This window comes from Globicephala melas, chromosome 14 (assembly GCF_963455315.2).
Source record: "Globicephala melas chromosome 14, mGloMel1.2, whole genome shotgun sequence".
Classification (NCBI taxonomy): domain Eukaryota; kingdom Metazoa; phylum Chordata; class Mammalia; order Artiodactyla; family Delphinidae; genus Globicephala; species Globicephala melas.
This window is the reverse complement of record NC_083327.1, coordinates 37297629-37400742: the sequence shown is the minus strand read 5'-3', so window position 1 is coordinate 37400742 and position 103114 is coordinate 37297629. Positions and strand designations below refer to the sequence as shown.

At 45.7% G+C, this 103114-nt stretch overlaps 2 protein-coding genes and 1 pseudogene across 5 annotated transcripts; 2 read left to right on the top strand and 1 right to left on the bottom strand.

Annotated features, from left to right (window-relative positions):
* The first annotated feature begins 2504 nt into the window (after positions 1-2504).
* Positions 2505-36636, top strand: BEND3 (BEN domain containing 3). Of its 2 annotated transcripts, XM_060283786.1 has the most exons (5): positions 3585-3698; positions 14726-14946; positions 16847-16894; positions 17386-17588; positions 30626-36636. In XM_060283786.1, the coding sequence occupies exons 3-5, from the start codon at positions 16858-16860 to the stop codon at positions 32870-32872; spliced, it is 2487 nt and encodes an 828-aa protein (XP_060139769.1). In that variant the 5' UTR covers positions 3585-3698; positions 14726-14946; positions 16847-16857; the 3' UTR covers positions 32873-36636. The 2 variants fall into 2 exon arrangements, with proteins under 2 accessions (XP_060139770.1, XP_060139769.1); XM_060283787.1 differs by lacking the exons at positions 3585-3698; positions 14726-14946 and adding an exon at positions 2505-2633.
* On the top strand, positions 36292-37888 carry LOC115866885 (large ribosomal subunit protein P1 pseudogene; annotated as a pseudogene).
* A 12041-nt stretch (positions 37889-49929) lies between these two features.
* Positions 49930-97432, bottom strand: MTRES1 (mitochondrial transcription rescue factor 1). Of its 3 annotated transcripts, none has more exons than XM_060283753.2 (4): positions 91689-91780; positions 56538-57019; positions 54828-54900; positions 49930-50827 (listed from the first exon to the last, which is right to left on the bottom strand). In XM_060283753.2, exons 2-4 carry the CDS (start codon positions 57005-57007, stop codon positions 50648-50650), a joined length of 723 nt encoding a protein of 240 aa, XP_060139736.1. In that variant the 5' UTR covers positions 57008-57019; positions 91689-91780; the 3' UTR covers positions 49930-50647. The 3 variants fall into 3 exon arrangements, with proteins under 3 accessions (XP_060139736.1, XP_060139735.1, XP_030738793.1); XM_060283752.2 differs by lacking the exon at positions 91689-91780 and adding an exon at positions 97117-97432 and having other exon boundaries at positions 49931-50827; XM_030882933.3 differs by lacking the exon at positions 91689-91780 and adding an exon at positions 59349-59688 and having other exon boundaries at positions 49932-50827.
* Positions 97433-103114: the final 5682 nt, after the last annotated feature.

The window sequence follows — 103114 nt, the reverse complement described above, 5'->3', positions numbered from 1 at the left end:
GTTTTCCCTTTCTCCTTATTAAAAAAAAATAGAAATTCATATAAACATACAAAACCATGTGAAGGTAGGTAGTTTCCTTTCCCACATAGCAATAACTTCCATTTCTATCTGTTAATAACTTATTTGGAACAGCTTACTTTGTTAAGCAGCAATGCTGATCCAGTTATGCAAATTAAGATACATTAATTTGAATAATACTCAAGGTCACTTTGTAGTTTCCTGAGAGATTGTTTTGAAAAGTCAGTTTAAGTCAGTTAAGCACGCTGCTTACCTTAGATGCTATTTATTAATAAAATTATTGTATTTGACAAAAACTTTGGTTTTGAACAATGTGAACAAAGAAATGTTAATTTCTAATTATTTTATATATATCTATTGTTTTATTATTTAATTTCTCCTCCAATACCTGAGTTGTTTTGTGAATGATTGGCTATAGATACATCCCTTAACACATATTTCATCTAGTCCCTTTTGTAAAAATGTAACAAGGTCATTTTACATTTTTAAACCATAAAGTGGTTTAAAAATGCAAAGTGAGCTTAAATGCTACTCTTAACTTTTCCACTGGGAAACCCTAGAAAACTGAATTAATGAAATGCAACTTACGCTTTTTAAATTCTAATTATAACTGTCACATTAAATTGAAGGTGAGACTAAAACTGCTATATCTGTTAACTAAGTCAAGTGATGTACTATATCATACGTGTTATTTAATGTGCGAATGTTAAAAGTCAAGTTCCCGGCAGAAATCGAAGTACCTCCATTCTGTCTTCAGGGAATGTATAAATTAACCATTCTGCCCCAAGCGGTCCTCCTCCCTTCCTCCCTCCGCCCTATTTTAAATGTAGATAGGGCAACCCAAGTCTTTTGAATTTGAAGGGCTGCTATCTCGGCCCCATTCTTTTCATCATCCTGTTTTGAATGACACTGAGCACGTATGGATTCTTTTATAAAAGCACCCCCTGGATGCAGGGCTTGGTTCTCCCGGCTGCTTGCTAATTTTGCATAGCAATTAGTACTGACTTCTCAGAATCGGCTATCCAAATACAGTTCGAGAACGTTCCACGTAGTTCCTCAAAGGTCTTAGATAACCTCTTGCCCCTTGATTTCAAACCCGAAGGGGAAGAACTTGCATAATTGCTAAATTCCCAGTTGGAGCGGTCTGGCAGAGGATACGTAATCCAAAACTATACGTTAATTCAAACCCTCCCCGCGCCTGGGCAGCAAGGAGCCAGCATATGCCTTCTTTTAAATCTATTCTACCAATTCACTGACCGCTCAGGGCTGGGCCACATGGCCCTTCCTTGCAGCCAGTCAGCTGTGAGCAGCAGATGGGATAATTTGCATTTTTCTTTTTATACTTTCTTCGACCGGCAAATTAAAGGATTTTTTTTAAATTTACATTCTCATTGTTTGCCTTAAATATAAACATGGCTTAACTGCTGCGTTGGGCTTCCCTGACCCTCACACCCCACACTCCTTCAAGTCAGTGAGACTTGAGAAAATACCCGAGCGGTAGGTTTCGTGTTTATCAACTTGGAATCTCCAGTCCGGGAGTCATGAGTAGAAAGAATCAGCTTTTACTGAGTTGGTGACTCGTGTTTTTCTATTTTAAGAGCTTGGCGCAGATACCCCGTGGGTTTGTCTGTGGCATGTGGGTCTGCGAGCGCGCGCACTTCTGAATCTCTGGGTCTGCGGCCTCAAACCTCAAAACTTCGGGTTACAAGTAGAAGGCAGATTTTTAGCTCTCAGGCTTACAAGAGAGGGCGGCCACCCTGCTGGGGGAGTGGCCTGAGCCAGTGTTTCCCAGCGCCGGGGTCGCTCTCCCGCGGCCCGCCAGACTCCATGCCGGCTCCGCGGGGCCGCTGGGTCCCCGCGCCCCGATGTCTTTGTGCCGATCGCGGCGCGGGAACACTCGCCCGGGGGGCCAGGGCCACGGCGGAGATACCAAAAATGCTGTTGAGGCGCGGGCGCGAGGGGAGGCGCCCAGTACAGTCGCCGATCCGCGGAGGAAAAAAAAAAAAGTAGAAAAAGAGGCTTTTCAGGTCAAACTCCTCGTATCTAAGAAACCACGTTTTAGAGAAATGACTCGCGATGGGGAGAACACACGGTGTGCGGGGTACATTGTTAGCCAGCGCTGGCCCGGCTCACCGTGGGTGCGCGGCCGCCGCTCCCCGCCCCGGGCAGCGGGCGCGGGCCCACGTGGAGCCGCGCGGTACCGGATGAGCGCGCCGGGCAGCCCGGGTCCCCGGAGTGCGCGCCCCAGCTCCCTGCCGCGGCCGTTCACGCCCGAGCGCCGCCGCCGGTCCCGCGTGTGCCCCGCTGAGGGGGAGGGGCGGGCCGGGGGTGGGGGCGGAGGGGTTGTGGTTCCACTGCAGCGGGGGCTCCTGTGTCCTTGTGCGGAAATGACACACGGAGTCCCGTCACGTCACGCGAGAGCGCAGCGCACGGACACACAAAGAGAGGGGAAAATACACGGCGCCCGCCCGCTGCCCCCAGCAACTCCCCGGGCCGCCCCGGCCTGGCCCTCCGCGCGCGGCCCCCACTCCCCAGCCCCGCGCTCCCCCCAACCCCCACGTGGCGCCCCAACTCGGCGCGGGCCCGCTCTGCAAAGTACAGAACTCGTGTCCCAGGTAAGTGCGGGGCGGTTCAAGCCGGCCGCGCGGTGGCGGCGGCTCCGGAGCAGACGTACGGGAGAGTGGCTGCAACATCCATGCTGGGGTGGGGGCGGGAGCAAGGGAGGAGACGCGCAGGGGGGCTGCCCGGAGCGCGCTCGCAGGGAAGAGCGCCCACCCCCGCGCAGGGCCGAGCCGCCGGAGCGGGCGCCCGGTGCCCACGGGCTCGCCGCACCCATTGTGCCGCGCGCTCCTTTGTGCCCGCTCGGAACGCGGCGGCTCCATGGCGTTCCGGGGAGCACGCGCGCCGCGCGGGGGCGGGGGGGGGACGCGTAGTGGAACAGTCCGCGCCGCCGCCCCACTCGCGCCGCGCGCTGGCCCCGCACCCCCGCTGGGCGCCGCGATGGAGCGGCCAGAGCCGCCGGAAGGCTCTGCGAAGCCCGCGGTGGACTCGGCGCTCGCGTTCGGCCGGGCTGCGGCTGGGGACGGCTCGGCGTGCAGAAGGGGGTGTCAGAGCAGGAGCAGGGGGCGGGGACTGGAGGGAGATGCCGAGCGGGGAGCGGGAGGCCCGAGAAGCTGCCGCTCGGAGGGACGCTGCCGCCGGAGTCAGCAAATGGAGCGAGGCAGGCCCGCGGCGGCGGCGGCGGCGGCGGCGGCCGGGAGCGGACAGGGACGGGCCCCGCCGCCAGGGGGCGCAGCGCTCCCTCCCCGGCCATCCACGGCGAGGTTCGCGGTTCCCGCTGCCCGGGAGCTAGAGGCGGGCGCCCGGCAGGCGCGAGGCCTTGGCGGCCGGCCGCCAAGCCGGAGCCGAGGCGCCCGCCGCCCCTCGTGACCGCCCCCTCTTTCTCGTAAACGTGAGTTCCCACGCAGACCTGGTCCTCTCCGCGCCGGTGAGTTGTGCTGCAGCGCGCGTGAGGGCCTTGCGTGCCGACACAGTTTTTTTTCCAAGGTGTTTTTTGCAGAGGTAAAGGACTTTTGAGTGCTCAGGGGGCCCGTCCGGAAGAATTTTACACGCAAATGCCAGCCAGGCAAGGATGTGCGGAACAGGGTTAAGCACTTCGTTGTCAACTTCACCTTCTTAAAGTAATTTTTGTAACTTTTTAACTGTTCCCTGTGCCTCGGGCAACGCGTCCAGTGCCCCAAAGCTGCGGCTTCGGGAAACTGAGGCTAGGAAGTGAGTTCTCGGGCTGGGGCTGGCTCGGGATGGGTCCAGAGGGACAGAGACGAAGGAGATTCTTTTGTTATCCACACTCCCAAACCCGCCCCCCCCCCAGTTTTTCTGGGGTTTTTGTTGTTGCTGTTGTTTGTTTTTTTAACCATCCATTCCTAATATCCAGTTTCATGTCGCCGTACAGGACTCTGTCAGCTTCCTTCACCCTTAGTACTGAGATTTGCTGAGATTTTGTATCTTCACAGTTTTACATCCCGAGCCATTAACTCAGTGTCTGATAACTTAGTAGGTGCTCAATAAATTTTTGCTGAATGAACGTAGAGCTTCTTGGATTCCAGAAGAAAGTGGGGCCAGTGCATCCTGTTCCTGCTAGTGGTCTAGCTGGCGTGTGCATGGCCCTTGAAATGAAATTCATGGACAAACCAGAGCCTTTAAAATCTGTCACATAAACATTCCACCACTGAACGTAGGTTTTACCATAGAGGCCATGTCCTTGTTGAAGCGATTTAACAGAAAAGTGTTGTGTTCTTGCCTTCCCCCACCACGTACAAAGCACTAGTAATAGAAGAGAGACCACCTACTACCTAGTAGACAAGATGGCCAGCATCCCAATAATCTGTTAAAGGTACCACATGGACACATTTTCTTTACCCTCTTCCAAACTTCTGGGCTCCTAAGCATCTCATAGATGAGCAAAAGAGGAGTAGAATGTCTAATAATTAGGAAGAAAAAAACTGGAATCTTGGGCTTCCCTGGTGGCACAGTGGTTGAGAGTCCGCCTGCCCATGCAGGGGACACGGGATCGTGCCCGGGTCTGGGAAGATCCCACATGCCGCGGAGCGGCTGGGCCTGTGAGCCATGGCCGCCGAGCCTGCGCGTCCGGAGCCTGTGCTCCGCAACGGGAGGGGCCGCAACAGTGAGAGGCCCGCGTACCGCAAAAAAAAAAAAACTGGAATCAACCCTGACAGAAGTTTGAGTAGGTGAAAATTTAATCTCCTGCTGGACTGTCCCACCTGCCACAGGTGGGACAGTCCAGCAGGAGAGCTGTTTCGAAAGCCCCTGAAGCAACAGGGAAAGAAAACCACATGCTTTTATGAATTGTATTGACACCATGGTGAAAAATTGGGGGATCTGTCTTTTAAAAGACCTCAAATTTTATAACGTAGAGACACGTGAAGGTTGCTAGCCAACTAGCACAATTAATTTGGTGTTAGTGTATGGGAGGTTGGGGTGAACGTTTTTGTTTTTCCTGGCACTTAATTTTGGTGGCAAATCATGGTACCTCTCCTGTTATTCATTGTACCTATTACTGGCTAAAGCAAGTTTGGGAGAATTATTTGTAGAATCAGTCTTCGGGGTGATGGAACTTTTCTGTATCCTCTTGATGGTAGCTACAGGGATGTATACCTGTGTTACCTTTCATAGAACTGTACACCCCCTCCCTCCAGAAAGTAAATTTTACTGTATGGTAATTTTAAAAAAATAGAAATTGAAGGCACACACACAACACAAAACAAGATCCCAAAAGGGATCTTTTATGTGCTTTGTGAGTATCACCTTGTTCTTGCTGTTTCTTTCCCACTTCACATTGGACAATGGCTCTTCTGCCCCGTCTGATGTTCTAGTATCTCTTGCAACATTATTATTTCAGCCCAGGCTCTTGTAGTTTCTGGAACGAGCTGCCACACGTGACCCGCACATGCCAAGCTAAGGGCTCTCCACGCTGGCATCAAGCCTTCAGTGTGTCAAACAGGAGAGGTGCGATTTCATTTGGAGTGGCATTAATGCCTGGCATGTTAGTCCCTGAATGATTAGACTTTTTACAAACTGTTGTTTTAGAGCTGAGTTTTTCTCAGCAGCTCACCTGGTAACATGCCCTTCCTCTATTTTTAATTCAACTTGAAACACATGTACGGCCATCCCTCAATATTTGTGGGGGATTGGATCCAGGACCCCCTTCAGATACCACAGTCCACACATGCTCAAGTCCCTTACAGCGAGTCCTTCATATCCTCGGATTTCGAACCCACAGATTTGGAAGGCTGACTGTATTTAAAATCAGCACTTTTAGGTTTTTGTTCTCTACTAACGGCCACCTCTCCTCTCCTCTTGTCTGATTTTCAGTTATCAGTTATCACTGCCCAGTGAAACACAGTATCTGTAAAGGCATTGAATGCTCAGTTGAATAAATCACGTGTCGGTCTTTTCTTGTTTGCCAGGGGCTGTTGGTTTGAGCATGGAGCTAGTAAATTGAAGAGGGGAGGCTGGGGATGTGGAGGGGGGTAGCTTACACCCGACTGTGCCCCAACTCCAGTTAGCTTATGTGGTCACAAGACAACACATTTGTAAAAGTGGGAAGTACAGAGGAAACTCTGCTTATACCTCCTAGGAAAATTAGTCACCATCGTCCAGTCAGTCACATGGGTGGCTGCTGGGATATGCTAGCCCTTTTCTCCTTGACCCCAGCTTCTGGGTTCCACGGTTAAAGTTAAAAGCAGAGTCTGACTCCTCCTACCATTGATGTCGAAGGAGGTAGCCAGTCCTTCGTGAGGCCAGGGAGGGCTTAATAAGTAGAAGCCCTTAGCTGAAGAAGACATCACATTTAGTCACATTCAGAAAACGCAGTCTCCGAAGGGTGAGACGCCACATCGCAGGCAGGCAGGGCTGTGCGGTTGTCGTTCGCTGCGCACACTGAAAGATAAGGCTGTTCTCTGACTGAATAAGGAAGGCAGCGACAATTACAGCTTAAGGAAACTCAGGGGAACATTGCCCTGGTTTTGTGAGGACTGGTATTTTTCAAACTTTATTTGAAGATGTGTCTAAAAATAAAAACAAATTGCAAACATGTCCTGCAAGTCCCATGGGCTGGGTGCCACAGCCAAGAGGGCCGGGTTCTGAGATCCCCAAGGCTCCCAGCCGTTCCTGCAGACCCAGAGACGGAGCCCGGCAAGGGTGGATGGCATGGGAACATTCTTCCCGTCCTTAGGGAGGGCATTTTGATTTCACCCCTTCCAGTTGAACGTTTCTTTTTTCTTTCATTTGAAAGAAACATTACAAAACTTTTTAAAAGTTTTAAACCATTTTATTTTAGTTTTAAAAAATCTTCACTGTTAAGATGCACTTTAAGCATCTTTCAAAAAAAAAAAAAAGGCTTTATAATAAGTAACGTTTACTGAGTGCTGTGTGCCAGGCACATTCTCCTCTGTAGTTTTCTTAGAGTCTCTAGAAGGAAAGGTAGTGTGTGCAGCTCCTTTTACAGAAGAAAGCACCAAGGCTTGGCTGGGTAAGCCACTTGCCCGGGATTAGAAGCTAAACGTAGGTGAAGCCAGGATTAGATAGAACACAGGTCTTTCTGCCCCTAAAGTTTGGTAGGGAATTCCATTTTCATCCAAATCAGCTGTACCTTCGTGATCCGAAGGCCTACCTGGCCTGTTGACTCGCTCCTGCATCTGAGCCCAGCCTACAAACGTGTGCTCCGCAGGGAAGGGAGAAGGCAGAGCGGGGATGGCCCACCCCCTTTCGGTCCCAGCTCTTCTCGGAAGGCTGGAACGAGGCCCCCATCCCGAGTCCACCCGCCTCTTTCCCTCTTCTTGCTCTCTGCAGCACCCACCCCAAGCGAGGCGCAACCCGCCACCCCCCTGCTTCTCTGCAAACTAGGAGGACTGTTGTGAGGACTGCACCGGTGAACATGTAAAACAGTTAGACCTCAGAGGCAGCACTGCATGAATGTCAGCTGCTGTCCTCCTTTTCTATGTTTAATTTTTAAAAATCAGTATAACCTGCAGTGGGGAGGCTTCATGAAGTCAGATCACATGGCTTGGCAAGATGAAGTATGGTTTGGTTAGGTCTTAGTTAAACTGTTTAAATCCTTGCATGTATTTTATTAATAACACCTTTAAAATGGTCTGGGCCTGTTCTCCGTGCTTTACCTTTTGTATGTGGCAGGGCTGCACAGCCACCATCCTGGGGGTTTCAGGCTCCGATCATTCCTATGCTGGGGCTCTGGGGCTCACGTTCTCAAGGAGACCCTCAGGTGGTACGAGTTCGCCTCGCTTTACATCTGGGAACAGGAGTGGAGATCGGGAGGATTTGCCCCAAGGCGGCCTGAGGTCGGGCTGCTGGGCCAGGTCTTTGGACCTGACCTCATCGTGCGGGGGAGTCCTAAGTCCCGTGGACGTTTCCGATGTGCTAGGGCAGAATCCTGAGTCAGCCGACTGGGATTTGAATGTTGAGGTTTCAGGAAGCCCAAGTACTTCCCATTTCTGGGCCTGCTGCTTGTCCTGTGAGACTTGGGCAGCCGCAAGCTTCCAGCACCTCTGATTAGCCTGGGCTAGATTCTCCTAAACGAACTCAATGCAGAGGCACCCCAGGTCACTCCCAGCCCCCTGTGGGCGCCACTAGAGGACATTTTGCTTTGGAAACCTGTGGGGCGCTTAGGGAAGAGTCCAATGATCCTGTGCGGGCAGAGGGGTTTGCCAAGGGTTTGCCATGCCAGGTGCCCCCTGCTTGCCTTACCGTGGTCTAGCCTCCAACTCCTAAGAAAGACATCCTCTCCCAACCCCCCAATCAGATTCTCACGTGACTCCTTATTACGCACTTTGAGCTGGTGGCCTCAGGACACTCCTTCCTTTTTCTGTGGCCCAGCCACTCCTCAGCTCCCCAGACCTCCCCTCCCCTCTCCCCACTGCATCCTGCTGCTTCACCCTGGAGTCAGAGCCCCTAGAGCAGGCCCCTGATTTGCCCAGTTTTGTCCGGTTTTGAGGAATCAGGGAAGGAGGGCTCCAGGTACGGGTCAGAAGTCTTCCAGGGTGCTCAGACACAGACATGAGAGAACCCCAAAGAAAGCACCGTCCATCATCTAGAATGCAGGAACCCAGCAAGTCCAGCCTAGAGAATTGCTAAGCTGCTCTCCAGCCCATTTGTTTTCTCCAGCCAGCCACAGACTCTCTAAATGACCTGGCTTTAGCGCTCAGCTTGGATCCCTAATCCAGGAGACTTGGTCCTGGTTTGGTTTTTTTTTTTTTTCCTCCCATGAAATTTGACTTATTTTGAAAAACACTCCAAGTATCAGGGCAATGCACTGATGGGGCCTATAATACACCCGCCAGGAAATGGCATTTCCTTAGTGTTCAAAGCTGATCTTTTCACCTTTCTGTTCACACCTTGGCTTGTGAGCTGAGAATTTTTTCTGATCTCCCCATCACCCCATACTGAGGAGCTTTTAACACCTTCAGAGGCAATAATTCAGAGACAGTTATGAAATGAAAGGTCTGCACTAGTTTGTCAGTTATATATTGTTTCTTAGAGCATCAGTATTTTAAAATATCTTCCCAGTCTGATTCCCTGGAGATCCCAAGAAGCTCCTGGAAAGTCAGTCTATTTTTCTTTTCTTTTCTTTTTTTTTTTTCGGGCCCAGCCGCTCCGCGGCATGTGGGATCTTCTCGGACCGGGGCACGAACCCGTGTCCCCTGCATTGGCAAGCAGACTGTCAACCACTGCGCCACCAGGGAGGCCCTCTTTTTTCTTTTTTTTTTTAATTTATTTTATTTATTCGGCTGCGTCGTGTCTTAGTTGCAGCATGTGGGATCTTTGCTGCAACATGCGAGATCTTTCGTTGCAGCACACAGGCTCTTTGTTGCCCCGCGCAGGCTCTCTGGTTGTGGTGCGCGGGCTTAGTTGCCACGCGGCATGTGGGATCTTAGTTCCCCGACCAGGGCTCGAACCTGAGTCCCCTGCATTGGAAGGCGGATTCTTAACCACTGGACCACCAGGGAGGTCCCAGCATCAGTATTTTAAATACTTAAATGATTTGATTTTACATTCTTAGCATGTTGCTATTTATGGGTATAACTCAGAATATGACCTGGCTAGCAGTAAAGATTGCTAAACTTCTTATTTTTTCATTTAAAAAAAACTCTCATTTTCAAAGAATTGCATGCTCACTGTAGAATATTTGGAAAGTAGAGGAAACTAAAGAAGAAAGTCATCCATAACCATCCTAATTGGAGGTAATTAACATCTTGGCATGTTTTCTTCCGTCTGCTTATGGCATTTTTCAATTACATTGTCACGATATCCCCTGTGAACTTTGAAGTACATTGTTATTGACTGGGTGGCCCTGTAATGAACAATTGATTTCGAATCTTTACACATAATTTAATGTTCGGCTCTTTCTGTCAATAGAGGTTTTGAAGTCGTGTGTTGAGAAAAATGTGTAGAAGTTGACTTTCTAACTTTGTATATTGGAAATAACAATAGTGATCAAAGGTGATCTCAATCCAGGTCACATTGAGTTTGTTGTCCCTTCCATTTTCTCTGCAGGTTTTTGTGGAATTTATCAGTAATTAATAGTGACTGACGGTTACAGAGGGCTTACTCTGCACCAGGATTTCCACCCTCAGCCTGACCCTAGAGTTCCTGCCTGTGTTTAACCTAAGATCAATTCGAAGTAAAAGACCCTCTGGCCCAGGTTCTTTGCCCTTCTGGCCTTTGCTCACTTCGTATCATAATTTTCAAGTGTGTGAGGCTCTAAGTGACAGATTTGGCTATAGGTCTTTCTAAGCTGAAAGTGATGAAGAAGATCAAGATATGCCCATTTACACATTGACAGCGTTATTTCCAGAGCAAGTATTTTCCCCTAGAATTTGCTTTAATGTTATTTCTTACCCCAAAGGAAAAAAATCTTGTAGATATATGTCAGACTGTAATATTATTTGTATCCAGATCGCAAGATTGTAAGCACTGGTGGTCTGCACAGCTGTGGCATGCGGCCTGTGTTTATTAGATGTGAGTTACAGTTGTTATAGAAACCTTAATGTAATATCTTCTAACCTTGAGGTTCTGACTGCTCTTTCCTTCCTGTTACTGTTATCTTCTAGTGTTTACCCATCCTCCCCTCCAACAGAAGTTCCCAGAGTTCTGTCTTCATCCTCCGGGTCCTCCCATCTCTACCCTGTGTTGGTTTCAATCCCTGTAAATAAGCTATACAGTCGATCGATCCCCTCTGCACAGAGGACAGTCACCCCACTGGCACCAACAGCTCCCCGTCACACAGTGGGGAGTGTAGCCACCAAAGCACAGGGCAGGGAGACCGGGGGCCACTCCCAGTGTATGGTCTCGAGCATGTTACTAACCTCTCTGAGCCTCGGGTCTCACACCTATACAACGAGATGATTTCTGAGGTCCCGTTTGGCTCTAAAACTCTGCCTCGGTTTCCTCACTTGTAAAATGGGACTAAGAAGAGTTTCCACCTCCTAGGATTGTTAGGTTAATTACATTTAGTAGAGCTCTTAGCACAGCATCTTCCACAGTGTAGGCTGTTGTTTGCATTGAGTCTCCGTCAAGTGTGCAAAGCACTGGGCAGTGTGGCGAGGAGTTTGAAGGGAATGGCACGGCAGGGTTTCTGCCTTCCAGGGTTTGCCCAGGTGAGCTGGGGTGTCCCTCTGCTCCAGCCACACCCCTGTTGGACACCTCCATTAGCACCCTCAGGGCTGACCTCAGCCAGGGACTCTCCCATCGGAAGCCCATTAACAGGCCCCCTTACTGGTTTTCAGCCCTTCTCTGTCTCCTCCCAAAGGGACTACTCACTCCAGATCCTTGTCTCAAAATCTACTTCTGGGGGAACTTACACTAAAAAAAGAAGTGATACCGAAATTTCCATGATACATTAAGCAAAAGAAGCAAGGAGCAAGGATCTTAAACCTTTTAGCCTCAAGATCCCTTTCTATCCTTAAAAAGTATTGAGGACCCCAAATAGCTTTTGTTTATATGGGTTCCTGTCAGTATTTACCGTGGTAGAAACTAAAACAGAAAAAGAAAAAATGTTTAAATATTGATTTACCAATTCATTGAAAAATAACCAAAATAAATATATTACAAGTTCATGTCAATAATATTTTTATGAAAAAAAAAATTTTCCAAAGAAAATAAGTGAAAAAAGTCGTATCGTTTACATTTTTGCAAATACCTCTTATATCTGCCTTAATAGAAGACAGCTGAATTTTCATATCTGCCTCTGTATTCAATCTTTTGCAAAATAAAGTATCGTGTAGCCTCTGGGAAAGTCTCCTGCACACCTGTGAAAAGGAGGCAACAGCATCTCAGTTTTATTATGAAAATAGTTTTGATCTCATGGACCCCCGAAAGGGCCTTGGCTGTACTAGTAAACTGGGTCTCCAAAAAGAAAGAAAAAACAAAGCCCGGAACAGGACTGGTTTGTAAAAGTGTCACTTTCCATGGTGTGCCAATTTCAAGCTACCAACTTGACTCCACTAATGCTGGAGTTGGGGAGAGACGTGCAGTCTGTGCAGGCAGCGCACTGCATTCATGTCACACTTTGAGGACCTCTGGCAGAGTGTCTGCAGAAGGACTCAGGAAAACCGACGAGGTTGCCTCCAAGAGTGTAACCCAGTGACTGGAGGACCCTGGGCTTTTTAACCAAATATCCTTTTATACCTTGGGAATTGTCAGATGCATGCCCATCTAGTCAAAAGAAAAGGAGACTTTAAGAATCTTCCCTTCTTAAAATGAACTCTCTAAGTTGATCCATAATTTGTCAGTCTTCAGCTTTTCCACTTCTTTGTGGCATCTCTTAGAACTGGTTCTTTCAAAGCGCCGGTGACTGGTTCTCACTGCTCTGCCGGCCCCTTGCCTTGCTTCGCCCTTGCTTCCCGCTGTGGGCCAGGCGCACTGAAATGCAGGAGGCAGATCCAGCCGCTGCTGCAGCAGGAGGCCCCGAGGTGGCCCTGCCAGGTCCTGCATTTATGTAGCCAATTTAAGCAACTTATCCTTGTAATTTGATGTTTGAGTGTCTAAGGCATCTTAAACATTTGGGATTACCGTTCCTTTTGCACTTTTGGTAAAAACTGAAGGTTTTCTGATAGCTGCTTCCCACCCCACCCCACCCCTGTGCCCTGCATGGAAAATTGAACACTGTCATCTCGCCCTGTGAAGAAAGATAGAGACTATTAGGTATTATAATAAAATGATATGTGCTCCTACGAGCTCTGCGATATTTAAAACCTTTCTTCACCGCTGACAGTCACTTTGCCTGAGGCTTCCTAGGCTATTTGGGTTCAAAACAAACAAAAAGCATTTTCGCTTATTGGATTAACCACTGGAGATTGGTCCTGTTTGAGAGTTACCCTCCCATAGGTCACCCGTGTCTTAGAAGCTGTGTGTTTTAACTAGAGGCAGTGGCAAGCGACATGTGTCTCCTTGACACACGTCCCTTTCACTCGTTTAAATCCTCCCTTGGGATTGGTCAGGGATCTGGAACAGGCACCCCTTGGGGAAAAGCTGATTTTCAGGGACATGTGGATGCATAGTTAGACTGTGTCGCAATTCGAGATTCGTGGTGAGAGGAATAAGAGGGTTTTGAGAAGGAGAGAATGTTAAAATGAGAAATTCTACGAAGTCCTGCAGGCAAAGGAGATTGTAATCCTAGCAGCCCAGCGGGCGGGTGCTGCAGAGTTGGTAGCTCCTTCATAACCTATAGTTGTGTAAACGAAAGGAATTTCTGCGGCATGCTTGGCATCCGGGTGTTTAGTGTCCGCCCAGGATGAACAACCTTGTGACCTTCATCTGGGCAGATGACCAGGAAACGGAGGTAGCAACGTGTGATACCCATCCCCTTTCTACCCAGCTGGGGCGGTGTTGATGTGCCGGGTCTACATCAGCTCGGGATGCCGGCAAGTGACCCACACATCCCCTCCCTCTTGTAGAAACTTCTGTATTGTGAAGTGGACTCTATATAAGCACAGAGCAGCCTCATTTTCCTGCTAGTGACACGGAGATGAAAGGAGATTTCCAGCTGCTAGTGGTCAGAGAGATCCAAGGCTGGAAACTGGCCTGTGTGTTCATGAGAAGAACCTTAACAGAAGAATGAGGATTCTGTCATTCCCTCTCCTGGTGGCTGACGGGAGATACACACGGATTTGGTTTGAATCCTAGTTCTGCCACCAAACAGCTGTGTTATACTGGTCAGGTACCTGCCCTCTGTTCTCTTCCTCCCCTTTCCAATAGTCAAACATCTTATTTCTGTAATCAAAATGATATAAAAGTTTTCCAGCTTCACTGAGGTATAATTGACAAATCAAAATTGTAAATATTTAAGGTGTACGCCCGCAGTTTTTTTATTCAGTTGGGATTGAAGTAGCTCAGGGTAAGATCAAGGCGCACACGAAGTGGGCAGGCAGCGCCGGGCCCCAAGTGCGCAGGCCGTGGGTGTTAACGGGGACCCTCACCTCGCTCCGCCCAACACGAGCCACAGGCACTTGGCTTTCCAGGCCTTGCAAACGGGAAACTCCCTGGCTTTCCAATGAGAGTGGCTTGTTCGCCAGCTAGGAGGGAAGGGGCGCACCACAATGCGTTCCGGGTTCCTTCTGTGCCAATCTAGCATCTGTCGCTGGTCTATAAATGGACACGGAAATGTTTTCCAAGGCAGATGCGCTCTGGCCGCCCCTTCCGTGAGGCTGCCCAGCCCCCTCCGGCTCTCCTCCCACCCGCAGGTGGCTCGGGCGTGCGCCCTTCGCTCATCGTTTTATGACGCGAGAATTGGGGCGAGCTCAGAATTCAGGTGCTAAATTGCCTGCAGTAGGGTCACTTGGTGGTGGTTCGGCGAAAACGCTTGGGCGCCCGAGTCGCCTTCACGCGCCGCACTCTCGGAAATGGAGTGTTAGACAAGCGGACCCTCCTTGCTCAGTGCCCGTGGTTCTGTGCTGGGTTTTCTCATTGACTCCTGTTTCTTTTCCTCTAGGATTCGCTCGTCGTTTTCATGCTTTCCACTTAGCCAGAGGCTTTGTGGCTTTTCGCCGTGACCCTTTTTTCCCCTAAAATTAACCACGTGCCGTCTCCTCCCTTTCCCACCTTTTCCCTTCGGAATGTAATTTGTCCAGTACACCATACCCTCTCCAGCAACCCTGTACTCATTCCTCCTCAGCTGTTCTGCAGCCTCTCACTTGAGGAGACGGCTTATGTGACGGGGCGGCAGGGCCTCCCGGGGAAGATGGCAGCTCACCTGCGTCTCCTTGAGAAGCCCCCTGTCTGGGCTGCAAATCAGCCCTGAGTTTCTGCCCAGCGTTCGCCAACCTTGCTGTCTGAAAAGAGTACTGGTGCACACCTAACCTGCCTGGGACTCCCTCCCCTCAGAGACACCCAAACGTGAGATTTCTTTCCTTGAAATACAATGGAAATTGTCTTTGCTGAAATTCACCTCTGGTAAAATAGTTCTTGGCCCCTTGAAGTTGACTTACTGTTTATTTTCACTCAGTCTCACCTACATGTTATGTTTTTCAGACAGGAGATAGTTTAGTAAGTAGGAATTAATTTCAGTTTCAAATAAATCTTAAAATTTCTTATTCAATCCTTTGAAAATTAGTAATACAGGGATGAAAACAATTGTGCCTGTCATGAAGTAACTGTGACGACTGAGAATAGTGCCATACGTTGTAGCACTACTATATGAGTGTTGCTGTATTAGTGAGTTTTTTTTTCATACGTCGTAGCACTATATGAGTGTTGCTGTATTAGTGAGTTTTTTTCATACATCGTAGCACTATATGAGTGTTGCTGTATTAGTTTTTTTTAACATCTTTATTAGAGTATAATTGCTTTACAGTGGTGTGTCAGTTTCTGCTTTATAACAAAGTGAATCAGTTATACATATACATATGTCCCCATATCTCTTCCCTCTTGCATCTCCCTCCCTCCTATTAGTGAGTTTTGAAGTTATGATCCTGTGCACAGATCACCTAGACATAGTCTTACTCTCTCCCCATCCATCCGTCTAAAATGGGACCACACACCATTCCACAGCCGCTCCGTGAATGGTTTACTGAACTTTGTGGATGGCATCCCTCCTCCTTATAGAAATTCCATAAAGATACCCCAGAGCCTGCCCCCTCTGACCCGTAATTGGAATGGGCACTCAGGGTTTGCGGGCTGCTTCGCCAGCGGTGGGAACCACAGCTCCTCAATGCCAACACTAGAGGCTGTCATGTGTGTTCTTCTGCCATGTTACTGCCTCATTTATACTTTATCCTAGTTACGGACATGCTGTTATGTAATCTGGGGAATCTCCAAGACGTAATGGTGCTTTTAACCATGGTGTCCACTGCATTTCGGCTGGGGCAGCGAGAGTCGAGGGCTGGCTCTGCCCCAGACCCTGCAGCCCATACAGGGCGCCGCCACTGCCTCCTGCCACGTTCCCTCATCAATAAAAAGAGTGGTTGGGACCAGATCGTATGGCTCAGGAGCTTTAAGAACCCACAGTGCCTCTTTCTCTTCATTGCTTCTGAAGGAAGGGCAAGACAGCACCAGCCAATAAAAATATAATGCAAAAGCCACATATGTAATTTTAACTTCTCTAGCAGCCACATTAAAAAAAGGTGAAATTAATTTTAATATTTTATTTTGCCCAACAGATCTGAAATATTATCATTTTAACATGCAATCAATAGATTATTAATGAGATATTTCACCTTTTTACTGTGCTGAGTCTTTGAATCCAGCACGTATCTTAAGCTTACAGCATGTCTCCACTTGCACTGGCCACATTCCAAGTGCTCAGGAGCTGTGTGTGACTAGTGGCTACCGTCATGGGCAGCACAGGTCTTTTTGGACCACCTAAGACCTTAGCTCAGGTTCACCGGGTCCACAGGGTCCACAGCCTCCTGTGGACCTTTGTCAGCCTTTTCATTTTGTGCCTAGAATGTTTAAGGCAGGGACTAACAGATCATCCAAACTGAGGTCTTTTGTAAGACTTGATTTTCTCAAATATGTTCCTTTCTTTCTGTAAGTGGGTCTCAGTTGATGCTTTAAGATGCATTCTGCCCACATAAAGTCTTGGAGAAGCACTCCCAGCAGGCATACAGGAGGCCTGGCTGTTTCTGAGCAACTGCAGACAAGAGGATGAAGTTTCCCTTGATGTTGCAGAGTCGCGTTGGCTTAACCTTCTATTACCGGGAGCCAGGGTTGGGAGGGTAAGGGAATTTCTTATGGGTGGGTAAAATTTTAAAAAACGAACAATAAATCAAGACTTTGTCTTTGTCTTTTCATTTAGTGGAATAGAAGATGAATGCAACTGAATTCAGTGAAGATGTAGAAGAAGGTAAAAAAAGAAAAGCCTCTTTTTAAAAAAAATTTTAACTGAATACTTTTTTTAGATACGTTTACGTGGTTCAAAAATATTAAAAGATACATGATGAAAAATCAAGAAAAGTCTCCTCTCACCCCTGATTCCCATCCTTCTCCGCTCACACGTGTGGTATTTTATGTATCTTTCCAGAGTTACTTTTTTAAAAGCATCATTTAAAAGTAGTTTCTCTCCTTCCATCTCCTCTCCCTCCCCTGAGAAAAGACTTTAAAACCTGTTTTGAACAAAATGTGCTTGGAACATGGTATCATTGTATAGCACTAGTGTGGTGAGATACAGATTGCTTGATTGGAAAGCCAGTTTTATTGTGATCTGTTACTCAGATATTGTTATCTGAGTGATAGTATCAAAGGGTGGCTGCATACAACCTGCCGCTCAGGGGACCCTGCTAATCCCAGCGCCGCCAGGTGGTCTCCCCGCTGAGCCCTATTTCTTCTCTGCCACAGTTCTGAAAAATAACACTGTGAAAGTGGAGACAGAGGCCGAAGATGCTGCCCTGGACTGCTCAGTGAATTCCAGGTCCTCCGAGAAGCACGCTCTGGACAGCGTCTTCACTGGCCTCCAGGACTCCAGCAAAAGAAAGCAGCCGGGCGGCGAGGGCCCGCCGGACTCCGTCCCAAGCGTGAAGAGGCGGCGGCTGATTCCCGAGGTGAGGGCTCACAGGGAAAGCAGGAACTTGTTGATAGCAAGGACTGTTAGTGAAAGCCTACCACATTCACATAGCGCACACCTTACCTAGATTCCTGGAGAAGGTGAGGCTTAGCAGGTCTTTTCCTAAATCAGATCCATCTTTTGTATCTATTAGGAGAGCTTATTCAATGAATCTTTTTGTAAAAAGACCAATTATTTTATAACATGCCTGTGACCCCTAACCTACCTATTTTATGAATTTGCTTTCTTTTTTTTTTTCGCGGCACGTGGGCCTCTCACTGTTGTGGCCTCTCCCGTTGCGGAGCACAGGCTCCGGACGCGCAGGCTCAGCGGCCATGGCTCACGGGCCCAGCCGCTCCGCGGCATGTGGGATCCTCCCGGACCGGGGCACGAACCCGTGTCCCCTGCATCAGCAGACGGACTCTCAACCACTGCGCCACCAGGGAAGCCCTGCTTTATTTCTTAATCACCTGCTGATTATATTGAACTTTGCTAAGTTCTGAGAGAGAGAAAATGGAACTGGACATAGTGGTCCCCTCTAGTAGCCTGGAGTCCAGATAGGAGACAAGACAGGTACACAAAACAGTTAAGACTGAGGAGAGAGGGGAGTTTGGGAGATGAGGTGTCTGGCCCGGAATGCCCGTCTCCACAGACGGGCAGATCACACCTTAAACTCTTAGAAGAATGTTTTCCCAAGCTCTCTAACGCAGCTACTCACCACTCACACACACACATGCGCGCGTGCTCTATGAGGGACCCAGATAGGCATTTCAGCTTCTGCACGTCTGTTCAATAGAGCCCACGTTTCAGAGTTCATCATCATTAGCCAGTACACCATGGGGTATCAGCCTGGGACTCTGGGTTGTTACTAGTTTGTTTTAATTCTCCTCTATTAGATGCTACCCCAGATCTAAATAAATTGGGAATTGATAGGTTTTAGAAATTTAGTAAAGGATGAGATTAAGATGTTCACTAGGATTTCAATATGCAAGTTAATATTACATTATAATGAGGACTGATCTGCATGCCACATCATGGAACATTGAGGGATACATTCATTTATTTATTTATTTGGAATTTTTTTCCAAACAGCTCTATTGAGATATAATTCACGTACTATACAATTCACCAGTTTACATTGTTCAAGTCAGTGGTTTTTAGTAGATTCGGAGAGTTGTACAACCATTACTATGATAAATTTTAGCACATTTTCGTCACCCCGCAAAGAAATCTTGTACCCAGTTAAGCAGTCACTCCCCATCCACGGCTCCTGTCGCTCTTGGCAACCACTCATCTACTTTCTGTCTCTGTGGATTTGCCTGTTCTGGACATTTCATATAAACGGAATCATAGACTATGTGGCTTTTTGTATCTGGCTTCTTTTACTTAGCCTAATGTTTTTAAAGTTCATCCTTGCTGAAGCATGTTATCAGTTCTTCATTCCTCTTTATGGCCAAATAATATTTCATGGTGTGAATATATCACATTTTGTTTATCATTCATCAGTTGATGGACATTTGGGTTGTTTCCACTTTTTGGCTATCATGAGTACTCCAGCAATACATTTTAGAAAATCCATAATACCCAGAAAAAAGTTGAATTTTCTTATACCTGTGTGATCATTTTTTTATGAAGGATTAATGAAAAATACCCCACCCTTGACCCTGGCTGCCTAAACCAGCCGCTTGCTGCATACCTTGGGACTCTAGGGAAAGTTTCATGTGTGGACGGCAGTTTCCAGTGCAGTAAGTTGATTGTAGATGAAAACTCAGATTCCTGACTGGAGAGATGCCTGCTGTGGCCAATGAAGCTACAAGATGGTTAGTCCAATAGCTTGTTTGAAAAACCTTTACCCATCTGCTTTTTAAAAAATGCTTTATTTGTAAACCATAATTTATTATCCTTTTCCCTAACGATTGGTATATAGGAACTTTTATGTCATTACATGTAGTGCCACAGGGACCATCCGTGTCCATATCCATAAACCTCGTGCCCTCCTGTGAGTGATTCTAAGGGTTGGGCTCCTCGAGGTTATTCTGAAAGGGTTGAGGAGTTTGAGAAGCACTATGGTATGTCCCTGAAGGAACTCCAGGAAACGTCTTCTGTGTGTCACGATAAATTCTGCTTATGATCAATTCTGCACACTCACGTTTATAAGTAAAGCTTGAGTTCAAGAAATGGAGCACAAAGTTGAGTGTATTGGTTCACCTTTGCTGTGGCAAACCATCGCCAAACTTAGCCGCCTTAAAGTAACCACTGTTCCATTCAGTTCTGTGAGTCAGCTGGTGCTTCCTCTGGTTTGGCCTGATGTGGCTGGGGCCAGGTGGTAAGGGAGGACCTCACTCCCGTATCCGGGCCTCACCTGGGCTGGTGGGGTGACTCCAGCTTCCCTTCATGCACTTCCTCACCCCCTACGAGGAGGAGGCTAGTCCAGGCTTACTCTCATGCGTGGAAGATTTCCAAGGAGGAGCGAGGAGGGCAGACTCTGGGGAGCAAACACTTTTGATGCCTCTGCTTGCGACACATTTGCTCATGGGCCACCAGTCAAAGCCAGTCATGTGGCCAAATCTAGATCAAGGGGTGGAAAACTAGACACCACCTCCCGATGGTGGGAGCAACAAAGTCACGTTGCAAAGAGATTTCCACACAAGTACAGGGGAACTATGATGGCCATTTTCATAAACAATTCACCACAGCAAGGAACAGCCAGCTCTTGCATCAAGAAGGAATTCTGATCACATGTAGGCTGGTTTGTGGCCTTTGTGGGCAGCCCAGGTTGGCCCCATTGCCTCATTGCACAAATGGTGTCACTCTTCATCCTTTCGTCCAACACGTTTTATTGGCATCGTAGAGAAGGGAGCATCTTCGTCTTCTGGGGATAGAAAGGGAAGGAGAAGGTTCTCATTATTTGTATTTTAGTTGAATCCTTCAGTGTATGAAGCAAGTCAGGAAAGTCCTGCATTGGGGAAAGGTCCGCTGAGGTTCACAGTGGAAGGATTTCCCTGAGCATCACAGAAATGATTTGAAGGTTGCAGATGCTCTTCTAGATCTGGTGAGGCAATAAGCTTCGTCTGGCCGGAGCTGCAGCAGCATGCAGGAATCCTGACATGTTTGGAGAAAAGGGAGCCGATATATATTTGAATATTTCTAATATGACTTGTCCAGTTTACATATTCTAATTGGTCATCTATGTTTACTTTTTTCTTTTTTGTGGTACGCGGGCCTCTCACTGTTGTGGCCTCTTCCATTGCGCAGCACAGGCTCCGGACACGCAGGTCCAGCGGCCATGGCTCACGGGCCCAGCCGCTCCGCGGCATGTGGGATCTTCCCGGACTGGGGCACAAACCTGTGTCCCCTGCATCGGCAGGCGGACTCTCAACCACTGCGCCACCAGGGAAGCCCTACTTTTTTTTTTTTTTTTTTTTAAATTTATTTATTTTTGGCTGCGTTGGGTCTTTGTTGCTGCACGTAGGCCCTCCCCAGTTGTGGTGAGCGGGGTCCACCCCTCATCACGGTGTGCAGGCCTCTCATTGCGGTGGCCTCCCCTGCTGCAGAGCATGGGCTTCAATAGTTGTGGCGCACGGGCTCAGCCGCTCCGCGGCATGTGGGATCCTCCCGGACCAGGATCCCACCTGTGTTCCCTCCATTGGCAGGCGGACTCCCAGCCACTGCGCCACCAGGGAAGTCCCCTATGTTTACTTTTCAATGGATTGGATACAGCAGGCAGCTGTAACCCATTAGATTTTGGAGTAGAAAAGACACTTTAAGTCCTGGGTTTTATTTTGGGAGTGCTGTTAGCTTTGTTCATTTCTGTTAGTGTAGATAACATGAGGTTGATAGCCCTGCTCCCCTTCCTGTTCTGTAAAAAGTATATGTATATGTAAGTATGAACCTTTTGAAATTCTTGAGCTCCTTGTAGAATGGTGACGTGTGAAGTCAAGGCAGTGCTTCCTTTTAAAAGTTTGTACAAGCTGATATGTCAGTAAATCAGTAGCCTCAGAGCCCTGGGGGCTTTCGAACAATCCATTGGTTTTATGAAATTATAGCATGTGTTGATTTTTCAGAATGGTACTAGTCTTAATTTAGAGTGGATAGCCCTTTATCCTTCTCTCCCTGGGTTTTCTCTGATCCATCTTACATGTGTGGTGGGGAAGGAGGAAGTGGGAGAGCGGAAGCAGGGAGTATATACAACTATCTTAAGCACTTTCATCACAGGGTAAGACGGAGGAACAGAGGCTGAATCAAGCAATAATCCAAAAAAGTGGAAAGGATGTACGTTAACAGCTGTTGACGCCCTACCTGACAAATAACCCCACTCCTTGTCTTGTTTCATTTAATCCGTGTAACAGTGATGAGGGAATATCTCCCCCGGAGAGAAGAGCCAGCTCAGACATATAAGTTAAAGTCAAGTGCCAGGATACCAGTGGGGCAGCCTTGATCCTGGTGTGAGGTGGCAGGAGTGACTGGGAACACTCAGCTCTCAGCTCCCCGCTGTGTATCCAGGAGGTGAGCCCCACCTTCTCTGATCCAGCCCATAGGAATGGTCAGTTCCAGAATGAATGGAGACTGGAGTCGGATAAGGGGGAGTTCACCATGGAGCCTTTGGCCAATTCTGTGACCTCCCAAACTCAGGTCCCTCCACGGTGATGAGGGGTGACACTGCTTCCTCATTGGTTCCTTGTGTGGATTGCGACAACCCCTGGAAGGAGCCCAGCACGGGGCCTGCCCTACATCAGCCTTCAAAAATGTTTATTTACTGCTCCCCAACCCCCATCTCCAACTACCACCCCTTACGGTCAGTATTCAGCCACCTCCCTCCATGTTTATCAGAAGGAAAATGGCATGGAATTGCCAAGAGAGGCCACCTGATGCCCTCCTGGCTGCCGCCGGCCTGAGTGCCCTTGATTCTGAGCACCTTCCATCTTCTCCTTTGACCCCAAGGAAGGGGGGAGGATTTGAGTGGCAGCCCTGATGCTAAAGGTCTGTCACGTTCAAGCTCCCATCGGTGCTGATGGCCTGTTTATGAGTGACATTTAGTACAATGCTTAGAAGAAAAATAAAACCTCCCTCAAAAAATCTAACAAAAGGCTGCATAAAGACGTATTTGGCGCCTCTGCTGGGAGAGGCATGATAGCCAAATACAGCAGATGTGGGAGGTGAGTAGCCAGCGTTTTTATTGCTAATCATCTTTTTGTTCATGGAACTGGGGGTGATATTCAAGAGCCCTGGGCCAGGCAGAAGTTAGCCTTGTTCTCCTGGGGTTCTTTGTTTCTATGTTTGTTTTTAATCCTAAAGTGTCATTGCAGTTTGGTTTTCAGTTGGAGAATGGAACTGCCATCTCATTCGCTCAGTGCAAATGTACTGAACACCTCCTAGGTGTCATTCAGTATGGTCCCAGCTGGAGATTCGTAGTCATTTCCACAGCAGCCCTAGCAGATAGGTACTGTGGCCATTCCCATTTTAATGAGGCTCAGAGAAGCTAGCACTACCAAGCCTGCTTGATTTGGAACTGTGCACTTAAAGCACTGGTGGCCCTGAGCACTGTGGGGTATTTGTAGGATATGCAGTGAGGAGCCTCTGAGGATGCCCTGCCCTGATAGTTTGCCATCCCTGTGGTCTTTCTCTTCTCCCTTCCTATAAGTTGCTTTATCTCCCCAGATTCTTATTTTTTCAGGCATGATAACACATTCTCCATCCTCACCACACAGTGTCAGCAGTATAAAGGATAACCCAAAGGATAAAAGCCATGAGGGCAGAGACAGGCTTGTTCCCTGTGTCCCCAGGGCCTTGCACCGTGCCTGACAGATGCTGGGCACTCAGTAATGTTTGTTTACTGACTCTGTGTGGTAGAAAGCTCTTCCATTCCTTATTGCTAACTACATCTGGTCATTTAATGATGATGATGATGAAGATAAACATTCTGTTAAAATGAAAAGCATCACCCCGTCTCGCTTATTTGGAGGTGGGTGGTGATGCCAGCGCCCTAGGAGCCCTTTTCCATGGTCTGCCCTTGATGCCACATTGATTCTCAACTCCCTGCTCCTCTGAAGGCTTGCTGCTTTCTTGGTGTTCCACTTAGCTGACTGGGCACCACTTAGCCACTCATCATTCGTTGAACTGAATTCAGTGACTGCTCTTGGATTTGGAGTCTTGAGGAAGACTCAGGACTTGGAGCATCTCAATGGTGACCCGGTCCCCAAGATGTCACTGGGCATGGACACATCCGTAACCTTACATCAACCTGTTTTTGATCAGTCAGACTCTCCAGCCAAGAGATTGGGCATTCCCGCTGGAGTCTAAGGGTGCTAGTGACAGAATGAAATGCACGGATCGGATCCAGGAGAGACGCTGGCACTGCAGAGCCTGAGCTGTGCAGCAGAGTTCACATATGGTTGGAAGATGAGCCTCGGAGAATTGGGAACGGTGTCAGCCAGACACCAGTGCCAAGTAGCACAGATTTAAAGATTTCTTGATACTCCTAGACAGCTGAGCAGAGATTTTATCAGCAGCAGCAAATGCAGCCAGCCCATCGTGCCTTGGCAGCGTTTGTGGAATTAACTGGAGCACTGAGTTGACAGGACACCAGTGTGGGGATATCTAAGAACCTTCTCTTTGGTGCTTGTGTCATGCTTTGTGTTGAATTGTGTATCCAAGGTCTCTGGGAGTGAGGAATGTTGCCCTCTGCTGGGACTCTGACTTAATTTTTTGTTCAAGCCACTTAGCCAAAAATGTTTGTATTGATGGCAGTGTTTCTAACATGCTTGGTAGAAACTGAAATGTTTTTATTAATGAGGCTGACTATTGAGAGTTATGGGGGGTCTCCAGTTCTGATACACTGCACTTCGCTCACTGTAGGAATGTGCTGGAGTCAAACGACTTCTGTTTGTTTTGTTCAGATAGTTCACCCAGAAACTTGTCCCTGTGCTTATTTGCTACTCTGAGTGTTAATAAGGGCAGATCCCCCCCTAGAACGTGTACTCTTATTGCATGGCATGTGAGTTTCTGGTGATCTTTCTCTGCATGGAATCTTATTTAAATGTATTAGCGGAACTGCTTGTTACAAAGCCTTTGCCCCTTTCCAAAATCAGTTGTAATGTAATTATATATATATTTTTAATGATTGACATTACACACTCAAATTACTCTATATTGGTAAAACCTCACGGAAATCTTATGATCCATGGGACCTCCAAAATTATTTTGGTGTAATAAAATTTAATGGTGAGTGCTTTTTCCTTTTCCGGTAAGCAGCTTGAGGTGACCTCTAAAAATGGTTCACTATTCACTTGACCCAGAAAACCCCACAAAATCATGCAAATCAAGAGGTTCAAATCTTCGTGTTCACTTTAAGAACACTCATGAAACTGCCCAGGCCACTAAGAGTACGCATATCTGAAAGCCACCAAGTATCTGAAGGATGTCACTTTAAAGGAGCAACGTGTGCCATTCTGTCGCTACAATGGTGGAGCTGGTAGGTGTGCCCAGGCCAAACAGTGGGGCTGGATGCAGGGTCGGTGGCCCAAAAAGAGTGCTGAATTTTCACTGCACACGCTCAAAAATGCAGAGAGTAATGCTGAACTTAAGGGCTTAGATGTAGATTCTCTGGTCATTGAGCACATCCAGGTGAACAAAGCCCCCAAGATGCGGTGCAGGACTTACAGAGTTCATGGTGGGATCAACCCATACATGAGCTCTCCCTGCCACACTGAGATGATCCTTACTGTAAAAGAACAGATTGTTCCTAAACCAGAAGGGGAGGTTGACCATAAGAAAAAGATATCCCAGAAGAAACTGAAGAAACAAAAACTTATGGCCCGGGAATAAATGCTGCAAAAAATAAATGGAAATAAAAGTAAAAAAAAAGAAAAAATTTAATGGTGAGTAAATTGCTAAAAATCTAATTTACAGTCTATAGGAATTAGCAAGTAAGACAATATGAATTTATTAGGGCAGTGCTTTTCAACAGTGACCCACAGTTATAAATTCACCTTATAGAGCCATCTGGTCCACATATATGGATTTGTATGTAAATACATAGACACAGAGCAGTAGAACAAAACTTCTTGAATTTACTTACTGTGTGCAATGCCCTCTGATATTTTCTATTCTGTTCTTTTTTTCTTTCTTTCCTGTCTCTCTTTCATACTTCCTCCTTCCCTCCCTCTTTCTTTCTTTGTTTTTGTTTTTTTGGCTGCACTGCTCGGCATGCAGGATCTTAGTTCCCCGACCAGGGATTGAACCCGTGCCCCCTGCAGTAGAAGCATGGAGCCCGAACCACTGGACTGCCAAGGAATTCTCCCCTCCCTCTTTTATGCTGGTCTTGACCCATCAAATCAATGTCGTCATTTAGTAATGGGTCACGTGACAACCCACAGTTCTAAACACACTGTGTCAGGAGTAAAGATTTTCAACCATCTCCATCCCTTTCTTTCTCCAAGTTTCTGATGTATGTGTATGTGGTTTCTTTCTTTCCTTTCTTTCTTCCTTTTTATTTATTTTAATTTTTTTTAAGTTTTCTTTTTTTTAATATTTATTTATTTTATTTATTTATTTTTGGCTGCGTCAGGTCTTAGTTGCAGCACTCAGGATCTTTGTTGTGGTGCACAGGCTCTCTAGTTGTGGCACAAGGGCTCAGTTGCCCTGCGGCATGCGGGATCTTAATTCCCCAACCAGGGATCGAACCCGCATCCCCTGGATTGGAAGGCGGATTTGGTTTTTTGTTCTATAAATTTTTTTTTGAATTTTATTTTATTTATTTTTTATACAGCAGGTTCTTATTAGTTATCCATTTTATACATATTAGTGTATATATGTCAATCCCAATATCCCAATTCATCCCACCACCACCACCACCACCAACCACTTTCCCCCCTTGGTGTCCATATGTTTGTTCTCTACATCTGTGTCTCTATTTCTGCCCTGCAAACCAGTTCATCTGTACCATTTTTCTAGGTTCCACATATATGCATTAATATACGATATTTGTTTTTCTCTTTCTGACTTACTTCACTCTGTATGACAGTCTCTAGATCCATCCATGTTTCTACAAATGACCCAATTTCATTCCTTTTTACGGCTGAGTAATATTCCATTGCATATCTGTGCCACATCTTCTTTATCCATTCGTCTGTCGATGGGCATTTAGGTTGCTTCCATGACCTGGCTATTGTAAATAGTGCTGCAATGAACATTGGGATGCATGTGTCTTTTTGAATTATGGTTTTCTCAGGGTATATGCCCAGTCGTGGGATTGCTGGGTCATATGGTAATTCTATTTTTAGTTTTTTAAGGAACCTCCATACTGTTCTCCATAGTGGCTGTATCAATTTACATTCCCACCAACAGTGCAAGAGGGTTCCCTTTCCTCCACACCCTCTCCAGCATTTGTTGTTTGTAGATTTTCTAATGATGCCCATTCTCACTGGTGTGAGGTGATACCTCATTGTAGTTTTTTTTTGTTTGTTTTGTTTTTGTTTTTGTTTTTTGCGGTACGCGGGCCTCTCACTGTTGTGGCCTCTCCCGTTGCGGAGCACAGGCTCCGGATGCGCAGGCTCAGCGGCCATGGCTCACGGGCCCAGCCGCTCCGCGGCATGTGGGATCCTCCCGGACCGGGGCACGAACCCGTGTCCCCTGCATCGGCAGGCGGACTCCCAACCACTGCACCACCAGGGAAGCCCTAGAATCTGTATTCTAACTAGACCCCAGGCTGTTCATATGGATATTCGACTTTCAGAAGCGCTGGGCTGGGCCAGGCCGTGCCAACCATATTCTTCCCCAGGTGGGGAGCAGCCTAAGGATGCACTCTGTCGTCGTCCGTTTTCTAGTTGCCTGAGGCATGCGCATGTCTGTGGAAGCACGTGCTTTGTGCTTCAACCCTGCCTGCTCCCCTGACACCCACAGGTGCTCACCAGTTAGTTCTTCTGCTTCATTAGACCCTCAGAAATATATTCCAGTATGTTTTGGGGTCAAATTCAACATTTGTCAAAAACAAATTGATGACTGAAATATGTAAACGGCACATATTTAAAGCATACCATTTGGTAAGTTTTGACGTGTATACCAACGAAACTATGCCACGATCAAGATGAGAAACATATCCATCGCCTGCTACCATGAACGTCTCCTTGTGCCCTTTTGCATCCTCCCCCCATCCCCAGGTAACGACTAATCTGCTTTCTGTCACTAAAGATGAATTGGCATTTTCTAGAATTTTATATGACTGGAATCCTACAGGCCTCTTTCGTTTGACTGGCTTCTTTCACTCAGCTTAATTATTTTGAGATTCATCGAGAGTATCCTGTTTATCATCTGTATTGCTGAGTAGCATTCTGCTGTATAACACAGCATATCTATATACTTGTTTAAAACTTGGGTTGTTTCCAGTTTGGGGCTATTTACACACAGGGCGGCCATGAACATCTGCATGTAAGTCTTCGTGTGATCATGTGCATTCATTTTGCTTGGTAAATGGATACCTAGGAATGGAATACCTGGATCATATGGTCCCATATATATGTAACTTCTTAAAAGAATACCAATTGTTTTCTACAGTGGTTATACCATTTTATATCCACCCCAGCAGCGTGTGAGAGTTCCAGTTCCTTCACATCATCTCCGTCATTCAGTACTGCCTGTCTTTTTGATTACACCCATCCTAGTGGGGGTGATGTGGTATCTCCGTGTGGTTTTAATGTGCAGATTACTAAGCATCTTTTTTTTTTAAATTAATTTATTTTTTGGCCGCACTGTGGAACATGTGGGATGTTAGTTCCCCAAACAGGGATCGAACCCGTGCCCCCTGCAGTAGAAGTGTGGAGTCTTAATCACTGGACCACCATGGAAGTCCCACTAAGCATCTTTTTATGTGCTTTTTTGCCATCTATATGGCTTCTCCAAAGTGACTATTGAAGCCATTAATTGGGTTGTATGTCATACTGAGTTTGAGTGTTCTTTATGTAATCTGGATTCAAGTCCTTTATCAGATAAATGATTTGCCTGTGTTTTTTTCCAGTCTGGGCTTGTTTTTCATCTTTTAAAGAAGTGTTAAATTTGGATGAAGTCCAGTTTATCAGTTTGTTCTCTTATGGATCATGCTTGTGGTATTGTATCTGAGAAATATTTGCCTAAAACAAGGTCATAAGGGATTGCTCTTATGCTTTCTTCTAGAAGTGTTAGAATTGTAAGTTCGTTTTTAGTTTTACACCCATGATCCATTTTTAGTTAATTTTTTATATGATATATGTAGGATGAAACGTTTTTGCTTTTTTTTTTTTGCATATGTATATCCAATTTTTCTAACATCATTTGTTGAAAAGATTCTCCTTTTTCTACTGAATTGCCTTTGAACCTGTGTTGAAAATCACTTGTCCATATATATGTAAATAAGCCTCTTAAACCGTCCAGGGCCTGGCAGTAGGGAAAACCACTAAAGAAAGCTGAGGACTCTGGGATCCCAAATGGTCTGAGCAGTTGCCTTCTGGTATGAAGCTTGGGCTCAAGCTTTGGAGCCTTTAAGGGTATCTTCAGGACTTCCCTCGTGGTACAGTGGTTAAGAATCTGCCTGCCAGTGCAGGGGACACGGGTTCGATCCCTGGTCTGGGGAGATCCCACATGCCGTGGAGCAACTAAGCCCATGTGCCACAACTACTGAGCCCACGTGCCACAACTACTGAAGCCCACGCACCTAGAGCCTGTGCTCCGCAACAAGAGAAGCCACCGCAATGAGAAGCCCGAGCACTGCAACAAAGAGTAGCCCCCGCTCACCGCAGCTAGAGAAAAGCCCGCGCAGAGCAACGAAGACCCAGTGCAGCCAAAAATAAATTTATTTATTTATTTAAAAAAAAAAAAGGCTATTTTGAACTTGCCCTGGGAGTCCATCAGGAGTGGACCTGCAGAGTGTGCCAACCTTGGGAGAGTTGAGGAGATAATCCCTGAAATCATTTTTGGTAGGGCTTAATTCTCTCACTGTCCTCTATTGAGCAAGGCTGGAGAGTACATAGAAAGTACCTTTCTAGATGCATAGGAAAGGTGTTAATTCAGTACATGCAGTGGGTGCTTTAGGACATGGGGCTTAATGCTCTTCCGCAATTCTGGTTGAGAAGGGCTGCTGGACCAAGAAGGGCTAGGAGACCGAGACTTAGAAAGCTGGGAGGCCTCATCACTTCACAGCATCCACAGTCGCCCGAGCTTGGGCGAGTTCTGAGCCTTTTCCAGTCTGAGATTAGATGTGACTCCAGGCAGTGGTAGAGTTGACAACAGACTGCCACTCTCTAGACCAGGGGTCCCCAACCCCTGGGCCGTGGACTGCCTGTTAGTAACCAGGCCGCACAGCAGGAGGTGAGCAGCGGGTAAGCAAGCGGAGCTTCATCTGCCGCTCCCCATGGCTCCCCATCACTCACATCACCGCCTGAACCATCCCCCAGCCCACCACTGTCCATGGGAAAATTGCCTTCCATGAAACCGGTCCCTGGTGCCAAAAAGGTTGGAGACTGCTGGACCCCAGTTCTTCCGTGCTCAACACCAGGCATCTTGGGAGCTGTCCAGAGTGGAGACACCTGCTCTCCTAGAGGCTGCAGACTGGACAACACACTGCTGCCTTCTGGAGCTGCCGTTGGCAGGAATCCTCCCTGTCTGAGAGCAGTCAGGGCAATGAGGTGGCCTGCCCAAGGCTGAACTGCCACAGGAGCGCTTCCCGTGCCCGGGGGTCTCTCTCCCATCCCTTGAGGACTCTTGCCCGGCCTTGCCAGGATATGTGTTTGCTCTCCTGCCAGGCCTTGTAGACAAGAAGTTCAGGGCTTGTGTCCTACAGGAATTAGAAGTTTTTGAGGTCCAGCCTGAGCCTCTCAGGAAGTAGGGAGAGCGAGCAAGTTTGGTGCTGGGATGCAGGTTTGTGTTAGTGGTGTGTTGTGTACCGGTAGAGTGATTCCCGGGCAACGGAAACACTTTCTCACAGGCTCCTGCGATCGACCTCGGCCCCTCTTTTGTGTCTAGGGTATTAAACCAGAACCCTCAGCTAACGCACTTCTTGTCTTCCAGGCGCTCCTAGCAGGCATGCGGAACCGGGAGAACGGCTCGCCCTGCCAGGGCAACGGGGAGCAGGCAGGCAGGGGCAAGAGCTCGGGCTCCGCGTGGCCGGGCGAGGAGGAGCCCAGCAACGACGTGACCACGCCCTCCTACAAGAAGCCTTTGTATGGCATCTCGCACAAGATCATGGAGAAGAAGAACCCTCCCACCGGAGACGCGCTTAACATGTTCGAGCTCTTCGAGAAGGCGAACCCCAGGAACAGCCCCTCACCACTGCGGCTCCTGAACGAGCCGCAGAAGCGGGACGGCGGCGGCGCCGCGGCAGCCACCGACAGTGACCCCAACATCTACTTTCTCATCCAGAAGATGTTCTACATGCTCAACACGCTCTCCTCCAACATGTCGCAGCTGCACAGCAAGGTGGACCTGCTCTCCCTGGAGGTGAGCCGCATCAAGAAGCAGGTGAGCCCCACCGAGATGGTAGCCAAGTTCCAGCCGCCCCCCGAGTACCAGCTCACGGCAGCCGAGCTCAAGCAGATCGTGGACCAGAGCCTGTCGGGCGGCGACCTGGCCTGCCGCCTGCTGGTGCAGCTCTTCCCTGAGCTCTTCAGCGACGTGGACTTCTCCCGGGGCTGCAGCGCCTGCGGCTTTGCGGCCAAGCGGAAGCTGGAGTCGCTGCACCTGCAGCTCATCCGCAACTACGTGGAGGTCTACTACCCATCAGTGAAGGACACGGCCGTGTGGCAGGCTGAGTGCCTGCCCCAGCTGAACGACTTCTTCAGCCGCTTCTGGGCCCAACGGGAAATGGAGGACAGCCAGCCCGGCGGCCAGGTCGCTGGCTTCTTCGAGGCTGAGCAAGTGGACACCAGCCACTTCCTGGACAACAAAGACCAGGAGGAGGCCCTGTCCCTGGACCGGAGCAGTACCATCGCCTCGGACCACGTGGTGGACACGCAGGACCTAACTGAGTTCCTGGACGAAGCCTCGTCGCCAGGGGAGTTCGCGGTCTTCCTTCTGCACCGGCTCTTCCCCGAGCTCTTCGACCACCGAAAGCTGGGCGAGCAGTACAGCTGCTACGGGGACGGAGGCAAGCAGGAGCTAGACGCACAGAGGCTGCAGATCATCCGCAACTACACGGAGATCTACTTCCCCGACATGCAGGAGGAGGAGGCCTGGCTGCAGCAGTGCGCCCAGCGCATCAACGACGAGCTGGAGGGCCTGGGGCTGGACGCGGGCAGCGAGGGCGAGCCCCCGCGGGACGACTGCTACGACTCTTCCAGCCTTCCCGATGACATCTCCGTGGTCAAGGTGGAAGACAGCTTCGAGGGCGAGCGGCCCGGCCGGCGGTCCAAGAAGATCTGGCTGGTGCCCATCGACTTCGACAAGCTGGAGATCCCGCAGCCCGACTTCGAGGTGCCTGGCGCCGACTGCCTGCTCAGCAAGGAGCAGCTGCGCAGCATCTACGAAAGCAGCCTGTCCATTGGCAACTTTGCCTCACGCCTGCTCGTGCACCTGTTCCCCGAGCTCTTCACCCACGAGAACCTGCGCAAGCAGTACAACTGCAGCGGCTCGCTGGGCAAGAAGCAGCTGGACCCGTCCCGCATCAAGCTCATCCGCCACTACGTGCAGCTGCTCTACCCGCGGGCCAAGAATGACCGCGTCTGGACACTGGAGTTCGTGGGCAAACTGGACGAGCGCTGCCGGCGCCGGGACACGGAGCAGAGGCGCTCCTACCAGCAGCAGCGCAAGGTCCATGTGCCGGGCCCGGAGTGCAGGGACCTGGCCAGCTATGCAATCAACCCCGAGCGGTTCCGGGAGGAATTTGAGGGGCCCCCGCTGCCCCCCGAAAGGAGCAGCAAGGACTTCTGCAAGATCCCCCTGGATGAGCTGGTGGTGCCCTCGCCCGACTTCCCGGTGCCTTCGCCATACCTGCTGTCAGACAAGGAGGTTCGCGAGATCGTGCAGCAGAGCCTCTCTGTGGGCAACTTCGCCGCGCGGCTGCTCGTCAGGCTCTTCCCCGAACTCTTCACCGCCGAGAACCTACGGCTGCAGTACAACCACTCCGGGGCGTGCAACAAGAAGCAGCTGGACCCCACGCGGCTGAGGCTCATCCGCCACTACGTGGAGGCCGTGTACCCGGTGGAGAAGATGGAGGAGGTGTGGCACTATGAATGTATCCCCAGCATCGACGAACGGTGCCGCCGCCCCAACAGGAAGAAATGCGACATCCTGAAGAAAGCCAAGAAGGTGGAGAAGTGATGGGCACCGCGGGCACTGAGCGTTCTGCCGGAGCCCGCGACGTGTCCACAGCCGCGCACCTTATGTCGGCGGGGAGTGGCCTGCTGCACTTGCACACGTGACCGCCCCGCCGGCCACGGCCGCGAGAAAGAAGCCTCGCATTTGGCCTCTTGTACTTACGACTTTTGTCCTGTGTTCCTGGTGGTACAGCCAGAGTCGGGGGAGGGCCAAGCTGTGATAGCAGAGAGGCCTCAGGAGTCAGGGTTCCCTCTCCTCGGCAGTGTCCTCCCAGTCCCCTCACAATTTGAAATGCAAATCGAGCAACCCTCTTGGTCCTCTTCCCACGTTTTACATCTTCCACTTTTATCAGTTTTTTTTAAGTTAAAAAGAAACCCTTTTTTAAGAAAATCATTGGGCTCTGTGGAGGCCATTTTACTTAGAAAAAAATCTTTTAAATATTTGAGATGAAGTACTGTAAGATGAATTCAGTTGCTGGGAATTTTTTTTTAAAGACGGTTTCAGATAAATGAAATGTTTAGAAGTGCCATGATCATGTGTGTGGCTAATTAATAGCTTCAGGTGGCCATGATCATGCGTGATGGCTAATAGCTTCAGGTGTCCATGATCATGCCTGTGGCTAATAGCTTCAGGTGGCCATGATCATGCCTGTGGCTAATAGCTTCAGGTGGCCATGATCATGCGTGTGGCTAATAGCTTCAGGTGGCCATGATCATGCGTGTGGCTAACAGCTTCAGGTGGCACAGAGATGGATTTACTGACCTTGTCTTTTACATTGGATTTTGGAAGAGTCAGGATGCCTCTTGGATGGCGGTGGAGGGGATGGAATAGTGCGATGTCTTTCTGACCATGGTCAGTCACCTTCTCCCTCCCACTGTGGTACTGAGGAAGGGGCTTAGGGGGCGGCCTGGCCCACATTGCCGCGCCGGTAGAATATTGTGCTCACTCTGTAGACGAGAACACTGGATGATGATGATGATGATGATGATGATGATGATGATATGAATGTAGAGAGACGTGGAAACACGTTCACAATGTCTTCATTTGAGCTGTGTCCTCCCACTGCCCCCTCTCCTCTCTAGGCAAGGATGCTGTTGGAGGGGCAAACACATTACCTTGGAGAAGTGTGTGTGGATATCTTGTTTGATTTAAGGATGGGCCCCTTTGGGCTCACCAAGAACTGTTTACTTTCCATGTGTGTATTTGTACAAAACAAAACCCGGGTTCTGGGAGCTGTATGGTGACTTCACCACACCTCAGTGTCAGCTCCTCCAGTCAGTACACATCCTTGTTCCTCAGGGTGGGCCCAAGCCTTGGGCTCTCTTGGGGATACCTGGTATTGGAAGGACACAGGCCATCTCAAATGGGGCTCCCATATCCCTTCCTAGGGTCCACTCAGAGCTTTCCCTCTGGGCCCTCAGAAGGTCCTGCTGTCCTACATCTGGCTGGTCCCTTGGCCTCGGGATGAGACACCTCTTTCCTCTCCCCTGGTTGGGAAGGTCACATTGCTCCAGGCCAGCGGCATGCTCTCCAGGATTCCAACCTGGAGGAAACTGCCCAACAGGTAAAGTCCTTAATATAAAACAATACTTTTACCTACCTGACTGTGGGGGCCAGTGCCTAAGGGGGAAAGGAAACAGTCTAACCCAAACACAGTACATCATACCAGAAAGCTAGAAAATGAATTGAATCACACAGGGTAGTCCTAAAACCCTTGTGGAATGTTACAGATTTAATAATCTAATGGCTTAATATTTTGCTACCTTAAAATGCAGAAATAATAGAAACGGTCTATGACTTTTCTTCATACAGATAAGGACTTCAGTTTCAGTGGCTGTATGACAGAATTTTGCCTGCACCCAGCGGGCAGTTTTTTTTTTAATATGACAAGATTCTGAGCAGTGTCAAGTTGCTGATCTAATTTTAGTAAATTTGCTTTTAAATGTCATTTACAGATTATTTCTATTGAAACTGCAGACCTGAATTATTGCAATTTAGAAATGCACAGGGACTTAATAAATGACTGTCTCCCCACACACCCACATGTGCACACACACATTTCTTAGTAGAAAACTGAAGTGAGAGGAAGGGGACCGACATGAATAACAAGCTCAACCTCTTTGTGCCTGGAAAGGAGGAGGACTGGAGCAGCCAGAGACTCACTTCCCCCTCTCCTGGGCCTTTCTCTATGCCTTAGTCTCTCCAGCACATAAATGCATGCCTGCGCGCGCGCACACACCCAAAGACGGCAGTGGCGCTCTCTCACTCACCAGCCCTGTGGGCGCGAGGGTGCCATGGAATTTGTTCTGGTCTCTAGGATGTATCCAAGAGGATTCCAAGCCATGTGAAAACTGCCCTGCTTTCTGGAGGGTGGAATGTGACCCTGCAACTTCAGAAGCACAATCATTTAATAATTAAAAAAAAAAAATCATCCTATCTACCCACGATAGAGACATCAACAAGGTTCTAGGAACGAACTATGTCTCTTTAGAACCTAACGCATGTTCAGTTTTTGGAAACCGTGTTTTGGTGGTTTCCTTAATACCTTTCCTTGTAGGGCTTCTTCCCCCCAAATCTTAGAGTCCCTTCCAGTGAAGAGAGGTGGACACACTCTGTGACCTGTTTCTTGTCTCTCTGGACTGACTCATCAGGAACCGCCTGTGGGTCCCGTGTCTGTCTCTGTGGTGTCCTCAGAGCTCCAGCCATACAGGTGGGCTCCAGGGGCAGTTTTTTTTACACGAAGCAATAGAAGTACAAAATACTAATTTTTTTTCAAAATTTAATGTTTTCCATAAAATCTGTTGGCAAAACCCCTTCTCCCTCCGCATCTAAATTCTTTGATTTTTACTTGTTTGCTTTTTTTGGAATTTCTCCCCCCTCGTGTCCAGAGGACTAAGGAAGTAGCACAGATACATTCTGATGTTGAGTAAAATAGCAAGTCACAGTAGGTGGTAGTGTCCCTTGTTTTCCTCTGTTAGTAAGTTTTAAAAGAATGTATGAAGATAGTCATGAATGTACTAAGTGTTCTAATCCTGCTTCAGTTCACTTTGGCTGTGTCTACATGACCACACACGTTTGACAGGGAATAAAGTCGTGTCCAGTGTCATGGGTGTTAGTGTGCCCCTTCCCCCTTCAGTGTTGGCTCCAAACCTTCCTTTCTTTTTAAGTTTGGGGGGAGGGGCTCCACCTCTTCAGCAATCATCGACCAACCAATGGGATCTACTTAGTGGTGAAGGGATTCGCTGTTTAAATGCGAAGAGTCACTGGCCTACCCTAGCACAGCATGGCCACTCGGGTTCCTGCAGAGATGGCCTCAGTTTTCACCTTTGCCCCCAAATGTTTACTTCTTGCCTGACTGAGGAGGAGGGTCTCGAGACCCCGGACTGGAGGCCATTGGGCTCTTACCCTGCCTCGCTGTGTGGATGGTGATACGGAGTGGGCAGGGGGCGGGGGCCGAGGGGCTCCGACTGTCACGTGGAGGTACTTGCCTCTTGTAGATCCAGCCTTAACGTTCTTCTGACATCCTAGTGACAGCAGACCCTGCACGAAGTGGATGTCAGAATTAATACTGTGAGGAGACAAAATAATGAGTATAGTTTTACCAAAGATAATGAAATATCGCATAATGTCTGCATTTTACCATTGATTTGAGTGCATCCTTAGAAAACTGAATGTAACAAAAACCCAGGACATTTTTGGAAATTGTATGCTCTCTAGCAACTTTGTGTGAATTTTTATACAAGCACTGTTTTATGAGTTATATAAAATGTTATAAAAATAGAAAATATATGGTCTCGTAACATCTTATTTTCTTAAGGCAGAGGTCTCTCGGAACGTCTGGGTCTGTCTGTCTTTGCGTGCGGCCTCCCCCCTCCCCCCTCGTCCCCGGGGAGGGCGCGGGCACTCGGGGCACCTCGGCCTCTCGGACTTAACGCGCTCTGGCTATCGGGGTGCAGTTTGTCACAGCCGAGTGACTGAGACGTCTCCACACAAACCGCTTCCTGGCCATGCAGTAGGGGCGCGGCTGACTGCCCCCCTTTCCTGGTCGGGTGCCAGACCCGCCCTGCTGCTAAACTAGCAGAGCTTCAGTTCACTCTTTTTTTTCCACTTTGGATTAAATGAGATTTCGTTCCTCAAAGCTAACGTATTATTAACTGGTAACAAAAGGATGCATGTTTTTTTCTCGCCTCTTTGGCGAATTATAAATCATTAAATACTATTTCACAGTGAAAATAAGGTTTCAAGCTATCAGAGCAACACTGTTTTGGACCCGGGGTTCGCGCGGCCTGAAGTGAGTCGTGGCCTGCGATTGGAGCCCGCCGCCTCCAGGGCGTGAGCGCTCAGTCCTGAGTCCTGACACCTGTGCTGTAAGCCTCGCGCAGGTCAGGGCTGGTCGGGGCTGGAGCCTCAGACATTTACTCCGTGAGCAGGTCTAAGCAAGACTTGAAGGAAGGCTAAATTCTTTAGGTCCGTTCTGGCTGTGGGTATCTTTGTTTTCGACCAAAAGAAAAGAAAAAAGTGCCTTTCCTCAGCTGCCGAGAAGGTGCTCGGTGCTTCCGAGGAAGCGGAGGCCGCACGGGGGTGAGGCCCGCCCTTCAGCCGCGACTGGCGCCGCGACTGGCGCCGCGGCCGGCACCCCGCCGCCCAGCGCTCGCCCGCGCCACGGCCTCGGTCTCCGAGCTCGCCTGCATCTACTCGGCCCCCGGTCTGCACGGCGAGTGACGTGACGGCCACGGAGGGTAAGATCAATGCTCTCATTAAAGCAGCCCGCGTAAATGTCGAGCCTTTCTGGCCAGGCTTGTTTGCCGAGGCTCTGGCCAGTGTCAACCTCGGGAGCCTCATCTGCAAGGTGGGGGGCAGGCGGACCGGTCCAGCAGGAGAAGCAGGCGGTCCTGCCCACTCCAGCGCCGCTGCCCCAGCTGAGGAGAAGAAAGCAGAAGCAAAGAAAGAAGAATCTGAGGAGTCTGATGATGACACAGGCTTTTTTTTTTTTTGACTAAACGTAACACATTTAACAAAAAGCTGAACTGTTAAAAAAAAAAAGCTGAACTCTTTGCTTCTGTTTTTGCTTTGCTTCTGTTGGTCTTGCAAAAAAAAAATCAGAGAATTTCAGTATATGTGGTTTCACTTGTAAAAGCAGTTCTCAGAAATAAGAGCGCCACACCAAATTATCCTGAAGTTTGGAACGGTGGGATGCAATGGACTCTTTAAGAGAGCTTCCAGAGAAATCTAAAATACTTCGGCCAGTGGTGGGAACGAACATTCATTGTCTGCTTGCTGTGACGGCAGTGTTGGGCATACCTAACATTCATTGAGTATATACAACAGTGCCGAGGCACACCGCTGAGAGTTGCACCTGGATCGCGGCTTGCAATCATCCCGGAACCCTGTGACGTAAGTTCCCTAATTAAGCCGGTTGAGACAAGAAAGCTAAGGCCCTGAAGGGTATGTGTGTTATCTCATTTAATTCTCATAAAAACTCAGTGTCTTGGGCAATGCCATTATCTCCGTCTTGTGGTGAGGTAGCAGAAAGGTTTACCGGCCAAGTTCACACAACTGGCAAACTTCAGTGTCAGGATTTGAACCCAAGTTTGTCTCGTTCCGCCGTACCATCTCAGAAACTAAACACCCCTGAGCCACACACAATACACAGAGATTCAGACCCGAAACCAGTTACAAGTCAGTGGTGTCCTGTCACCCACATCCTCTAAGCCCCAGTTTGTCTGATCTTAGATATGGGGGTGCCGGTTCTCAAACTGCCCTGGGTGAAATAATTGTGGCAGTTGTGGACAGACATGTTCTGGTAAGAGTAAATTTTTTGAGATAGTGAAAGTGACTGCCATGGATCAGATTCCTTAGGGAGCAGAGCCTGAGACTAGGATTCTTGTGCAATTGACTGAGGACATGCTCCCAGGAGATGGGAAGCAGGACGGGCCCAGGGAAGGCTGTGAGCGAGAGTGTGGTCTCCTCTGCAGTCTGGCCTCATTGCCAGCCACTGGGAGGCCCTAGAACATGAATTGTTTGGCAGAATTAGTACCAGGTGCAGCAAAGGGGCCAGTTGGTCGGTGAGGTCTTCTCCAGGGAGAGGGGTAGCTCGCCTGGCAGGGTGGCTCCCTTTGCCAAGGGCAGTGTTCCAGAAGGGCCATTGTGAGTGGTTAGCTGGCTCTCAGCAGCAAGGGCATGGGTGCGCTGGAAAGGGAATCTGGGTGGGACTCCATCAGCATCCACTAAGGGGCAGAACCACCAGAGGGCACGTTACCCCAGGGGTTCTGATTCTGTCTGACTGGGGTGGTGCCTAAGCATTTGCATTTCTAAAGAGTTCCCAGGTCGTGCTGGTGCTGTGTCCAGGGGCTGCAGAACCACTGCATGACAGTGACTTCAAAAAATACACTGTGTACATCTCAGAAACTGAAGGCTTAGCACTTTACTGATTAGTAGAAATAGATCTGAGCTGAAATAAGTGGTTTCCTGTTGTGTTCAAATAAAACTGACCTTTTTTAAAATTACAAATTATAAGTTTACTAATGAGGAGTACTTAATACTGTGAAACAGGTAGACTGGTCCTTGTTGGAGTTGTCAGGAAAAACTTCCCCGGGCTCCCCTGGTGGCGCAGTGGTTGAGAGTCCGCCTGCCGATGCAGGGGACACGGGTTCGTGCCCCGGTCCGGGAGGATCCCGCTTGCCGCGGAGCGGCTGGGCCCGTGAGTCATGGCCGCTGAGCCTGCACGTCCGGAGCCTGTGCTCCGCAACGGGAGAGGCCACAGCAATGAGAGGCCCGCGTACCGAAAAAAAAAAAAAAAAAACTTCCCCAAGGAAATGGATGACTAGCCTAGATTTGAAAATGAGGAATTAATTAGGTGAAAAGTTCAGCATGCAAACAAGCTTTGGGGTACAAGAAGAACCCCTTAGGAAACAATAAAAGGAAGCCAATGGGGCTGGAACTAGAGGAGGAGGAGGAGTTTCGTGAACCTGCAGAATTAGTCCAGGGCTGGATGACTTTGTTTTCACCAAATTGTCCTTGGATCCGTACGAAAAGAAGAAACTCTTCACCTGTTCTAAGTAGGGAGGGGAATATTCTGTTCTGATACAATCGTTGAACTCTGCCTTCTCAGCCCAGTAAGGCTGCCTTCCTCTGCTGGTGTTCTAGTCACCTTGCCATCCTGACTTCTTAACTAGTGATAAACGAAATCTTAGCTTTCAGGTCAGTGGGAAGAGGCAGGTTTACAAATACTTCAGCATCAGGGCTTAGGGTCACTGGCCAAACGTGGTAGCTTTTGCCAGAACATTTCTGCAGGGGGAGGCCTGTCCATTGCTTTTTTTTTTTTTTTTTTTTTTTTTTTTGCGGTATGTGGGCGTCTTATTGTTGTGGCCTCTCCCGTTGCGGAGCACAGGCTCCGGATGCGCAGTCTCAGCGGCCATGGCTCACGGGCCCAGCCGCTCCGCATTATGTGGGATCTTCCCGGACCGGGGCACGAACCCGTGTCCCCTGCATCGGCAGGCGGACTCTCAACCACTGCGCCACCAGGGAAGCCCCATTGCTTTTATTTTAAAGAGCAGGAATTTGTTTGTTCTTCTAGAGTGTGTAGTCCAGATGGTGAACTGTGTCCTTGACAGAGGTTGAGAACATGGAATGCCACAGCTTTTCCTTCCAGAAGCTTCTGCGGTGTGGCAGCTGTGTATTCAGAAGTGACGGTGGGGCCTTAAATTATAGGGAGTCGTGTTTTTCAGAAGAGCTCCCAGTCTCTAAGCTCCTGCAATGGGTCAGGAATGTGCTAGGGATGTGACGTACGTTATTTCATTTATTCCTCACGGAAACCCTGTGGGATAGATATTTGTATTCCCCATCTTACAGATGGGGATCCTTTTGGAGATTAAGTAACTTGGTCAAGGTCACAATGCTGGCAGAGCTGGGAGCCTCTAATGATGGCCAGGCTGGCTCCCCAGTTTGTGCTCTTGATTTCCACGCTGCCGCTTATGTAGCTGTGTGGACTAAATCTGTTCGTCTGTCTGCCTGGTGGTTCCCGGCTGTTTAACTTGGGGTTTTGCTGACAGTCCACAGTCGCTGAGCTTCTGGATCCACCCCAGTCAGAGTATCTGACTCAGGAAACCTCTCAATGCCACAGGAAATAGAACAAGGCATGCAGTTAAGAATCATCTCTGCCTCTAAAGGAAGTTCATTCATTTAGCAAAAATATTTGTAACCTCTACTATCTCCTGGGCACCGTTTCATGATTCTAGCAAGCCTTGTTCGTTGGTAGGTACGAAGCCTGTTTGAGCTTGGAGAGAAGGGTCTGATGGTAAACAGTATAAAACATGATGCCTCTTGCCTTCGGTTGATTTTCAAGATGCATGTGGGTATAAGCAGGTTGAGGACATCGGCTCTGCCCGGGTGCAGACGGCTGAGGCCGTGGCAGGAGGACAGGGTCAGGCTTTGGTCTGAGGTACACCTGCCGGAGTGCAGGTTCCTGAGTCTCCTGTCTCTCACAGGCTGAAACACAGTTGCTAGGTATCCTGCTCTTTCTGACGTGAGGTATTAAACCCAAGTCTCCCCATTGTATCTGACCAGCTGATATCGCAGTGCAGGCACGGTGCCAGGCATGACAAGGCATATCCTTCAGCATATGGTGACGGCTGCCTTGTCTTCAGGTAATTAATACTGATTGCTTGAGTCCAAAGAATTGGCTGCTATTATTGTAGCCTCACCTTAGATTTATCTGTCTCAGAATCAAGAGTTAAGGGATTTCCCCTACAATCCTAAAGAAAATTCCCTACACATTCTGTGGGGAAGTATCTAATATAAGCAACCCCTCTGAGTGGGACTCCAGAAATGGGCTTTACCAGTCCAGACTTCTAAACAGAAATTGCCCATTTTAGATACTTGCTGTTCTACTCTGACTGCAATCAGTCTTTGGGCCTTCACTTGTCTGGCCTGGGGAACGTTCCTCCAACTTTAAGGATAAAGTCCCAGGATCGAAGGTCCATTGGATACAGTTGACATCTCCACAAGGGAATCAAGAAGTGCCTTGTGAGTGACCCATGTCCTCAGGATCTTGCAAAATTGTTGACTTTCACCATCCATCTTTTGACATACCTGGTCTGTTAACTAATAACGAACAAAAAAATCTTAAAACAAGAATGGGCCATCAAGCGTGTCTTTGAGAGGACAGGAGAGTGGCCGTCTCAGAAAGCTGTGTCCAATTTCAGAGCCCTCAGAGAAATGCCAAGCACAGACTGGTTGTAGCAGCTACCAAAAGGCAGAAGCACAGGCTGTGGAGAGAACTTACAAAGAGTGTATGTCAAACTAACTGTATCTCTTTATACTCATAATTAGACTGGCAAAAATTAGAAAGCTGGGTCATGCCAGGGGCTGGGTGAGGCTATGAGTCTATAGGTACTTTGGGTATTGCTGGTGGGACGGCAGCCTGGTGCAGCCATCCTGGAGAGAAAGCAGCACTGTGGTTTTTGTGGTGAGGGGAGTTGGGTGGGAGAATGTCACTGGGAGAGTGGATGGGCAAAATGTGGTGGATGTCCTTCAGTATTTATTATGCAGCAGTGAGAAGCAATGGGTTAGATGTGCTAGAGTGCCATGGATGGGCTTAGTGAAGGAAGTAAGATACAAGATGAAATATATAGTAATGTCATTTATGAAATTTAAAATTTATTTTATTTTATTTATAATATAATAATTATAATATATAAATATATTTATAATATGTGCACAGAACAACAAAACATTTTATAAGACTGCATACCAACAAAAAGATACACATTAAGCACATTAGAATGGTTAGCTAAAGTAAGGGAGGAGGACATGTGGAACGATGTGAGAACAAGAAAAGAGAAAAGATAACTTGAAAGAAGAACTTGGAGGGTGGGTGCTGGTGCCCCGGCATCTCCCAGTGGAAACTCTTGTGGGTGCACCTCCCCATTCCACCCAGGGGTGTGCTGGTAAATGTGTGACAACTGGCTCTCCAAGGGAAAAATCCATTCTGTTTCACGGTGCTTGCTGATTTCCAAGGTGAAAATCCTGCTACCATGGCTCATCTTAAGCCACCCATATGACTCGGAAGCCATTTGGGAGATGCTCACATTCTGCTCTATGGAGTCTGCTCGATGGAGTTTCTAATTTCTCAAGATGGTCAGTAAGCCGACTGATAACCCTGGCAGTAACTTTTTACTTTTTTTATTTTTATTTTATTGGAGTATAGTTGATTTACAATGTTGTGTTAGTTTCAGGTGTACAGCAAAGTGATTGTTATACATATATTCACTCCTTTTTAGATTCTTTTCTAAGTTATCCCAGAATATTCAGTAGAGTTCCCTGTGCTATACAGTAGGTCCTTGTTGGTTATCTATCTAATTCTGACAGTAACTTTTTGAAAGCCAAAATACATACGACCAAGATAAGGCAGGACTTCCGTAGAGTGTCTCTTTACTTGCCTCGTGTACATTGCACACCCTTTAAGAAAGTTCACAGAATATACACCACCTCTCCAAAGGAAATCTGTTTTGTTTTTAGTTTCTTGAAAAATGGTAGTTTCTATTCCCTCAATCATTATTGACCAAATAAACCATGACCTAAGAATTTTCCCCAAAATGTCTACTTTTCTCCCCAAAATGCTAAAAAAAAAATAATGAAACTATTGCCTAGCCGTCTATATAATTTTCCATGGAACGTGGTAAATGCTATTTGGCAGAGAAATGCAATTAGCGTCACACTGCCCAGGGGAGAGCTATTTCTTTGAAGGGATTAACCATTACTGGTAAAAGGATTGGATAGGCCTCTACGGCAGCAGTCCCCAACTTTTTGGCACCAGGGACTGGTTTCATGGAAGACAAATTTTCCACGGCCAGGGGGGTGGGTGTTGGGTTCATGTGGCAGTGCGAGCTATGGGGAGCAATGGGGAGCGGCAGATGAAGTTTCGCTTGTTCGCCCGCCACTCACCTCCTACTGTGCGGCCCGGTTCCTAACAGGCCTCAGACTGGTACCAGTCCGCGGCCCAGGGGTTGGGGACCCCTGCTCTACAAAGTAGTCATAACTTTAAATTGTTCATCCTTAAAAAACTGCAAACATACACTAGAAGCATTTTCAGACTTTCCTGGGAAAGCCAGACATTTTTAATTTTTATTATTTTTTTAATTGAAGTATAGTTGATTTACAATATTGTGTTAGTTTCAGTTGTACAGCAAAGTGATCCAAATATATATATATATACATATATATACCCACACATATATATATGTATACGTTTTTCAGATTCTTTTCCATTATATAAGATATTGAATGTATTTCCCTGTGCTATGCAGTAAATCCTTATTGTTTATCTATTTTATGTATAGTAGATTGTATCTGTTAATCCCATACTCCGAATTTGCCCCTCCTCTCCTTTGGTAACCATAAATTTGTTTTCTATGTCTGTGAGTCTGTTTCTGTTTTGTAAATAAGTTCATTTGTATTATTTTTTAGATTCCACATATAAGTGATATGTCTTTCTCTGACTTCACTTAGTATGATGATAATCTCTGTGTCCATCCATGTTGCTGCAAATGGCAATATTTCATTCTTTTTTTATGGCTGAATCTTATTCCATTGTGTATATATATATACCACTTCTTTATCCATTCATCTGTCAATGGGCACTTGGGTTGTTTCCATGTCTTGGCTATTGTAAATAGTGCTGCAATAAACATTGGGGTGCATGCATCTTTTCAAATAGTGTTTTCTCTGGATATATGCCCAGGAGTGGGATTTCTGGATCATATGGCAACTCTATTATTAGTTTTTTGAGGAAGCTCCATACCGTTTTCCATAGTGGCTGCACCAACTTACATTCCCACACCAACAGTGTAGGTGGGTTCCCTTTTCTCCGCACCCTCTCCAGCATTTATTGTTTATGGACTTTTTTTTTTTTTTTTTTTTTTTTTTTTGCGGTACGTGGGCCTCTCACTATTGTGTCCTCTCCAGTTGTGGAGCACAGGCTCTGGACGTGCAGGCTCAGCGGCCATGGCTCACGGGCCCAGCCGCTCCGCAGCATGTGGGATCTTCCCGGACCGGGGCACGAACCCATGTCCCCTGCATCAGCAGGCGGACTCTCAACCACTACGCCACCAGGGAAGCCCGACTTTTTTTTTTAAAGAATATATTTTATTCTTTATTTATTGGCTGCATTGGGTCTTCGTTGCTGTGTGCAGGCTTCCTCTAGTTGCGGCGAGTGGGGGCTACTCTTCATCACAGTGCACAGGCTTCTCATTGTGGTGACTTCTGTTGTTGCGGAGCACGGGCTCTAGGCACGCGGGCTTCAGTAGTTGTGGCACACGGGCTTAGTTGCTCTGTGGCATGTGGGATCTTCCTAGACCAGGGCTTGAACCCGTGTGCTCTGCATTGGCAGGAGGATTCTTAACCACTGTGCCACCAGGGAAGCCCTGTTTATGGACTTTTTAATGATGGCCATTCTGACCTGTATGAGGTGGTACCTCACTGTAGTTTTGATTCACATTTCTATAATTAGCGATGTTGAGCATCTTTTCACGTGCCTGTTGGCCATCTGTACGTCTTCTTTGGAGAAATGTCTATTTAGGTCTGCTCATTTTTTGATTGCATGTTTGGTTTTTGTTATTGAGTTGTATGAGCTGTTTGTATATTTTGGAAATTAAGCCCTTGTTGGTCACATCATTTACAAATATTTTCTCCCAGTCCGTAGGTTGTCTTTTCCTTTTTTGTTTATGGTTTCCTTTGTTGTGCAAAAGCTTGTAAGTTTGGGGACTTCCCGGACTTCCCTGGTGGCGCAGTGGTTAAGAATCTGCCTGCCAATGCAGGGGACACGGGTTTGAACCCTGGTCCAGGAAGATTCCACATGCCGCAGAGCAACTGAGCCCATGCGCCACAACCACTGAGCCTGCGCTCTAGAGCCCGCATGCCACAACTACTGAAACCCACGTGCCTAGAGCCCATGTTCCACAACAAGAGAAGCCACCGCAATAAGAAGCCCACACACCACATCAAAGAGTAGCCCCTACTCGCTGCAACTAGAGAAAGCCTGCGTGCAGCAACAAAGACCCAATGCAGCCAAAAATAAATTAATTAATTTTTTAAAAAAGTTTGGGGGCTTCCCTGGTGGTCCAGTGGCTAAGACTCCACACTCCCAATGCAGGGGGCCTGGGTTCGATCCCTGGTCAGGGAAATAGATCCCACATGCTGCAACTAAGAGTCCACATGCTGCAACTAAAGATCCTGCACACCTCAACGAAGATCCCGCATGCAGCAGCAAAGAGCCAGCGCAGCCAAATAAATAAATAAATATATATTTTAAAAAACCCTTATAAGTTTGATTAGGCCCCATTTATTTTTGCTTTTATTTTTTTTTAAATAATTTTATTTATTTATTGGCTGCGTCAGGTCTTCCGTGGCTGTGCACGGGCTTTCTCTAGTTGCCAAGGGCTTCTCATTGCAGTGGCTTCTCTTGTTGCGGAGCACAGGCTCCAGGCGCACAGGCTTCAGTAGCTGTGGCACACGGGCTTAGTTGCTCCACAGCATGTGGGATCTTCCCGGACCAGGGCTCGAACCCATGTCCCCTGTATTGGCAGGCGGATTCTTAACCACTGCGCCACCAGGGAAGCCCCTGCTTTTATTTCTATAGCCTTGGTAAACTGACCTAAGAAAACGTTGGTATGACTTATGTCAAAGAATGTTTTGCCTATGTTACCTTCCAGGAGTTTTATGGTGTCATGTCTTGTATTTTTAAGCCATTCCAAGTTTATTTTTGTGTATGGTGTGAGGGTGTGTCCTAACTTCATTGATTTACATGCGGCTATCCAACTTTCCCAACACCACTTGCCGAAGAGACTGTCTTTTCTCCATCGTATATTCTTGCCTCTTTTGTTTAAGACTGACCATAAGTGTGTGTTTATTTCTAGGCTCTCTATTCTGTACATTGATCTATATGTGTTTTTGTGCCAATACCACACTGTTTTGATTACTGTAAGTTTCTAGTACTGTCTGAAGTAAGGATTATGCCTTCAGCTTCATTCTTTTTCCTCAGGATTGCTTTTGTAGTTCTACATAAATTTTAGGATTATTTGTCCTAGTTCTGTGAAAAATGTCATGGGTAATTTGATATGGATTGCATTCAATCTGTAGATTGCTTTGGGTAGTATGGCCATTTTAACAATATTAATTTAACAATATTAATCCTTCCAATCCAAGAACATGGGATATCTTTTCATTTCCTTGAATCATCTTCAATTTCCTTTACCAATGTGTTATAGTTCTCAGCGTATAAGTCTTTAATCTCTTTGGTTAGGTTTATTCCTAGGTATTTGTGGTTTTTTGTTTTTTAATTTTATTTATTTTTGGCTGCGTTGGGTCTTCATTGCTGTGCGCAGACTTTCTCTAGTTGCGGCAAGTGGGGGCTACTCTTTGTTGTGGTGCACGGGCTTCTCACTGTGGTGGCCTCTCTTGCTGTGGAGCACAGGCTCTAGGCACGCAGGCTTCAGTACTTGTGCCTCGTGGGCTCTAGAGCACAGGCTCGGGAGTTGTGGCTCACAGGCTTAGTTGCTCTGCAGCATGTGGGATCTTCCCGGACCAGGCCTCAAACCCGTGTCCCCTGCACTGGCAGGCGGATTCTTAACCACTGCGCCACCAGGGAAGCCCCTAGGTATTTGGGGTTTTTTTGTGGGTTTTTTTGTTTGTTTTTTGGTGGGTTTTTTTTTGCGGTATGCGGGCCTCTCACTGTTGTGGCCTCTTCCGTTGCGGAGCACAGGCTCCGGACGCACAGGCTCAGCGGCCATGGCTCACAGGCCCAGCCGCTCCGCGGCATATGGGATCTTCCCAGAACGGGGCACGAACCCGTGTTCCCTGCATCAGCAGGCGGACTCTCAACCACTGCGTGTTTTTGTTTTCCTTTTGAAGTGATTTTAAACGAGATTTTTTTTTTTAACTTTCTGATATTTGTTAGTGTAAAGAAATGCAACAGGTTTCTGTATATTAGTCTTGTATCCTGCTATCTTGTTGAATTCATTTATCAGTTCTAATAGTTTTTGTGTGAAGTCTCAGGGTATTCTGTATAGAGAGTATCATGTCATCTGCATATAATAACAGTTTTACCTCTTCCCTTCCGATGTGGATATCTTTTATTTCTTTTTTGTCTGATTGCTGTGAAAGCCAGACCTATTGAAAAAAAGAATTCTTGTCACCCCATTAGAGCAGGGCATCTCAGCCTCAGTAGCACTGACATGTAAGGTCTGATCATTCTGTGTTGTGGGGACTATCTGTACACTGTAGGATGTTTAGCAGCGTCACCTGTCTCTACCCATTTGACGCCCATCCCACCCCCTCCCCCTCAGTTGTGACAGACAAAAATATCTCCAGACATTGCCAAATGTCCCCAGGGGGGTAAAATCATGCCAGGTTGAGAAGCACTGAGTTAGAAACATCCAAATCTTTTAAGTTTTTCATCATGTTGGTCACATGTTCACTGAGGAGGCCTTGCCAGGATGGCATTTATAAAGCAGCTATCATAGAGTGAGCTGCAAGAGTTCCATAAATCTTTATGAATTGCTTTTGTTTCTGCTGTTTCATAAATATGTTCTAAATCCCTTGTGCTGTAGACAACTATGAGAAATCAGTTTTTGCCATGTGGTATGACCAAACCAACATTCTCCACCATCAGACGTCTTTTTGCTTATTTTGATTTTTAAAAACAGAGAAGCCTGTAATGGGTCAAATCCCACCAGCTAAGGTGAGGTACTTAATTACCAACAGAGCTTCCAACAGCCTTTCAAATGGGCCTTCCTGCTTTCTAGCTACTATCAACTCATCTTGCCTCACACAACACATTTTAACTCTTCTGAAGACTGAACTCAACAAGGTAAGGAAATTAGTATCCTGATCCCTTCCTGACCAGTGAAGAAGCTGAAGCTCAGAGAGGTTAAGGCCAGAATATAACCAAGGTAACCAAACTTGCTAAGGGCAAGATAGGGCCTAAAAACTAGGACCCCTGACATATATCACTAGGTCATACTGCCCCTCACCATGCAAGACTTAGTTGGCTTTCTATTACTTTCCAAAGAGCAATCAAGAGAAGGGAGGGAGAGAGGGTGGCAGGGAAGGAGCGATAGAAAGGCACAGAGAGGTGAAGAAAATGAGAAAAAGCATCATCATTACTATAATCTCCTAAATTAAAACTCATAATTAACTCGTGTTGAAATTAATTATACTATTTTCACTGATGTAAAAGCCTAATTAACAAGTGGTAAAATAGAAAAATTCCTTCTGTTACACTGCACAGTATATATTATTGCTTCCTGAGACCTGATTTAAGCTTTCAAATAAAAATCAATTTTCCTGAGTTCCTCTGAAATCTGAGCTGGTAAGACTTCCAGACTCATGTGACCAAACATCTCACTGTTTGGGGCTACAGAAGTTTCCCTTCTGTATCAGTTAACCTGAATTCTCAAGAATTCCTGGAGGGCAAATAAAAGGACCCAGACATAGTCGGTCTTTATGACACAACAGAGTCTAATAAGTCTATTTGAGCCAACCCTTCCAGTGCTAGCACACTGCTCCTGGGAATCTACAAACCAATTTATTTATGCAGATGCCCTTTTCTTAGATGATGTGTATTATGTGTGTGTCCTTTCTATTACTACTCTATTGTTTTAGTCCCTTTTATAACACTTTCTTGAGAATTAGAATAATTAGTCTCTGATTCTTTATTCTCTTTACTGATAAAATCTGTGTATTTTCTACTTTCACCTGAAAAGTAAACCATCGCTTAAATCAGGGAGGGTCATCACTTTCTTTCTGTAGGTCAATGTAAATATTTTATGCTTCGTGGGCTACATAAGGTCTCTGCCATATGTTCCTTTCTCTTTTTTTAAAACAACCCTTTAAAAATGTAAAAGCCGGGCTTCCCTGGTGGCACAGTGGTTGAGAGTCCGCCTGCCGATGCAGGGGACACAGGTTCGTGCCCCAGTCTGGGAAGATACCGCATGCCGCAGAGCGGCTGGGCCCGTGAGCCATGGCCACTGAGCCTGCGCGTCCGGAGCCTGTGCTCCGCAGCGGGAGAGGCTACAGCGGTGAGAGGCCCACGTACCACAAAAAAAATAAAAATAAATATGTCAAAGCCATTCCTAATTTGCATGCCATACAAAAGGCCTCCAGCTGCCTTAGTCTATCAACCCCATGCCCTAAACAATTAATTTTAAATGGGCCCTAACTAGCCCATTTGGAATCAGTTGGAACAACTTTACTATCCAGACTTCTGGAGACAAACTGAAGGGAACTAAGGCCAACATGTTGGTAATTCAGAAAGGCCAGTGGATAAAGGGGTCTCCCAGTGCTGCTCCCCTAAGGAGATAAAGGGGACCTTGACTTGGCTTGGTTTTGCCTTAAGAAGCCTGAACCCAGGGAAGCTGGTTGACAGGGATAAAACTGAAATGACACTAAGAACAAGGCCAATTTATTTTGCACTGCCTCCTGAGGTAGTTAACGTGGGAAACAGCAGGCTGGTCATGAACACCCTCTCTGGGCTTAGTTCATTCAGCACATGTCTCACTCATGCTCACGAGGTCAAACTGTGGACAAATCAAGCCTGGGAGGGAAATCCAGGCCAAGGGAAGCGTCTATAGGAGCCGCGATACGAATGCTGACTTCCACAGAATTGGCTCAGGAGATTCCACAAATGGTAGGAGAACCTTATTTTAATGAAAACGTCCTCCTTTTAACCTGGCCCCTTCCCCCAGCACTAGAAAGCAGCTTTATGGCTAAAAAGCAGCCCGTTTACTTGAGCGCACTTTTTTTAGGCAATTTTAACTGCTTCCACCGCCGCAACACCACTCTGTATTTCTCACTGCTGGTCTTCTCTTCAAACACTTTTTTCAGGAGAATCCTCATCACTGTCTCTGTTTCTGCTTCTCTATCCTCTCCAATTAGAAGATCCAATGTATCTCCCACTTTCACCTGAAAATTAAAAAGAAAACAGAACCTTCATTACATTTTGGGAAACTCGGCCAATGCAAACATCTCTCCTTTGAGTTTTCACTGGGCGACCACCACCCAGGGCACAGGTGACTCCTCTGTAATGGTCACTTCTCCCTAGTGCTTCCAGGTGAGAGGGCCCCCCCTCTCCGGGCAGATGCCTCAGAACCATGTGGCTCAGTAGGGGCCAGTGTCCCTCCTTCAGGCTGAGACAACTGGCTGCTCGTGGACAGGGCCTGTGTGGCTTCAGTTTTGTCTATTGCATGACTTCAGGAAACACTTGAATGGAAGCATTTATTTTGTAACAGTGGCAAAAGATGAAGCGGGGCACAACCTTAGAGATTATGAGCACAGTAATTACTACATGCACTGAGAAGACAATTTTCAGTGTAACACTTTCACTGATTTCAACACAGTTAAGCTACATCATTGGGGACAGGGCACAATTTGTTGGAAATCTGTCACAGTGGAACAACGGTCAGCTGCATCTCCTAAAGAAATCGAAGTAAATAAACTGCTTTCCAGCATTGGCTAGCGCCAGTGATGCCACATCATCAAGGAGACAGGACTCAACGCACAAGGATGGAATGCCACAGAAAAGAGGGTCGAGCTGGATGCTGACTTGGGTTAAAAGGGCTGAGGTGAAACCCATTTTTTGTCCAGATGGGAGCTTTGGGTTGAGCGAGTGCAGGACATGCCCTGGGGGCAGTCACATCAGTGCTGCCACGGTGCAAACAGCCCATGAGACACCTGGTCCTGGCAGCTCAGGATCCCAGGGGATCTGCCCAGCAACTCAGGAAGGGGATAAACTGACCCAGGTGCCACATGCTTCTACTAGAACACAAGCCAGGATGACCAGAGGCCGTCTCAGACCATTCACCACCGCTTCCAAGCCAAGGATAGGGGCAGTGGTGAAGCGATGGACAGAAGGACAGGGACAGACCTCCATGTGTGGGCCATGGACTCTAAGTGGGCACAGGTACCCATTCAAAAGCCTACTTGGGGGCTTCTGTTTAAGGAGAATGGTGCCAAATGCTTATGTTTGCCTCATTTGTCGATGAATGCCCTGAGGCAGTCTAACTTCACGCTGTTGGGATATCTGTACCTCACTAGGGCAAGCCACCCACTCAAGGCTTCCGTAGGCCCAATACTAAGTCTACAACGTGGGAATGCATGCCTGCTCACCATGATGCCACACTGGTCAATCCAGGCAGCAGGATGTAAAACTCACAGGGGCTAATTTTAAACCATTAACTCTCCCCTCTGGGCTGAGAAGCAGAGACTCAAACCACAGCGAGGCATGAAGACCACTTCTCCTTGTGGGTTTGAAGGCATCATCTGGGCTGGGCAGAGGGGGGAGTGGGGAGTTGCGGGGAGGGGCGGTCAGTCCTCCTGAAGTTCTGCTGGATTCAATTTTTATTTTTTAAATGACCATTTGCCCAAACTGTGTAGACATTTAAAATCAATGTTCAGAAATACACGGCTTGGGAACTCTGCTTTACCTTTTTTGGCATAACTTTGTGTCATTAAAATTCATTTTTTAATAAGTAATATAAGCACATGATACAATACGTAAAAAAAAGGTATAAAAGGGTATACAGAGAAAAAGGCAACCCTTCTCATGTATCCTTTCGTGGATATACTATGTGTGATGTCTGCCCCTTAAGAGGAGAGTGGATCGTTCTGGTGGCTTTCTTCTAGGGCAGAGAATAGGGAAGCAATGTTTCTCCTTTACCCGGTGAATCCCAGGGAGAGGTGAGGTTAGGAAGGCTTCAGTCCCATATTTGGGCTCCATACACCCTCTATTTAGGTCAACAGTTACCCAGCACCCACAGTACTCTGGGCCCCATCTGGTGTGCAACTCACAGAAAAGCTCTGCTCAGCTGCAGGCAGCCAGGGTTAGAGCTGCAGCATCAGACAGGCGCCTGACCCTTCAGCCAGCAGCCAGGCTCAGGCCCCACGGAGCAGGCCACGGAAGGGGAGGTGTTCCTCATTCCCTGCAAAGCCCTGTCCCTTCTACCGTGGGAGACGGCACAGTAGGCACAAAGCAAAACTGGCTGGAATTAGGGGCTGTTCCAAGCATCTACATTTCCAATCTCCCCTTAGCTGCAGTTACTATGGCTACCAGGCCTCCTAGTAACAAGGCAGCCGAGTGTTAATGCTGGCCCCTTCCTTTGCTGACCCTCAGGAGAAATCTGGAAGGCAGCCAAGACAACAGAACACCCAAGGCAGAATGAAGAAGCAGCAATTAGACTGTAGTTAACAATATCTCAAAGCACAGGGAGAAAAATAGATTTATGGTGTCTGTAAATGAGGCCCTGGCAGAGACACTGTGCACCAAGAACAGATCTTGTCTTTGGAACACTGTGGCTGGTGAGAAGGGGGTTGGGCTACAAGCAGGAAAAAGCAATTAAGGGACAAGAAGGACCTGATCTCCAGGTGCATGTCTGGAGTGCTTGATTTCCTACAGCTCACTGAGCAAGGACTGACACCTGCAGTCTGAACCTGTCAGGTCAGGTGCCATCAGAGGGATCTGGGCCTTGTGACTTGGCGGCCAAGACAAGCACTGGGGATCCCCTCTCCTGTCCACTCAGCTACAAGAACCACTCTGAGTCTGGGGAGCAGAGACTGAAGACAGCCTCAGTGCTCACCCAGGTCCGTGGCCAATGGCTCACACCCTCCCATGTCCCAGGGGTACAGGATGCAGCTCAGGTCCTCCAATCCCAGGAGTGTTTGAAATACGAAAGAAGCTAAAATAAAAACAACCTTCAAAAGTGTGTCTAACTTCCCTGGAACATTTATTCCCTGGACACTGACTAAGAGTTAGATTATGTCTGCCAATGCCTCATAGGTCTGTGTCTTCCAAACTTTTTAAGGGTCTCTGTCATATACTTTTTAAAATTGTTTTGTTAACGTTTACTATCATTATATTTTCCAATTACAAAAGTGAAACATACTCGTAAAAAATTCAGAAAATAAAATGCATGAAGAACATATAACCCACAGTGCCCCACTCAAAGATAAATACTAGTAGTATTAATATTTTAATTCTATATATGTATATATGTAACTTTTTACAAAAATTCATTTTTAAAAGAATATATATATCATTTATTATAACACTGGATACTAGAAATACATTTTCTTATAACACTTGTGGGTGATTCTTTCACTTAACAATAGTACTGATATGGAGCTGTCAGGAAGTATGAAACCTTCTTTTTGATGGCTGCCCTGCACACAGAGCAGTGTATCCAGCAGGTACTGGGGGTTGGGGGCTACTGCTGAGCTGAACAGAACTGCACATCTGCTCAGGTAACAGCAGGCCAAAGAAACCTCTACATGGATTTAGCCTGACTATTATGATTTCACGGGCCTAATATTAATGACTTAGAAGTTTAATAGATTTTTGCCAGTTCTGATAGTGACTTGTCTTAAAATTTTTTAAAGAAAGGGAAAGCTTCATCTCAAAGTCATTATGGCTGCAAAGAGCAAGTGGTCTGTGTAACTGAAGCTATGTGACCAGGCCTGAGGGAGACCTTAGAGGGGGCAAGACAGACATACACGAGGAGCCACTGATGCCCCAAAGAAGGAGCCCCGGGGGAAACTGGGGGAGGCATTAACTGAGTACTGGAAGAACAACAGACAAAAATATCTGGCTGTCATAATATCTCACTGTGGGCTTTTCTGGGGGCACAGTGGTTAAGAATCCGCCTGCCAATGCAGGGGACACGGGTTCGAGCCCTGATCTGGGAAGATCCCACACGCCGCAGAGCAACTAAGCCCATGCGCCACAACTACTGAGCCCACGGGCCACAGCTACTGAAGCCTGCGCACCTAGAGCCCGTGCTCCGCAAAGAGAAGCCAACACAATGAGACGCCCACGCACCTCTACTAAGAGTAGCCCCCGCTCACTGCAACTAGAGAAAGCCCGCGCGCAGCAATGAAGACCCAACACAGCCAAAAAAACAACAAAACTCACCGTTCTGCTTTTCTTCCATAATTTTTCCCCGTTCAGCCTGAGTTCACCTTTGTAGAATGCATCTTCCACTTTGCTAAAAAAAGAAGAAAAAAATCAAAGTGCTTTAAAATAGAAATATATTCAAAACAATTATATAATTTTGAGAAAAGTACCAGCTGTTTGTAATGCTTATCCTGACAGTGACTGGCCTCCCCAGAAAATCTCCATTCTGGGTGCTGGGAAAGTGAAAGTCAACTTCTTCCATATACATCTAAACAGGGAGACCAAAGGGCACTGCCGAGTACACGCTGGCTGCTGCAAAGGCCTGCTAGCGCTAGCAGGCAGGTAACCAGCGCCCTGCTGGGGTTTCCAAGGGGGCTGGAACCCGCATCTAGCGCATTCAGGATGGGCCCGGTGCTCTCCACGTGACTCCCCCTACAGCAGTCACCTTAGAGGTGGTAGCGCCTGTGATTCACGACAGCCATAATGAGTGGGCACTCCCTTCCCTTCACGTGCTGTGAGAAAAACCAGGCACCCCATGTATGGTGAGGCTATTGAGAAACCCTCTGCTAATCTGCACTGAGGATGGGGAAGTGCCAATCCAGCAGCTGCTGATCTCTCTGAATTTGATCACTGGGACAACCAGACCAGGGCAGGATACAGACAAAAACGAGTGCCCTTTCATTTTAGTGCTCTGACTCCAGGCGACTGACATCTGGGGTTCTCCTAATAAGAACAGCAGCAGTTACTACTGTGAGAGAGGGAGAGGCCCCTCGTGAGCCTGCCAGATTTCAGAGAACATTCAAGTCCCGACCAGGGTGCCTGTGGGTTCAGAGTTAAAAACTGAACTATGCCTTTAAATCAGGACATAAAGATACAAATTACACAAGGGAATCTTTCTTAATTTATTATTCATACCACAGTTCTTATCTTGCATGCAGTATGCACACAATGATTGCTAAAGGAATGAATGAACAATGAGGATCACTATTCTTATACAATTAGTCTAGCAGAGAAGGAATGAGAATATTAAAGAAATCTTGAAAGTTACACTTAGTGTCTCTATGCACTATATATGAACACACGTAGTATTTTCATCATCATAGCTAACATACCGAGTACCCACTATGTGCCACACACTGTTATAAATGCTTTAGGTAGATAGACAGACTCATTTAATCCTAGCCACCACCTTCTAAAGCTGGTTCTATTACCCCCATTTTACAGATGAGGAAACTGCACAGAGATTTTAAGTAACTTGTCCAAGGTCACACACAACCCAGGACTGAAACCCCAGTAGTCTGGCTACAAAGCCTGCAGTCTTAACCACTATGTTATACTGCTTCTGTTGATTCTAAGAGGTACCTTCTCACTGTAGCGTTTGTGAAACGCTACAGTGAGAAGGTGCATTCTATGCTTGCTATATACATCTAACATGGTGATTCCTTTTTTCCCCAAGAAGCTGTTTTTACATCAATGGTTCATCTTACAAAGTTGATTGTGTCTTAGAATCAAGGAAATATGCCATGTGGGACTTGCAGGCAGTCACTTGACTTCTTTGGGAATTAGTTTTCTCATCTATAGAATGAAATAATTGGAACAGATTACCTATAAGATCCTTTCACATCTATGGTTACTCTTCACCATAATATAAGCCATGTAATTGGTAATGCTGCTTTAAAATAACCAACAAGCGGACAAGCGATTTTGTATTAAAACGCATATACTTACTTTCTCCCGATATCTAGGCCTGTCTTCAGGATAACATCATATCGGAAAGACTGCACTACTTTGTCCAGGTCCTTATGGTCTCTGACCGCACTGGGGTCGTCCTCTGGCTCCTCTTCCTGCTCACTCATCTCATGATGCTCACTCTCTTCATCAGAGTCCCCTTCATCTTCCACTTTTTGCAGAGTCTTTTTAGTGGATTTTTTAGAGCTTACATTACTTTTGAGTCTTATGGAAAATGGGAAAATATATTCTTGAGATATTAAAAGCCCTGAGAGTCTCAGTGAGAAAATGTTATGGAAAAATGTTTTATAATTTGAAGCATTTAACTTGGTATTAGACAAATATAAGTATCGATTCCAGGAAGCACAGTGTTTATGTGAAGGTGTCCCTCGTAGCGCTCCGCAGAGCCCAATCCAGGCATCTGGCTTTCTTAAAACGCTGCTGGGCAATCTGATGCTAGTCATAGCCATGGCTCATACGACCTGAAACAGACAATAATTCAGTTTTACTTCCCAAGTGTGCTATCCTGGCATTCTTACAACATAAACCATACACACCATGAACACTTTACATCTAGTACTGTACTTATGCTTCCTCCTACAAAAGGCCATGTTGGTCCACATGTACCAAGGGCCATGCACACTGTACTAGGTGAGTCTTCCGGCTGTAATTAACGTGCTGACCTCACAGGGTGGTCGTGAAGGTTGAATTAGATACTAATACGTATGAAAACACTGGTTCTACTCTTCTCACTCCCCCAAATTAGCTTGGGTACTGACTGCTACTGAAAAATATTAACAATAGTTCTCAATGATTTTTTTTTCTTTTTTTTCTTTTTTGGCTGTGCCATGCAGCTTGCGGGGATCTCAGTTCCCCCACCAGGGATTAAACCCAGGCCACAGCAGAAATCCTAACCACTAGGCCACCAGGGAACTCCCTCAATGATTTATTTTAAAAAGGAAAATCTCAGGACAAGAAGGACTATTTACTGACATACATTACATCCTTACAATATTGACTTTGCAGAAGATACCAGATCATGACTTCATGAAAGCCAGTGAGTCTCTAAACTTTATTTCAATCTCCAACTCCAGCAAATCAGAGCTAGGAATGAGCAAACTGTACAGATCTGCATTTCACCTCCTTTCACATCTTCTTCCCACTGTTTAACAGAGGCAGTAGCTAGCAGAGAAAGAAGGGGCCTGGAGACCCACAAACTAGGTAATTGTTTCCTGAGGCAGAGGTGCTGACATGCCACATGTCCTGTGTGCTCCACTGGGAGGACTCTTGGAAGACTGCACCTGGTTCCCTCCAGACTTTGCCCCATGCATCTTCTACCTTGCATGTTGTATCCTTTTGCTGTAGTAAATCATAGCCATGACCCACAGCTGAGTCCTGTTGAGTCTTCCTAGTGAAATCAATGAACCTAGGGGTGGTCTTGGGAACCCTGACAAAATATCCAACTGCCTATTCGACATCTCCATTTGGGTGCATAACAGGCACCTCAAACTTAATTGGCCCAGAAACAAACTCCTGATATATCTCTAAGCCCAAATCTGCTCTACCTGTGGCCTTCCCCATCTCAGTTAATGGTAACTCCACCCTTCTAGTTCCTGAGAACCAAGGCTTCCAGTCACTCTTGACTCTTCTCTTTCCCCCGTACTCAGATCCATAATGTCAGGAAATCATGTGGCTTATCTCCAAAACATGTCCAGTATCCCATGACTTCTCACCATTCCCACTGTTACCACAGATTCAGGCCACCATCTATCACCAGGATTACTACAAAGGCTCCATTACAGTGTGTTCTCCATAGAGCAGTCAGAGTGAGTCTTTTAAAAAGTAATTTATATCATGTCACTCCTTCCCTCACAACCTTATAAAAGCACAGAGAAAAGCAAAATCCCTCCCTTGGCCTACAGTCCCTGTGTGATCTATCCCCTTCATTTCCGCTCTGACCTCATCTCCTGCCTCTCTCACCCATGCTCACTCAGCTCCTTCCTGAGGATCCTCATACACAACAGGCACACTTCTGGGTAGATCCTTTGTTCCAGCTGCCCAGAACACTCTTAGCCCAGATAACTGCATGGACAAATCACCTTCACCTCAATGAGGTCTACTCATTCCAACTCCATTTAACAGGTGTCTTGTCCTCCAAATCTCCCCTTGCCCCGTTCTACTTTCTTTTGCAATAGCACTTATCTGCTATGTTATATAATTTACTGCTCAATCCCAAGTGCCCAGAATAGTGCCTGACACATGGTAAGTGCTTAATTAAATACTGTGAAAGTAGGTCAAAAAAACGGTGCATTAGAATGAAGAACAATGATGGGGCTGGGCTGATGGGTAAGAGGCTAGATCTCCAAGGGCCTTCCCTATCAAAGCTTGGACTTACCCAGAACGCATGAGAACTATAGCAAGACCTTATGTAGGGAAGTGATCTGATAGGAGTGCTTTTTAAAAGATTTCTTTGGCGACGGCGTGGATGTAAGGGGAGTATCACGGAAGGAGGCCTGAAGGTTTAGAGTGAAATCTTCAGGAGAGACATAAAATCGGTGAACTAACCGAAGGCTGTAAGAAAAGCAACGACTGGAATGTAGAGGCAACGCTGTCCTTGACCTGCGGGACATTTGAAATCCCTCCATGTTCCTAGGCCTATTAACTACTCCGTATGGAAAACCTGATTTAACTGCTTTTAGTTCAACTGCAAGCAAAAATCTTCTCTTCTTTTGGAGACCAAAGAGGCTGACCAAGTGCTGAGACAAGGTCATGTTCCCCTCGCTCCCTCCCTACCCCCGTCGGGCTGCGCACCTTCCCGGGTCCTCAAGGTCAAGGGAAACTGGACACCAGAGTCCTCGAGCTCGCGGTCTGCGTCTGCAGCCAACAGGAACGGCCGGGCCCAGGGCAAGACGGCCTCGGCCCGCCGGGTTCGCAAGGCCCCTAAGAATTCCCGGATCCACGGGGCGTCCCGAGCTGGCCCGGCTGAGGCAGGACGCCAGAGACTCACGCGGAGACCTGGCAGGAGCGCGGGAGGGGGACTGGAGCTCGCCCTGCCCGTATTTCCCATGTGCTTGCAACAGAAACGGGAGCGAACAGGGGCCACCGCACGCCGGGCAGGGGCGCAGTTACCTGTACGTCACCGCCTCTCCCCCCTCCCCGCCCCGCCCCCCCACCCTATGGCTTCGCCGAGCGCCGGACTCCACACCCCGCCCTGCCCTTGCCCCTCCCCTTCCGCCGGCGCCGGCGCGGTGAGAGCAGGCTGGGTGGTGCGCCCTGGCACGGCGGCGATGGCAGCGGCACAGCGACCCCTGCTGGAAGCCGCGCCTCGGAGGACTGCGCCAGGAGGGCTGCTGAGAGAGGACAGGGCCAGCTCTGAGCTGAGCGGGAAGCGCACGCTGAGTGATTGATTCCACATTGTTGAAGAAAGCTTTTCTTTTTAATTAATTAAGTGGGACTTCCCTAGTGGCACAGTGGTTAAGAATCTGCCTGCCAGTGAGGGGACAAGGGTTTGATCCCTGCTTGGGGAAGATTCCACAAGCCGCAGAGCAACTAAGCCCGTGTGCCACAACTACTGAGTCCGTGTGCCGCAACTACTGAGCCCACGTGCCTAGAGCCTGTCCTCCACAAGAGGAGCCACCACAATGAGAAGCCCACGCACCGCAACGGAGTAGCCCCTGCTCGCCACAGCTGGAGAAAGCCTGCAGGCAGCAACGAAGACCCAATGCAGCCAAAAATAAAATAAATAAATTATTAAGTAATTTATTTTTCATTGAAGTATAGTTGATGTATAATATTATATAAATTACAGGTGTACAATATAGTGAGTCACAATTTTTAAAAGTTATACTCCATGTTTGCTATATTCCCATTTTGTATAATATATCCTTGTAGCTTATTTTATACCTAATAGTTTGTACCTCTTAATCCCCTATCTCTATATTGACCCTTCTTCTTTCCTCTCCCCACTGGTAGCAGCTAGTTTGTTCTCTACATCTGTGAGTCAGCTTCTTTTTTGTTATAGTCACTAGCTGGTGTGTTTTTTAGATTCCATATGTAAATGATATCATACAATATTTGTCTTTCTCTGTCTTACTTATTTCACTTAGAATAATGCCCTCCAAGTCCATCCTCCAAGTTGGACACTTAGGTTGCTTCCCTATCTTGACAACTGTGAATACTGTTGCTGTGAACATTGGGGTACACGTTATCTTTTCAAATTAGTGTTTTTGCGTTTTTTCGGAAATATACCCAGGAGTAGAATTGCAGGGTCATATGGTAGTTCTATTTATAGTTTTTTGAGAAACCTCCATATAGTTTTCCACAGTGGCTGCATCAATTTACATTCCCACCAACAGTGTACAAGTGTTCCCTCTTCTCCAGTCCTTGCTAACATTTGTTATTTGTGTTCTTTTTGATGATAGTCATTCTGACAGGTCTGAGGTAATATCTCATTGTGGGTTTTTTTTTTTTTAACATCTTTATTGGAGTATAATTGCTTTACAATGGTGTGTTAGTTTCTGCTTTATAACAAAGTGAATCAGTTATACATATACATATATCCCCATATCTCCTCCCTCTTGCGGCTCTCATTGTGATTTTAATTTGCATATCTCTGATGATTCATGATGTCGAGTATATTTGCATGTGTCTGTTGGCCATATGCGTTTCCTCTTTGGAAAAATGTCTGTTCAGTTCTTCTGCCCATTTTTAACAGCTATCTTTTTTTTTTACTAAATTTTTAATTTTATTTATTTTTATTTTTGGCTGCTTTGGGTCTTCGTTGCCACGTGCAGGCTTTCTCTAGTTGCGGCGAACGGGGGCTACACTTCGTTGCGGTGCGTGGGCTTCTCATTGCAGTGGCTTCTCTTGTTGCAGAGCATGGGCTCTAGGTGCGCGGGCTTCAGTAGTTGTGGCTCGTGGGCTAAGTAGTTGTGGCTTGCGGGCTCTAGAGCGTAGACTCAGTAGCTGTGGTGCACGGGCTTCGTTGCTCCGCAGCATGTGGGATCTTCCCAGACCAGGGCTCGAACCTGTGTCCCCTGCATTGGCAGGCAGATTCTTAACCACTGCGCCACCAGGGAAGTCCCTGGGCTCCAGCTTTTAATTTAGCTCAAATATTTAATTTTACATAAAGTGATGAGTAAATCAGAGCACTTTTCATTGGGGCCTGTAGGTGACTTTAACGTTATATTTTAATGCAGGAGGAGCAGCCTTTCCATACTCTCAACATTGTTATAGGCTTTATTTTATTTTATTTTCTCTTACAATTTACTACTTATTTATTTGTTTCCTTGTTTAAATGAAGAAAAATTACCTGGAGAAGAAAGTTCTTTCCACTGCCTCACTGATCACAAACCTCAAGGTTAGCTAATCACCAAAGAAAGATATTTTAAGCGTGATCAGTTCCAAAGCCCCCTCCCTCCACTCTGACCCCCACCCTCTCTCACCTTCTCAAGGAGTTTACTCTTTAGAGTCTCCTCCTTCCTGAATCTTTCTCACTCTTCCATATCATTCCTGCCAGCACACAAACACAACATGTTAACGAGTTCTGATTATGTCATATATAGCTAAGATATATTTAAAATTTTAAAAATTTAATAGAAATAATGTAGTGATACTTTTTTCAGTCCACTTTATTTTTGAGATTCTTTCCATGTTTATACATATATTTTGGCTCCTTTATACAATTCATATATAAATTATTCCCAGTTGTTTCCTTCCTAAAGTTTCTTTCAAACATTGCAGCAATTTACTTATGGAGGTATCATCCTTTGAAACTTTCTCTAGGGTGTTTACTTAGAATAGGAATCTCTGGGGACTTCCCTGGTGGTCCAGTGGGTAAGACTTCGAGCTCCCAATGCAGGGAACCTGGGTTCGATTCCTGGTCGGGAAACTAGGTCCCGCGTGCATGCTGCAACTAAGACCCCATGTGCCGCAACTAAGACCTGGTGCAGCCAAAATAAATAAATAAATAAATATTTTTAAAAAGAAAAAAAAGAATAGGAATCTCTGAGCCCAAAAATAATTATATTTTCTTCAATCTTACTAAAAAATGGCCTAATTTTACTAATTTACATTTGCACAAGCTCATGCACATAATATTTTTCCCCATTCTTCATTCATTCATTCATTCATTTTTGGCTGTGTTGGGTCTTTGTTGCTGCACGTGGGCTTTCTCTAGTTGCGGCGAGTGGGGGCTACTCTTCGTTATGGTGCGCGGGCTTCTCACTGCGGTGGCTTCTCTTGCTGTGGAGCACGCTCTCTAGGCTTGTGGGCTGCAGTAGTTGTGGCACACGGGCTCAGTAGTTGTGGTGCATGGCCTTAGTTGCTCTGCAGCATGTGGGATCTTCCCGGACCAGGGCTCGAACCCATGTCCCCTGCATTGGCAGGCGGATTCTTAACCACTGTGCCACCAGGGAAGCCCCCCCCCCCATTCTTCTTAATAGTTCATGTTATCAGATTTTTAAGTATTATCAGTCTCATGGATGAAAAATGGTACCTTGTTTTAATTTGTAAACTTTCCCTGATTGGTAGTGAGATTGAATATCTTTTTACATATTCGATGGCTCTTCAGGTTTCTCTTCTTTTATTTGCCAGTTTATATCCTTTGCCCACTTTTCTTTGTAATAGTTGTCTTTTCCTTTTGCCTGTCCCGAAGGTAAATGCCAGTACCACCACGTATGGGTGTGCATAACTCTAGGAACTCACTCATACTCATCTGCAGCGCCATTCAAATTAACTGCAGTGGAGATGGCACCCCTGGGGTTGTGCAGTGTAGTGGCCATAGTACCCATGCTTCTGATCTGGGTCTATGATGCCTTTGCTTTCTTTAACAATAGTTTTTTAGGGAATTCCCTGGTGGTCTAGTGGTTAAGACTCTGTGCTTCCACTGCAGGCGGCCCGGGTTCAATCCCTAGTCAGGGTAGTAAGATCCCACAAGCCTGTGGTGTGGCCAAAAAAATAAAAAATTAAAAAAATTTTTTTTAAATTAAAAAGTCACATGCATGTGTTTCTCTAAACAATGTATTGGCAAGTTTTGTTCTTAAAATTTACATAAATTGTGTCATACTAAATGTCACACATATGATGGCTATATGTCATCAACATACTATATGTTTATGACTTGTGCTTTCACTCAACATTAGGTTTCTATGTTACCAAACGAAACTTGAGTCCGCTTGCCTGAAGTGCAGCAAAGCCAATCTACTGACACCAGGTTGTGATGAAGGAAAATACAGTGTTTATTGCAGGGCACCAAGCAAGGGAGTGGGAGACAAGCCTCAGATACACTCCAATTTGGTTTTTGAGTTTGGGATGTTTTAAAGGGAAAGAACAAAGAAGTTGGGGTTAATCATCTTGTGACATCTCTGTGACTATTTTTTCTTTTGGCCATGCCGCAAGCCTTGTGAGATCTCAGTTCCCCAACCAGGGATTGAACCCAAGTCACGGCAGTGAAAGCGCCAAGTCCTAACCACTGAACTGCCAGGGAATTCCCTCTGTGACATTTCTTAAATTATAGTTCTGAGAGTCAGGATGTCTCTGGTTTATGATTCTCTGGTCAGGTGGTCCATGGCTCAGGGATCTGTGAGCTCATCTTACCCTCGAGAAACAATGTGCGTCGATGTGTTTATGACAATATCTATGCTAGCAATTTTAGTACATTAAGGATGCTCTTGGGACTTCCCTGGTGGCACAGTGGTTAAGAATACGCCTGCCAATGCAGGGGACACAGGTTCGAGGCCTGGTCCAGGAAAATCCCACATGCTGCAGAGCAACTAATCCCGTGCACCACAACTACTGAGCCTGTGCTCTAGAGCTCAAGAGCCACAACTACTGAGCCCGGGTGCCACAGCTACTGAGCCTGTGTGCCACAGCTACTGAGCCTGCGCTCTAGAGTTTGAGAGCTGCAACTACTGAGCCTGCATGCCACAGGTACTGAGCCCGTGTGCCGCAGGTACTGAGCATGCGCTCTAGAGCCCGTGCTCCACAACAAGAGAAACCACTGCAATGAGAAGCCCGCACACCACAACAAAGAGTAGCCCCTGCTTGCCGCAACTAGAAAAAGCTCGCGTGCAGCAACAAAGACCCAAAGCAGCCAAAAATAAATAAATAAATAAAAAATTTTTTAAAATAAATAAAGCAGTTGTTCCAAATCAGTTTACAAAAAGAAAAAAAAAAAAGGATGCTATTCACAGCAGCAGTTTTAGTCATCTGACTATGGTTGATTAGTGTTCAGTTAGCACAGGATTGTGATCAGAGGGAACAAGAACAGGAATAAAGTTTTGGATAGAGAGGTTAATCATAAACTTGGTAAGGGAATTCAGTTTCAGGGGGACTCAGTTTCAAGATATACCCTTTTGTTGCTGGCAACTGTAGTTCACCCACTTATTTTACCACTTATAATACTCCATAGTGTTAGTGTACCATTTTTTTGTGCGGTACGCGGGCCTCTCACTGTTGTGGCCTCTCCCGTTGCGGAGCACAGGCTCCGGACGCGCAGGCTCAGCGGCCATGGCTCACGGGCCCAGCCGCTCCGCGGCATGTGGGATCTTCCCGGACCGGGGCACGAACCCGTGTCCCCCGCATCGGCAGGCGGACTCTCAACCACTGCGCCACCAGGGAAGCCCCATAATTTATTTTTTATTCTTCTGTTGATGGACTATGACTTCTTTCTAGGTTTTTTCTTGGGTTTTGTTTTGATATAATGGAAAATGTGCTTATGAATCGCCTTTTTATTTTTTTAATTTATTATTATTTGTTAACAGGAGAAAATCAAAGTTTAACATGTATACATGAGACAGACCCAGAAAAACTGAGTAAATCACCAAAATGGTTGAAATACCATCCTCAGCTAATGATAAAAGATGATGTTGAGGATGAGGGGAGGCAGTTAAGGGAGGTTCCCAGGAAAAGCTCAGTAAACAAGGGTGATATCATGCAGATTTAAGTTAGGGTCTTCTGCACTGATAGGAGTTTCTAGAGATTTGGTCATCCTCTTCTTCCAGGCACAGAGAGGGAGACACACTTACCAATGGAGATTTCTCTTACAAATGTAAATGTTTCTTACAAAAGGACAACTCCTAGTCGGTTTTCAGAGCCCTTCCCATGTCTGCTGTTTTCAGAGAATAACCAGCTTAAAACAATTAATGTGCCAAAGAGACGTATTTTAGGGTGGCAAGTTTTGCTCCCCTACGGGACCACCTTTGAAACTTTTAAGAAATTTCATGTCCAGAAGGTGAGTTGGTAGATGGTTTCATCTCACTGAACCAGTCTCTTAGTCCTGACACTAGGTCAGTTCAGTTACTCATTTCAAAAGAGAGGTGGGGCTCTCAAAGTTAGGCCTAAGGGTACAAGCAGTTAGGTATTTAATAAGAAGCATTTCTACAGAGACAGAACGAAAATAAAAGTTAATGGTTGGAGGAAGTTATAAAGCCAGTCTTGATGCCGAAAACTCAGCTTCTATTCACTGGTGCCGAACCAAATCTCGGAGACAGAGTTTTGGGTCAAGTAGAAAAGAATAGCTTTATTGCTTTGCTAGGCAAAGGGGGACACAGTGGGCTCATGCCCTCAAAAATGTGTGTCCTAACCCAGGGGGATTTGGTGAGGAGTTTTCTAGCAATGGTTCAAGGGCGGGGTTGATGATAGGGATCAGGGTGTGTGCAGGGCCTGCATCCCTTTAATCTGGCCTCAGGTGGTCTGCTGATGAGCTTCTGTGGTTCTCGAGGTTATCAAACTCTGACCTTCTCTCTGGAATGAAGAATGCTTCATCAAATAGCTAACATCGGGACTTCCCTGGTGGCGCAGTGGTTGAGAGTCAGTCTGCCGATGCAGGGGACACGGGTTCGTGCCCCGGTCCGGAAGATCCCACATGCCGCGGAGTGGCTGGGCCCCGTGAGCCATGGCCGCTGAGCCTGCGTGTCTGGAGCCTGTGCTCCGCAGCGGGAGGGGCCCCAACAGTGAGAGGCCCGCGTACTGCCAAAAAAAAAAAAAAGTTAACATCTTCCATTTGTTCGGGGTTTTAGTTCTGCAGAAGAGCTCAAAGATTTTGTCAGGTGTATCCCTTGAGGTGGAACCAGGACCCTGTTTCAAGCCTGCACTGTTGTTTCTTGGCCACTCCTCACTTGTCTCTGCATCCCCTCCCTTCCCTGATTAGCAACTGTTTGAACGTGCCCTTTGGAATTCAGGGAAGGTTATGAAGGCTGAAGCCTATTTCCTACAAACAAGGAACAGGGGACTGAGAGAGGCTTCTGTGACCAGGAGCCCCACAGGGTCCTGCTCTGTTTCAGTCTGAGTCTGGAGGGCAGTCTAGATGTAGGGGTCAAAGCACCTTTTGCAATTAGAATGTTTCTGATGATGTCATTGGGTGATCGGGTAAACTTTCTGAGTGACTTGCACAGCAATAGGCACGAAGATTTTCTAAACGTGGACTGTTTTGGTGATCTCTCTCAAGTTTATATCTAAGTTGTTCAGTTTCAATTTGCAGGGCTTCAGGAAAGGCACAGCACTGGCTCTCAATGATTCCAAGTCAAAAGTGGGAGAAAAATTAGAAATATTAGTTTGGAGAGTTGTATTTGAATACTCACGAAGTTTCCAAAATCTGGAGGGATCAGGCAGGGGGAAAAAAGATAAATGTTTCAATTCTGCTTACAAAGATATAATTTACAAATTGCTGTAAATCAGAGTTAGCTTAAGAGAAAAGAGAAAATTTCCTCCAATCTGGAAAAACAAGACATTAAAAAGAATCAGCAATTTTTCAAACAAAAGTCATGATCTTAAAGTTGTCAGAAATGTGTACTCAGAGTTCTTTCCATGAAGATAAAGCAACTTACAAAAGCATCAGAATAAAACTATAACAGTCTGTAAATGACAAAAGACTTAAAATGGCATGGTTAGGGCTTCCCTGGTGGCGCAGTGGTTGAGAGTCCGCCTGCCGATGCAGGAGACACGGGTTCGTGCCCCGGTCCGGGAAGATCCCACATGCCGCGGAGCGGCTGGGTCCGTGAGCCATGGCCACTGAGCCTGCGCGTCCGGAGCCTGTGCTCTGCAATGGGAGAGGCCACAACAGTGAGAGGCCCGCGTACCGCAAAAAAAAAAAAAAAAAAAAAAAAAAAAGGCATGGTTAAAGATCTAATTACAATGTAATTGGCAAAGGAGTTTGGTTATGTTACTGAACACAGGTTAAGGTGCCCAGTTCACAGTGAGACCAAACAAACCAAAATATCAAGTTTGAGAAAGGTTTATTGCAGGGCCAAGCAAGGTGACTGGGTGGCTTGTGCTCAAAACCCCCAAACTTCCTGATGGCTTTTGGGGAGAGGTTTTTAATAGGCAAAATTTGGGGTGAGGGCTTAAGGGTGTGTGACTTTCCTCTGCTTGGTTGGCGGTGAGGTAGCAGGGTGGTGTTCCAGGAGTGTGCTCAGCCTGAAGTTACCATCCCCCAACTGGGTAGGGCCTCGGTTCCTGGTTTGGGTTTTTTTTTTGGCCGAGTGTAGGGATCGAACTGTGTCCCCTGCATTGGGAGCCCTGAGTCTTAACCACAGGACTGCCAGGAAAGTCCCCTTAGTTCCTGTAGAAGAACTCAAAGATATTGTTCTGTGTATCCCTTGAGGAGGAACTAGGACCCAGCTTTAATTGGGGCACTATCGTTAAGCACTATTAAGCACTATTGCTTATCCTTCGTTTCCGCATTCCCTTACTTCCCTGATTAAAACTGTTGGAATCTTCCCTTTGGAACTCGGGGAAGGTCTTAGGGGCTGAATAAAGCCTATTTCCTACAAAGAAGAAATGAGGGATATGGAAAGGATTTGTGTCCCTGAGGGCCCCACAAGGGTCCTGCTGGGTTTCAGTTATCTCTGACATACAACATTTTAAGATGTTACTAGAATTATGACTGATACCATTACACCAAGACACATCAGAATTCTAGGAATTTCCTATAATTTCTAGAACATTTATATTAATAACATTTACCCATACAATATAACCTAAGAGGCTTTATCATCACTCATTTGACAATGTTCCTTGTGTAATTTAACACCAAATAAGCCTAATTAGTTAATATCTCTTTAACAAGGAGAGAAAACAAATCTCTCAAGGTGTTCCAGGGGCTTCTAGAAAAAACCTCAAAGTTATTTCTAGGTCAATAACCCTTCATTTAGAATTCGATTTGGGGGGAGTTTGTCAAAAATATCAAAAAGGTTTTAAAACACTTAGTCAAATAGGATCATAGGTCACTGTTAAACAATATTTAATTATACCATCCAACAAAGTGACAAAAGATTTCAAAGGCAAATACAGACTGTTACAACGGATTACTTAAAAAGTAAAGAACCTTCTACAATCTGTTATCAAAGGCAGATCAATGGTTCAAGAAAACCTTGCCCTCTCAACAGGTAGAACCAAATTCTAGCTTTGCACCAGCTTACTTTTGATATTAAAATTTATTCACTCAATTAAATTTATTCCAATCCCAGCCATCTTGACTATGCATAACTCTCTTCTCAAGGTTCCTTTTCCACAAACCTTCTATAACTCCCTTTTTTACACTCAGATTGTCCTGTGCTTCCCCCCCCCTTTTTTCTTTAATCTCATTTTAGGACAAAAATACTTTCTTTTAACAAAATGCATTTCCATGCTTTATACTTTTTTCTTCCTTGCATATAAAAATGTTTCTTTATTAATTTTAGTAATTTTAATTACATACATTAATTAGAATTTTTAAACCTTAGAAGCATTAATTTCTAGTGAAAACTAATATGTGAGCAATTTTAAACTGTTCGTTATACTAGTATTTTTTTTTTGGATTGGCAAACTTATGAATACCTATGGTAGGGGAGCAAAATTTACTACCCTAAAATATGTCTCTTTGGCATAATAATTTTAAATGCTGGTTATTTTCTGAGAAACCACAGACATGGGAAGGGCTCTGAAGTTGCCCTTTTGTAAGAAACATTTACATTTATAAGAGAAATCTCCATTTGTAAGGGTGTCTCCCTCTCTGTGCCTGGAAGAAGAGGATGACCAAATCTCTAGAAACTCTTATCAATGGAGAAGGCCCTACCTTCAATCTGCATCACAATCATGCTTGTTTACTGTGCTTTTCCTGGTAACCTTGACTCTCCTCACTCTCACCATCCTCTTTTGTCTTTAGCTGAGGATGGTATTTAAGGTGAGGGCTTCAGCCATTTTAGTGACTTACTCAGTTTTCCTTGGCCTCTCCCATGTATACGTGTTATTAAATTTTGAGTTTCTCCTGTTAATCTGCCTCATGTCCATTTAATTCTTAGACCAACCAGAAGAACCCAGAAGGGTAGAGGAAACTTTCTTCTTCCTCAACAATATCATAATTTCTCATAGCATTTTTTTTTCAATGTGGTATAAGACATTTCTAATTAACTTAAACATCTTTAGTTTTTCTGTAATAAGATGACAAAAGTAGTTAGACTTGTTTAGCAATGACTGTTTCCGTATTTTATCTTATTTGGAAATGATCTAGACATTCAATGAATTGCCGTAATTTAACTTAACTTAGCAAACTAAAAGTTTCATTTACCAAAAAGCTTCGGAGAAACTATTTTAAGTAGATATACCATAAAATATAATTATTAAAGGGTTTGACTAACAACTCTTATCTCATTCACATTTATTTAATTTACTTGTTTCAACAATTTTTACCAATCGAGTGGATATGGAATGGTATCTCATTGTGCTTTTAATTTGTGCTTCTCTGATAACCCATGAGGTTGAGCATCTTTTTATTTATTTGTTAGCAACTTTTGTTTCCTCTACATCTGTTTTGCCCATTTGGGGCTTCTATTTTTATGTTTTCTGTTGGGCTATATTGTGGGCTGAGTTTTGTCCCCCTGAAAGATATGTTCAAGTCCTAACCCCCAGTCCCAGTGAATGTGACCTTCTTTGGAAATAGGGTCTTCACAGATGTAATCAAGATAAGGTCATACTGGATTAGGGTGTGCCTTGAATCCAATATTTGGTGTCTTTATAAGAAAAAAGAGAGGGAGATTTGGATACAGAGACACAGAGGATGCACAAAGGGAAGAAGGCCATGTGATTGAAAACAAGCATGGCCCTGTGGGGCTCCTGGGCATGGAAGCCTTTCTATGTCCCACGTTCCTTGTTTGTAGGGAACAGGCTCCAGCCTCCATAACATTCCCTGAGTCCCAAAGGGCTGATTCTAACAGTTACCAATCAGGGAAGGGAGGGGATGCAGAGACAAGGGAGGAGCAGTGAGAAATAGTGAAGCCTTGGGACAGGATCCTGGTTCCCCCTCAAGGGACACAGTAACAATATCTTTGAGCTCTTCTGCAGAACTAAAACCCCCAAGAAATGGAAGATGTTAACTCCTTGATGAAGCATTCTTCATTCCAGAGAGAAGGTCAGAGTTTGATAACCTCGAGAACCACAGAAGCTCATCAGGAGACCACCTGAGGCCAGATTAAAGGAATGCAGGCCCTGCACACACCCTGATCCCTATCATCAACCCCGCCCTTGAACCATTGCTAGAAAACTCCTCACCAAATCCCCCTCGGTTGGGACACACAGTTTTGAGGGCATGAGCCCACTGTATCCCCCTTTGCCTGGTGAAGCAACAAAGCTATTCTTTTCTATTTCACCCAAAACTCTGTCTCCAAGATTTGATTCGTCACTGGCGCACAGAGGCCGAGTTTTCGGCAACGTGATGATTGAGGAAGAGACTGGAGAGACACAGTTATAATCTAAGGAATACCAGGGATTGATGGTAACCACCAAGAGCTAGGAGAGAGGCATGTAACATATTCTCCCTCAGAGCCTCCAGAAGGAGCCAACTCTGCTGATACCTTGATTTCAGACATCTGCCCTCGTGAACTGTAAGAGAATAAATTTCTGTTTTAAGCTACCCAGTTTGTGATAACTTGTTACAGCAGCCCTAGGAACTAAAACAGGCAGTTTCTTTTTATCTATTATAAATTAATATAATAGAAAGATTATAAATTCAAGTTATAAATTTGTAGGAATTTATTATATATTCTGTGCTACAAATCTATATCGATTATGATGTTGCAAATCATAATCTTCTCCTAGTTTGTGGCTGTCTTTTTACTTTCCTTACGGTGCCTTTTAATGAAAAGAACTTCTTTTTTTTTTTTTTTTGCGGTACGCAGGCCTCTCACTGTTGTGGCCTCTCCCATTGCGGAGCACAGGCTCCGAACGTGCAGGCTCGGCGGCCATGGCTCACGGACCCAGCCGCTCTGCGGCATGTGGGATCTTCCCGGACCGGGACACGAACCCGTGTCCCCTGCATTGGCAGGCGGACTCTCAACCACTGCGCCACCAGGGAAGCCCTAGGTGGCAGTTTTTAAAAAATAAATGCGCTTCTTATTTGTTCTCTACCCTAGCCTGAAAGAGAAACCAAAAATTATAGTTTTCTAGCAAAAGGAAAAGGAAAAGTTCTTTGGCCAGTGGAATTCTCAGTTCTTTGAACAATGTGGTTTAGAAGATTCTAAAGGGCAGTCTTTCATGCTCTGAATCTATAATTTGTTCTAAGTTTCCATAAACACGTGCCTTGCCACCATTCATTTTCTGCTGTCCCACAATTTCAACATTTGTATTTGGGTGGATATTGTACAGGTAACTAGGAATCTTTTTATTATTGTCTTAATGGCCAGGAAGAATGAAGGAGGATTGCACTAATTTATATATCATGTGTATTTTAAAATTTTTATTTTTATATTTTAATAAATATTGTATGTATTTAAAGTATGCAACATGATGATTTTTTAACATCTTTATTGGAGTATAATTGCTTTACTATGGTGTGTTAGTTTCTGCTTTATTACAAAGTGAATCAGCTATACATATACATATGTCCCCATATCTCTTCCCTCTTGCATCTCACTCCCTCCCATCCTCCCTATCCCACCCCTCTAGGTGGTCAGAAAGCACTAAGCTGATCTCCCTGTGCTATGCAGCTTCTTCCTACTAGCTATTGGTTTTACATTTGGTAGTGTATATATGTCCATGCCACTCTCTCACTTTGTGCCAGCTTACCCTTCCCCCTCCCTGTGTCCTCAAGTCCATTCCCTAGTAGGTCTGCATCTTTATTCCTATCCTGCCCCGAGATTCGTCATGACTTTTTTTTTTTTTTTTTTTTAGATTCCATATATATGTGTTAGCATACGGTATTTGTTTTTCACTTTCTGACTTACTTCACTCTGTATGACAGACTCTAGGTCCATCCACCTCACTACAAATAACTCAATTTCGTTTTCTTTATGGCTGAGTAATATTCCATTGTATATATGCGCCACATCTTCTTTATCTATTCATCTGTGGATGGACACTTAGGTTGCTTCCATATCCTGGCTATTGTAAGTAGAGCTGCAGTGAACATTGTGGTACATGACTCTTTTTGAATTATGGTTTTCTCAGGGTATAAGCCCAGTAGTGGGATTGCTGGGTTGTATGGCAGTTCTAGTTTTAGTTTTTTAAGGAACCTCCATACTGTTCTCCGTAGTGGCTCTATCAATTTACATTTCCACCAACAGTGCAAGAGGGTCCCCTTTTCTCCACACCCTCTCCAGAATTTATTGTTTGTATATATATTTTTTGCAGTACTCGGTCCTCTCACTGTTGTGGTCTCTCTCACTGCGGAGTACAGGCTCCGGATGTGCAGGCTCAGCGGCCATGGCTCACGGGCCCAGCCGCTCCAAGGCATGTGGGATCCTCCCAGACCGGGACACGAACCCTCGTCCCCTGAATCGGCAGGTGGACTCTCAACCACTGGGCCACCAGGGAAGCCCTATTGTTTGTAGATTTTTTGATGATGGCTATTCTGACTGGTGTGAGATGGTATCTCATTGTAGTTTTGATTTACATTTTCTCTAATGATTAATGATGTTGAGCATTCTTTCATGTGTTTGTTGACAATCTGTATATCTTCTTTGGAGAAATGTCTATTTAGGTCTTCTGCCCATTTTTTGATTGGATTTTTTGTTTTTTTGATATTGAGCTGCATGAGCTGCTTGTAAATTTTGGAGATTAATCCTTTGTCAGTTGCTTCATTTGCAAATATTTTCTCCCATTCTGAGGGTTGTCTTTTCATCTTGTTTATGGTTGCCTTTGCTGTGCAAAAGCTTCTAAGTTTCATCAACATGATGACTTGATATACATATACATAGTGAAATGATTACTATAGTTGAGCTAATTAGCATATCACCTCCTCACATAGTTAGTCTTTTTGTATGTGTGATGAGAGCACCTGGAATCTATTCTCTCAGTAAATTTCTGTATTCAGTACACTATTATAAATTACCATCTTCATAGGGTATATTACATCCCCATGACTTATTCACGTTACAGAACTGCAACTTTGTATCCTTTGACCAACATCTCCTCATTTCCTCCACCTCCCAACTCTGGGAACCACCAGTCTACTCTCTGCTCCTATGTATTTGACTTTTGTATTTTTAATTATTTATTTATTTAATTTATTTATTTATTTAGGCTGTGCCAGGTCTTAGTTGTGGCATGCAGGATCTTTAGTTGCGGCATGCAGACGTCTTAGTTGTGGCATGTGAACTCTTAGTTGCTGCATGTGTACAGGATCTAGTTCTCTGACTAGGGGTCAAACTTGGGCCCCCTGCATTGGGAGCGCAGAGTCTTACCCACTGGACCACCAGGGAAGTCCCTGCATTTGACTTTTTCAGATTCCACGTATCAGTGAGATCATGCAGTTTTTCCTTTCTGTGTCTGGCTTATTTCTCTTAGTATAATGTCCTCCAGGTCCATCCATGTTGTTGCAAATGGCAGGTATATTGGGTTGAACCACATGAGATTGCTGATATGTAACCATTTTTAACCTATAAAGAGAGCAATTTCATATGGCTGAATTGTGTATATTTAGAGCTTGAATGGAAGCAAATCCTACGGCATGGTTATGGAAACTCTCTCTCTCTTTTTTTTTTTTTCGCTGTACGCGGGCCTCTCACTGCTGTGGCCTCTCCCGTTGCGGAGCACAGGCTCCGGACGCACAGGCTCAGCGGCCATGGCTCACGGGCCCAGCCGCTCCGCGGCATGTGGGATCCTCCCGGACCGGGGCACGAATCCATGTCGCCTGCAACGGCAGGTCGACTCTCAACCACTGCGCCACCAGGGAAGCCCTGGAAACTCTCTTTAATGCTAAGGGGAAAAAAAATTGGTGAAGATTAAAGAACCACCATAGGTAATTGTGTCATATGTTGGTAAACCTTAAAATTCAAGGCTACTAATTCAATGTTGAACTTTTGATAAACCATTAGGATCTGATCAGGAAATAAGCCTTGCTTTGAGTCTAAAGGGGGAAGATTGGTGGCGTTTCAAATGCTGGCACACTATTAAATGGGCTTTGTTTTCTTTTAAGCAGCTGGTGGGGAAATGACCAATACAGGGAGTTGGGAGAGAGGACAGAAAGAATCGATATCACAAAGACCAAGTTAAATTCACTCATTCACTATCAGGCAGTTTTAACTGTTATATGAAGAACTAAACTTGAATAATCTCAAACTCACATGTTCCAGAGTACAAGCTTATAATGTTACTGCCATCTGTCCCCCAGATTAGTTTAGTTGTTGTGTTGTAGTATTCTCATTTTCAGGTGTCATGGGGTTCCAGTTTCTGATCTTTTTTTGCACTCCCCTTGTGTGTGTACTGCACTAAAACACACATTCTTAGAAATTACAAATCTGATTTTTGCTATAATGAGTAAATGCTATCCCTAGCCTCCTTTTATATAGTACTTGAATCTGTTTCTTAACTCTGAAAATCAGGACTCAGAACTTTACTTGTTGGTCAGTGAGTAGGGTATACTCAGATAATTTGAGAACAGGGTCAGGAAATGGGATTCATTGAGACAGATAATGATAGTTATCAACATAAAACGCACAAAATTGGCCATTGGTGGAAACAAAGCAGCCTAAGAACTTGGTTTCTACTGTGTGTTAGCAGATAGATGTATGCCTTTGGACAAGTTATTTAATGTGACTATGTCTCCGTTTCTGGATCTCTAAAATGAAGACAAAAAATTACTGTGAGGATTAAAGATAATCTGTGCACAGGGCTGCAAGGTTTAGCAAGTGAAAATACAGAATGCCAATGAAATTGCAATTTCAGATGAACCACAAATACTTTTTTAGTATATGTATGTCTCAAATATTGTATGGGACATATGCATTCAAATTTAACTGGGTGGCTTGTATTGTATCTGCCAACCCTACCTATGTAAACATGCTCATTATCGTTCCTGGCACAAACAAAGAAAAGCAATTTCCCATGTCTCCATCAAAGATATTGTCCAAGTAGGAAGGCATCCCACAAATCTCATCAGCAGACTGAACTGTCACTAATAATAAGATGAACTCTGGTATTACAACTGCCTGTTTACCTCTATCCCCTCCCAGTCTGTCAGCTCCCAGAGGGTGATAACCGTGTTTTGTTTCCTTTCCCCACCCCACCATCTAGTATCTAGTCTAGCGTTCTGCATGTAGCAGGGGCAGGATACATGCGTATTTGTAGAAAGAAATTCAGGCAAGAGCCAGGTTGAAAGGTTGGCCATATCTTCAGCACTGGATGGCTGGTCAATACAAATCTTCCTGTCCAGTTAGTGAGAGAAGCTGGGGGCATGAGGCTGCCTGTCAGGGTCCGTTGAGATCTTCCAGTTCACTTTACCTTGATTCTCTTTCCTCCCAGCAACTGATATCCTGAGGCTGTTTCTCAACTAGACTTTCCTGTTGGGAAATATATATGGTGGGCCATCCACACAAATATTCCATTCTCGGCTGTAAACTTTCTCAAGACAAGTGAGTAAAGGGACGAAGAGAAAACACCAAAAGTCTATAGAATGGTTATGAACGTGGATTCTAAAGCCAGATATCTTGGTTCTGATACTTATTAGCAGTGTGACCTTGGCCGTGTCAGTTAACCTCCATGCCTCACTTTCCTTTATTGTAAAATGGGGATAATAGTATATCTCTCTTAAAGGATGGTGGTGAAGGTTAAATAAGTTAATATGTAAAGTATTTAGAACAGTGCATGCCATGTGATAAGTAATATATATGTGTTAGCTAAAAAGAAAAAAAAAGGAAAGATGAGCTCTGGATCTTTGCTGTCAGGTGGGGTATCTCTCTAACATCCTTCAATGAACTGGCCAATTTAATCATCCTTATCTATGGTCTTTCTATGAAAATATAAGCTGTTCTCTTGTAAATGACCAATGCAGACCATTGTTAAAAGCCCTTACTCATTTATAGATTTTCTTCTTTCTTGACAGGAAATGATAATGCTATTTATCATTTGGCCTTTGACAAGTTATGGTGATGAGACGAGCCTCCTGCAAGGGGGGTGGTGAGGGGAGGTGGGCTGTGATACTCTGAGGAGAAAGCTGTCCCTCTGTGCACCGGCGTGCCCTTAGCCTCCCTGCTCTCCAGCCAAGGATGCGGGCCAGGTGACCGAAACCACCTTCAAGGTGTTCCAGATCTTCCCAACGGCTCCTGTCACTCGCAGCGGCCACTGTGCCTCAGTCTGCATTGCCGCACATCTGTCTGAGCAGCAGGAGGGACAATGCGGAAACATATTAACCAAGTCCCCTCTAAGCACACACGCTTACACGTCTTTTCCTTTTGAGGAACTGGCTCAAACCCTGTACGGAACTGCAAGAAGAATAGCCGAGGGCTGATGTGATGACCGTGAGCCGTGGCTCTCCAAGCGTGATGCCAGGCTCATCATCAGTATTAGCATCACTTGAGGACTTGGAAATGCACAGCCTATAGGGTCCTGCTCCCGAGCTACTGAGTCAGAGACTAGAATAGGGCCCAGCAATGTGTTTTAACAAGTCCTCCAGGTGATTCTGATGCTCGCTCAACCGAGAGCCACCAGCCTGGAGCTTCAGCAGCTCTCCCCACCTTTCTTTCCCTACCTTCTCGTCTTCCCCCACCTTCTTCCCCTCCTCTCCCTCCTGTTCTTTCCCCCTCCTCCTTCTCCTCTTCTTCCTTCTCCTTTCCCTCTCTCTCTCTCTCTCTCTCTCTCTCTCCACATCTCTCTGTCTTCCCCCTTCCCTTCCTAAGAAAAAGGGACTGGCTAGGTCTTTCCAAGTTATGTGCACATGAGCCCAGTTGTCTCAGAGGCCCTGGAAAGGGGATTTAGCATTTTCTGTCCTTGGAGCTGAGGAATTGCAAAGTGCTTTTTTTACAGGTGGAAATTAGATAATCAGGCTTAGTACACATGATTAGAAGCCCAGCTGGCTTTACAAACCTCACTCTTCTTAAGCGCAAAATCCTAAGGGAAAGAAGCCGAATGATTTTACCCCTCGTCACAGGGAGCTACCCTAGTCGGCTCCAACCTGAAGAACTGAAAGGGCCTGAGGATGCATTGCTTTGCAGTAGTCAGGCCTTTTCCCATTCTTCTTTAAGGTTTAGAACGTGGGATTTCCCCCAGGGACCTTAGGTGTTTTCAGCGTGGTCCTCTGATTCATGGGTTGGAATGAACCTATCATCTGTAATTCTCTGGAGAAAACCCCTGGAATCCACAAGGGCACATAAGCCTACGTCTGCCCTCACACTTCGGGAAGGGGTAGAGGGGTGCTCCCATCAGCTGTCCCTCCAGAGGGCTTGACGTGGCAAAGAGAACTGAGCCCCAGAGATGTACATCCGCGGAGCTTAATGTGACTATGTCTCAGTTTCTGGGGGAGAGGATAGAAAAGCTGTCAGTCTTACATCATCTAGTCCCTACTGCTGGGTTTATAGGTGAGTAGAATGAGAAACAGAAAAGTTAAGGAAGTTCTTAAGATTACCCAACCTGTCAGTGGCTGAGTTTTTGGTTTTGTTTACAGAACAATTATAACGAGGTAGAACTTCCCTACAATGTTGTTGTTACCAAGTCCAAGCTCGCTCTGCTCTCTGTATGACAGGCCACTAGATCAGGAGACGAGGTGTCGAGGCAAGGAATAGCGACTTTATTCGGAAGGCTGGCAGACCGAGAAGATGGCCGACTAGTGTACCCCAAATAAACCATCTTATTGGGGTCTGGATGACAGGTTCTTTTATAGAACAGAGAGGGGGAGGAGGTGAGGAAGTAAAGTAAAAAGGCCATTTATCTTGCAAAATAGGTGGGGCTGTGTTAATTTCTTCTTTTCCGCAACCATTCACAGGTGGGCAGGGTCAGAACATCTCTCTGTGAGCTGAACAAAGGCACTTTGTCAGGCAGAGGGCAGGGTTCCCTGTGGCAGGCCATTCTGTACGCTTATAGCTATAGACAGTGATTATAATAACAAGAGCGATGAAAAGCAAAGGTTAAAGTAAAAGAAACAGATCCAACATGGAGTCAGAATTGGCTCTTCCCTGTTACATTGTGTGTTAATGATTATCTAAAGCTGTGCTGTCCAATATAGTAGCTACTAGCCATGTGTGGTTATCTTCAATTAATTAAAATTAAAAATTCAGTTCCTCATTTGCACTTCCCACATTTCAAGCCCTCAGTAGCTGCATTTGGCTAGTGGCTACCATACCAGCAAGTGCAAATATAGAATATTTCCATCACTGCTGAATGTTCTGCCCTGGTCTAAAGTGATCTATTGTTGGCAGATTATATGTTGACGCAAGTCATGTCATTTGAATCATTCACTTGCTTCCTGTGTCTCAAAGATATTGCCAAGAAAGAAGGGTAATGCCCAGATCTCATCCAGCAGATTGAACTAAGACAAAAGTGAGCTACTCTGAGATATTCTAGTTAGTTGCTTTCATGCCTGTTGTTTACATGTCATTGTTCAGTAAATAGGACCTGTGTACATTCATTCAATTATTCTTTCAGTCAGTGTGCACTTATTACGTCCCTGTTGTGTTCCAGGCATAGTGTAGGTGCTGGGATACTGCACCGTCCATGAGGAACTACTGTCTGGAGAAGACAGACACAAGAGCAGGTCATCGTAATGCAACACAACATGTTTTAATATGTCTGATGATGTGGAGGGTTTTATGGAAACAGAGGAAATAAACTTGCTGGGCCTGGAAGAATTTGACAAAATATCACAGAGAAGGTGACATTTGAGCTTGATGCTGAAACTCGGCCTCTGTGCACTGGTGCTGAATCGAATCTCAGAGAAAGAATTTTGGGTGAAACAAAAAAGAATAGCTTTATTGCTTTGCCAGGCAAAGGGGGACACAGTGGGCTCATGCCCTCAAAACTGTGTGTCCCAACCCAGGGGGCATTTGGTGAGGAGTTTTCCAGCAACGGTTCAAGGGCGGGGTTGATGATAGGGATCAGGGTGTGTGCAGGGCCTGCATTCCTTTAAGCTGGCCTCAGGTGATCTCCTGATGACCTGTGGTTCTCAAACTCTGACTTTCTGGAATGAAGAATGCTTCAAGGAGTTAACATCTTCCATTTGTTGGGGGTTTTAGTTCTGCAGAAGAGCTCAGAGATATTGTCATGTGTGTCCCTTGAGGGGGAACCAGGATCCTGTCCCAAGGCTTCACTATTTCTCACTGCTCCTCCCTTGTCGCTGCATCCCCTCCCTTCCCTGATTAGCAACTGTTTGAACCTGCCCTTTGGAACTCAGGGAAGGTCATGGAGGCTGAAGCCTATTTCCTACAAGCAAGAAACAGGGGACATAGAAAGGCTTCCATGGCCAGGAGCCCCACAGGGTCCTGCTCGGTTTCACGCTGAGGCTTGCAGGATGGGTGGCAGTTTGCCAATGGATTAAGGCACCCCCAGCCACATGAACAGCATGTGCAAAGGCACAGAGGCATGAAATGGCTGGTGTGCTGGGGAGAGTGAGAAGGGCAGTATGCTGGGGGAGGGGGAGACTGGGTGGCTAATTAGGGCCAGGTGGGCACAGGTGGGGAGCGGCTTACTAACAAGTTTGAACTTTGCCCTACAGGCATTAATGCAACCCTCTAAAGCCGAATTCCCCTGCGGAATTTATGATTAACCTCTCTATCCAAAACTTCATACCCTGTCTTGTCCCCTCTGACCCCAATCCTATGCTAACTGAACACTAAACCAGAGTCAGAGGACTAAAATCGCTGTTGTTGATAACGTTGTTCATGCACAGACTCAGGTTGTTTCTCCAGGGCAAGATGAACTCACAGACCCTTGGGTCATGCATCACCAGAGCAGAGACTCATCAACAGTAGGTATCCTGACCTCTGAAACTACGGTTAAGAAACGTCACAAGATGATGATTAACCCCAGCTTCTTTGTTCTTCCTCTTTAAAACACCCCCACCTCAAAGACCAAGTTGGAGTGGATCTGAGGCTTGTCTCCCACTCCCTTGCTTGACGCCCTGCAGGAAGCCCTTACTTTGCTGCAAACAGCTGCCGTTTGGCTTTCTGCGCCGTGGGCACAGGAGCACATAGCTTGGTTACATTAAGGGTTAAGTAGTCTCCCTTCTATAGCTTTAATGTATTAAATCCTGTTAAAAACTCTGGTGTGTCATGTAGCTGAAGGCATCAGCGTATCTTAGGTGCTTAGCACTGGCCCTGGCTCCTGGGGGGTGCTCAAGAAATCTTGATTCCTTTTTCTCTTAAGTTGCTTCTTACCAACTTGTCCACAGTATATTTCAGTCTCTAAGAGTGAGTGATTTCTCATTTCCCTGGTGATTAAGTCTGACAAAATCTCACCTTCCTATCTATTATGGGCTCATTGATATGGTCCTTTCAACAACAGTTAAAATGTCTCCTTCCGTTTATCTGCCTTCTTTCTCCTGCTGAGGTTTTCTTGTCGCTTTGTGATATATGACCCTTCTGCATATGACTTTACAAAAGATGTCATTGGTCTTTTTCTGTCCGTGACATCCTATCATAAGACAGCATTATAAATGGACAATTTTCAGGAATAGCTTCATTTTTAAAAGGGCTCTCTTATTTCTGAATGGCTGCAGGGATTTCAGTTATGAGTAAAGGTGCCAGACAGAGTAAAGGTGGATTGATAACAGGCACCTGATTCATCCTAGGTCACTAACACGCAGGGCAAGCATTCAAATGCAGGCACATTCCAAGTGTCTAAGTATTTAAAAGCTATAAATCAAGCTAACAGCTGAGAAATAAAGTATGCTTTGACCTCCTACATTGATAAATATACCTTCATAATGACAAAAATAAAGCGTGTTTAAAGAGATGGTTTTTATACAACAGGAAGTTGGTGAAATTTGACTAAATCTAATTATTAGTGCACATGTCAGTGTTCTGTTAATGGCTACTGATGTCTGGGGTGAGACAAAAAAAAGACATACATAATTTATAAGTTTCTGTAAATCTATTTTTCGTACTTTCACTTCAGCAAAATTACTAATAATGTTATCAAGTTTTTTAGCAATGGACTAGAGGATTAAAAATGAAAATATAGTTGTATTCAAATAGGTTTTCATTAAACTGTGTGTGTGTATGTGTGTGTGTGTGTGTATTTACAGTTACATAGCCTATGCAGGCTGTATATTTATCTATTTTTTAAATTGAAGTATAGTTGATTTACATTCTGTTAGTTTCAGGTGTATAGCAAAGTGATTTGGTTTTATATTTATTTATTTACTCTATTTCAGATACTTTTCCCTTATAGGTTATTACAAAATATTGAATATAGTTCCCTGTGCTCTACAGTAGGTTCTTGTTGGTTATCTATTTTATACATAGTAGTGTGTATCATTAAACTGTATATTAAAATTAATACAAACAATACAAAATTTTAAGTTATTTAATATATGTATTTAAAACTTTCTAAACTAGTCAAAATTATCTGCTAAAAAGGGAGCAAATTATTAATGAATATCAATATTTTAAATCAAAATTCTTTAAAGCTAACATCTTGAATTTATTTTTTAAGTATTTAAATACTATTTGTTTAGTAAAAGCAAAGCAATTTAAATTCTTGTGTTCAGTATCCATCTTGTTTCCATTGTAAAGAACTGACATCATGTTTCATGCATGTTACAGCAAGTTTATGTGTATGAAAATTTATATTTCATACTGCAAGGTGTTCCTCAGCAGCTGTGGGCAATTGTGTTGAATACCACCCTCCATGACCCTCCAGAGAGTCATAAGACCCTCCAGAATTGCAAACTACAAATATGAAGCGAAGCAGCTTCTGACACCAGAGAAATTGTAATCCATCATGTGAGAACCTACTGCATTTGCATATCTCAGGGAAGGATTGACAAGTTAATTAATTCAGTTTTTCTCTTACCTAAATGGTTGTGCCATTCACATTCTTCCCACAGCCCAAGGCAATGTCCATCTTCCACTTTGGCAGTGGCCCAAACCACCAACCATCTGCCTTTGTTTTTTCTTTTTAATAAATGTATGTATGTATGTATGTATGTTTGGCTGCGTTGGGTCTTCCTTGCTCCACGCGGACTTTTCTCTAGTTGCGGTGAGCGGGAGCTACTCTTCGTTGCGGTGCGTGGGCTTCTCATTGCGGTGGCTTCTCTTGTTGTGGAGCACAGGCTTCAGTAGTTGTGGCTCGTGGGCTCAAGGGCGCAGTCTCAGTAGCTGTGGCGCACGGGCTTAGTTGCTCTGTGGCATGTGGGATCTTCCCGGATGAGCGATCGTCTCCTGCATTGGCAGGTGGATTCTTAACCACTGCACCACCAGGGAAGTCCCCTGCCTTTGTTTTGAAGACAGAGGGTAAGAGATGTGGAGAAGCATTTGGCATTGGTTACAGAGTGGATGCATCCTAGAGGCACAGGTGCGAAGGCTGGGTCTAACGTCCCCCTAATTTGGGTCTAAGGGCAGGTCTAGACGTGCCTACACCTTGTCTTACTCAGTTCTGGCTGCTGTAACAGAATTCCACATTTATTTCTAACAGTTCTGGAGGCTGGGAAGTCCAAGATCAAAGCACCAGCAGATTCAGTTTCTCCTACTTTCTGGTTCATAAACAGTCCTCTTCTCACTGAGTCTTCACTGAGTCCTCCCATGGCAGAAGGGGTGAGGGAGCTCTCTGGGGTTTCTTTATAAGGGCACTAATCCCTAATCACATAATCAACTGCCTAGGCCCCATCTCCAAATACCATCATGTTGGAGATTAGGTTTCAACATACTGAAGGATGGTAGAATATGCCACCACAAAATATGCCTCTTTGGCATAAGGATTATTTTGAGAAACAGACACAGGAGAACCTCTGAAAACAGAGTAGAAGTTACCCTTTTTCCCTTTGTGTAAGGGAAATTTGTATTTACAAAGGAAATCTCCATTTGTAAGGGTGACTCCCTTTCTGTACCAGGAAGGAAAGGTTGACTCTAAATCACTAAAGACTCATCAATGGAGAAGCCACCAAACTTTCCTGGTCACCAACCCATAACTGGCCTCCCCTACACCTTTTCTTTTTGTGCTTTAGCTGAAGATGACATTTAAGCCTGAATCCTAAGCTTAAAATCTAACTCTCCCTGAGAGTTACCGATTTTTTCCCTGGGTATCTCCCATGTGTACATGAGGTATACATGTTAAAAAACTCATTTTTTTCTTGTTAGTCTGTCTTGTTACAGGGGCCCCAGCCAAGAACTTACAATGATGGGGAAAAATTTTTTTCCTCTCCTACAGTATGAATTTTAGGGGGATGCATTCAGTCTATAGCATCCCGGGTCTGGAATTTTGTTTATTAAAAATATATTAGCTCAGTAAATGAACTATACTTCAATTTAAAAATATATATATTAGCTCAGATCTTGATGATGAATGAAATCTTAGCCTCAGAATTGTTTGGTGAAAGGTGAGTGGGAGAGAACGATGGTGTCATACCATCATGATACTCTTTGTTTTATATGATTCGTAAAATGATGTTACTCTTTCTACTACAAGAATTTAATGAGTACGGACATTTGTGTAAGTGTGCTATCCTTCCCATTCATTACCTACAAGTCACATAAAGTCACATTAGACGCTATCCTTTCTTCGCCCTGGGCTCCAGTATACATTTTATGAATCTTATATTTCATCTGACTGTGAGTCACTGATGAAGATTTAGGATGATTTTGTACTACCAGTTATGGTCACCGGGGGAACCATGACTTGGGAGGTTTTTACTCCATTTCCCCAGGACTGGGGATACCCCTGTAGCCTTGGTGTTTGATGCGGGCAGGGATTACCTAGGGTCGCACTGAGGCACACTAATGGAAATACTTCCCCGTCCAGAGTCAAGGGCTTTCTGGGACATAGAAAGGGAAAATAACTCTGATTCATTCATGTCGACCTATATGATTATGTATATTGAGAAGATTAAACTCTTTAAAATTCATAGGATCTCTTTATTGTGTGGAAACAGCCCTGACCCGGGCAGTGCTGCTATATGGCTTTCGATGCCCACCTCCCCACCTTGCCTTTGGCTCTGCAGAATGCCTCCAGCCCCTGCTGAGGCTGTGTAGCCCACGGAGGGGCATTTAACGTTTGACATTTGCTGATAGATATGTTGGGCTGAAAATGAAAGGGGAATATTCAGAGTGAAATATCCAGGAGGCAGTTGGGGAGGTAGGACTGGAAATTCCCACAAGAAGTCAGGGTAGGTTTGGGGCTGTCTTTAGAGAGGTGACAGAGGAAGACATGAGAACAGATGCATGAACATATCATGTGAACAGCTGAAACAAGTGCACATTTGCATATAGAGTGAACACTTGAACTGAGTGCTGTGTGGCACGAAGAGCTCGGAGGAGCTAGAGTGAGCCCATTGGCTTGCATGTGGGATGCCTAGGCTTTAGTAAAAAAAGCAGTCCATCTGCAAACTCCTCTACCAGCTCATGCTCGGGGTTGTTACAGATAAACTGAGGCACATTAAAATTGTGAAGAGTTTACTTCAGCAAACATCCATTCCAATTGGGCAACATCAAACTGGAAGTGGTTAAGAGAGCTCCACTGATAGGGGCTGGGGCAAGACTTTTAGAGAACAGATGCAGAAGTAAAGCAAAGAAGTTTTTTAAGCTTTTTTTTTTTTTTTTTTTGTGGTATGCGGGCCTCTCACTGTTGTGGCCTCTTCCGTTGCGGAGCACAGGCTCCGGACGCGCAGGCTCAGCGGCCATGGCTCACGGGCGCAGCCGCTCCGTGTTATGTGGGATCTTCCCGGACCGGGACACGAACCCACGTCCCCTGCATCGGCAGGCGGACGCTCAACCACTGCGCCACCAGGGAAGCCCGCAAAGAAGTTTTTTGATTGGCTATAGAGCTTAAATGTTTGCCTTATTTGGGAAAGCCTATTTGGCTGTTTGTGATGGGTTGTCCTTCGGTTTCAATTTCATAATCTTGAGGCAGTGACAGGCTTAGTTTTGGGTGTGCTTTTATGTAGGCTGCCAAGGCAGAGGGCCACCTCAGTCTAATGGCCTCCTTGTTTAATTAGTTTATCAGGGATCAGCCCCTCTTCACACAGGGCTGCCTCGCACAGGGGTCAAGTGGGAAACTGGAGAATTGCTTGGAAACTATCCCCATCTTCATCCCTCCTCTGAGCCTCCTATTGTAAAATATTATGCAAGGATCGATTCTTTGTTTTGACTGGCTAAAGTGGTCCTGCTAGGAATCAGGCAGGGGAAAAGTATAAGATTACTCACCAAGATATCTTTCTGGGAGCCCTCTGATATTATGGTTACCTAACCCTTCTGTAAATTGCCTTTGTTTAGCTCTTTCTCTCAGCCTATAGGACTTGCCCAGTAAGCCAGGGGAAGTGTGAAGGATAATATAAAATTGTAAAAACAAATGCAAAACTGTTTTCCTGGCCTTAGTTGCTTTGAGGATCCAGATTTAAAATGATAGTAATAAGAGGTTTTTTTTCAATACTTATTTATTTGTCTGCGCCGGGTCTTAGTTGCAGCACATGGGATCTTTTTTTGATTTTAGTTGTGGCATGCTAACTCTTAGCTGCGGCATGGGGGATCTAGTTCCCTGACCAGGGATGCAACCCGAGCCCCCTACATTGGGAGCGTGGAGTCTTAACCACTGGACCACCAGGGAAGTCCCAAGTTCTTTACCTATTAAAAGTAACAAAATGTTTTTAACCTTCTATGTTTTATACTTTCGATTCTTTTGAGTTTAAGTTGTCCACATAAACACATGATTGCTTACACCGGTTTTCGGGTATCCTGTAATTCCCTGATGTATGGGCTTAAGCTGTTACAGAATACTGCTGTCCAATATGGTAGCCACTAGTCAGTGGCTACTGAGCCCTTGAAATGTGGTTGATCTGACTTGAGAGGTATTGTAAGTGGAAAATACACAGTGGATCTCAAAGATAGTACTGTGGTGGACAGTTTCTAGGATGGCTCCAATAATCCTTGCCTCACACCTTCTTGGAATCTTTGAATGTGGGTGGGACCTGTGACTTCCTTCTACCCAACAGAATATGGCAAAGGTGATGGGATGCCACTTCCACAATTATATGACACAGATTGTAATTTCCATCTTGCTGGTAGACTCTTTCTACTGACTCTTGTTTGCTGGCTCTGATGAAGTAACCCACCCTATGGAGAGACCCATGTGGCAAAGAACCGAGAGTGGGTTCCAGCTGACAGCCAGCAGCAAGGTGAACCCCTTAGTTTGACTGTCACTAAGAACTGAATCCTGCCAGCAACTGTGTGAGTTTGGAAGTGTTCTTCCCCAGCTGAGCCTTAGATGAGACCCTGTCCCTGGTTGATACCTTGACTGCAGCCTTGTTGATTGAGAGACCGGGAAGCAGAGAATCCACTAAGTCATGCCTAGATTCCTGACGCACAGAAACAATGAGATAATAAATGTGTTCTTGTCAGTTGCTAAGTTGGTAGTCATTTATTATGCTGCAATAGATAACTAACATGGAGCCTAAAAAGAATATAAATGATCTCATCAATAATTGTTTAATATTGAGGTCATGATGAAATGATAATATTTTGGATATATTGGGTCAAATAGAATACCTTACCAAAATTAATTTTACCTGTTTCTTTTTACTTTTTTAATGTGGCTACTAGAAAATTGAACATTTAAAATATGTGCCTTGTGTTATAATTATATTGGACAGCACTGGTATAGAACCCCAAAGAGATAAGGGTTTCATGTAGCTTATGTAGCCCAGCATGCAGAAGGGAGTTGGTGGTCATATCCTTGGCATCACCGTGTCACTTCTTGGGGCATGCTATTGAAACAGAAAATAGTTTATCACATCTGGAAAAGAATGACTCACCGTTTTGAAGATGGGGAAGCTGTTGTATAATTTTTGCCGAAAAGTGAAATCTGCTTAGTCTTCTTACTTTTGGATGCTGCCTTCAGGGTTTAATTTGCTTCAAATTAACAGCAGGTGGCAGATGCAATTAAAGGGAAAAAATTGCAAATTAAGCACTATATTCTGAACTTCCTTATTTGTGATGGCAGGTACACAGTCAGGGAATAAATACTAATTATTTTAAATTATTTGTTTACTCATTGTGTCATATGTGTGCTTTTTACTGATTAACGCTTTACAACTTATGCTACACTCTTTATCGCTAATTAATAAAGCTATAATACCATCACTAGTGATTCTAAACTCTAGGAAACTCTTTCAAACCACACTCCCTCTGAAGGGTCTGATTTCCCGGCAGACCTGTGCTCCCAATGACTCCCCTGGGAATTGCTGCTGTCCAGAGATATTGATGCTAATGTAGGTTGCTATCATCCTCTAGCATGTTGGGGCAGAAAAAAAGGGCTAAGAATAAGTAAAAAGTAACCAAGACATTTGGGTACCCTGGGTACGGTAACTAATTGTTGTACCTTCAATATTTTAAAATATTTCTACCTTTTTTTTTTTGGCCACGTCATGTGGCATGTAGGAAGTTAGTGCCCTGACTAGGGATTGAATCCGTGCCCCCTGCGGTGGAAGCCTGGAGTCCTAACCACTGGACCACTGGGGAATTCCCTTCTACCTTTCTTTAGAGGAGAGTTTGAGAAATTTAAAGAGAGAGGAACTCCCAGTGGCAGCACCATTCAACGTGTCCTCCGTTATCTTAAGCAAATTAACTGGCAAAACAAAACAAGCAAGAAAACAGGTTAACAGTTTGGATATTACTTCATTCAAGTACTTCCCCAAGTGTATATCAAATACTGCTTCTAACCACATACGGAATTCTCTGGAGAGGATGGTTTTAAAGAAAATATTTTCGGGACTTCCCTGGTGGTCCAGTGGTAAAGAATCCGCCTTATAATGCAGGGGACGCGGGTTCAATCCCTGGTCAGGGAACTAAGATCCCACATGCCGTGGGGCAACTAAGCCTGCACGTCTGAACAAAAGAACAGAAAATCCGCACGCCACAACTAGAGAGAGGCCCGCACACGGCAACGAGGAGCCTGCGTGCTGCAACTAAAGACCCAACACAGCCAAAGATAAATAAATAAAACACATAAACAAAAATCTTAAAAAAAAAGAAAATATTTTCTTCCTCATTTCACTTCTGATGCTGAAGGGTCCCTTGTAGATTGGTACACGTGGCACTGTCTGGCTGTCCTTATACTTAATTTGACTCTGGTCAGATATAAGCATATGAGCAAAGGCCTCACTCAAATCTCTAATGAGCGAATGTTTCTTAATATGTAAAGAGTTCTTACGATACATAAGAACACAACAGGAAGAGGCTTTTCGCTGGTTCAAGAACTTACTAGGGACTTCCCTGGTGGCGCAGTGGTTAAGAATCCGCCTGCCAATGCAGGGGACGTGGGTTTGAGCCCTGGTCTGCGAAGATCCCACATGCTGCAGAGCAACTAAGCCCGTGCACCACAACTACTGAGCCTGCGCTCTAGAGCCCACAGACCACAACTATGGAGCCCACGCGCCTAGAGCTCATGCTTCAAAACAAGAGAAGCCACCGTAGTGAGAAGCGCACCGTAATGCAGAGTAGCCCCCGTTCACCGCAACTAGAGAAAGCCCTTGCGCAGCGACGAAGACCCAATGCAGCCAAAAATAAATAAATAAATATATTTTAAAAAAATACTTATTAGTTTGACACCCACAGATATGTGGACAACTAAGACCTATAGTAAATATTCTAACTTTGAAAATGTACTTGAACCAGGACGTGTTCTCCTTTGAGGCTGAAAGTGATTACGAGGACCCAGTTCATGCCTCAGGGCACCATACCCTGTAATCAGGAAGCATAATAACTCCAAGATTGAAGAGGTGCTCCAGGTCCAGTGGTGGTGGCCTGTAGTACTTGTTTAGAGTTTATGTACAGAACTGTTTTAGCCTCAAGTGTGTAAGACTGGGTGTTGAGAGAGACCAGTAAGCTTCCTGAAGTACTGATCTCACCCTCATTCACCTGGATTTTATCATCTGCAATTGTACACCCACAAGGAGGATTTCAGGGTCTGAAAACATGTTCTGACTAGCCTGGAAAATACTGTAGATCTCTCTGCTTTGAAGCCCGGCTGACTGCACTGACTTACTTCTGCATCCTTTCCATATGTAGGTTCTATGTGACCTAACCAAATGACATCTGAGTCTACTGTCTCCTCACCCTGAGCACACTCATGACACATGTCACTTCTGTGGATATGCAAAATGTATGCAGAACAATTCATAAAAAGAAAAATCCAAATGGCTAATAAATAACTGAAAAAAGCTTCATCTCACTGATAGTGAAAATGCAAGTCCAAATGAGATTTTTCTCCTATGAAATTTTAAAATATTTTTATATTATAATTCTCACGTTCAGCAAAGGTTTGTGGGTTTGGCGATCTCACACGTTGCTGTTGTGAGTGTACATTTCTAGATGACAATTTGGCAGTTCATTTCAAGATCCAAACTAGGAATGTACCATTAAGAAAATAACCAGGAATGAAAACAAAACGTGTGTTAGAATGTTTATGAGGTTATCTACAATAGGAACAAACATTCAATAAGAAAGAATTTTGTACAGTCATTATGAATAATGTTTTTGAAGAACATGTAATGACAAAGAAAAATAGAGTAAAGGCTGCCAAAAATACGTCCTGAGATAATACAAATTCAGATACAATGCTATTGGCTCTCATCCTTATCAGCTCCCCTTTTCTAATTCTAATAAGGCTGCACTAAAGGCCTTCTGGGGTGTGGGGAATGTAGAGGGAGGACAAGGGACAGAGCATCCCTTCTTGGAAAGCAGGGATGCAGAGACCCAGTGTTCTCCTACCTCCAAAAGAGTCCAGAAATTGACACTGCTGTCCTGGAAGTCCTGCCAACCCCTGAACCCTGAATCATCCCCATCGATATTTGGAGCAAATAAATGCTACCAGTGCACCAGACTGAAGCCAGGAGGACCTGGGTGAATTTGGATCTTGCAGAAACCCTAGCTGGTCGCTTGCACAGGTCACCCCATTATTTCATTAATCTTGTCATGTGGCCTCAAATTTTATGATTAAATTTTTTTTACTGTTTTCTATTGAGTGGAAAAAACAAGATAGAAAACTTTATGCACAATTTGCTCCTAATTCAGCAAAACAAATAAGCCAGCAAACTCTAAATACATAAGTATATACATAATCAAAAAGAAAATACTAAAAAATTTATTATTAGTGGTTATTTCTGGTTAGGGGTCTATGAGTAATTTTAATATTCTTTACTGTACTTTTCTGTATTTTCCAAATTTTTCTATATTGGACCTTAAAATATTACACTTAAAATCTGAAAAAGAAAAAAATATGTAAAAAAATGTTGAGAGGACTTTTTTTAAAAACTCAAAGATCTATATATATAGATATGGCTCTCAATAGAGAAATCCCTTTTCAACCTAGCTTATTAAATTCACCTAGCCTTAGGACTTCCCTGGCGGTCCAGTGGTTAAAACTCTGTGCTTCCACTGCCGGGGGTGCAGGTTCGATCCCAGGTTGGGGGACTAAGTTTTCCCACATGCCGTGCAGTGCAGCCAAAAAAAAAAAAAAAAAAATCACTTAATCTTATTTTAATGGTTGACTCTTATTTCACAAAGTCTGAAAATGTGGTTCCTGTTTCCGGCACAATGTCACATTTTATGAAATGGACCATTGTGTTACATGTTATAACATTATTTAGGTTTGTAAAAAATATTTAATCCAATTTTCCTGGCCACTTAAAATTTTACTAATCTCTTGTAGCGTAAGGGACCCTCTTGCCTGAAATCTAACGTAAAAGGAAGGACCTGGACAAACAAAGGATATGGACATAAGACTAAAAATCATAGGAGCATGAAAAAAATATCTATACTTTACCACTCTTCCAGTTTCATTATTCCCAAGCCAAGGGTCGTTTAGGGTCCACATGTAAATGGCAAATGATGTAGCACTCTTGTGGCCTGAAGATTCATTTCTGTGAGGATGAAGTAGGGTTTCACCCACGCTAGGATTTACCAAATTAGCCCTCGCCTCCATCTTCTGCCCAGGAGTGGAAGGGGAATCTTTAAAAGCTCCCTTAAAGGGACTAACCCCTCCCAGCTCAGGCCTTCCTGTGAAGCAACCCCCAACCCCAAGCTCTTCTTCCTCTAAAAGCCTCGGCCGCTCAAGACACCGCAGGGAGAATAAAATGATGAAATAGATGATTTGCCAAGTGATTTCTCATTATTTTTTCTTCAGCTCCGTTCTTCATTTTTCCTGAAAGCTTTTGTGTGTGTACCATCTGGACTCGAGAGAATTGGTCTCACAGTTGTCATTGGACGGATGAGCTGAGGCAAAACTATAATTTCTGTTCAAGAACCTGTGAATGATGGAAGGAGGGCTCCTGAGAGAAGGCGGGGTGGGGGTGGGGTACAAGGAATTTCTTTCCCGGGGGCCAGAAAAAATCCGTTTTCCACACACTTGCTGTATGGGAGTCAGCCACAGAATGTATTGACATTATTTAAATGATTTTATCTATTTGTGAATAAGTAATGTACAAAATTCAAAGAGTACAAACCAGTATGTAATGAAAAATGGCTCTTACTTCTTCTGTGCCCTAGCCCAGCCAGCTCCCTGCTCAGAGGCAAACACCACTATCAATTTCTTGTGTATCCCTTTGGAAATAATCTCTTTTTCTGTCTAGCTTTTTTTTTCTTTCTTTCTTCCTTTCCCCCTTCCTTCCTTCCTTCCTTTCAACACAGATAGTACCCTAGTGTACACAGTGTTCTGCATCTTACTTTTATTCACTTAAGAATTTATTTGGTTATTTTTCTTTGTAGTATATATTATGCTCTTTTAAATGACTGATACTATTTCGTGATACGGACATGCTATCATTTCTTTAGTTGGGGCTTTATCGGTGGATAATTAGGTGATTTCCAATCCTTTGCTGTTACAAGCAGTGCTGCAAAAACTCTTTTGCATTTCTGCAAGTATATCTGTTCCTAAATTAAGTTCCTAAAATTAGAACTGCTAGGTCTAAGGGGATATGTATTTTTAATACTGATAGATGTCAAATTCCATTCATAATCCCATCAGTGTCGATGAGAAGACTGGCTTTCTCACATCCTTGACAACACACAATGGAGACACTGAATTTAAATTCTGGCCAAGGAGATTAAGAGTTACTTCTTTTTGTTTCATTTCCTTAAGAAAAAAATCCCCAGGATGCTTAGAGGCAGGCATCCTACTACTCAATTTGCATTTGAAAATAATACAATTCCTACACTTTACATTTGTTTTCTTGTTTGATTGAAGCCTAAGACCTCAGAGAATTTCTTTGAGAGTCTCTAGAGGGAAAAAAGGAACTAATAGTCAAGGAAGCTCATTGCGGTTTATTAGCTTTACAAGGCTTCAAAAATTCAGGGCGTTTATAGTCGGCACAAAGGAGGGGTTTTATTTTATTTTTTGACAGTGAGAGCTGAGGGGTTCCTATGGTCAGCAGAGGGCAGCACGTCCCCACAGAGAGTCAGGCTGCGACTCCATCTGCTGATTCAACAAGCTCTAGCCTCAGGACTTAGAACCTACTCAGTCAAAAACGCTCTTTCACTTGGTCACCTTCACTGCCATCTCATGGTTGGAGCAGGCTGGAGTTCCTGGGTTTGGAACAAAGCTTAGCTAAAAAACCAGGATAGATCAAAATATTAAATGCATGGAATTTAATGCATTTAATGGTGGTACGGAATAAGGGGGAAGAGTATTGTGAACATAAACACCACCATATTGCAGAATAGAATTTAAACGAATTATTTAATTATTCCAGCCACCATTTCTGCTACAGAGCACAGAAGAAACATCCGTTATTGGATTAATATATTTCATACCCATTTTGTTGACGTTCTAAAAATGTCAAGTAATATCTTCTCTTCCCCTAAAAATAGGATTTACTATTTTACCTTAAAAAGCAAATTAACCTGCTCCCTTAACATTAGCCTATTCAGCCAGCAAACATTGATTGAGTGCTTGACGAAGAGGATATGGTGTAGGAAGATGTGTCTCTGCTCTTGTTGGCAAAACAGAAAACACTTGGGATCTGGTCAGGAAACTTTGGTTATGGTTTTAGGTGAGGTACCATAACTGGCTATGTGGCTTTGGGTAAGTTACTTAACTTCTCTGTGCCTCAGAAATGAGGTCTGCCTTACTGACCTCATAGGTGCACATACAAAATACCACCTGCAAAGGTGCTTGAGAAAAAGAGCAATTGCTATACAAATGAAAGATTTCAAAAGCCACACTATAATGAATAGATCCTACAGCAACAGAAGTGGCAGCTTAGTGAGTCCCTACTATGTGCCAGGCACTCTGCTAACCATACACATTATCTCAGTGAAGATCATACCCCTGTGAGGCAGGTATTATTAGCCCATTTTCCAGATGAGAAAACTGAGGTGTCAGAGGTTGGGAAGCTCTCCCAAAGTCAGACCCCTAGAAAGTGATGCAGCAGGGTTCAAGTCCAGGTCTGACTTCAGAGTCTACCTAGACTCTGGATCTTTAGTTTGGTTCTTCATCACTCCTCACAGTTCTGCACTAAGAAATTGTATGTATTGCTTCCTTAATTTTACTCATAAGAGAACTAGCATCAAAAAATTGGGTCACATGCTATCTCATGGAAAAAATATTAAAACTTAAAGCTATGACTTTCCACACATATGCCAATGTATGGAATCCATCAGTTACAAGATCGTTCCATGAAATACTTTCTTTATAAAAATATAAATTGGCGATGTGTCTTAAGAAAAATTCTAGGATAACTATTGAGATTCACAGTGTATAGTCTTAGGAGCATGAGCTATTATTGATTACGGGAAAAGCAAACAAATGACTATAGAAAACCAGAAGAGAAGAATGAACAGGAAGAAGGAATTCACAGAAAGAAACCTAGAGGAAAGATTCAGGCAGTTTTCTTGAGTTTCTTGCCATATAGGAAATAGAGTGGCACGGAGGATTTGTAATGAGGACTTCCCTAGGAGGGCTAAGCCTCCAGGGTACAGAATTGCCAAAGCCCCAAGTAACACCCCTTATAGGATGCCCAGGGGAACTGCTAGGCAGATACGAAGGGCCTTGCTTTGTGAATTATGCAGTCTCATTAGCTGGTGATGAGGTGCCTTACGGGATCTGGGTACTAGTTGGTGCTTGCTATGTCTTTCATGAATCACACAGCTGCAAAGAAGGTTCCTGGGACCTTCAGTGCAGGAGCAAATATCACCTGAGAGCTCCCGGGGTAAGGCAGGCACTGTTCTAACACTTTATATACAACAACCCTTTAATAACTAATTCATAATGGCTCTATTATCTCCATTTTACAGATGAAGAAACGGAGGCTTTTTGCCTCAAGTAAAAGTAGCACAACGGGGATTTGGACCAAGGCAGTCTGGCTCTAGAATCTATTCTTAACCACTCCCTTAGTTAATCTCTTCAAATTAATAACAGGGAGGAGGGAGGAGGAGGGGACCAGGAATAGAAAAAGGAGATGCAGGACAAAATTAATGCATCCTATGAATACTACCATGTAGTTCAACAAGCCGCTTCTCCTATGGGCCCTGCCTTGGGACGAGGCACCTCTGGGCCACAGACCATTCACGTCCTGGAACAGGCTAGGTTATTTCTATACAAGGTGATAATACTGTAAAACAGGAAAATCCGCTGGTGCAGGACAGAAATTCAAGTGCTGCAGAGTACATACTAAACGTGGAAAGTTACTGAGTTAAAGTGGTTGACCAGTAAGGCACAGGCCCATTCAGTCACAGACCAACTATTGTGGATTCCATTGCCACTCTGCTTCCGTAAAACAAACCTTGTTTAACCAGGTTGCTCTGCAAAAGTAAAATTTAAACAAATTTACAGTCTTACTATGTTTGGTCTCTGTTTGCTTCAAAGAAGGCAAACCACTTGGGCAAACTTTAAATAAAAAGATTATGTCCCGCAACTCAAATTAAATAAAAAACCTTCCACCAGTAAGAGTTTCTACTTTCACTGTGTGCTTGAAAGTTTTCACAATAGGATGGTTAGAAAATATATTCCACTCAAATCTGCAGAATAATGACTAATCTCCTACATGCACCAGTTCATTAAATCGCCTAATGGCAGCTATGGAAAAGTAAAAACCTTATCCCGAAAGCTTTTGCTCTTTAAAAGGATAATGAGCAAGTACGTTGCAACAGAGACCAAAGAAGCATGTCCCCAGGAATTCCACTGGGGCAGCGAATTCTAATGGGACCGCCAAGGAGGTTCCCGCTCCCTGGGTAGGACCTGGGAGCAAAGCCGCGTGGTGAGGGCCGGCGGGGCCTTTAGGGCTGGGGAGGGGGAAATCACCCCTCAGAGTGGGTTATCGTCTCCTCGCCCCCGTCCGCCAGTGGCGGCAGGGAGGAGCGCCGGGGACCGAAACTCAGTCGTCACCAGTGTCCGGGCTGCGTGTCCGCGCCCGGCGGGCGGCTCCCCACCTCTCGGGGGTCCGGGGACCTGGGATGCCCCATAGAACTCTCACAGGCGAACACGAGGAGCTCCAAAAACAAAGCGAGTGGCTGGGGGAAGGGGCGGGCGTGACGGGCGCGGGGCCGAGCACACACACATTGCTTTGAGCGCGGGCGCCGCCTGCCAGCCCGGCCGACCAGCCTGGGAAGGGCACGCGCGTGCCGGCGCCCTTTTCCCGTCGCCAGGTCCGGGACACCCACAAACCCCGCACGGTTCCCCTTCCTCTGGGGCGGAAATCGGAGAAAACCCTAGCCGAGGGAGCCCCGGGGTCCGCGCCGTAGTCACAGCCGGGACTGGAGGCTGGCCGCCGCGCGGGAGGCTCATTCTTTTCTTTTGGGGGGTAAGATGGCAGGTCCGGGGAAACAAAGGAAACTTGGGCTCGGCCCCGGGAACGGCGTGTGTGGCTCGCTAGTTCGCCCCGGGTCGTGTGTGGGAGGTGCCGGGCGCCTGTGCCAGCCTGCACGCTGCCTGCCCGGGGAAAGACAAAGCATCCCTCCGGGAGCCAGCAGCGCCGGCCGCCCACCTGCCGCCCGGAGGTCTCCGGGGCCGGCGGAGGGAGAGGGCGCTGGGAGCCAGGCGAGGGCCGGGATGCGGAGAGGCGGGGAGGCGGCCAGGCGGCCAGCGGGCGCGCGCGGTGGGCGGCGGCGGCGGCGGCGGCGGCGGAGGAGGGGAGCGCGGGTGGGCGGGCGGCGCCACGTCACGGCTATTGTGGCTGTCCCGGTATATAAGGTCCCGCCCGCCAGCCGCCCTCCCCACCTTGCCTGCGCCCGCCCGGAGCCAGCGGTCCTTCACGTACCTCGCATCCAGTGAGACGCGCTGCGCACCGACGGAGCGGACATGGGCAAAGCGATGGTGGTCAGGCTTGGACTGGGGCTGCTGCTTCTGGCACTGCTCTTACCTACGCAGGTGAGGTCCTGGCGCACGCTGGGGCTTGGGGTCCGCGCCCTAGGGGGGGTGGGGCCGCCCCCTGGGGACTGGCTTGTGCCCCCCACCTCGGGCCACGGGCCCGGACTCGGAGAGAGAATCTAGTAGAATCAGACCTGGTGGGACGGCAATGTGGAGCCCACTTTCCACTCCGTGGCGGCTGCCTCCACCCTCCGCGGCCCCGGAAACAAAGCACCTCCGCGCGTGGGCTGGGAGGACTCCGCCCCACCTCGGGTTCCGCGCAGCCCTTCCCAGGCAGCCTGACGCCCACCGCCTGCTTTCACCCAGAAGTCCGAGGTGCTAGCGGGGAAGAGAAGGTGCGCTCCCCACCTCTGGAGCGCCTGGAGACCTCAGGCCCTTTGGGGAGGTCGTCCCTGGATCCCATGAACACCCCGCTTCCCTCTACGAGTGTCTTCGCGTCCCCAGCGCACCACACAAAGAGAGGGGACGATACCCTTCGGGGGCGCTGCTCTCGTCCGTTCTCCGCTCAGAGCTGGTTCGTGGATCCCGAGGAAGCCGCGGCTACCTGGCCCTATCAACCCACCTCAGTCCCGCGTGTTTCGGGGCTGAGGCCTGGGCGGGGACCCTCTCCTGACCCTGTGCTCTCCCGAGGACGACTTTACAGGTCCATCTCTTGTCACCACGGAACCCCGTGTTAGCCAGATTGACTAGCTCTGGGCAGGCGGTGGGTGGGACATTTCTGTCCCGAGTCCCCGCAAGGCTTTGTCCCTGTCCCCAATGCCTCCTCTCCAGATCCTCTGTCCCGGGAACCGACCTCGCTTGCGGTGTCCGGCCGGGTGGGTGCGCGGCGGCCGCGAGGGAGGCCAGGGGCTGAGCCTGGGAGATCCAAGTGGTGGGGGGGCGCTGGGAGAGAGAGAAGGGGCACTTGTCTCCAGCAGCTTGGGCTTGGAGGGTAGGTAGAGGTGCCCGAGCGGGTGGCTCGCCATCGCCTTCCATTGGGGCTTTCTGAGTGTCTGCTGAGCATTTCGTCCGAAAAGTTGGGTGCGCCAGGTCCCCAGACACCCAGCCGCCGGGCTCACCTGGGAGCGCAGCCTGAGAGCGGAGCGCTCCTCGTCTTCCGCTCCGCGGGCTGCGTAACTGTACCCTATTGTTGTCTTGCGGGTCGGCTGCGCTCGCGAGCCTTTCACCATTCCTCGGTGGGGGAGGGGCACGGCCACCAGAAACGCTGCTCTCCCCCGCCCACTCCATCACCTTTCCAACCAGATCCTCCACCCCACCTCCAAATTTGAGGGGTTTTATTAACAGTTATGCAAATAAATCTTTGGTAGTTTGGTAGGGAAAATTTTGTTTCATGTCAGTTTAATATATTAACAGCTTTTTTCGTTGTAGTGGAGGACCCTTTGATTCTCCTATTGCTGCCCTGGGCTCTAGTAAAAAAGTCACCTGATGCACCAAAGCTTTGTTGAATAAGAACAGATTGCCTTCAGGGATCCCAAAACAGGTCTTGCCCCCAAACAGCGAGCCCTGTTTTAAATTATGTACCATATTAATGCTTTCCTTTTAGTGGAAGTGCTTTTTCCTGGAAGCACAAGCTATTGGGTAGGTTTACAATAAATACATTTGACTTTATCGAGATTTTAAAAATTAGTCTATTTTAGATAGGATTTACCAATGTTTTAGTCAATGCTTGCTTAATGTCCTTATGGGTTTTATAACAAAAGGAGCTGGGTTTACCTTATGGGTTTACAACAAAAGACAGAATGGTTTTATCTTTGGATTGATAAGGCAGCCAGACGTACATGTGGCCAGACCTGCTTGGTGCCACGTCCTGGTCCCGCCTGTAATCAGAAGCCGTTGTAAACCCTCTCTTGCAGTGAGAGCTGAAATCCCCCAACTGCCTTTGTTCCGTGACAAAGGAGAGATTACCACGTGCCCCGCTGGACTGTGCATTTAGTGACTTGAAAAATAGTGTGGTGAATAATGCCACTCAGGCGCTGGGACACTGGGGGGGACCTTGGTCCTTGGCCACAGTGGTGAGCTTAGTGACCAGGCAGGAAGGCTGCAGCTGGTGAAAACACCACCAAACCCTCTCATCTGTTGTGAAGTCATTCCGACTTCACGATGCTTTGGGTGAAATCATTTTGCCTTAAGGCAGGGGTTCATTATATTATACTTTTCAACTTAAAATGAATATCGTGGCCATTTTTGAGATGGGTTATATATAATTTTCAAGATTTCAAGGGAGCAGATAAGATACGCAGGGCCCCTTAAGTTAAACGCAAGGCTGTATTAAATGGGTATGTGAAAGTTACCCAGCAAATCCAGGATAGACGACTCAATTCCCATAACATGTCTCAAATTACCATATTTTAAAATCCAAATTATTTGTGCAACTTTAAAATCTCCCCTTCTTGGGAAAATAGAGGAAACCTTTTTTGCAATGCCAGTTAATATAATCAGAAACTGGATTAGTTAACTTGGTTACTTATTACTTTTTAAGGGTAAAGTCATACTCTTGGTAGTTATGTAGTTATTGAACATTTTTGTTTGCTTGTTTTTGGTGGTTGTTGCTACTTGCAGTCATTAAGTATCTCTAGGTAGTGGGTTTTGAAACTAAAAGATCTTGGTGGGACTAAGCAAAAATTCAGAATTAAATGATGTGTGTAAGGGAATAATGGGAACAGAGCAATCTGAGAATATATCATCTTAATTGCATATTAAGTGTATGTGGAGACAACCGTGATGTTGGAAATTGATCAGTGTAACTTCTTATATATTTTAGATTTATTCAAATCAAACAACTGTTGTAACGCCTCCAAGTAATTCCTCCCAGCATACCTCAGCTGCCCCCAATCCAGCGAATGCCACCACCAAGGCAAGTGCCGGTACTCTGCAGTCAACAGCCGGTCTCTTGGTGATCTCACTCTCCCTTCTACATCTCTACTGTTAAGAGACTCAGGCCAAGAAACATCTGTACTTCCCATCCTCTAAACCCAATTCAGATGGCATCCAGACATCCAGTGTGACAAGGGAAAAAAGAACAGGTCTTCATTGAATGAATCTGCTGGTTCCACACCTTATTTTATTGACAGAAACTGTTGAGGATCCCAAATTTGATTGGTTTGAAGAGCATGTGAAGGGTTTGACTAGATGACGAATGCCAATATTAAATCTGCTGGAGTCTCCTCTACAAGATGAAGAGAGACAACATCCAAAATTAGTTAAGAGATGATTTCCTTAAATGTGGCTTAAGAAGTATGGACACATAAAACTCTACCTTGAAAGTGAGAATAGATTTTATCTTACCTAGAGATAAAGAATGGGATGTGGAACAGAGATTCAGTTTTCATTTGTTCATTAAATTTATAAGGCCATAAAACAATGAGGTAAAACAAAGCTTCTGTGATTCTATTTATATGTACATTAGAAGGAACTTCCAGGTGTTACTGTAAATGCTCAATGTGTTGTTTCAGCAGTACTAATTTAATGCTGATGTACTCTAGAGAAAATTTTATGTTAGGCTATCGCTGTTCTCTTGGGAACTGAACTCTTTCTTTCCCTTGGGGTTTGGGTTTGACATTGCATTTGAATTTTTATATAGTCATTGATATGTACCAGGGCAATGATGGATTGGAATCTACCCCAAATCCAAGCATAATGAGTACATTTTGCTTATATATTTATCGACTATTCTTATTCAAAAAGAGCAGTAGATTCATTTAGCTAAACAGATAACAAAGAGTAGAATTACATTGATCTCAACTAATTCAAAATGCTTTTTATTTCTGCATATGTCGGATACTTTTTACAGTTTAAAAAATGATCTGCTTTGAAGGTAAGATTGACAAATCTTGAAATTAAAAAGGCAATGTGAAGGAGCTAAACTATAAATCAAATATATTTGGCAAGGGAAGACTGGAAGTTTGCTTACATTAAATTCAGAAAAACTTTTGTACTCTTTTCTGTAAATACTTCTTTTTAAACTGAATCAGAATAGCCACATTTGGAACACTTTATGTTATCATTCAATATTTTTAGATAGTTAGAACCTGGTCCTAAGCCTAAAATGGGCTTGATTTTGGAAAGTAAATCTTTTCACAACTGCCTTGATGCACAGAAACCTTTTTAAAAATAGACACTCCCTAAAGTCTTTTGTTCGCATGGTCACACACTGATGCTTAGATGTTCCGAAATCTAATACGGCCACAGTAGTCTTGATAACCAGTCATTTTTTTTCCATCTTTAGAAATCTACACTGGAACAACCATATCCAACAGATCTCAAGCTACTGTGTGTGTGAATGAACATTCTCTTTTGTTTCATGCCTGAATGCTGTACATCTATTTTGGATTGTATATTGTGTTTGTGTATTTATGCTTTGATTCATAGTAACTTCTCTTGTTATGGAATTGATTTGCATTAAACACAAACTGTAAATAAAAAGATGGCTGAAAGCAATCCATTGAATGTTTTTCCAATGCAAGGAATACTTTGTGGGTTATCGTGGTTGTGTGAGTCTACTTAAACCATTAGGGATGTATATACCTCAGTATTTTCCTAGTAAACAGAACATTACAGTTAAGCTATTTTGCGTTGGCAGCGAGCAGCATGTCTTGGCTAAAGAATCCATCTGAAATTTGACATCTTTAGGCCTTCAAGTGGGCATCCCTACTTACTCAGCAACTATTGAATGCCAGCTACGTGTCAGGTTACTGAAGATTCGATTGAATGCTGAACTTGCTGGACAAGGCCTTTTACTGTAGCTGAGGAAAAGAGTATGCATATGACAAATAGGCAGTATACTGGCAAGTACTGTGAGGGAAACGGGCCAGGGTAGCAAGAAGCATGGGCTATGGTTGAGTGATTATGGACGGTCTTTGACATTTGAGCTATGTTATGGAGGATCTGCAGAATTCCTGGTGGAGGGAACAGCACGTGCTAGGTCCCTCAGTCTGTGTAGTCACTGGCAATGTATTCATATCTGCACGGAGGGCCACAAGTCACTTTGGTTTTCTGAGATTGTCATTTCCATCTGCTCCTTTAGTAGTCCTGAGTTCTTTGACTCTTCCAGTGTAGTCCTGGACTCCTAGCTCTAGCCAAAAGGCTGGAATTTGGGAATAAGAAGTTCCTTGATCAGAAGCAATGTTGTGCGAATCACCATGGTGGTTGATAGGGTGCTCTGTAAATCCACGGATGGTAGTTTTGGTAGAAGCATCGCATGCAGGGAAGGCAAATCCATATTCAGAATAAGTGTTTACTCCTTTAAGAATAAAATGCTGCCCCTTCTATGATGATGTGGTCCCATGTAATCAACATTCCATCTGGCCGATCACCTCAAGCAATGGAGCCGTATAGGGAACTCAAGCAATGGAGCCGTATAGGGAACTCGGTATTGGTCCCTGATGCAGCAGACTGAGCCCTCAGCAGTGGCTGTAGCCAGAACAGCCTTAATACAAGCCGATGTTACTGGGACCATGCATAATCTCCATATCTGCCACCGTGGCCACTTTGTTCATGAGCCCATTGGATGATGACAGGGATGGGCAGGGAAGGAAGCTGACTGGTATCCACAGAACAGGCCATCTTATCCACTTGATTATTAGAATCCCCCTCTGCTGAGGTTACCTTTTAGTGAACATTCACATGGGACAAAAATATCTTCACATTCTTTTCCTGTTCAAAGACGTCTCTCCACATACCTCTTCCTCATCCTGCCTTGTCACCGATTTTCTAATCATGTTCTATCTATGTCCATTCAGCCAAACTGTTGGCCACAGACCATGAGCTGGTATAGACTTAATCTCTGGCCATTTCTCCTTCCGACCACTGCTTGTAATTTTGCCCACTAGGAGCGTTTCCCTTTATCACTGTCCTTCAGGGATGTCCCAGAATGGCGTTGTGTACCTGTA

Excerpts from the sequence above, each read along its gene's own strand:
- BEND3 (XM_060283787.1), top strand. The coding sequence starts at position 16,858 with ATGAATGCAACTGAATTCAGTGAAGATGTAGAAGAAG. Across the intron at positions 16,895-17,385 it reads CAGTGAAGATGTAGAAGAAG|TTCTGAAAAATAACACTGTG; the intron begins GTAAAAAAAGAA and ends TCTCTGCCACAG. Across the intron at positions 17,589-30,625 it reads GGCGGCGGCTGATTCCCGAG|GCGCTCCTAGCAGGCATGCG; the intron begins GTGAGGGCTCAC and ends CTTGTCTTCCAG.
- MTRES1 (XM_060283752.2), bottom strand. The coding sequence starts at position 57,007 with ATGGCTATGACTAGCATCAGATTGCCCAGCAGCGTTTTAAGAAAGCCA. Across the intron at positions 54,901-56,537 it reads GGCCTAGATATCGGGAGAAA|CAAAGTGGAAGATGCATTCT; the intron begins GTAAGTATATGC and ends TTCTTTTTTTAG. Across the intron at positions 50,828-54,827 it reads TATGGAAGAAAAGCAGAACG|GTGAAAGTGGGAGATACATT; the intron begins GTGAGTTTTGTT and ends TTTAATTTTCAG.